Source organism: Melanotaenia boesemani, chromosome 7, assembly GCF_017639745.1.
Source record: "Melanotaenia boesemani isolate fMelBoe1 chromosome 7, fMelBoe1.pri, whole genome shotgun sequence".
Taxonomy (NCBI): domain Eukaryota; kingdom Metazoa; phylum Chordata; class Actinopteri; order Atheriniformes; family Melanotaeniidae; genus Melanotaenia; species Melanotaenia boesemani.
Window position 1 is genome coordinate 25,815,548 of NC_055688.1, and position 144,179 is coordinate 25,959,726.

At 38.7% G+C, this 144,179-nt stretch overlaps 3 protein-coding genes across 16 annotated transcripts in view; all 3 read left to right on the forward strand.

Moving 5' to 3' along the window:
* Positions 1-12,652: 12,652 nt before the first annotated feature.
* On the forward strand, positions 12,653-28,461 carry LOC121642895 (serine/threonine-protein kinase PLK4-like). The gene is made up of 10 exons (XM_041989942.1): positions 12,653-12,722; positions 14,915-15,045; positions 16,165-16,243; positions 16,628-16,728; positions 16,856-16,939; positions 17,200-17,261; positions 23,343-23,432; positions 23,612-23,666; positions 24,051-24,239; positions 27,048-28,461. Exons 2-10 carry the CDS (start codon positions 14,923-14,925, stop codon positions 27,912-27,914), a joined length of 1,650 nt encoding a protein of 549 aa, XP_041845876.1. The 5' UTR covers positions 12,653-12,722; positions 14,915-14,922; the 3' UTR covers positions 27,915-28,461.
* A 28,309-nt stretch (positions 28,462-56,770) lies between these two features.
* Positions 56,771-119,702, forward strand: LOC121642896 (CBL-interacting protein kinase 24-like). 11 transcript variants are annotated; one of them, XM_041989947.1, is made up of 12 exons: positions 67,279-67,351; positions 73,326-73,371; positions 75,282-75,413; positions 76,559-76,637; positions 77,024-77,115; positions 77,239-77,322; positions 77,551-77,612; positions 82,023-82,103; positions 82,217-82,271; positions 83,113-83,301; positions 85,721-86,524; positions 118,444-119,702. In XM_041989947.1, the coding sequence occupies exons 3-12, from the start codon at positions 75,291-75,293 to the stop codon at positions 118,513-118,515; spliced, it is 1,641 nt and encodes a 546-aa protein (XP_041845881.1). In that variant the 5' UTR covers positions 67,279-67,351; positions 73,326-73,371; positions 75,282-75,290; the 3' UTR covers positions 118,516-119,702. The 11 variants fall into 11 exon arrangements, with proteins under 11 accessions (XP_041845877.1, XP_041845888.1, XP_041845881.1 ...); XM_041989943.1 differs by lacking the exons at positions 73,326-73,371; positions 75,282-75,413; positions 76,559-76,637; ... (4 more) ...; positions 82,217-82,271; positions 83,113-83,301 and adding exons at positions 56,771-56,848; positions 58,882-59,013; positions 60,488-60,566; ... (3 more) ...; positions 65,664-65,744; positions 65,843-65,894 and having other exon boundaries at positions 67,163-67,351; XM_041989948.1 differs by lacking the exons at positions 83,113-83,301; positions 85,721-86,524 and adding an exon at positions 114,247-114,435 and having other exon boundaries at positions 67,334-67,351; positions 117,649-119,702.
* Positions 119,703-138,749: 19,047 nt separating this feature from the next.
* spock1 (SPARC (osteonectin), cwcv and kazal like domains proteoglycan 1) overlaps positions 138,750-144,179 on the forward strand; it is a 104,685-nt gene continuing 99,255 nt past the window's right edge. For 2 of the 4 annotated variants that reach the window (XM_041991174.1, XM_041991177.1), the window contains exons 1-2: positions 138,750-138,924; positions 139,454-139,591. In XM_041991174.1, coding sequence (XP_041847108.1) covers positions 138,760-138,924; positions 139,454-139,591 — 303 coding nt within the window. In that variant the 5' untranslated portion in view covers positions 138,750-138,759. Of the gene's footprint in view, positions 138,929-139,453; positions 139,592-144,179 lie in introns of all 4 variants that reach the window. The other 2 variants (XM_041991175.1, XM_041991178.1) reach the window with 2 other exon arrangements.

The following is a 144,179-nucleotide window of genomic DNA, read 5'->3' on the forward strand; positions in this document are numbered from 1 at the left end:
CCATGCTTTAAACATGTTTATTTCTGCTGGAAAGGTGGTCTTTTTAACACGGGAGTCTATGGGGATTGACTGTTTTGGAGCCAGCCCCTAGTGGATGAGGGGAGAACTGCAATTTTTTTTTGCACTTCCTCATAACTTCACATTTTACCAGCGGAGGTTGCCACTTGGATCTGTCTCAATACCTGTCTTGAGCAAGCCATTGCTTCACAATTTTACTACTTCTTATAAAACTCACAACTTCCTACAGAAGCTCTTGTGAATTTTTGTGTGAGCTGATAAAATTTGAGCTACCATGTAGAGTAAATGCTCCCTGGCTACATTTCAGCAGTGAGATACTTTATTGTCCTCAAAATTTACCTAATCATAATTCTTCTCAGTTTTGCTCTTTTTTAATCTCCTCCAAACAAAATTTAGAACTTCGTCACTTTCATTTATTTATTTTTTTCATGACTTTCTCACAAGGTTTTACCCTCTACACTCAGGATCAACACAAAACAACACTAATGTTTTCTACATTATTAAAGAAGACAAATACATAAATAAACACAAGAAACCTGAATGCCTGCTCCCCCAAAGGATAGAGGCTGATAATGACCAATTCAAGCAGACATGGTTTTAAAGAACCTCAGAGGGCGAAAGACATACAGGAGGCAGACCTGAAAAAAGACGAGAAAAGGGAAAAGAAGACAGTTTAGCAAAGAGAGACTAATTTAAAAGGAGGAAGAAAAATAGAAGACTGGGGGATTGAAGAGCAGATTTCTGCCATAAAATAGCTACAAAGGCTATATTCAAATGTCATCTGTAAGAAGGATTAAAAACCCTTCAGGCAAAATTGACTTATAAGTACTTGAGGATTCTTGGTTTATGATTCTGGCCCTGCAGCCTAGATACTCCCTGGGTCTCGCTTTTTTTCGACTACCTATATTGCCAGTTTCCTGTCTATGTTTTTTGGCAAGGCTTCCAGCTTTACTGCTCCTCCATATCTGGCTACAACTCATCAATTTTCCCAGTCTTCTCATCTGCCCCCCAGCCACTTTACCTGCAGCGCATCCACCCCAGATTTCCATCTATTCTCTCCCAGGATGATGTTGCAGCCTCTGTGGATCGCTGCATGCTTGGATATTTGTTTAACTTCCCAGTTTACTCTAATTTCCAAGCTGCAATAGATTAAGTTTTGGCACTTGTATTTCCAACTGGAAATTAGTAGAAAATTAAAAAAAGAGAAGATGGTAATAGAAGCAAACTACTGTTTTTTTTTTTGTTTGTTTTGTTTTTTTTTTTTTTTTCTCTCACCATATATTAATGGTGAGACTGCATAAGCTGGTGCAGATTAATGTGCAAGCTAACCTAGGCTGCAGTCTAAGGGCCCACCTGTGTAAGGGTCTTCTACTGGCCAGATGATCCTTAACCTTGACCACTATTGGCCCATTACAAACAATGCCAAAAATAAATAAATAAGCAAATAAGTAAATATACAAATAAATGATTGGCTAAATATAGCAGGATCCTGTTGACTAGATCCAATTTGAAAATTATATATATATATATATATATATATAAATATGTATTAGGGCTGGCTGTAAAATGATTAAAATTATTGGTTTGAAATGAATTAAGTAATCTTCGTGGTAAGAAAGTAAGCTTCGCGTTGGATTGTTCACACCTCTGTGTCGTCCATTAATTTATGATAATGGACACCTCGAAGGGCATTATCCCGCTTGTACCATGGCCACTTACGAAAGAAAAAAAAATATTAAATCAATTATTAATGCCTTAATGTTGTTTTTTACTGTTAAAATCATAAGTTTTTCACAGGAAGCGGCTGAGTGGACTATTTTGTTGTGACGCGTTGCCAAGGTAACTGGCTCTGACACAGAATCTGCAGCTCGGTCAGCCGCAGTTATGTTACGTGACACACACATTTCAGAGGGTGGGTGCAGCTCTTACAGCATGTGTGTGTCCAGAGGATGATGCAACATTATGTTTCAAACAGTCAAAGTCCACAGATAGTTTCTGATGGGTATTTTTCTATCATAAAATAAGACACAAAGAACTCAGAGTGAAGTCAGCTTCATCATGATGGGGAGAGACGGTGGTTCAGCACTCAGAGAGTGTCTGGTGTCAACTTCGAAGTCTCAACCCCAGCGCAGCCTCTTTATTGAGCAGATATCACACTTCAGTAGAGCAAGCAAAGTTCAAACAAAGTTCAAACAGGGAAACACAACAGCATACATCACTTCATGACCCTTATCTCACAGAGCAGTGACCACCACATCCTGTCCTCTGCAGGGCGGGTGAGACCGCAAATCATTACCCATCTTTAAGGGAGAAACTTTAAACTGTTAACTTTACACTGTCAACTTCTGCTTACTCTAACAGTTTCCTACATCGTTCAATAAGCCTGCAGGCTGCTCTGATCTGGAGTGTCTCCAGCGGCAACTCTTAACCAGTTCTGACACATTAATGCTCAAGTCCATCCATAGAACCACCCGGCTGATCTTTCCCATCGTACCTTCACATCTTGGCATCATAACTGAGAAATGACGGATGTATGAGGCTTGCCATGCCGCGCATGCGTTAACTGTGCTAAAAAATCTTTTGGTCCAATTGCAGAACAATTTGAACACTGAGCAGAACAGAAGAAAATGTCTGAAAAAAGTGTAACTGTTGAAACAACTTCTTGATCAAGATCTAGTTAAGAAAATCCCTAAATTTACTGGATTTTTTAAGGCAGCTGAATCTACATCTAGTCATCAACACAAAGATCCACAGCAGAAGGACTCTCTGCTAACGGCTAACATTGGAGCCGCTCAATCGACTGCAACAGAATACTTTGCTGAAACTTTATCACCTAGTCCTAGCAAAGACTTTAGCCAAGATGGGTGCTGTAATGCCTCACAACCATTTCACTCAGGTCAGGGGTCTGAACTGACACTTGACCCACATGAATCGCTGCTAGGTTGTGTCACTGCCACTCCAGAAATTAGCCGTGACCCAGCTGCTGTGAGTCCCCTTGTAATGGCCGCTGCAGTTGAAGGAGTAGCAGTCCCATTATCTACAGCACTGATCCTGTATGCTGGAATAAAATTGATGAACATATGACAATATATTGGATTAAAATGGGACTTGAAGCTTGTTAGAATGAAGATATGAAAACTGCAACATCAAAACGACAACATAAACACCGGAAAAGGTACTTCTCTAAAACCCCATTTAAAACTAAACTGGCAAATACCAAAGATGTTGCTTAATTCCCCTTCAAAGGGTACAGTATTCTGTTTTTTATGTAAGCCATTCAGGGACAGTGATTCCCAAAATTTGCCCAGAGGCCCATGACCATCTTAATCCACCACTGTGTATAAGTAACAAGTATTATTAAAGAATTCTTATTTTATGAAGACTGAAAGGAACATATTTTTAGCATGTTTTTATATTTTTCTGAAAGGCATTACCAGAACACAGCAGGAAACTTCCATGTGATTTTACAGACTTTCACTTTTGTATTCTTATAAATCATGTGCAAAGAGAGCGCAGCTGGCAGACAGAGAGGGTGAGTGAGGGTTCAGCAAGGAAGGCTGTATGACAAAGACTAAAACAACAAAAAAGAGGCTTTTAAATGCATTATCAAGTTGACCTGCTCTAAAGGCAAAATCTACAGTGTTTCCAATTTGACAGTGAGATCTGCCTCAGGAGCTTTCACGCTAACACATACATACATTACACACATTTACAAAGGTTTCTTAAAGATGTCACCATAAAGTGTTGTCACACTAAAAACGTGCTAGTAGTTGCAAGCTGTTCTTGTGGCTGAGCAACAAACCCACAACATCCTGCAGAAGCTAGTGTGAATTTTTATGTGATCTGGTGAAATTTGAGCTGCCTTGTAAAGTAAATGCTCCCTGGCTGTTGATTATCTCCTCTGCAGACAATGTGTTCTCTGTTCCTTAGAATCATCTGATTTGTTCCTTAATGTTCACTTATCACGTTTAAAATGCTAACTTCTCATCACAGTCTTGCAAAGGTTTGTTAGTACAATAATTGGTATCTCTGCACCTCACTGAAAAAGATATTACAGAGAAAATGTATATTCACGATGGGCATCTTCTTGAGGTAGTAATTAATACACCACTCTCATAGCTGCCATAGACCGTTAGTCTCAGTGTACCTCAGGGCTGTATTGATTCAAAGAACTGGCATAGGGAACAACTGTAATATGCATGCACATGCTGCTGAATCAATACATTTTTAATATGTAACAACTTAGAGGAAAAGATTATCATCAAAAATGTGTAAAATATCTTTTTTTCTAGAGGCATAAAATACACGGGGCTACATGCACACAGGCACGCTAGAGAAAGAAGCTTCAGCAAATAGCAGTCCCTAAGAGGCTGTCAGAGCTCTGCAAAGACATGACAGCTGATAAAAATGACAATCTCTAATCCTCGTCAAGAGACTTGGTTAACATTCAGTACAGAGGACAAACAGCTTTAGAGCCAGATCCATAAAAGCAGCAATAAGGCTCAGAGGCAGAAGATAATCACACACAGATAAAGACAGATGTAGTATTATTATTCTGAACAGGTAAGATACCTGTTTCCTTCCAACTCATTTGCAGGGGAGATTTTGTTGTTCATGTGTTATATTGAAATTCTTTTATATCAGAGTCAAAAATGCTTCAGATAAAGTATAATATGACTGTACAGAGGCCAAGCAACACCTTATAGGTTACTTATAAGTCAAGTCAAAGTTGTTTCTAAATAGTAATTGCAACACTGTAAATTTGGAGTGAGACTGCATGTGTTTCATGTGACAGACTCTAATCTGTTTGATCAAACTATTGCAAAACTCTGCTTGTGCTGTTTCTGTGTTGCAAAAAAAAAAAAAAAAAGTAGTTTCCTCTTCCTGTCTTATCAGCATACTTATTACAAATATGTACTACAATTTGTTGTATTTTCATTCTTCAAGGAAATTCTTGAAATGTGGCAGAAAGAAAATTCAAATTAAACAAATATCTATTATATAGTTTGGAGTAATAATAATTGGCTGATGTCCTGTGTGTGATTAAAGTGAAGCATTTACATTTGTAATCCTCCATATACTATAAGTGCTGTTCTTGACTCTTGAAAATTAATATTCCTCAAAACAATAGCCAGTACTGAAGGTACTGATAAACTCTGTGCAGAGGAAAAACTCAGTTTATTAAAATATTGTGAGATTTGCAGCATTACAATCATGAAATGTTATCTTCCTACAGTCCAAGCAACAATATGTGTGTCATGCTCCGTGGTACAGGGCTCAGATTTCCCAGCTGCCCTGAAGGCATCTTCCTCCCATTCTTTCTGATTGCTGATGCGCTCCACCTGTGCTGAGCGCTTTATATACCTGTGTGTGACAACTCTTCCCTGCCAGATCGTCTGGTTCTTCCCTGTATGTATCCAGCCCTTGTAATTCTGCCTTTCTGCCTGCCTGTCGTTGACCTTGTTGTTTGGATCTGGATTTTGCCTCTGCCTGCCCCCTGTCTGGTACTCTGCTTGGTTTATGTTTGGATCACCTGGCTCTCTGACCTCTGGAATTGTTTACAGGACTGAGATATCTGATTACGGGCTCAACCTTCCTTTTCCCACCGGAGGTACTCGGGATCCTCCGCTGTCTGCCATACAGCATCCCGGTCTATGGTCAGTGATTGCCTTACTAACTTCTCCTTTGCTCAGCAGCTCTCTCCCACACTGCAGCAGTCCTCCCCTTGGATTCCCCCAACTCAGACTCTGGAGTCGATCCGTAATCATTCGCTGGAACAACATCTGCTGGTACGTCAGCCATTGCTTGAGTTCATTATCATCTGCTTCTACCTGCCTCCTAATCTCTGTCTCATATATCCACAGATGCCTGACCATAGAAAGACTGGATTGCACAATCATATCATTCCCTGTGTATAATAAAATATCTTATACCCATCCCTGGGATTCTGAGTGTTTACTGAGTCCAAACACCGGCGTCATGACAATGTGTCTGCAGCACAAAGCTCATGCAAGTCTCCTTGAATGAATCAGAGACTTGGCAGCTCTGATTCATTTACTGGTTTCATGTGTAACACTTGTACTTCAGAGGAAAATTCATTACTTGTACAGATGTTTTATCCAATCACCTGCTGAGTGTATTCTGACAGAACATAATCTTGTCCAAACTGTGACAGTCAACAAACTCCCAGATGATGCTGTGAAACGAGCCGACCAACAGATCACATGAGACTGAATGGGTTTAAATCCAAATGTTTGCAAATTTTAACTTTTAATCTTTTTCATAGGTCCACCAAATAATCTGTAAATATATGCATTATATATACATACATAAATATATGCCTTTCCATGTAGTCCTGTTATTGAGGAGGGTGCAGCACAAACAACACACAGTTAATTAAAATGTCAATCAAACCTAAAACAAGAGAAAACTGTGAATAAATTAACACTGAGAAGAATGAAGGCTATAGAAATGTGGATATTAGAGCAACATTTTTGTTTTTTAAACAAAATACATACTTGGGACAGTAGTAAAAGCCCTGTCTGTATTCAGAAACCTGTGTAATTTCTGCACATAATTTTTTTTCACTGAATGGTAGATTAGTTGCACACAGTGTAACTTGTATTGATATGTCATGTTTTATGCCTCTTTCAAGGATAAAAACTTGTTTTCCTCAACTTCCAGGTTTCTTAAAATATGTAAGGGTTTTCATTTATATTCAAATAAAAAGCATGCAATAACAGTGGCTTGATTGAAGCATAACTTGTGAGAGATGGAAGATGAGAGGTTGCAGAAAGTCAGAAAAAAAAGAATTTGGGGAAATGAAAGATTTGCTTGACAGATGATTTTAACCTCTTCTACCTGTCAAAGTTTGTTGTCTGATTAGCACTACCTGGCTTTTTTGCCATTGTTTTCATACACAAAATTCTGACAAGATACACTAAAAAAAGAGAATGAAGAATGAAGAAAACGGTGAAGCAAAGGAACACAACAGGCCAAAACATCAACCTTTAATAAGATTTCTTTTGGTACTCCCACAGATATGTCCATCCAACAGCATATTTGATTGAAAAACCAGGGTCAAATCTTTTACATAACTGAACACTTTCTACTATATGACTGTTTCTAGAGAGTCCTGAAGTCATGGTGTCAGTTATAGACACAGCTGCTCTGACAGATTGACCTTGGATTCTGATCCTCAGCTTGTTCTTGAAGGACTGGAGAGTCACATGCGATACAGATGAAAAGTCCAAGTATGTCTTGCATACATGAATAATTCTTAAATTTCTGAACCAGCATAAAAAACACAGGTGATAAGACTCAAAATCATTACTTTTTTTCTCCCCAACTCCTGCTTTATTCTCTAGCAAGGTCACTAATTAAAGCTTTAACCTCTCCATGAAAAAGCTGCTCAGATCAAACTGTGGTTCTGCTGGGCTGCTTCCAAGTGTGAATCTATAATTTGTTAAGTAAAATCAGCTTCCTAAAATGAAACAATCCTCACAGTGAAACCACATTATACATACACAAAAAAAAAAATGTAAAAAAAAAAAAAAAAAAAATCCTGCAACAAAAACATAAATTAATTCTTCATGACATATCAATAAATATGATCACATATAAATGAAAATATACCAAAGTTTGCTGTCTTGTGGCTTAAATCCTAATGACATCTCTAAACTATCACCATCTATATCATTCAGGAGTTATCCAATGGTTTGCCTAACTTTAAATAAAAGTGACACATCATGACAGCAGACGTGGACCCAACTGTTCTTACACTTTCGAGTGTATCTAAAACGGAGGTCACAGCTGTCGATGTGTCACTGCTTCCTTGCTGTGTTTCTCAGTGCATTTCATTATCGTTGTGCTAAATGTAGCCAAGGATGCGCATTTGTGTGTGTCAGACGTTTTACACACCAAGATGTCCCTATAAGCTCCTAAATGCTCAATGCACAGTTTAATAAACTTAAATATTTCTGCATTCTTTAAGGCAGGAAAGTCTTTAAGAATGCTTCACACTAATCTGTGTAGAAAGTAAAAATGAAAATACTAAGCAAATAGCGGCTCCTGTAACATGTTGACATTACATACAGTACAATTTACAATACTCTAACAGTAAATATTTTCCACAGCTCTTTCATAAAGCACTAAATATACTGCAGGATTACATGTGGTTGTTCATGATATTTGTTTTCTATATAAGTGACATAAACATGGTTTTGTGTCAATGAGTCCTCTTCAGAGACACAAGCTTGTCCATCACAAAGACCAAAAGCATTAATGTGAACTGGGTTGCAGCTGATCAATACTTGGAGCACACTGAAACTCTGATCAATGTGGCTCTTTGATTTTTCTTGACTCCCCCATCACTTTGGCAGCGGGCCATCGTGGCAAACCGCTTGTAGACATGGATTTTTCTGGGAGTCAGAGTTCACAGCACAGACATTCACTGCTCCAACCACATCAGTCCTTTCATGTGATAAATACGAAAGGGCAGCAAACACATGATTTGTATGTGATGAATTGCACTTAGCTGACTATAAAAAAACAAAAGATCATTGACAAAAAAGAAGATCACATGTGTTGATTTCTTATGTAAGCAGAGCAAACTTGTCAAGTGAATCAATTCTAATTCTGTGTAAAATGTAAATGCAAGAAGTTAAACATCAAAAAGGATTTTTTTCTATGCATTTATTTGTGCCAAATAGGAATTTGAATAATTGAATTGTTCATTTGAAGCTTCTTATTTATTTAATTATTATGAACTGCCACCTCTTCTTGTAATACCATAGCAATACCATAATACCATGTGTCTGGGAACAAATTACACCAAAGTATTTATAAAATTAAAATGTGTTATTAATAACCTATATAGTCTATCTTGCTTAACTTTTAAGAGCTTTTAATGTTGTATTTTTTATTTCCTTAAAAGGACCAAATGATTTTAGTGGATGGGTGTGGACTGCAGCAAATCTATGTAGATGTAACACAAGCAAAATGTGCTTTGGATTTACCTTGCAGGATACCTAAACATCATCTGGAAAGAACAATACATCTTCCAATCAAAACTCAAACACATAAGAGCCATCACCACTATCACCACTACAAGCAGCAAGAGGGAAATACAACTCATTTGGGTGTTTCCACATTGCCACAAATATCATTCTTCAACGTTTGCTGGAACAAAGTCCTATAAACATGAAGGAGGAGATGCGGATGTCACAGTTATTATGTATAGCTCTTTCAACCAAGTTTGATACATTAATAATCCAACAACACTTTAAAGAAACACTTTTGTAATTTCTGAAAAGACAATGACATCACAAGATTAGGATTAGAAAAAGAAGAGTCATGGTAAAGACTGAAATCCCTTCTGGCTGCTGGTAGGAATGACCTTCAGTACCTCTGTGTCTCGCATTGGACTTGACAAAGCCTCACACACTGAACACGCACTTCTTTCCTCACTGTGTTGTGTAGCATATGTGAGGGATCTTCAGTTATTTTCAGCAGCTTGTGCAGCATTCTTTTCTAGACAGTCAGCTCAGGTGGCTCCAGAGTTATCCCCAACACAGAACCAGCTTTCTTGAGTTTGCTTGCGCTGATGCTTCTGCGCCAACAGATGGCTGCAAAGCTGATTGCACTTTCCAGCCTTATAGCCTTATAACAGCCTATAACAGCTCTGTACCTTCTTGTAGATGGCATCCGTGTTGCATTTCCAGTCTTTTGTCTGTAGCTCTTTTGGTTTATTTTGTGTTCAAGATGAGGTGATTGTTCATCACCGATACAGCCCACAACTGCAGAGTAAGCAGAGTACTTGCATATGACAGTTAGTGCCCTGTTTGAACTTACATTCAGATCTGCATCCTTCAACAAAGCCTGTGTATTACTGTCTGTTCCCAGGATACTCCAGTTGTGGAAGATGTCATTCAGTTTGTCTGGTTTGGAAAATAAGCTGAATGGCAGAGCTGATCTCAGTTATGATTTTCAAATTGTAATGGGTCCTGAAATTTGTTTACCTGCTTATTGATCCATCCAGAGTCTGGATGGATGAAATGTATTTTAACTCCTGACAAAATGCACATTTTTGGTCCTGAAACATTTAACAAGACAAATTTCTTCTTTTTTTAATAACCAAGTTTAGCTGCTTAGTAGGTTATATTTCCGAAAGTTAAGAAAAATCCATGATAGCTTTTATGTATTTCTTGCCACTCTAAATTTTTTTATTCTTCATGTGTCAGAATATACAAGTTGTATGCTTGGGGATTCAATTACAACATAATGATATGAAAAGCTGACAAATGGATTAATAGGATTAAAGAACAATCAATCCCAAAGCTCATCATCCATTGACAAGACGCTGAAATTCAGCCAGCATCATTAAAAATCATGTTAATTGATTAATACATTATAACAAGAAACAACATTATATAAGTAGGTTTTTATTACTCTGATTTAAAAGTTTCCTTGGACTTTTACTGGTGACTTTCTCCTTTTTCAACTTTAAAGGGGAGCAGAGTATGGCAGCACCTTAGTTAGTCCTGTGTTCTCAGGCTGAGAATATGACAGCTGATATTTGTGACTGTTCCTATTGTCTTCTCTGTGGTTCAGAGTTTCATTTCATCATATTCCTGTATTTGCCCAGTCAGCCACCTAAGAAAATATCCTCTCATACCCTTTCAAATTTAGAATTCCGAGTAGAGGAAAAAGGAAAAGGACATTCATTACAGTATGACTTACACACGTTTTTCTGAGGGTTAAAAAATCTGTTCAAAATTAAAATGCTTTATATCACTTCTAAACAGCCCCTGTATGCACACATGGGCTCCCTGGTCAGAGAGAGATATAAATATGGACCATTCTTCATTCTGTTTCATTGTGACATCTTTCTTTCTCAGCTCTGTGTTTGTGGTTTTATTCCTTGGAGTTGTAGCGGCTGAGTACAAAAACCCACACAAAGAAACATGCACGTGTGGAGGACTATGACTGTTTGACTTGCAAACGTTTGTGCTAAACATTGCTGCTCTCCCGTCACGTCTCATTACATTGTTCCCTGTGACACTTGTTAAAATGACACCCTGATTCAAAAGCCTGTTATGACAACAGAAGAGAGGAAAATATTCCATCTGGAACTTTCCTGATGGCTGTGAAAAGGTCATTAACCTAAAGATGAAAAAGTCCTGCCACTTGCATATCTCAGAAAAATCCTAATTCTCTTGGAAGTAATAAAATTGTATTTACTTAAGGTCTAAGGTCAAGCAAGTGGGTAGGTTTCTTAATATGAAATCAGAAATTGCCTATCAAGCTGTGTGTACCAAAGTTATTGATTTGCCACAGTATCTCAAGAAAGTGCATATTTGGCCAACAAAAACAAAATAAGCGAATGCAATATTCATTCACATTCTTCGTGTTTTTTTTTTTTTTTTTTTCCCCAGTTGCACCCAAGAAAAAGTATATATTTTTTCATTATTTTTGACAGATGGTTGGCTGTGTTCACTAGCAAAATTTGTCAGCCAACTGTTGTGAGACAGAAGTGAACAGTGTGTTTATTCAAGCTGGACTGTAGAACATTTACATGCTCATCACTCAGTTCATTTAGGCAACAAAATAATAATAATATTAATAATAATATATTTTATTTATTTAGCGCCTTTCAAAACACCCAAGGACACTGTACAAAGGAACATTAAAAACTCCAACAATGGGAAAAAAAATACATTAAAGCAGCTTAGATGCTGGATAATGGTCATATTTCTGCAATACATAAATAAATAAATAAAACTTGAATATCTGGCGCAATCAGGGGTTAGGGCAAATAAGAGAAATAAATATAAAATAAAGAAATAATAAACAAGCAAATATACAGCACTGACATGCTATATTTGTGTATGATGCATTGTAGATTTGTTGCTTTTTCTTCAGAGTTAGATTAAGACTTCACCCTTTTGCTTTGGGGTAATTAATTGTATTATGTGTGTGTGCGACAGAGGCAGAAAATGAGAGGCGAGGGAAAAAGCACTGGTCAATCACTCATTCTTGTTTGCATTTGTTTCAAAGTTACTGTAGATATTCTCTTCATCAGCGTCATTATTCTTTTTTTTTTTTTGTTTTGTTTTTCAACTCTCATATGCAGTGAACTACTCACACACACACACACCTACACGCACACACAGGCTCAGCCTGGAGCTGGTTCAGCCTGTAGCTTGGATGTGACCAATACGGACCAAAAATAAAAATAAAATGTTTCGCACACACCACACTCCTGGCCTGAAATCCTCATCAAAAAAAGAAAGTATTCCACTTTCCCAAGAACTCTAACACCAAAATTTTGCTTAAAAACACAGCAAAGGTAAATAAATCGCAGCCACTGGTGGAGAAGTTCCCTTCATTGTGTGTACTTGATACTTAACAAGAAAAGGATATCTAATGCAGTTACTTTTTGTGCCGATGCAAAGTAAGGCCATTCCATTTACAATTTTTTTTAGAAATGTAGTTTACTAAAAGAAAAGGTTGCCTCATGAAAAATGGCAGTTGTTTTCCCCTTTGCAGTGTAACACCCCGCCCTATGCTCATGAGATAATCATCTTCTGCTCTGTTAACTTTCACTTTTGATTGCTACTGTATAAATTCTAACTGGCTTCTGTTTTCATACCAGAGTCTAAAACACTCACTGATTTTGAGACACACAGATATCCAGCATCTGGGTAAGTACAGAGCTCGTTTGTTTCATCAGAACTGCTCCATTATAAAGTATCACATTAAAATGATCCATTTGTTTTTATGTTTTTGGCAGAAATAAAAAAAAAATCCAGTTCACAGAAAACTGAATAGGAATTTTGATTAAATAACTATTTTTTAATTAAATAAAAATGTCTTTGAGAAAAATGTAAATTGTTAAAATGTAACCACAAGTTTTTGTTCCTCCTTGTTTGCTCTGAAGATTGATCATATGATAAAAAAATGATCATTTAGAAACAGCAGACAGTGTCACAATCCCCTGTGTGCTTGTCTATGTGAACAAGCGCAGCATTAAACATGCATGAATGTCGCCTGTCGCATAGCTAGAGGAGGGCAGCGATTTTCTCCTCATTGTGCAAGTTCCATAGGAAATGAATGGAAAAGGAGTGAAGTCATCTCCTGTGTATTGAGCCCATAAACAGTAGAGGCAGTATAGGGAGTAGGGACCAATTTGACTGGATGTAGGGTCACAGAGTAGACAACGGTAAAACTTATGTAAAATTTTATGGATTAGAAACGGTGTGTTTGTTTCAGGGGCCTTATAGCAACTTTGCTGCTGTAATTTTTTTCTGATGTGATTTCAAAATTAACCAAACGCTAACCTCCTCTGTTGTCATCATGTTTAGCATTTATTTACATCCTACAAATTTAGCAACTCTCTTTGATCTAAGAGAGTTTCTTTCTTTAATCCGCCCCCTGGTGGAACCTTTGGTAACAAATATAGTACACAAGTATTTGAACAATTACGGTATACTCAGGATGGCACTAGTTGTCTACGTGGACACAAGATTATAAAGCAAATATATTCTTGGCCTTAGCATTATTCCCTCAGACAGTGAAGACAATAAAGAAGAAACAATGAAGAAAATAAAGTACAAGGAATGGTCACTGGGTGATACCCTCAAAGGTACTGCTGTTGTACTAGCAATGTACGTCTGGAGGCTGTCTTGTACACTATTTAATATTTTATGTAAAGCACTTTGAATTGTCTTGTATATGAAATGTGCTATACAAACAAATGCCTTCATTTTATTGGTCCTTATTGGTCCTTATAAGGCTGCATGGTGGTGTGAGGATTAGCACCGCAGCCTCATAGCAAGAAGGTTTCTGGTTTGTGTAGTGGCCCTTTTACATGTTCTCCCCAGATCTTGGGTTTTCTTTGGGTACTTCGACTTCCTCCCACAGTCCAAAGACATGCATGTTAGATTAATTGGTTATTTTAAAGTCTCACTAGAAGTGAGCATGAATGGCTGTTTGTCTCTCTGTGTTGGCCCTGCCATAGACTGGCAACACTGTCTAGGGTGTACCCTGCTTCTGGCATGCTACTTGGATGGGCTCCAGCTTAATCAGAAAAAGCGATATAGACAATGGATGGATAGATGGTCCTTATAAGGTACAATGTGCAAAGGTACAAATAATTATCCATTGGCAATGGTACAACAGTAGTACTTTTGAGGGTACGACTCCAATGATGATTTTTTTTTTTCCCCTGAGGTACAATGAAGTATTTATTTTCCAAATGTGTGGAGAGCGACAGTGGTGACAGTGAGGTAGAGCGGACTATCACATCAGGTTTGAGACACAGTTAAGGGATGAAGGTCAGCCAAGCATAAGTCAGCACAATAACATGTGTGTGGGTGTGTGTTTATGCACATAGAGTGTCTGAAGAGGGCTTCAGGACACATTTGAAATCATGCTTCCTGTTTTCATTTTTAAAGGTGAATGTCCACATGCCGATGAGCAGAATGCATTCATTTTATGTTTGTCTGGTTGGAACCATTTTTAGTTTATTTTTGTCTAAAACATTCTGTTTTATTATGAATATATGTTTTACTTTTATACCCACTCTCATAATCTGTATGATAAACCTTGGCATTTAAATATGTTGTTCAGGAAAATGAGCCACTGAGTAGAAGTTGACCCATTTAATTTCAATCAGATGTGTTAGAACAGGAAACATCTAAAACCTGCTGGACTGCAGCTCTTAAGGACTGAACTTGCCTACCAGCCACAGAGGGTTAAGAAATGCAAACTAGAAAAACAAACAAAATATTTAATAATATTGTTCTATAAAAGTTTAATGAAAATATATTTCCTGACTTATATAATAAATGCAATTCAATAACCTTTTGCTTGTTTTTAACTTTTTGTTGTCAAGATATAAAGATGGGGAACAAACAGAGCAAAATACCAGACAAGGACTATGTTATAATGGAAGAAGGAGAAAACTTCATTCTGGCCAAAAAGGGTGAAGAAACATTTTTGGTCAAGAAAATCCCACAAACACAGGTAAGAGAAGACTTTAAGCTCTAGAGTAAATTTTGAAATAAAATTATTCAGTTTTATTTGTACAAACTGTCATGGGTTTTAGAATTTTGTTTCTTATATATATATAGATGTATATGTATATATAGGAAATAGGCAGAAATCAAAAACACTTCTCTAAAGAAGATCTAATAAAGGTCTTATAACTTCATACTTAATAACTAATAACAGTGATCATAACAGAAAGACTTTGCATTCTTCAAAAGTGGAATTGTAAGGTAAAAAGTGCACATTCATAAATTCACATTCAGATAGACTGGAGAGAGAAGACAAAAAAGTAAGTCAGCCAAAACCACTCTTCTTCCTCTTTGTCTGCCGTCAGTACAAAGTCCTTGAAGCCCACCATGTCCCAAATACAAAAAAGCCTTGAGTAAGCAGGCAAACTCTGTCCATAGCTGTTTGTCTTTTGAGGATCCTGTTTCTCTAAGTTCCTAGTGGAGACTCCTTCTGAATCTGCATCCTGTTCACAGAGATGCTTACGCCACCGGCACTCAAGAAACTGCACACTTTCTTGTCTGAAAATGGTTCATTTCATCTGACACACATCTCTCAGCTTATACAGCTTATACACACACACATTACCTCAGTCCTTTCTTATCTCATGATCCTTATTTAACCTCCACCCTTACTTCATTATACTCTTGCAACCCTACATAAATGGGGACTCTCCATCCAGCTAAAAAAAAAAAAACATCTTTCTTTGCCTCCTTCTACAGGATGTAACTCATGTTCTGGAGCTGGTACTCTCCATTCTCTAAAATCACTTCTTAAATCAGTACGTTTATTCGATTACATTCTTAAAACTCACACTGTTAATAGTTTACATTAATACAATCACATTGTTATATGCAGCATAGACACTCAGTCATCATGAATGCTTGTAAAAAATCCTTGTGTCATGATTTTTGATGTTCAGTCCATAACTTAAGTTCTTTATCCAATGGCTCTGGGGGATCTCACCAAACCTCTGAGTCTGTGTACATGTGAAAATGTTATGTTTTTGTTGATTAGAGATAACTGTTCATCTATCATACAGTTATGATGAGCTCTAAATGATCTTAATACGTGTAGTGTTTTCAACAGAGTCTGGCAATCTCAGACATAGAGATCCTCAAAACAACAAGCCATCCACATATTGTTGACTGCAAGAACTCTTTCACTTGTATGTTTAGACAAATTACCTCAGGTCTATATTAGGCTGGATGTTATTGAATGACATGTCTATACTCAAAAATGTATGCAAAAAAGGGATTTGTTACAGATGATGACCTCTGAATATCTTTAAAAGAAAGCTCTGTTTTCTATCAAACATCATTAACATACATGAGCAGTAAATTGTTTAAAAACTTTCTGAATTACACATTCAAATCATTGTTTTTAAACTACATTTAGCTTGATGTGAAAAATGTGCTATATAAACAAGTTGGATTTGACATTAAGTTAAAGATTAATACAGTCTTTTTCTATTTGTGAGAAGTATTTTTCATACAACACATAATTTGTTGTAAACATTGACATTGTTTTCTTTTTCTACATTGGCACAAAGATGAAAATGAAAACATGACCTATGTAGTGATGGAGTACTGTCAGGGAGGAAACCTTGCAAAAGAGATCCAAGAAATGAAAGAACCTCCACAAGAATCTGAGGTATGTTACTGATCTGCACAATTTAATTTTAAGATTAAAATACATTAAATATTTCGCAACATTCTTTTTGTCAGCTGAACTGAGATATATTTTTGCAATTAAAATTATGCTCTAACTTGTTTTCAAGATACTTAGCAGGATGGCTGAGATCTGCATTGCTCTGCGAACAGTTCATGCCAAAGGTTTGCTTCACAAAGATCTGACACCAGAGGTACTATAAATACTACACAAACACTGAAAACACATCATGGAATTTCATTAAATGTTGTATTAACTGTTTCCAAACATAACAGTTCTTATATGCTGTAATATCTCATTTTGATTTTAATACTTTATATATTTATTTACAATTTGATGTGAGTGTGTTTGGAGTGAAATGTTTTAAACACTGCCATTTATTTATTTATTTTCTTTTTTAACTTGTTTGTCTTTATGGCATTATTTTATACTTGATTCACTTCCTTTCTATAGAACATTTTCTTTACAGAATTTGGATTGGTGCGCTTGGGCGGATTTGAAGCTTTCCATCAAGAGTAATGTGCAGTTTTTTTTTATTTGTGTGCATGTGTGTGTGTGTGTGTGTGTGTGTGTGTGTGTGTGTGGGTGTGTGTGGGAGTGTGTGTGTTTGTTCTTTATTACTTTTATCTTTATGACCTTTTGTTTTTTTACATGCAGAGCACCAAAATTACATTATGTCATGACCAATGACAATAACGACTTTTCTTATTCTCTAAATGAATCCCATGTGAAAGGATTTTTTTAAAGAAATTACATAATTTTTTCTCATTTCCCCCAAAGCTGCTATTTTCTCATCAGTTTTGTCTGCTGTCATAGGTTTATCACTCATTATTTTCTTAGCAGAGTGCATTTGAAAACTAGGGGTGTGATTCTATCCTATAGAATAAATAAATACCTACAATGCTGACTGGTAGGGAGGATCTTTACAAAACCATTGAGAGAACAACTCCTGGTCACGTGTTGGTAAATGTTTTAGGCCTCACATGAACACCCATTTGGCCAGTGCCCCTCAACCATAAAGCTTATATATATATATATATATATATATATATATATGCATCCTACTGACCAGATGTCACTAAAAATAAAGAATGTTACGTTAGCATGGATGGATGGATGGATGGATGGATGGATGGATGGATGGATAGATAGATAGATAGATAGATAGATAGATAGATAGATAGATAGATAGATGGATGGATGGATGGATGGATGGATGGATGGATGGATGGATGGATGGATGGATGGATGGATGGATGGATGGATGGATGGATGGATAGATAGATAGATAGATAGATAGATAGATAGATAGATAGACAGACAGACAGACAGACAGACAGACAGACAGACAGACAGACAGATAGATAGATAGATAGATAGATAGATAGATAGATAGATATTAGAAGTTATTAACCAAATACAACCAAGTCTTAAATGCTGACAGACTAGCTACTACACACAAGCAGGTCCACTGTATGAGCAATTGATTTTAATGTTATGTTCAAGGGATCCTACATGGTGTTGCATAATTACTATTTCTGTATTTAGTTATTATTATAATCTTTTACATGATAATCTTATGCAACCTTAAGAAGAGAAAAATAAAGGATAAGCCTTCATTTTTCTTTAATTAAATAAATAAGAAAGCCTTAAAAAAATACAATAAACTGAAATTGTTTTTAAAGGTTCTCATTCATTCAGGTCATGGTATCCAACTTAGGTTGAGTCAAGTCAGCTGGACTGAGTTTAGTTTCTTAACGATGCTTCACTCTCATCCGGAAGAGTTTCTTAAGTTCTGATGGAGATAGTGGGAGATGTATCTTAAGTAGCCTGTGAAACCATTGTTATTTTAGAGTCTCCTGTGTTGAATCATCTGTCGAGTGGAGTTGGATAACTTGACTGGATTTTAGAAACTCAGATATTTGTTAAATGTTCCACTTACATAAGGAATGGCAACATCTTCCCTTTTCTTTTTCTTCTCATCCTTTTCCTTGTATCATGGTGTTTGTGCTAGGAGGCTCTGCACAACAGGGATGAGGAGCTGAAATAGGGTCATAGTCAACATTTGCTATTTCGTCCTTTTAGTCTTACAAGAAGGATTACAGTCAGGGAGCTAAACACAGTGAGGAATCCAACTTACACACAAATATATCCACTCTGGAAAATCCATCCATCCATCCATTGTCTGCCGCTTATCCAGAGTTGGGTCGCGGGGGCAGCTGCCTAAGCAGGGAAACCCAGACTTCCCTTTCCCCGGCCACATTCCCCAGCTCATCCGGAGGGATCCCAAGGCGTTTCCAGGCCAGCTGAGAGATGTTGTCCGTCCAGCGAATACTAGGTCTTCCCCGGGGCCTCTTTCCGGTGGGACGTGCCCGGAACACCTCACCAGGGAGGCGTCCAGGAGGCATCCTAACCAGATGCCGGAGCCACCTCATCTGGCTCCTCTCAATGTAGAGGAGCAGCAGCTCTACTCTGAGCCCCTCCTGGATCACCAAGCTTCTCACCCTATCTCTAAGGGAGAGCCCGGCCACCCTGCGGAGAAAACTCCTTCCCTCACTCGTGAACAAGACCCCGAGGTACGTGAACTCCTTCACTTGGGGCAGGATGTTATTGCAAACCCGGAGAGAGCACTCCACCCTTTTCCGGCTAAGGACCATGGTCTCGGACTTAGAGGTGATCCCAGACACTTCACACTCGGCTGTGAATCACTCCAGCGAGAGCTGAAGATCATGGCCCGATGAAGCCAACAGAACCACATCATCCGCAAAGAGCAGAGACCCAATCCTGAGGCCACTGAACCGGATCTCTTCGACACCTTGGCTGCGCCTAGAAATTCTGTCCATAAAGGTTATGAACAGAATTGGTGACAAAGGGCAGCCTTGGCGGAGTCCAACCCGCACTGGAAACGATTCAGATTTACTGCCGGCAATGTGGACTCAGCTCTGTGTTACGACCCCTTCTTCTTTTGTGGCTTTGTTAATTATGTTTGTGTGCAGGTGCAGCTGGAGTATTCGGCGGGGCGTATATAAGACCCGCCTACAATCGGCCTGGGCTCTTTTTTCTTGGCTCCGCTCCCAGGCCGGACCTGCGCCGCTGCACCGCGTTGTTGTTTTTGGTTTAGTTCTACATCATACAACAATGCATTCATTATATTTATACACACAACCAAGCACGCCCTGACATTACTGATATTGCAGACAATCACACTTCATGATTATGTTATTTTGTCTTAATTTTTTTGGTTTAATAAATAATTATAATTGGTTTTCTTGGTTGTTCGGCGTTGTTTTGTTATAACCTTAAGGCTGGTTGTAACATCTGACACCGGTTGTGAAGGGACCGGACAGCTCGTACAAGCAAGTCCGGCCCTCCATACTCCCGGAGTACCCCCCACAGGAGTCCCCAAGGGACACTGTCGAATGCCTTCTCCAAGTCCACAAAGCACATGTAGATTGGTTGGGCAAACCCTCCCATGCCCCCTCAAAGACACTGAAGAGGGTGTAGAGCTGGTCCACTGTTCCACGACCGGGACGAAAACCACACTGCTCCTCCTCAATCCGAGGTTCAACTATCCGATGGACCCTCCTCTCCAGCACCCCTGAATAGACCTTACCGGGGAGGCTGAGGAGTGCGATCCCCCTGTAGTTGGAGCACACCCTCCGGTCCCCCTTTTTGAAGAGGGGGACCACTACCCCAGTCTGCCAGTCCAGGGGAACTGTCCCCGATGTCCACGCGATGCTGCAGAGGTGTGTCAGCCAAGACAGCCCTACAGCATCCAGAGCCTTTAGGAACTCTGGGCGGACCTCATCCATCCCCGGGGCCTTGCCACCGATGAGCTTTTTAACCACCTCAGCGACCTCAGCCCCAGAGATAGGAGAGCCAGCACCAGCTACCCCAGACTCTGCTTCCTCATCAATAGACGTGTTGGTGGGATTGAGGAGGTCCTCGAAGTACTCCCTCCACCGCCTCACGATGTCCCGAGTCGAGGTCAGCAGCCCCCCATCCCCACTGTACACAGTGTTGACGGAGCACTGCTTTCCCCTCCCAGGCGCCCCACCAGGCGCCGGATGATGGACCAGAATCTCCTCGAAGCCATCCGGAAGTCATTCTCTATGGCCTCTCCAAACTCCTCCCATGCCCGAGTTTTTGCCTCAGCGACCGCCAAAGCCGCACTCCGCTTAGCCCGTCGATACCTGTCAGCTGCCTCTGGAGTCCCACAGGTCAAACAGGCCCAATAGGACTCCTTCTTCAGCTTAACGGCATCCCTCACTGCTGGTGTCCACCAACGAGTTCGGGGGTTACCGCCACGACAGGCACCGACGACCTTACCGCCACAGCTGCAGCTGGCCGCCTCGACAATAGAGGCACGGAACAAAGCCCATTCGGACTCAATATCCCCCGCCTCACATGGGGCATGATTGAAGCTCTGCCAGAGATGGGAGTTGAAACTCTTTCTGACAGGGGACTCTGCCAGACGTTCCCAGCAGACCCTCACAACACGCTTGGGTCTGCCAGGTCTGACCGGCATCCTCCCCCTCCATCTGAGCCAACCCACCACCAGGTGGTGATCAGTTGACAGCTCCGCCCCTCTCTTCACCCGAGTGTCCAGAACATGCGGCCGCAAGTCCGACGACACGACTACAATGTCGATCATTGAACTGCAGCCTAGAATGTCCTCTGTAAAAACCACAGAGTGAAAAACATGCAGAAGATTGGTTTCACATTGCAGAGAAGCACAAATTCATATGAATGCTATCTGAAAGTTTAAAAAAAATACATAGTTTCAAGAATAAATTAGCGAGATGTCAGAGAACATGTAAATTTTTTGTGCATGTTCCTGGGTCTTGTTACTGTTTTAACAAATGTCTAGCCCGGTTATTCAAAAATTTTAAGAGCAGTGTTTAGGTGTTGCTTTCTATTTGCTATGATGGAATTGTTGTCTGCTCAAAACCGAAGGGCTCTGGTGACTCCCAGCTGATGGAGAGAATTGAAAAGGAAGTACTGGTTTGTTTGTGTGGATTTCCTGTAGGCTCCAGTCTTTCTATACGTGGACAATACAGTCCAGGAGAGACAGGCTAATATTGCTTAATTATAAAAAGTGTGTCTTTTCATGAAAGATACACTTGCTTTTGAGGACCAAAATGTTAAAATCTTGGACAGGGTAGACTAGTGGTTTAAGTGAGTGAGTGAGTGAGTAAAAGAGGCTATCTATGTCACTGTAGATACTTTTACCTATCAGAGGATGAGGAGTGAGACATCACCTTTCCCCCATGTATAATGGCACCCTTCCAGCAATTCGATGGCGCTTGATGGCACCTATTTGGACTAAGCCTCAAATCAAACTATGGACAATGGTAACTAATGAGACCATAGATGAGTCATGACTCTCAACAGTCATAGGAATCTTGCTTAGGTTTTTGTTGTGTAGTATAATTGAAATTTTTTGTGTGTTTCGGATGTTAAGGAAAGGATAAATAACTAACGAGATAACAATTGTGAAAAGGTCTATTACTGATATTAGTTAACCTAAACAGAAAGGTGGTGTTTTCCTAAATTAACAATCATATTTGCATTTCTTAACTTTGCAGCACTTTGAAGATGGATACCTGACTTCATAGTTCATTTATGGCAGGGATCACCAACTCCGGACCTCTTGAGCCAGTTTCCTGCAGGTTTTCACTGCATCCCTGCTGCAACACACCTGGTTCAAATTAAATAGTCAATAGTCAAGGTCTACACCAGCCTCTTAACGACCCATTATTTGAGTCAGGTGTGCTGCAGTATGGAGATATTGAAAACCTGCAGGACACTGGCTCAAGAGGTCCGGAGTTGGTGATCCCTGATTTATGGTTTAGCCACATTAAAATCAGCTGCAAGATGTTGTTTGCTAGTTGGAAGGGTGATGGGTAGTGTCAGGGTTTTCCTAACTTAAAATAAGACACGAGAACTCAGGGTAAGTTTTTTTAGCACATCATGATGGGGAGAGGCCAGAGCCAGACAATCACTCAAGAGTATCTGCTCTCAACTCCAAAAGTCTCCACCCCAGCCAAGCTTTTCTATTGGGTAGATTATGCAAATCAGCCTTTATGCAAATATATCAAATGGAAAAATACAGCGATGATCAAAATGTAAAAACACAGCACTTAACACCACTTCCTTATTTTGTATGTCTGCACCCGCCACATCCTGTCTTTTACAGAACTGTGTGAGTGGTGAGTCATTTCTTTAGAAACATAGACAAGGAATTTTAATTGTCAAAAGGTCATAACAGTGAAACCATTTCATAGAAGAGGAACTTTAAATGTCAAAAGGTCACAAGTTTCTAACAGGTAGAACCTGGCTTTTTCTTGACGTGTACTTGGGCAAATTATTAAACTGCACGTAAATAAACATTTCTTAGAAAGTGCTGTGTGAGTGTGTGTTTGAGTGGGTTAATGTGACCTACATTGTAAAATTGTTTTGAATGGTCAGAAATACTAGAAAAGCATTACAGTCCATTAGCGTTAACATTTTAATAAAGAATATTAGAACTGTATTTGAATTGTCCTGGACTAACTAATTTGACTAATTAATGTATTTGTCTTGTGTCTAAACAGAGGGGTAAACACATCAAGTGCAAATTCAAAACAAAAATTGAATTATTTGGCACCTGAAGTCTTCACAGTTGGGACCTATGATGCAAAAAGGTATGCAGCTTTTTCTACTATCTATCTATCTATCTATCTATCTATCTATCTATCTATCTATCTATCTATCTATCTATCTATCTATCTATCTATCTATCTATCCATCCATCTATCCATCCATCCATCCATCCATCCATCCATCCATCCATCCATGCTAACGTAACATTCTTTATTTTTAGTGACATCTGGTCAGTGGGGTGCATACTTTATGAGCTTTGTACGAAAAAGTCATTGGTAAGTTTCACCTAAATAACATTTATACTTATTTTTCCAGTGAAGTCTATAATATAATTTTCTGTATTATTCAGCTGCTCTCTATGTTTAAGAATTTCAGCAATATGTCACAATATGTATGTAATATATATTTTTTTTAAATATGTAACTGTTTTTTTACTATACTGCCTGTCCAAATAGTGGACACCAAGAGGATGGCAATGAAGAGGGGCTGTGTGTAAAATGGCAGCCTGAACTGTGTTTGGTACACCCACTCCATGTTGCTGTGTAATGTAGAAGTGTCATGGTGTTAAAACTCCACAACATAAGTTAATATAAAGTGACAGATAAATTAATGGTGGTACTTCTAAAGTATTGTACTAAGTCTCTGATTTTCTCCTTTAGTTCTCCGCAGAGACTGCAGTCAAACTTATACCTAAAATAATTAGTGGTGCTTGCCCAACTCTCCCAGAGCACTTCTCACCAGCTCTTTGTGAACTTTTGAATGATGTGCTGCAAAAGGATCCCGAAACAAGACCAACAGCCAGTGAGATCTTGGCACATCCAATTTTTATTAGCTGCCTTAAAGAAAAGGTATGACATTTTTACACTCTCTTAGCAGTTTTCTGAGTAGCTACACAATTCTAGAATTTTGATTCTTTACTAAATTAATCCAATATATGTAACTCCAGTCAGTGTGTGAATATATGTCCCAAGGCAGTGATTATGTGAAATGTTTTCCTGAACATTTCCACCACACATAAGTCTGATTCTATGAACTGTTTTGTATGCTTCCTCATCTGTGGGTCAGTTTCAGCTTTGCATTTGACTTGCAGTTTTCTGAGTAGCTACACAATTCTAGAATCTTCTATATGACTGATTCTTCACAGAATGAATCGAAGATATGTAACTCTGTTTGTGGATATATGTACCATAACAATGATTATGTGAAATGTTGCTCAAACCATTTCCAGTACACATAAGTGATTCTCTAAGTTGATTTGTTTGCTTCCTCATCTGTGGGGCTGTGTTTCAACTTTGCATTTCACTATATCAGTCCTAAGTAATTCTTCTAACTTCATTTCTTTATTCCTTTTAAACTTTCTGCAAGTTCTGCAAAAGCTAAAATCTAGAGGAGATGCATTTTATGTCAAGTTAGTTTTCAGATACACAACTAAATAACAGGGTTGGTTAGTTTTGAGACTGATGCATCATAGTATGCCTATTTATAACATTATAGTTCCAGGAACAAGACTGGCTTTTAACCATCTTAAATATTTACATAGTCCTAATTAGTGATGTGCTGATTGATGCTGAAATATCAATACTGTTAGGGAAATTCTCCCCAACACAAGCACTACAAAGCTAAACCTTTCAACACAAGAAGAACACAGAGCATTACTTCATGTGTACAATTTTACTTGCAGGGAGTGTATGCACCATTCGAGTATGATACACACACTGAGTTCTTTCACATGTTACAATGCATTTATAGGGGAGTTTCACGAAGTCCTTCCCCTGTACATAAAACAGTACAGAATTACACAGTTTCAGGATTTACAGGCTTCAGTGTTTTCTACTAAGATAAGATATAGGGAGTCAGGGGCACAGTGATCTTCGTTTCTTCTTATCGTGGTTCGGTCTTAGTTCCCGAGCACACACATAGAGAAAGAATGCAGCTGAATACATTTCCTACTTCTTAATGATTAAAATGCAAACTGGTACAGAGTGGATATAAAGTAAATACTAAATTAATTTCTAAAACTAATAAATGATTATTTCAAAGTATAATATTGAATTATTATAAATTATGATCAAGTATAATGAAAATAATGATAATCCTTTTGATTTTCCTTACAAATACCTATGATACCAGCTTTTTATGTTCATTCAGTCCGTAGGAGTCATGTGTTGAGCTAAACCGCAACAGTGCCGTATGATGTGTGTGGGAAGATATAGTCTTTACAGCAACACCGCGAACCTCCTTCATCACCATCAAACATCTGAGTCAATCATAACACAAAATGTAATGAAACTGTGTTAAGGATCAGTCCATCACTGATACACCCCAGAACTGCAGAGTAATCAGAGTATTTCTGCAGATGAGAGGATTTACAGTTGTATTGGACGTCTGAGGTCTACAGTGTGAAGAGAAATAGTGAGAGTACAGTCCCTTGTGGTGCTTCAAGGTTGCTGACCACCATCTCAGACACACAACCTTTCTGTTTCACAAACTGTGGTCTGTTTTTAGGCAGTCATAAATCCAGGTGGTTGTGTTGGTGTCCACCTGACATTTATGGAGCTTCTCATATAACAGAGCAACTGAACTGTGTTAAAAGTTCTTGAAAAATAGAATAACATGATCCTAAAATTGCTGCCTGATTGGTCTAGATAAGTGTGGGCTCTCTGAAGTGGGGTGATGATGGTGTCTTCAACCCCTAGCCCATTATGATAAGAAAACTGTAATGGGTCCTGAAAGGTTTTCATTTGCTGATTGAGGTGAGCCAATAACACCCTGTAGTCATTTAGTTCAGTCGGTTGTGATTTTTTAGGTACATTAACAGGACATGCTGTTTACCACAGCACATAAACTCTTACCTGACTTAAACTAATGTTGAGTAAGTGCTATAGAATCCAACATAGTTGTACTGATCAGGTTTTCAGAACCCTGGGGTGACACCATATGGACCTGGAGCCTTTTTCCATTTCAGTCTCTTCAGTTGCTTCTTTACCTGCTGCAGGAGACAGACAGGTTAAAGGTGAGGCAGAGGAAATCTCAGAGTGTTCTGATATCAAGGGAGATGTAGCTGTGTCATATTAGCTTTACTTGAACTTTAAGTGGTAAAATTAGGGTCCGCGTGGCTCAGTGGGTAGAGTGTTCACCTTGTAGCCTGAGAGTTGCCATGTCGAGGTGTCCCTGAGCAAGACACCAAACCCCAAATTGCTCCTGATGAGTCGTTGTTGAGCGTCTTTGCATGGCAGCTTCCTCCATCAGTGTGTGAATGGGTGAATGTGATGTATAATATATGAATACAGACCATTCACAAAAAGAAAAGAATATTTGCTTCTATATTCATACCCGTAAATTTTTGGAGATAATTTTTCTACTCTCAGATGTAAGTCACTTTAGAGAAAAGCATCTGCTAAATATTAATATAAATCTTACTGAAGAACTGTAATTGTGATCTGAGTACACTCAGCATCATTCTTGGGTTTAAATGAGTGTAATCAAAAGTAAGTTTATTACATGGATGTGAGTAATGGCTTTTGGTCTGCTAATAAGCATGTATACATTTTTGATTAAAGTTAAATAGCAGATTTGTCTTGATTCCTCACTTCTGTTTTTGCAAATATTTTGTGTTTTTTTTAAATAATATTTTATTTACCTAATTGTTTTTTCAGTGCAAAACAACCGTGGAGGATCTCTACACCAAGTTGAACAATCTGAGGACCCTGGCTGATGGTTTGGAGAATGTTCATGAGGGTACCACCATTGGCAGTCTGACAGGAGGAGTAATTGGAGCAGTGGGTGGGATTACATCCATAGTGGGGCTTATACTGGCCCCTTTCACTTTGGGAGCCTCTCTTATTGTCACTGGAGTTGGTGTGGGAGTAGGTGTACTTGGTGGAGTCACTGCTGGTGCCTCCAACATCACCAAAATGGTCAACGAGTCCTCTGATCGTAAAGCTGTTCACAATATCATTAAAGAGTTTGAACAGAAGATTAATGCAGTTGTCATTTGGATCCGGGAGATTAGTGACAGTTTACAAACCCTCAGCAACCAGTTTCCACAAGCAAGTGACACTGATGGCAATTTCAACACAGAAAACCTAACCAGACTTGGCCTCAGGGCAGGAAGGGGCATAGGTGGGATTGCTGAACTTCTGCGACTAATTCAAGTGGTAAACATTGGCAAGATTGCTGCACAAGCATCCAGGGCAGTGCGTGTTGCAGAGGCAGCAACAGGTGTTCTTTCTGGTTTATTCATAGCAGTAGATATCTTTTTCATTGCCATGGATGCAAAAGAGATACACAACATAAAACAAGCCAGGGCAGCAAATCAGGGGCTTGAAGAATCAGAGCCACCGGACAAGCTTCCTCTTCAAAAACCTGAAGTCAAATCTGAGATCATGAGATTTGTTAAGTCAGTCAGGGAGGCAGCTGACAACCTCAAAGAAGTGTTGGATGAGCTAGAGGGCATGATCTCATCCATCCCCTCATTCCAGGCAGAAAACGAGCAGGAATGGCAGAATATGGAACTAATGTAACCCAAAAGTTGGATTTAGTCAAATAAGCAACAGATCATGCTATTTATGATTCTTTGTTCTAGGGTATTATTCTATGCAATAAATTGACTACGCATTTTATGGTTTGTTTAAATGACTTGAACTTTTACACCACAGACATTAATGCAGCAATGATGGGGTGGGAAATTTACGTTTTTAGTGTCAATTCTAATAAGCAGGATGGTATATCAAAACAGAAGCGTTTTACTTGAACTATTCAATTTTAATTTTCATGTTTATATTTTTGTACATAATGTTCTACTTATGAATTGTAATATGATGATTTCGACCTTGCAAATATGGCTGTCAGTAATGATTTTATTCAGGTTAATATCAATTTGGGGACGTGGAATATTTCTTTTTGTAAGGGTAGACGATGTACTATTTTGTGTTGATTCAAGGAGTGGATAACGGAAGAAAGTTAACTGTTGGAATTTATTAAATTTTCTGCAGTATAATTTAGGTTTGAAACATGTCATGTAATGGGACTCCGTAAAAAATAAATAAATAAACATTAGTTTCTTATGCACACAAGAAAGTTTTTTTCTCTGTCTATTTTTTGTGTGCTTAATTGTTCTTTAATAATTAAGGGGTTCAATAATCAATATTTTCAGCCAATGTAAATTATCAGTAATAGGTTGTATGTGTAAGACAGCAAAACAAGTTTCATTATGAAGCTTTTTTGGGACTGAGGATACTATTTTGTTTTTAAAAGACACACACATATGTGACTGAGGTGGTCAGCACTGTTGCCTCTCTGCAAGAAAGTTCCTGGTTTGATTCCCTTTCTGTGTTGAGTTTTGTTGTTGTTGTTGTTGTTTTTTCTCATGCAATATGTTTCTGATAGATATGATGTGAACAAAAATACTTTCTGTTCATATGATATTTACTAAGATATTCATTAAGAAGATGTCTCAGCTCAGTGTGTACTAGAAGAGGAACACTGTGCAGACGATGAAAGACATCATTACTGTTAACTGTATATATGCTGAGATCTACAGCTCTTTCTGCTATAAATGATGTGACAGAGAGGAGATTCTTGGAGAATAAATTTACAGAAAGCATGAAAAGGTACTAGTGATGGGATGTTCGGCTCTTTCAGGCAGGCTCTTTTGGCTACCGAATGGCTCTTAATTTAGCATCTTTTTTTGCCCCATAATTTACCTTAACTTCTCAAAAATTAATGAATGGTGTTTTGAAAACTCTTTTGTGTTTAGCATTTTTACAAGAAGTCTTATATTTGCCTCCTTTTGTGCAATTAATCTGATACAAAACCACTTACTTTAGTTTAATATTTCAACAAAAATCTTATATTGCACAAATGAACAAAAAAGAGCAAACAAATCCACAAAACAGAACAAGTACCAAACTCAAGAAAGCAGCAATAATGTCCTTAATGCAGGTTGGCATTCAGAAAAATAAGATGCCTCATCTTGGATGGGCTGATCCTGTTTCTCCCAACTGTGAGTAGAGTTTGATGACACGAAGGACTCACTCACTCACTCATGTACTCTCCTCATGGCTGTCTGCTGTCACACTGGCAGTGTAGCGTCGTCTATTCCATATGTTTTAATTTAAAGGTTTCTTTGGGGTTTCTTACTTTAAGCTATGACTCCTTGTAAACTATGTCACTCTGGCTACAAATTGCATGCTTACAAAACAAGTGGGCAAAGCAACTCAGTTCATAGAGGAAAAAAAGTATTTCTAAGAGAAAGTGACCAATTTCATTTCAGTTGTCCAGATAAGCAGTTGGTTAACTTGTGCATATCATTTTCCTAACACTAGTGGGACAAAAATATTTGGAAACACTTCTAAAGCTGAGATAAAGATTATGGTGTTAAGTCCAGCTAGCTGACGTGTGCTAACAAAAAGTTGCAGGATCCGGGATCACTGCAAAGACAATATTTGCTTATGTGTTAAGTAGGTCTAACACATCTTAAATTTTCATTACATTGTTTATTTAGAGGCCAGATAATGGAACAGCTTAATGATTAATACTCGTGCACATGTGGTGCTGCTTCTCTTCACATAGACACATTTTGCCCAGTGAATATTTTTTTCTTAGTCACTCTGATTAGTAGAAATTTATACACACATTTAATATAAAAGAAGAATCTACCGATTTACAGCAACTTAATTCTATCTGTCATTAGTTCCTGGCATAACAATGAATGGAAAAGACTGGGATTCTAACAGAAATGTATTTTACCGATGTGACTGCTAACTAATGAATATGCCACATTGCTGTGCAATTCTATAATTACAAATTTGATTTCTTGAAAGTTTAACTTTATGAATTGAGTGTGCATGATGACACACCATGGAATCTATTGAACAGTCTTTTCTTTTTAGGCATCTTTGTCATTAAAAGAAAACAAAAAAAAGAAAAAAAAGAAAAAGAAAAATTGCTTCTCTCAACTGAGATGAGAGCATCTTTACATCATTGTATATTTTCTGTCTTTGAGTTAATTTGATGAATAACTCTAATTTTCTTTTACTAAGCAATTAATAATAGTTGGTAATATATTTAATTACTGATTAAGTAGTTGCAACTGATGATGCACAGCTTGCACTGTTGTAATGTCTCCTGTGGTAGAGGTAGCATAGCAACAAGACAGCAAAGGCTGCACCTTTTGTGGCTTCATGACGAATAACAGAAAATAATCTTCTTTGTCTTTGGGGTAAACATCTGACTAAAGACAAAGGCCGAGAATAATTAAACCACTGACTAAAGTGCAGACGATGACAAATTAAAAAAAATTTAAATACAACAAATGGAGTTTTGTTGTTGTTGTTGTTGTTTTTTTTAAAATGAGCTTTTTACAGTCTCTTTATGATAAATTAACCTTTTATACTATGTCAAGATGGACAAAAATCTGATGCAGACAAATGATTAAGTTCATGTTAAAATAAGCTAAATTGTGTTCAGGTACACAATGGAATATGACAGTATTACTGAATGTTTAGAATAATAACAATTCTCTCTTGGGACCACAGAGGGAAATTTGTATTCTTTGCTATAATCCATCACGCATTTTTGGTACTGATATTCATTAATCTGCACCATCCCAATTAAATGAACAAATAAATAAATAAATAAAAACACTCAAATAAAATATTCCACATTTTAGTTGCATTTTCAAATACATCCTGCTTAACATTATCGCTTTGCCATTTCTCTCCTCCTGTCACTGAATGAATGCATTCGAATATTGTTCTAAAGTGAGTAATAAGTAATGTCTTGGTGTTAACAAACCATGGTTAAGAGTCGCCATTAAATGACTGATGTAGAAAAACTAAAATAGGAAGCTGAAATAAAACCAATCAGATGTTTTCTATACAACATGTTCCACAGCGAAAGTTCTGGGGGTTTTATATGTGACCCTGCTGACCAAACCAGACAAAATATTTCCCCTTGCTGTTTTTTAAGCACTGGAAATGCATGGGTTAGGAGACTACAGCATTATAAAGGTCCTCAGTTACAGGAGAAGTTCCCTACAGCCAAATTGTACTTAATGGATGCTTACTGCTCTTTGATCAGGGATTGGAAATGTGAGTTGAATATAACACATCCTGTCAAAAAACTACAGTGAACTTATTGTTATGTTCAAGAAACTAGTTTGAAATGATTTGAGCTATGTGACATGCACTATCCTGCTGGAAGTGGCCAAAACAATGTCAAGAAAATATCCTCCTCAGTATTACACCACCACCAGCAGCCTGAATCCTTAATGCAAGGCAGGATGGATCCTTGCTATCATGTTGTTTGTGCCAAATTCTGACCCTACCATCTGAATGTAGTATCTGAAATGGAGACTCTTCAGACCAGGCAACATTTTTCTATCTTTTATTGTCCAGTTTTGGTGGGTCTACGTGAATTTTAACCTCAGTTTCCTGTTCATAGCTAACAGGAGTGGCACCCAGTGTGTTCATCTGCTGCTGTAGCTCAGATTCAACACATTGTTCTTTCAGTTGTGGTATTCTGCAAACCTTGCTTGTAACCAGGGGTTATTTGAGTTACTGTTGTTAATGTAAAACTAACCCAGAAAATCTCAGTAAATCAGCAGTTTCTGAAATAGTTAATATATTTATTATTTTATTGTGATTCTTGCTGTGTTGCTGCTTTTTACTTTTTACTATCTGTAATGTTTTTGTTTGATGTAAAGCACTTTGAATTGTCCTGTACATGAAGTTTACTATACAAATAAACTGCCTTGCCTTGTTGTCTTTCTATTATCCCCAGTAAGTCTGACCATTCTCCTCTAACCCTGTCAAGCATGAAGATGGTTGTGTGTAAAAATCCCAGTAGATCAGCAGTTTCTGAAATAGTGAGACCAGTTTGCAAGGGACCAATAACCATGCCATGTTCAAAGTCATTTAAACCCCCTTTCATCCCTATTCTGAGTCTCAGTTTTTAACTTCAGGAAATCGTCATGACCTCATGTTTAAATGCTTTGAGTTGCTGCCATGTGATTGGCTAATTGGCTATCTGTGTTAACAAGCAACTGAACACATGTACCAAGTAAAGTAGCCGATGAGTGAGGTCTTATTCATGATCAGAAGCACTACTTTATCATCAAGCACCACATAGCGACTTGAAACTACATTCTGTTCTCTATTATGTATCCAATACTTTTGTTGCCATCACTGCAGTCCAGATTTCTAAGCTGTGCACTGAAGAATAAAACAACCAGTAGAATGAAACAAATTGTCAAAGAGTCTTGATGCTTCTGCAAGACTATCCCCAGATATTTAAGGGGATATAAATAACCTGACCCCGCATTAACATGATTAAAGCAATATAAGTTAAAAAAGTTACAGTGCAGATTTCATGCATAGGGTTCATGAGAAAAGAAATGTATTTAACCTGGATTTAAAAATGTCTACATTTGGGGAAAGTTTAATCTCCACTGGCAGTTTGTTCCATTTGTTTGCAGCATAACAGCTAAATGCTGCTTCTCCATGTTTAGTCTGGACTCTGGTCTGGACTAGTTGACCAGAGTCTTTGGATCTAAGAGCTCTGCTAGGCTTATATTCTCTGAACATATCACAGATGTATTCTGGGCCTAAACCATTCTGGGATTTGTAAACAATCAGAAGGGTTTTAAAATCTATTCTGTGACTGACTGGAAGCCAGTGTAAAGATTTTAAAACTGGTGTGATGTGTTCAGATCTCTTAGTCCTGGTTAAAACTCTAGCAGCAGCGTTCTGAATGAGCTGCAGATGTTTGCTCTTTTTAGGAAGTCCTGTTAAAAGACCATTACAGTAATCCAGCCTACTGGAGATGAATGCATGGATAAGTTTCTCTTGGGCTTTCTGGGAGACTAGACTTTTAATTCTGTTGATGTTTCTGAGCTGGTAAAAAGCTGTCTTAGTGACAGCTTTGATGTGGCTGCTGAAAGTCAGATCTGAGTCTAACAACAATCCCAGGTTACGAAACTTGGTTGGTGATTTTAAGAGCCCGAGTCTCCAGGTGTTTACCAATGCTGACCCTCTTCTCTTTGCTACCAAACAGAATAATCTCAGTTTTGTCTTCATTTAATTGTAGGAAATTCTCCTTCATCCAAGTGTTTATTTGCTCCAGACACTGACACATTAAGTCTATTGGACTGCAGTCATCTGGTGATAGAGACACATAAAGTTGTGTATCATCTGCATAACTTTGATATTTAATGATATAGTTCTGTAATATTTTACCCAAAGGGAGCATATACAAGTTGAAGAGAAGAGGTCCAAGGACTGACCCCTGGGGGACTCCTCAAGTCATGGCCACTCGCTCGGATTCATAGCTGCCGATCGTAACAAAATAACTCTGGCCTTCTAAATAGGACCTGAACCAATTAAGAACAGCTCCAGAAAGTCCAACCCAGTTTTCCAGCCTGTGCAACAGGATTCTGTGATCTACAGTATCAAATGCAGCACAGAGATCCAACAGGACCAGGACTGATACTTGACCAGAATCAGTATTCAACCTAATGTCATTTAACACTTTGACCAGAGCTGTTTCAGTGCTGTGATGAGGTCGGAAGCCGGACTGAAATTTATCAAGATTTTCACTTTCATTTAAAAAGTCATGAAGCTGGTGAAATACAACTTTTTCAATAATCTTGGAAATAAAAGAGAGGTTAGAGACAGATTTATAGTTGTTCATTATAGAGGCGTCTAGAGTCCTTTTCTTTAGGAGTGGCTTAATAGCAGCTATCTTTAGTGACTTGGGAAAAATGCCTGATGCCAGTGAGCTGTTAACTATCAGTAGGAGATCACTTTCTACTGAGGTAAAAACTTATTTTAAAAAGTCAGATGGTATCATGTCCAGAGTGCATGTTGTTGATTTCAAATGTCAAACTGTTTCTTGTAGGACTTTTAAATTCACCATTTTAAATTGCGACATGACATCAGAATTATTTCCGGGTTTTAGACACAGACTAATTTTCTTGTTTGACTGTGTGGAATTATTATTTTGTCTGATTGTTTTAATTTTTTGGCTAAAAAAGTTTGAAAATTGGTTGCATTTCTCAGTGGAAAGGAGCTCTGGGCTTATCTGTATAGGAGGATTAGTAAGTTTTTCAATCATAGCAAACAGAGTGCGAGAATTGTTGATGTTCCTCTTAATCATTTCAGATAAATGCAGCTCTCTGGCCTTGCACAGCTCATTGTTATAGTTATGAAGGCTTTGTTTGTACAGCTCATAGTGAATTTGAAGTTTATTTTTCCGCCATTTCCACTCAGTTTTCCTGCATTCTCTTTTTAGGCTGGTAACCACAGTAATGTTTCTCCATGGTATTTTCTGTTTGATCAAGTTGCTCTTGATTCTTATCGGTGCAACAGCATCCATTATATTCAAGATTTTCAGATTAAATTATCCAGGAGTCCATCAACTGACTCTGCACTGGTTGTTGGTAACATAGCTATGGCCTCCACAAACTTAGCACTTGTTCTTTCATTAATGTACCTCTTCCTAACGGAGAAGCAGTTTGGTTGGACATTCTGAGTGATCAGTAAATCAAACAAAATACAAAAATGGTCAGAAATGGCCAAGTCAGTGACCGCTACAGAAGAAATTTCCACACCCTTTGAAATAACCAGGTCCAGAATGTGACCTCGAATGTGGGTCGGTTGTTTTACATGTTGCCACAAACCAAACATGTCCAATATGGAACAAAATTCCTTGACACTACCATCCGTCATGTTATCTATGTGAATGTTAAAATCCCCAGTTATGATGAAATGGTTAAAATCAGTAGAGATAACCGACAATAATTCAGAAAATTCATCAATAAAATTTGCACAATGTCCTGGGCGTCTGTAGATGATTAGAAATAGGATTTTAGGAATGCCCCTTAAAATAAAACTAAGATATTCAAAAGAAGTAAAATCACCAAATGAAATTTCTTTACACTGGAATGAATCTTTAAATAAGGCAGCTTCTCCTCTGTTACAATCTGTCCTGCCACTCCCCTGATTCTCCAGCACTCCCCTGATCCTCCACACCTGTTCCTGATCCGCTCATCGTAATCTAGTCAACCTGCCACACCTGTCTTCCTTTGTTCCCCAGTCCTTTATATACCCCACCAGTTCAGTCTCTCATTGTCGGACCTTAAACCACACACCTCAAGGACTCACGCCCTTTCTGTCTCCAGATTCCTCACGTCCCTGTTGGTAATTGTATGTGTATCTGCAATATTCCATTCTGTAAATAAATCTGTTAAACGTCCCCTTGTCTCCCCGGAGTCCAAGTGTAACAGAAGGTCCGACCTAAACCGACAAAATGTGCTGGAGGAAAAGCATTCAGGAGAAACTACTGCCAGACCTGGAGGTTTACCTTTCCCCGAAGGACTTCAGTGCGGTCCACACCGCATGGGACACCTATGTGGACGCACTGGCTGAGCTCCCCGGACCCCTGGTGAGGCTCCGCTCAGCGATGGACCTGGTCACCCAGTTGGAAGCCAGACCAACCCTCCTCCTTGTGTTTCTGGATCTGGCCGAACTGGTAAAGGAGGCTTGGGAGGTTTATATGGAGGCTCAACTGGAGTGTGGGTTTGAGAGCGCCACCAGCGTCTCCCCCGGCTTCCACGCCAGCGCCTGCAGCGTCTCCCCCGGCTTCCACGCCAGCGCCTGCAGCGTCTCCCCCGGCTTCCAAGCCAGCGCCTCCCTCGTCACCTCCAGCTCCCAGGCTCACGTCCCCTGTGTCGCCTCCAGCTCCCAGGCTCACGTCCCCAGCAACGGTCTACTCCGGCTCCACAGCGTCTGACGCTACAGCCACGGTCAGCACCTGTCCTGCGGCCTCCTGTGCCTGTTCCCCGGTCCTGTCTGGCTCTACAGCGTCCGACGCCCCAGCCCCGGTCTGTTCCTGTCCTGCGGCCTCCTGTGCCTGTTCCCCGGTCCTGTCTGGCTCTACAGCGTCCTACACCACAGCCCCGGTCTGTTCCTGTCCTGCAGCCTCCCGTGCCTGCTCCCCGGTCTTCACCGGATCTCCCACGTCATACGATGGTTTCTGCGCTCCTCTCCAGCCTCTGGGTCCTTCCTGTTTCCCGCTCCTGTCTGTGCGACCTCCCGGTCGCCCACCAGAATTATTAACATGTCTCTGTCTTCCAGAGCTCTTGTCTGCACCCCTCTCACGTCCCTGTTGGTAATTGTATGTGTATCTGCAATATTCCATTCTGTAAATAAATCTGTTAAACGTCCCCTTGTCTCCCCAGAGTCCAAGTGTAACATCCTCCCCCTTCCCTCCCGTTTCAGCATTTATTCATAAAACTAAAATGAGGGGGTGCTGTTTCATTAAGAACTGTAGCACTTGTGTCTTCTGTTAACCATGTTTCTGCCAGAAAAAGAAAATCTAAACTGTGAGAAATGAAGTCATTAATTAACAGTGACTTGTTGGACAGAAATCTAACATTTAGTACAGCTAGCTTTATGAAGTTTACACTGGTCTCTGTTGTATTCTGAGTTATGCAAGGTACAGTTAACAGATTAGATCGATTCACCCCACAAGCTGACCGTGTTCGATTCCTTATTTTACTAACTAACACAGGAATCCTACTGGGTCCAGGCTTGATCTCAGAACAGCTGTCAGTAGTAGCAAAACTACAACAAGGACCCTGAACGCATCATGGCATGTTATCTTTGTTGTGAATTCTGCTGCTCTGGGAACCTCCTGCACATCCTCCCGAGCCCTGCTTGGTCAGGACAGATGATCTAATAGGAAGATGAGGAGGGGGGGGGCTGTATTTCTTGGTAGATGGTGGTCGCTGGGGTTCAGGCCTGGATAGAGACATCCTTTGAAGACCTTGTGTGATGTGGAGAAGAGGGTCTGGTGAGGGGGGAGAGCTGGGAGTTGATCGTTTCTCTGCTGTGTCCTTCGCTCTTATCTGTACACTCATGTTTGGGTTTGCCGTCCCAACAGCATGACGCAAGTGTGCACCAAGTAATCTGCATCCAGTTAGATTTGGATGCACACCATCAGGTCTGAATCTCTTCTTACAGTTCCAAAAGATATTGAAGTTATCAATGAACTTTATCCCAAGGGTGATACATGCATTTGATAACCATGTGTTCAGGCCAAGAAATCTACTGAAAAGTTCAATTCCTAGTAATGGGTCCTGAAATGTAAACATGGTGTGCTTCAAACCTGACACAGTCTCTCCACAGAAGTGGGGCTTACCCACAGCACATATGGACATTTGATCATGAGCACAATACAATTTAGAGCTTAAGCTCATTTGATCTGTAATGATGCCTCCTCATTGACAGAACAAAACATGGTACCAGGAGTGGTGCGCCAGGTAGTCTGCACCAGGACTGAAGGACTGACGGAAGTACCGGGAGTGACAACTTTTCCAGGGCTGACACGTGCGTTCCTTTGGTTAAAGATGGAGACGCTGAGACCACCGGACGGCTTGAAGCTTGTGGGTAATGTGGACGGCAACTGGCGATCTTTTAAGCAATAGTTCGAGCTGTCTCTTGCTGCTGTAGGATTGGAATCGAAGCCCGACGCCAGGAAGATTGCTTTGCTACTTACCGTGGCGGGTCCTCAGGCCATTAAAGTCTTTAACACGTTCGAGTTTGACAGGCGGGGTGATAAACAAATGTATGAAAAGGTGATGGAAAAGTTTGATGCACCGCAGAAAAACACCGTCTATGAGAGGTATGTGTTCCGGTCACGTGTGCAACACCCGGAGGAAACTTTTGATGTCTTTGTCACAGACTTGAGGCTGAAGGCACAGTTTTGTGAATTTGGACAGTTTTTTTTTTTTTTTTTAACTTGTCCTGTCCAGCATCATAGCAAGCAAAATGATAATCTGGTTGCTGTATTGTGCTGAACAAATTTGCTCAGCCAAGGGGAGACCTATGGGTAAGGCTCCTCTTGATAATCTGATTCATTTATTTATTTATTTACTTTGAATCACGGAATCTATGTAATCTTGCTGGACCTGACCTGAGGACAGAAAAAGATGGAAAATAGCAAAAAGAGCAAAAGGGAAAGAAGAAAGGAGACAAAAAACAAACAGACAGAAGGAAACGACCCTTCAATCCACACCATCACCAGACAACAAACTGTTACACCTGTACATGAACAGGTATTTTCCAACCCCCATAGCAACGAGGTCACAGTCCTCCACCTACACTAAGTGATGGAGCTAAGCACAGGGGACCAGAGGGAATGAGATTCAGCCAAATGATTCTTTGAGGAGGCAGACATTGTCTCACTACTAATGTGGTCAACTAAGAGATTCCTAAACTGCTGAATACACAGATTATTTTTGGTTTTCCAGTTTACAAGGATAGTTTTCTTTGCGATACATAATGCTGTGCATATCATGTGTGCAGAGTTGATTGCCATATTAATGTCACCCAAGTCACCTAGTAGACACAGTGCAGGGTTTGCAGGAATATTACATTTAAACCATGTTGACATGTCCACACATACCTGAAGCCAGAACCTGCGGACAGGTGTGTAGGACCACAAGGCACGAACATAGTTGTCAGGTGTGTTTTCATTGCAGTGTGGGCAGATGTTTGATTGTGACAAACCCATCCTGAACATCCTTTGTCCTGTATAATGAGTTCTATGCAGAATTTTCAATTGTATCAGTTGCATATTTGAATTGTTAGTCATTTTCAAGGTGTTTAAACATATTTGTGACCATTTATCTTTATTAAAGTCACTGGATAAGTCACCCTCCCATTTTGAAGTTGGAAGACAGATTGAGTCTTCTAGTTTAGGTAATAGTCTATATGTTTTTGATAATAGCTTTGGGGCATTGAGATTCATGAATTCTGCCACCCTAATAGGTAGCTGTAAGTTTAATTGATTTATGGTATATTTTTACATATAAAAGATTTAAGCTAGATTTAAGATTTATTTTTAATTCTAAAAATTTTTTGCTACTGATTCCATATTGTGAAGTGAGAATACTAAATGAGAAGAAGTTTCCATTTTCTATTATATGTTCTAACTGTTTTATTCCTTTATTTTTCCATTGGGTAAAATTGATAAGCTTTTTGTTTTGCAGGATGTCAGGGTTGTTCCAGAGGGGTGTAAACTTACATGGAAAAAGTGAGGATTTGGTTATTTTTAGAAATTCCCACCAAGTCATTAAAGAGGAACTGATATTAATGCTTTTAAAACACTTATGTGTTTTGATGGTTGAGCTGATGAATGGCATGTCAGAGATAACCAGATCCACACATAATGCTTGCTCTACATCTAACCATGATTCATCTAGACTGCTAGGTTTAATCCATTTAGATATATATTGCAGTTTATTAGCTAAGAAAAAGTGATTAAAGTTAGGTAGCTCCAATCCACCTCTATCTTTAGTCTGTTGTAAGGTTTCTAGACTGATACGTGATGGCTTGTTTTTCCATAAAAATTTAGATATACATGAGTCCAGTGACTTAAACCAGCTGGAGGATGGTTTAGTGGGTATCATTGAAAACAGGTAGTTTACTTTAGATAGAACCATCATTTTAACTGTGGCAACCCTCCCCATGAGTGATATGGGTAAGCGCCTCCACCGTGAGAGATCATCCTCTATTGCTTTAAGTACCTGGACATAATTTAGCTTTGTTAGTTCTGATAACCTGGGGGAAATGTTTATGCCTAGATATCTAATGTTTCCAGACTGTATTGTAGTATTGGGTGTGTTTTGTAGGTCACAGTTAAGAGGCATAACAATAGTCTTAGACCAGTTAATAGAGTAGGCAGATATTGATGAGAATGTGTTAATAAGTGTTATTGTCTGGGGGAGAGATGTCGGTGAGTTCTGGAGGAAAAGTAATACATCATCAGCATAAAGACTTATCTTATGTTCTATATTTTTGGCATGGATTCCTTTAAGCTCTTTATTTTGTCTTATCGCAGCAGCTAGGGGTTCAGTAAAAATAGCAAAGAGTGATGGAGAAAGCAGGCAGCCCTGTCTGGTTCCTCTCTGCAAACAGAAGCTTGGAGAAGTTTGATCATTAGTCTTCACACATGCATTTGGGTTGTTACATAATATTTTTATCCAATCTATGTAAAATGACTCAAACCCAAATTAATTTAACGTTGCAAATAAAAATTTCCAGTTTACTCGGTCAAATGCTTTTTCTGCCTCTAAAGAAATGACTGTGGATTCCAGATTATGTAGAGTAACATAATCTATGATGTTAATTAATCTACGCACGTTAGTCGAGGAATGTCTACCTTTAATAAAGCCTGTTTGGTCAGGATGCATTATTAGAGGGGCTACTTTTTCTATTCTTCTGACCAAAGCTTAGCTAATTATTTTGAGATCTACATTTATTAATGAAATTGGACGGTAACTGGATGGAAGTGTCGGGTCTTTACCTGGTTTTAATAGTATAGTAATATTGGCTAGGTTCATATTTGAAGATATTTTTTGTTTTTCCCTTATTTCTAATATCATATTGTAGAAAGTGGGTGCCAGCATTGTCCAGAATTCTTTGTAGAATTCTGCTGAGTAACCATATGGACCTGGAGCTTTATTATTGGGCATATGCTGGAGAGCTTCATGGAGTTCGCCGACTGAAAGGGGGGAATCCAAGACCATTTTATTTTCATGTTTTAATTTTGGAAGATTGATGTTACTAAGAAATTTATCATCTAATGTATTTATCTGGATACTTTATTCAGGGAGGAAATTTCATCAATTAATTTAGTTTGAATGACAGCTCTTCCTTTTCACGGGAAATATACAGAAACAAAAGATATTGTTCTGTGAGGGCAATAGTTGGTGATTGTAGGTCACCTCAAATAACCTTATCCCTCTGTTTCAGAGACAACCAACTTCTTCTGTCTGCGCACTTTTTACCAAATCAGTTTTAAACAGTCAGAAACTTGTTGCTATTGTTAATTTGTTTAAGATGTAAAAGGCAAAAAACTCCTGTGTTGAAACATGGAAATAATGAATAGGTTTCAAACCAATAAATAATATCCTAATGGGCTAAATGTTCACTTGTACAATTTGAAAGTCTTTATCATGAATGACACAATGTGCGCCTTTCTCACCAAAGTTACAGACCACAAGGTTAACAGGTCCATCAGCTAAGATATGCCAAATTACTATCAGACTGGTTCATTGAAAATCCTGAAAATAAATAAATTATATATATATATATATATATAAACATCCTGTGGTTACATTTGCAGGTATGTATGTTTCAGTGACTTCTTATTTAACTTGATGAACTGTTAAAAAAATAAAAAAACAAACACATACAGATTAAATATAATTTCTCTTTTTTCTTTTTTAATATCAAAGCATGAACATTCTCTTGTCAACTTCTGTAAAAAGACTAACCCACAAAATACCTTGTAAAACTTTGTTTTTCCAACAAAAATTTAATAGAAAATGCAAGAAAAATATAATGAATACTTAAATCACCAATCCTTAATATACCACAATAAAGTTACCATAGGTAAAGGTTTTATGAAATGAAAAACAAAATGTTTACAAATTATATAAGAAATTGACAATGTGCATGACCACTTACATTTCCAATTTATTTGCAATGGCTCTATGAAATTAGATAAATATTGCAGAAACGTAAACATACTAAATTAGGAAATGTATTACTGTTAACATATTTATGAAAAAAATAATTGAACATGTACATTCACAAAAACAGTTTGTCTTTCAAGACTATAGGAACAATGAGAATTTTTAAACTGCATGGTTATTTCCTCCTCAACAGCTAAACGTAACAACTTTGCTTAGTACCTAATTTGTAAATGCCAGTGCATTTTAGGTTGTAAGAATTTAAGACAGAATTTGTTTATCCATTTCACTCAGTGTGCGTTTGAATCCAGGAGACCTGAAGACAAGCAGCATTCAGTCTTCGGCTATAGTTTTTAAGTAAATAGCTCCCTTTTAACCTTAACTATGCCATTCGCATCTTATATTTGTAGAAATTTACAAATAACATATGAACAACCTTTAAAGGGCAAAAATGTCAGATGAAACTCTCCGGCATTACAGTGTTACCTTTAACTGCCAAGGAAAAAATGGACGTGATGCTATCTGATCCATTAATGCAGATAAATTTTACAAAATAAAGTATAAACTGTGTGATAACAGGATTGGCCAGGGTGCGCTATTTAAAAGAAAGCAAAGTTAAGAGGTCTACCTTCTCTGCAAAGAACAAGACTTTCAGTTTAGAAAATTCTACTTGTGGGCCATCACAGCATTTCCAGTACCACAAAAAACACTACACCACGCATGACACATTGTATGACATGTAACGTTTTTTTCTTTGTTTCACAGAACAAATGATAACATCCCACAGCTTAGTGAAATTAGTGAACGTTTTGAACAAGCTTCATCTAAAAGTTCCATGTAACTTAGTAAGAGTATTATATAACTTAAGAAAAACTGTTCCTTGTCATTGCTTTAGAAACCCTGGCATGGCAACAATATGGCTACAGTCATGGCTATGGATAATGTCCATCCCCCAAACATTGCTTTCAAGGATGTCATTGAACTCTGCATGGAAGTCTGGGAAATTTCCGTAGCAGTCAGGTAGCTGCAGAAAGATTCCACAGGTGCGACCAATTGTCCGTCTAGTGAAATCAGACATTACTATAAACTCCACAGTTACACTGACACAATCAAATCTGACCCTGTGCAGAATCTCAAAAACTTTCCAAGTTTTTCTTTATCAAGTCCATCTCTTCTAAGATGATGTTCAACCTCTTTTTGCTTTGCTGTCAAATCTGCTGGGAATCTCAACATCTTTAACATCTTCTTAGATGTCGGTTTAAGGTTTACACACATCATTGTCAGTTGTTCATAATTTAGATTGATCCAAGGTTTTGTGATGTCCTTCCAGCAGCCAGTAACAAACATTGGCTTCTGCACAAGCTCCTTCTGAGAAATTTCTATTACAATGTCTTTAAGGGTGTCTGCTGAGACCCTTCTTCTGCAACCATAATTGTTGAGGACCTCCAGAAACTCATCAGATTCAACGAAGGAGAAATCTTGTAAAGCATGCCTAAGGATCTCTCGCTCTTGGTTGCTTACAAAATTGAAGAAAGGCCTCTGTCAAGTCATTGTAAACTTCTCCAAAAACATCTCCTCCAATAAGGGGGGCGCAAGCTTAATGGGAAGATAGTGATAATCTTGGTATCCTCTAAGGAGAATTCTGCCAATGGCTTTCAGGTATCAGCCTTGATCTTAGTGAAGAGACAACTGAGACAGGGATTGGGTGTCAGAAATTTCAATAATTTCATCTTGACCTTCAGAGCTGGAATCATCCTTCGGTTCCGTCTGACTTGGGAAGGTTGGGAAGTTTAATGGTGCCATAAATTGTGCTAATTGAGACACCATCAGAAAAGATGTTTTGTTTAAAGTCCCATACATCAAATTGGAAGTCAGATTCATGACCTATACTCTAAGTACCATTTGGGAAAAAAAATTATTCCCCTCTTTCAGAATCTCATAATATCCAGCATTGATGAGTTTTTCAAAAAGACCCAGTTTTTGTTTTGAAACAGGTTTTTGGTTTTGGCAAAAATTTAAAAGTGCAATTCCGCCTCTGTATGAGGGAACATAGTTGGCCAAAGCTGAATCATCTATAAAAGATCAATTTGATACAAACCATATTTTAGAAAAACTCTAGACTTTATGTCCTTTTTAGGAGGTTGACCTTTTTTTTCATGCTACTGTAAATGCGTAAAGGCTTAGCTGTGATCACAATGGACACAACATAATATGGAAACAGTACAAGGTATGTGAATAGCAAAATAAATATGACTAATTGAAGTAATTTAACTTCATGATTTACCCAAAATGGAAACACACATTTCTACTGTTCACATCTATCTCAAATCTCGCTAATAGGAATATACAATTCTAAGGTTGGTTTTATTAAAAAGAGATTTCCTTCCTTAAATTCAGGAAGGAACAATTCATGGGGAAACTTTGGCAATCAAATATCACTAAGTCTGGTAATAATTATGCAATAAGTGTTTGCTTTTTATCTGTGAGATCAAAAACTAATCTATATATGACTGCAGTCAATCTCTGCTCAAATACGTTTGACTTCTTAGTGGATTAGTAAATTCAAAATATAAAGCAGAAAAAATTTATTTTCTTAAAGTGAAATTCAAGTGAATTTTAGTTTGACTAACATATAAGTAAATTTTGAAAAGTCAGCTTATAAAGTGTAGGGAAAGATTATTTGCTATCTGACACACTGGTTTGTCCTTTCAAGCTCTAATTTTCATCCAATGTGGAAACTATTACTGGTTTCTTCACACTATTATCATAAAATTAAAGTCTTAAATCAGAAGTTTCCAATATGTGGCTGAAAAGAATAACCTCGAGATTCTTAAAAAGTATGGACTTTAAATATGAGACGGATAAAATAATAATCTTAATTATTTTGGATACATTTTCCTGAAAGAAGGCAAAATGAATATACCTGGTTAGCCACAACAGCTGAGAGATGCAACCAGGAAAGGGTCACTGCATTTGGTGATTCAACTCTGTCCTGACTGCTGGTACTTGACAATGAGCTCTCTATTGATTAATCAAATAAAATAACCACTAAGTATTTGAATGTATTTATTTTTCCTGTATATTTGCCCTTACAAGTGATTTGTATGATGATAGGATTAAATGAAGCCTTGAATATTCTCTACAATTCAGAGCAGCCATTTTGCTCCAGGAGCAGCAGCTGCAGTGGACAGGAAAGGAAGAAGTGAAATAATGTTTCAGGGAATGTTCTTCAGATTTTAATTGTGACTTTCAGCCGAAATTCACGAAACATTCTAAAGTCAGTTTTCATCTCAACGATCCAGGCAACCCACAACCTCCTGCCTGTTAGTTGTGTAGGTCTGCAGCTGGAACGGCCTCTCAGTTACTGCATCCATACTAAATAGTAAAAAGTCATCAGTGATTGTGTGATTTTTCAGCTAAAAGAGACAATCCTGCACAGTTGAAAGTCAGCCATTTCTGCCAACCTAAAACCATCATTTCCCTCCCACAGCCTCACTTGGCAGAGCCAGGCAGCCATGCAGGAAGCTCTGCCTAAACTAACCGCTCAGTCTTGATTGACCAATAGGCGAGGATCTGGTCCAAGACATGTCTTGAAAGGTTGGCCCCTCTTTTACATAATGAGGCAGAAATGCATAAGGAAATGTAAAAAGGAGGCATGGAAATGTAAAAAGGAGATGTGGAAATGTAAAAAAGAGACAGAGAAATGTAAAATGTAAACAGAGAAATATGCTTGGAAAAGAAAATGTAAAAGGAAAATATCATAAAGTAAATACAGACATAAAAATAAAAGAGGAAAGAACAAAAAAATATCAAATAAACAAATAAACTGAACTGAAAGTGACATGGAAAAGTAAATAAATAGGAATATTAACATTAAGTTAATTTAAAACGGCTGAAAATGACATATGTGTGTGTGTGTGTGTGTGTGTCATGTTTTATAGGTTTCTTAATGGAAAAACATTTTTTTACATTTTGATGTATGTACATCAATTTGTTTAATGAGCCATTTTTATATTTCTGTATTTATTTTTTTATTTTGGCAGTTCCAGTCCTCCATACTCTGCTGTGATGGCGTCATGCTATTATGTAGCTGAGGCATATCACTATCTGGTACTCCGCCTCTCGTCTAAGGTTAGGCTTGGCTTTGGAAACGCAGCAAGATTGCAGTTTACAAACCATATATGCACACTCGCTGTCCCATCCCGACCCATTGGTGGAAACGAGGCCAGATTTCCTTAATAGTCTGCAACTTAAACTCCAACTTTTTAAGTTTAATAACTTTTTCTGTTTCTGCTTCCAACTCTAATCTAGGAATCTCAAACTCTGCCTGACGTGTTTGTGTTTAATTCTGGGCTTCTAAGTGCAATCATGCCAGACATATTTAAAACAGAGCCTCCTTCCTCGAATCACATGAGAAGGAGGGACTAACAAAAGAGGTGCTTGTTTTCCCAAACTTTTTATAGTTTATAATTGCTCAGTAGGTCTATCAAGATAATCTGAAAAGCAGTGTGAATTAGATATAATAAGCAACCCTTCATTCACTAGTTTCTTGGAAAGTAGGGCTTTCAAGCAAAACCTAGCAGCTGAGTACAATACCCACACAAAGAAACAACAAATGTCTCAGCACATCAAATGAGTCAGGTTGACAGCCTTTTTGTCACCTGCAAGTTTCTTGGAAACTAAGTTGTTGAAGCAAAACCTACTACACAAAGAAACAGACACACACATGTAGAGGACTGTGATTGATACTGTTTGTCTTGCAAATATTTACGCTAAACATTGCTGTTCTTCCTTCATATCTCATCACATGTTACCTGTGACACTTGTCAAAACAACAAAATAACTGTCATGCAAAGTTATGACAATAGAAGAGAGGGAGGAAAAAAATCCTCCTGAGACTCCCTTGATGTTTTTGAAAAAGTAATTAACCTGATGATGGAAAAGATCTGCCACTTGCTCATCTCAGAAAAATCCAAATTCTTTTGGAAGTCATGGCAAGGTGTAAGGTCAAGCAGGTGGGTAGGTTTCTTTATATCAAATCAGAAATTGCCTTTCTTACATCGTGCAGGCTGCGTATATCAGTGTTATTGATTTGCCATGGTAGCTCAAGAAAGTACAAATTTGTCCAACAAAACAAATCTCAGGAGGATTTTTTTTCCTCTCTTCTCTTGTCATAACAGGCTTTACATCAGGGTGACAGTCATTTTGTCATTTTGACAAGTGTCACAGGGAACATGACATGTTAAGAAAGAGCAGGAATGTTTAGCACAAATACTTGCAAGACAAACAGTATCAAATATAGTCCTCTACAAGTGCTAGAAACTAGTGAATGAAGGGTTGCTTACTATATCTGGTTCACCCTGTTTTACAGGTTCTCCTTATAGACTGATAGACTTGTTTAGCAATTGAAACTTGTTGTGTTGGAGGGGGATGGGGAATGCCCTGGTGTCAGTCAGCAAAAGGTTAAGAAAACAAGCACTTTTTCTATGGGCACAAAATTAAGTCATAAAGATTTTGCAGTTGTAAATGAATGTTTGCACATTATTTCAGAGATTGCATCTGTAAAAACAATCTGCCTGAAAAATTCAAGTTTGCAAATGTGTAGAAAAGGGTTTGCATGGTTGTTAAAAAGATTTGTATTTGTAGGAAAACAGTTCTTTTGCGAAAACCCTGTTCACAGATGCAAAACACAAAACTGCGTGTGAGATTTTGTCCAAATCATTTCACTTCTATCTAATTGGATGGTGACAAATCAAACTATCCAATCAGAGAATAGAAGGCTTCCTGCTCTCACAGTGGAGTAGCGTTTCAACATGGATCAAGGCACAAGTATGTCTGTTAATAAAGCAACAGCGGCTACCATGGAATCCAAGCACCATTAAAATGGTTACAGCAGCGCATGGAGGCCATTGGGAGGAGCAACCGGGTGGAGGAGAAGATGGTGGTTTTTAGGGAAAAAGACAGTCCGAAGCACTGCTGCTGGAGTCTCAGACTGAATAACACTGGTTTGTGTTAGAGTGCGATGTCTGCCACTACTAGACAATCTTTGCACTTATGTGCATCATTGTGTTGTTTGAGTGTCCAGGTCAGAGTTAAATAAAAAGAATAGCGCCACCTCTCCGCAGCCTCAGAGTGGGTGCAGCACATCTTCTGTGTGTGTTTAAGTTATTATGTAAGGTTCACTCCATATGTGTGAGGGTTGTCTCGATCGGTAGAGACGTTGAGGGAGCTCCAAACGAAAAAAAAGAGAGAAAAAACCAACATTTTATCACATTCATTTTGCAACTTTACACTTGAATTGAATCATATAGTTCTGTCTTATAATGTTACAAACTTCATCACATTCATTTTGTCACAGAAATTGTCCACACCCAGTGTCATTTAATAAACCACTTTGGTCACACCATCACCTGTCTTTAAAATTGATCTACTCCCCTTTGAGAGCTTGCAGAACGGGAACCTGTTTGCTCTCTGATTGGATAGTTTGATTTTTCACCATCCACTAAGATAGAGGTGAAAATATGGACAAAATTCGCACCGCAACTTCGGAGTCTCGCACGCAGTTTTGTACTTTTATAACCATGTAAATCCTTTCTGTACATTTGCAAACTTGAATTTTGAGGCAGATTGTTTTTACAGGGTGACAAGCTGGATTTACAGATACAAACTCTGAAATTATGTGCAAACGAACAAAAGAGCAGCAGTTGCCATTAACTAAGGGACCTCTGTCACAAACAAAACCCTAACCTAGCCCAACACAAAGAAACCGATAATACAAAGAACAAAATGGCAGAACACAAAGCAAAGCTTGAACCAAAACTGGGTGGATAACAAAAGGTGAGTCCAAACTAAACAGACCATAACTAAGTGCCCTAACAGAACATGAACAGCCAGGACCAGCTCTGCTGTAGTCACAAAATGGTCTGACACCAAAAGGACCACCATATAGCACAGTGAATACTCAGAAAAGCCATGCCTCCATACTACTGCCAATCGAGATAAGAGGCCACCTGCACTAAACAGCCTCTCTCATTTAATGTGAGGGGAAGCAGCTTGTGCAGCCCACTTCTCCCTCCTGACTGAACACTGCAGCAGCTCTTTATTTCCTGTTTCCCCTAAAGCTGCAGTTTGATTAGCCGAGTGTGGAACCAATCAACGGGGAGGAGACTGGGGTGCAGTTGCTCCAGCCACTCAGAACGGACGCCACAGCCAGGAATTTGAATGGAGAACAAGCCCCAGCTGTCCGTAATGAGTGGCACCCATAACAGTACAAAATATACCATTAGCAAACTTGTAGATACCTATCAGGATAGCAGAACTCATGAATTGTGATGTCTCAAAGCTGTTATTAAAAATATATAGACTAACAACTAAGCTAGAAGACTCAATCTTTCTTCCAACTTCAAAATGGGAGGCTGACTTATCCAGTAACTTTAATAAAAAATGAATGATTACAAATATGTTTAAACATCTTTAAAATGACTAAGAATTCAAAATAACAATTAATACAATTCAAAATTCTGCTCAAAACTCATTAAACAGGACAAAGGATGTTCAGGATGAGTCTGTCACAATCAAATATTTGTTCACATTGTACTGACAACATGATTAACAACTACTTCCATCCCTTGTGGTCCTGCATACCTGTCCGAAGGTTCTGGCTTCAGGTATGTGAAGACATGTCAACATGGTTCAAATACCCAACATGGTGGAGCCTGGGTCTGTGGGTGTTGGCCCTGGGCTGGGTGGCCAGGCTATTCTGTGTGGGGGTTCTGGGGGGCCCTGGGGGCCCTCCCAGGGAGCAGGGGTGTTTAGTGCCACCTAGTGGCTCACCTTCTAGAGAGAAGTTTGCTTCCCTCTGGACTTAAATACCAGGACCCCTCTCCTTCTCTGCTCTGTCTCACACACACATATAGGAACTTAGGAAGCATGCACATCAAGCTGGGTGGAACTGAGGGGGGCATCTAAGCAGCCGGATTTTGGGCTCGCTATCCTCTGGTCTACCAGGTATGTCTCTCACAGGGCATGGTGGAAGACGGGGTAGAGAAGAAACCATGGTGAGGCTGAAATAATCGAAGCTGTCATCAGAGTCATCAGGCCTGGTTTAATCCTCTGTGACATGTTAGAAAGCAAAATAGACCACACAGTCTCACAGCTTCGCACCATCCTGAGGGGATATTACAAGGAGGACAATTTTACTGATTTCTATTATCAGCTTGTAATGGGACTGGAGAGGGTGGTGCACAGCCCAGAAAGGCAACCAGCTGCGCCACCAAGCAACTTCACACTGCAACGCAGCCCCATTCACCATACAGTCAGATTCTTAACATACCACGAGCCAGAGAGATGTTACAATATGAAAATATATTGTTTTTATTAAATAAAAAAAATAAATAATTAAAAAGAAAATGAAACACACATAGGTCCAAAAATTAAGGCGGAGGAGGGAAACCACATCAGGGCACAGGCTTGCCATGCTCCAGGGCCAATCACTAAAAGGTGAAAGGGAGTCCTCACCCATGTCAACACTCTCACACACACACACACACAGCAGGAAGGGAAAGTCATGAACCACCACCAAATACTGGACTGCTGTCCTGGGCCCACAGCACTTGACAAAAAAAAAGGGGGAAAACCAATTAAAACGTAACTACAGACCAACATATTTGGGGACCAATTAACATGCCAAATTAGGAAAATGATAGTCCAGGTAGCCCATGTGCTCGGCAGCCAAGCAGAGTCAATGCATCCATTCAGCCAACAAGCCCACGTCCAAACTGAAGCAAGAGGATTGGAGGCTGAACCGGCAGTGCAAAGAGCTTCACAGAGCCAAAACAGCAGTAGTCCTCTGAGGAGTGGTGGCAGTGGAAATTGATTTTAAAAAATTAATTAAAATGTTAAAGAAATGGATAAATACATACCACTCTGTTGGCATGAGCACAGCCCTGGAAAGCATACAGGTGAGAGCCTCAAATGCTGTGGCTCAGTTGTGCCATGATCTATATCATGCACAACAATAATCAGCTGGAAGCTGAGTAGAAAGCATTTAGAAAAAAAATCAAACAATGCAACAGAACGGACATCCAGCAGCGCGTACAGCAACCAGCAGAGCAGCCAGTTTCCCACACTTCAGCAGCCAGTCACACTGCATAGAGGCTGGCCCTTTGCAGACAGCACACCAAGCCAAAAACTTAGCCAGGCCAGCCAAAACCACCACAAGAGATACTGGCTGGCCAACAGCTCCACTTTTTAACAGCACCTGCAGCGCCCCCCACTAATCAAGGTGGTTGTGCCATATAGTGGCCAGGAGAAAGACAACCTCCAATAACAGTGACACACAGAAAATGCCTAGGTCTTCCCCGGGGCCTCTTTCCAGTGGGATGTGCCCGGAACACCTCACCAGGGAGGCATCCAGGAGGCATCCTAACCAGATGCCCGAGCCACCTCATCTGGCTCCTCTTGATGTGGAGGAGCAGCGGCTCTACTCTGAGCCCCTCCCGGATCACCAAGCTTCTCACCCTATCTCTAAGGAAGAGCCCGGCCACCCTGAAGAAAACTCATTTCGGCCGCTTGTATTCACGATCTCGTTCTTTCAGTCACTACCCACAGCTCATGACCATAGGTGAGGGTAGGACTGTAAATTGACCGGTAAATCGAGAGCTTTGCCTTTTGGCTCAGCTCCCTCTTCACCACGACAGACCGATGCAGAGTCTACATCACTGCAGATGCCGCACCGATCCGCCTGTCAATCTCCTGCTCCATCCTTCCCTCACTCGTGAACAAGACCCCAAGATACGTAAACTCCTCCACTTGGGGCAGGACCCTGTTGTAGACCCGGAGAGAGCACTCCACCCTTTTCCGGCTGAGGAACATGGTCTCGGACTTGAAGGTGCTGATTCTCATCCTAGCCGCTTCACACTTGGCTGCAAATCACTCCAGTGAGAGCTGAAGATCATGGCCCGATGAAGCCAACAGAACCACATCATCCGCAAAGAGCAGAGACCCAATCCTGAGGCCACCGAACTGGATCTCTTCGACACCTTGGCTGTGCCTAGAAATTCTGTCCATAAAGGTTATGAACAGAATCGGTGACAGAGGGCAGCCTTGGCGGAGTCCATCCCGCACTTGAAATGATTCTGATTTACTGCCGGCAATGCGGACCAAGCTCTGACACCGGTTGTAAAGGGACCGGACAGCTCGTACAAGCGAATCCGGCACTCCATACTCCGGGAGTACCCCCCACAGGAGTCTCCGAGGAACATGGTCGAATACCTTCTCCAAATCCACAAAACACACATAGATTGGTTGGGCAAACTTCCATGCCCCCTCAAAGACCCCGAAGAGGGTGTAGAGGTGGTCCACTGTTCCACGACCGGGGCGAAAACCACACTGCTCCTCCTCAATCCGAGGTGCGACTATCCGATAGATAGATAGATAGATAGATAGATAGATAGATAGATAGATAGATGGATGGATGGATGGATAGACGGACGGACGGACGGATGGATGGGAGAGCCAGCACCAGCTACCCCAGACTCTGCTTCGCCTCCACCGCCTCACAACATCCCAAGTCGAGGTCAGCAGCCCGGACGGAGCACCGCTTTTCCCTCCTCAGCCGCCGGATGGTGGACCAGAATCTCCTCAAAGTTGTCCAGAAGTCATTTTCCATGGCCTCTCCAAACTCCTTCCATGCCCGAGTTCTTGCCTTAGTGAATGTTTTGCGCATGTGTGGTTCATTCTAAGTTTTTATTGTGTTTTATGGTTTTTTTTTTTATGGCATGTTTTATTGTTTTTACTTTGTTTTATTTTGAATTTAGTTGTATGCTTTTTAAAAACTGAACTGTGATAATTATGTTCCTGGATCCACCTGGAACATGATTGCAGTATTGACAGGTAATGCTATTGACTGAGCTCAGATAGCCAATGATGCTGAAGAGGTTTGAGTCAGTGAACCTACGTGCAGCAAGCAGGGGATGGGCTTATGTTGTCACCAATAGATACAAGGTGGCAAGATGGAGGATTTGAGGAAGTGCCTGAAGAGGATGCAAGAGGTTGAGGGCCCAGTGCCCGAGTAGGGTGCAAGGAACAGAGTGCCCAGCGCTTGAGTGTGTGTTTTTTGGGCTGACATGGAAGAAGAGAGCGGCGAATAAGCGGTCACATCCAACCCAGAGTTACGGGTGAACATGACAAGGTGCAGGAGAGAGCAGCAGCAGCAAGCAACGCCAGCCACGGCAGTGGAAGAAGGGCACGACATGCTGTGTACGGGCAGGGCAGTTTAGGGACCCTGCATGGCTCTGTGAGTACCGCTTTGCAATGCAACATATTGCTCATAAATTGGTGAGAACGAACCAGATACTGTTGCCAGATTCCCTTACAAGAGCATCTCCAAGTAGACGCGTAGTGGAGCCAGGCTGAGGTGCCAGTACCTGAGGAGCCGGCTGATTTACCTCAGTGACAACACGCGGACCGAGAGCTGTAATGGATCTAGCCACTGTAAGACTTTACTGGACTCTCTTACACCAATAAACTTGGTTAAACACACTACTTGCCTTCTTTTGGTGATACAATGCTGCTCTCCACTTGATCCTTTTTACCTATGGTTATTTTTCATTTTAAAGCTAGCATTGACCCACCCAGCCAAGGGGTCACACATGTTGAAGGCATTGTCACTAATAATGTCATCCAGTTTATCTTTCATGTACTGGACATCACATATGGCCTCAAAATGGTCTGAGATTCTTTCAGCTGTGTGTGACTCTTTTGAAGCAGTTATAGGCCAAAAGATGGGACTTGAACTGTATCCGCTCTGCATCTTTCTCTAAATGGTGTACAGTGAAACCAAGGAATCCCCTCATTTTTCGATCTGACCAAATATCCACAGTGACTGAAAAATGGTCTGTATTGCTCAACTGACGCCTCTCAGCCACAATGTTCTCAACTTTTGATGTTAATGTCTTATGACACACTGGGCTGTATTTACAGTCAACTACAGTCAAAGTGTCAAAGTCTTTTCCGTGATGGACAGGGGCAAGTTGCAATCAATGATCAAATCAGATAGTATTGCTTTGGTTATAGCTTTCTGCTGAGAATCACTCATGTTGTACTTTCCTGCCTGGGTGTCCATGAACTGGGTGATTGATGGCTGTTGTGGTTCATTTGTGATGTTTTTGTCCATCTGGTATTTCTCAAAACTGTAAGAGATAAGCACATTATGAAGAATAGCTGAATATTTCTGATTAGTTTACTGAAGAAAATCATTACTACCAAGACAGGTCTGTATTAATCTTTAATGCTACAACTTTATCTGCTTATCTGTATTAAAAAAAACCTAATAGCAGTTGGAGGGGAAACTTTCAGAACAGTAAATGACTGCATACGTATGCATACAGACTGCTAAAACGTATGTTTCTGTATACTGACTAAAACAGAGTCTGTGCTACAGAGAAAACATATACTTTGTGGTGGGCTCATTGGATTGCTGTGAACACCATGCTGAATTTAGGCTAACATTAGCTTGCAAACTTTGATGACTGACTTACCGTTCTTTCTGCAACTTCAAATGCTGAACGAAGTTGGACGTTATCGAGTCCCTGTCTGTAACTTTTGACCCGCATGTTTTACACACTGCAATTTATTTTTTTATTTACAACCTCATAATTCTTGTAAGCGAACAAAATAACCTTTGGTATCATTTTGTCACCACTGGTGTTGTGCTACTTCGGCATATTTTATTCTTTTTTTGCTTCTTAGTTGACTCTGTCTCCTGCTACATGATTGGATGAGAGGATTCTTTGTATTGTGGATAATTAGGATAAGGCGCTGATGGTGCAGCATTAAAACATTTGTTTCAGGAAATCAAGGGGGCGGTGGAGGGGTGCTTAAGAAACTTTGGCTATGTCCACATGGCACCGAAGCCGGTTCAGGTGTGACAACAATGTGAATGCGGTGGCAAAAACTAGGAGAAAGGCTTCAACATCCCCTCAACACTGCTGCAGTACATACTACAGGCTGTGGGGGGTGCTAAAGAGTAACACTCCAAAGCTAGAGCAAAACAACACATGCCCAGATAAAGGCTCACTGCGTGTTGCAGGAAGTACACATTAGAAGCAGAGAAGAGAATATAGCTGAGGATTCACTGCGAAGCAAAAGAGAAACATTTCTTTGGACTAATGAAGAAGTTGAGCTTCTTCAAAAAAAATGCTTGTCTATAAACCATAAAAAACTCAAGGAAGGGTGGATTGGTAATCAGCGCGTGTTCATCACACTGACGTCATATCCTCAAGTTGTGTGGTACTGTACGCACAGTACCACAGACGGCAGAGGACTCAAACCTATTCACTTTGGTACCTGGCTTCAGACATGGTCAGTTTCATGGAGGCTAGTCCCTGGCTTCGTGGGGATGAAAGGTTTTGCTAAAATACTTTTGCGGTTTTGATGTGATCCAGGATCGTGGGTGTAAATAAGTCAAATAGTGGAGGAATAACTGCGAGCACTTTGCTCATTTATTGTTGGCTGCTTCTCCGTGCAGCTGGAACACACTCATTACAACAACAACAGTACGTCGTTTCCCACTTCCTGGTCTCCCGTAATAACTCCCCCTCCAATGCGCAGGCGCATCACACACACACCGGTCAGCCTCCATACTACCATACATGACAGTGGGGACGGCACCTTTATTGAGTACATCCAGGTCAACAGGCCAAAGTAAAAGTAAAGTCACAAGTCACTTAAGTGAAAGTCAAAGTTGAGTTGCAAGTCTCTTATAAAGTCTCTTATTGATTGCATTTGTTTGACAGTGACTATAGATATTTTCTTCTTCAGCTTAATTTTTCTTTCTTGCTTGCTTTGTTTCTCAGCACTCATATGTAGTAACCTTCACACACTGACACATATGCACACACACCTACACACACACACACACACACACACACACACACACACACACACACACGCACACACACAACAAACATTTCCATTGTGTCAGGTAAATGTATGAGTCTGTTTGTGCTTGAATTGATTTTCTGTTTGCTAACATAACAGAGGCCTAATCTTTGTGTCCCTTATTCAATTGGCCCTCCTGAGCAAGGGTGACAGTTCTAGGTGAATTTGCATGTTTGATGAGTAGAAGAAGTGAGAAAAGGCACAGTTTTTTTTTTTTTTTTTTGGACTTACCATGAAATACCAAAAACAAAATATGTTCAAAAGTAATTTTGAATTATAAAATGGTATTGGTGTAATAGATGGAAACTATATAGTTTTATTTTTTGTACAAGCTTCATCAACTGTCAGGCCAATGGTATGCCATGTCAGGCCAACAAAAACTTTGCTGAGAACCACCTCCCTGCTCTGCTTCTTTTATCACATGTCAAAACTAGAGCCCAAGTGCATGACTCAGCCTCTAGCTGAGATGTAAACAATGTGGACCAAAACTGAAAGTAAAATATTTTGCACACACCACACTCCTGGCCTGAAATCATTGGAAAAAAGAAAGTATTTCATTTTACAAAGAACTCTTATGGGTGGTCCTTTGTCTAAACAGTTTACGTATTTTTCTCATCTTGACAACTTATTAAATTTAAACATGTTTATTGTCACGTTTCTGTCTCATATCAAATGGCAAAGTTCATTCAGTTAAACACTGTCAGTATCCAAAAAGTGAGCTACTTCTAGCCCCAAACAGGAAGCAAGCAGCAAGTCTGATTGATAACACGGAGCAGATTCTGAGGAAGATTAACACTAGAATTACCAGCATTTTCAGTTTTTCCTGCAGTCCCCCCTCCCTCTACCTGTTATGAAAGACCTCACTGAGATCGAGCAGAGTTTAACAAAGTTTATTACAGACAGAGTTCCTTGGAGGAGTCGCTTACTTAATACCAGGTTTAGGATACTCAGCACCACAGTAAGTTGACCAGCCAGGTGAGTCGGGACTGGGAAGGGGAAGAGGGATAGTCCACTGATGCATGAAAGAGGTCCGATGAGGAATGGATGAGGAGCTGGAGCATATAATTCCTAGGTTACCAGATAGTTTGCACGTGTGTTCAATCAGTACTCTGGAGAGTTACAGCAGCGATAAGTGGCAGGAGTGGGTGTGCCCATGGCAGGGTCTGGTGCAGGCTTAATACTACTATAGTTCTAATCACCCCACTTACTGACCTATTGTTTTTCAAATGAGGCAATCTGCATGTTGCTCCACCACACAGATTACAAATGGACGTTGTACCTAACTTTCCCTTCAGTTCAGATCTATAGAGTTGGTACATATAAACCAGGGAGAAGTGACACATACAAACCAGGAAATTTAGCATGTAATAATATGTGTATACTGAAATGTAATCACACAAAGGAAGTGACACTGAGACAAGACACAGGAATTTCACAATAATCACTTATCTAGATCTGTGTGCTTTGTCAGACTGACTTTTGGTCTTTTTGGGGTCTAAATTATTAGCTAATCGGGGTGGTGAGAAAGTACAAAAATGAATACATGTGGAAAATAAGATGAGATCATTTTGTTTGAACCAGCTGTAGATGAGGCTGAATAATTTCAGCCTCATCTGGACGTGATGATGGACCTGCGGCTGCTGGGTCTGAAACTGAAGTCCATGTGGATCATGATGTTAATCTTTGCCAATACTGATGTTACAATGTTAAAATGGTGCTGAAAGGTTCAGTAAATATGATTGTTATGCAATAAGCCATTTGCTAGGATACACCAACAAACACATGGGTCATGTTTAGTGTTGTACCTCCTGTCTTACTGTGAACTTATTCTACTCTGTATCTTATAAGATGCAGGCAGGACAGCTTTCTGATTCATCCATCCATCCATTTTCTATTTTGCTTAGTCCAATTCAGGGTCGAGAGAAAGCTGGAGCCTATCCCAGCAACTAGCAGGTGAGAGGCAGAGCCTACCTGAACAGGTCACCAGTCCATCACAGGTCCACTTTTTGATTCATGTCACCCCCTTATTTTTAATGCACTGAATGAAGTAATTCAGTAATAATTTTAAAACAGCCCTTTCCCCGTTTTCCAGGTGAGATATTTTATAAGGTATTAAATCTCACTCAAAAGCACCAACAGTAGGAGATATAATTATCAGACTCTGACTTATTAATCAGTCATTGTGGCTTAAATGTTGAAAATTCTTCTGTTTTATTTTGTTTATTAAAAAAAAATTACAGTAGACATTTGTTATGAACATTACAGACTCTGGGGTGCATTCAGTTTATCAAATACCATAATGTTAGGAGCATCTTCACAATACTGAAATTACAAGGAATCCAATGATACCAACTTTGTCATGATTGATCAGTAGGAAAGGACAAAAATATCGATACAAGATGGAAATGTTTTTTTTATCGCTGAGAGGAACTTGGATGAATTTCTGATAGTAATCAATCTGTGTTGGCCCTAAATGAATTTTAACATGTTGCCTAGACAACTGCTGATATCAGCTCAAACTCTGTTTTAGCTCAGGTGCTGCTCACTTCTCTAAGAAATTAAGAAGAACCTGCCCCTCACTTCATTTTCTTATCCAATCTTTTTGTTTTCTCTATCCCTTTTCTGGTATAGAGGCTTCATTTTCTTTAGGAAATACATGACTTTCTCCTCTGGCTGTCTGGCTGCATTCTGTGTGTTACTCAGTTGAACCAACCATTGCTTGTGTGGACTGAAACATTTGGCCTCTAAGACCATCCACCATTAAAATAATGCAAAATTCCATCTTGAGGCAAAATTACTTTGATTATCATAATTAGACGTTTTTAAAATGGGACACAAAAAGACCTTTCAATCCAGGATTTTCAAAGGTCCCCAACCTGCAGACGGCTCTGGATAAATAGTACTGTTTCCTCCACCAGTCAGAATCCACTGCATTTAGGGACAACACTGATTAATCACTATATAGCAGTGCAATAACTTTTTGCTTGTTTTTAACCTTTTGTTGTCAGGATATAAAGATGGGGAACAAACAGAGCAAAATACCAGACAAGGACTATGTTATAATAGAAGAAGGAGAAAACTTCATTGTGGCCAAAAAGGGTGAAGAAACATTTTTGGTGAAGGAAATCCCACAAACACAGGTAAGAGAAAACTTTAACCTCTAGAGTAAATTATGAAAAAAAAAAAAAAAAAATTCAGTTTTATTAAAACTGCCATGAGTCTCAAAATTTTGTTTCTCACATGTGTATCACACTCTCTGTGCAACACAAAAAGAAAAGTAACATAAACAAGAGAATGGGAATTCAGTCAGGAGGCCCAATGAAACAGGTAATAGGCAGAAATCAAAAACACTTCTCTAAAGAAGGTCTCATAAAGGTCTTATAACCTCATACTTAATACCTAATAACAGCGATCATAACAAAATGACTTTGCATTCTTCAAAAGTGGAAAGTTAGTGATGTATCTTGATCAGGAGATGTGGAATAATAATAAAAAGGAGTTTATTACAAAAGTTCAGACATCAAAACAGATTTCTGCAGCAAAATCTGGAGGTTCCAAAACCAGAACGAAGACCTAAAGACCTGATGTGTCATTCTGTCTTATATAGGGTTTAAACAAATAAAATTCCTCAGTCCCGTGTCCTCCAATCATAGAGTTTGCCTATAGGATGCTCATTTGCATAGAATGCATGTTCGTGTGTCAATCCAGTCTGTAGGACAGAGAACCTTATATGGTAAAAACTTGAGTGTGTATCCTACAAATGCTATGCTTAGATCCCTCATTAGGTAAAAAGTGCCCACTCAAAAATCCACATTCACATACACTGGAGAGAGAGGACGGATAAGTAAGTCAGCCAAAACCACTCTTCTTCCTCTTTGTCTCGGGATATGGGAATCATTTCAGTGGTCTAGGCAAAGCCGTCAGTATGAAGTCCTTGAAGCCCACCATGTCCCAAATCCACAAAGTCTTGAGTGAGCAGGTGAACTCAGAAGTGCAGATTGTAAGTCCATAACTGTTTCTCTAAGTTCTTAGCAGAGATTCCTTCTGAATCTGCATCCTTTTCACAGAGATGCTTACACCACCGTCACTCAAGGAACTGCACACTTTCTTGTCTGAAAATGCCTCATTTCATCTGACACACATCTCTCAGCTTATACAGCTTATACACATACACATTACCTCAGTTCTGTCTTACCTCACTGTCCTTAGTTAACCACCACCCTTACTTCACTAGCCTACATGAATGGGGACTCTCCATCCAGCTGGCTCTCTCCGTTCTCTAAAATCACTTCTCAAATCAGTCTGTTTATTCCATTATATTCTTAAAACTCAGACCGTTAATCGTTTACATTAATACAATCACATTGTTATGTGCAGCATACACACTCAGTCATCATGAATGCTTGTGATGTGTACCACTAAAGGATCCTTATGTCCTGATTTTTGATGTTCAGTCCATAACTAAAGTTCTTCATCCAATGGCTCTGGGGAATCTCACCAGACCTCTGAGTTTGTTTACATGTGAAAATGTTATGTTTTTGTTGAACAGAGATGACTGTTCATCCATTAGACAATTATAGTGAGCTATTTTAATATTTGTGGTGTTTTTAACAGACTCAAGAAATCTCAGACATAGAGATCCTCAAACAAAAAAAACATCCTCATATTGTGGATCTCAAGAACTCTTTCACTGGTATGTTTTGACAAACTATCTCAGGTCCATGTTAGACTGGATGTTAATGAAGGACATGTCTGTTTATTATTATATTAAAGGAGATTTGTTACAGATGATGGCCTCTAAATATATTTAAAAGAAAGCTCAGTTTTCTATCTTACATAACTAATATACATGAGCAGTAAATTGTACATGGAGCCTAATGTGGAAAATGTGCTATATAAACAAGTTTGACATTAAGTTAAAGATTAACACAGTCTTTTTGTATTTGTGAGAAGCATTTTTCATACCACACATAATTTTTGAAAACATTGACATTGTTTTCTGTTTCTATGTTGTCACAAAGATGAAAAAGAAAACATGTACTATGTAGTGATGGAGTACTGTCAGGGAGGAAACCTTGCAAAAAAGATCCAAGAAATGGAAGAACCTCCACAAGAATCTGAGGTATCTTACTTATCTGCACTAATCTTGAGATTAAAATAGATTCTAAATTGCATGACATGCAATTTGTCATCCCAACTGAGATATGTTTTTGCAATTGTAATTATGCTCTAACTTGTTTTTAAGGTACTTAGCAGGATGGCTGAGATCTGCATTGCTCTGCGAACTATTCATGACAAAGGTTTGCTTCACAAAGATCTGACACCAGAGGTACTATAAATACTACACAAACACTGAAAAGACATCATGAAATTTCATAAAATGTTGTATTAACTGTTTCTAAACATAACAGTTCTCATATGCTGTAATATCTCATTATTATTTTAATACTTTATATATTTATTTACAATTTTTTTTTCTTTGTGAACCTGTTTGTCTTTATGGCATTAAATTATACTTAATCCACTTCCTTTCTATAGAACATTTTCCTCACAGAATTTGGAATATTGCGCTTGGCCGGATTTGAAGCTTTCCATCAAAAGTAATGTGCAGTTTCTTTAAATTGTGTGTAGGTGTGTGTGTAGGTGTGTGTGTGTTCTTTATTATTTTCATCTTCATGACCTTTTATTTTCCATATTTCTTATCTTGTTTTTTTTTTTTTACATGCAGAACACCAAATGACATTATATCATGACCAATGATAATAAAGGCTATTCTTATTATCTAACTGAATCCCATGTGAAAAATTTTTTTTTAAAGAAATTGCATAATTTTTTTCTTATTTCCCCCAAAGCTGCTATTTCTCGTCAATTCTGTCTGCTCTTAGCAGAGTGTATTTGGACACTAAGGGCTGTGAATTTGTCCCACTGCATACATAAAGGACCTACAACAATGCTGCCTGGCAGAAAGGATCTTTACAAAACCATTGAGAGAGCAGCTCCTGGTCACATGTTCGTAAAAGTTTTAGGCCTCACATGAACATCCATTTGGCCAGCACACCTCATCCATACACGTTGGAGACTACTGATTTAGGTTTTGTAAACCAAAATTTACTGCATTGTCTTTATATAGCCATAGGCCTTCTTTTAAAGGAAAGAGACATTTTGTACATAACAATTTTTTTTATTATTCATGCCATGCGGTTAATCGCGATTAAAAGTTTTAATCATTGCCCAGCACTAATATATTTAGGAGGTTATTAATCAAAAGCTACCATGTCTTAAACGCTGACAGACTAGCTACTACACAAAAGCAGGTACACTGTAAAGGCCATAACGTCAACCCAGAAAAGACGTTCAGAAACAGATTTTCGATCTACAGTCTGGGGACCACACAATTCTTCCTCGAAAAAAAAAGACCGGTTCGCCTTCTGAAAGTTTGGAGCTGATTATCCGGCACAAGTCCCACGATCACTGCCGTAAATCAGCACCAGCTACTGTTTAGCGTACCAACATTTTACTCTAAAAGTGGTGATCACTTTGTTTTGATATGATTTAAACATTTCATCATTCTGCAACAATACACCACAACATCTGATGTAAAATGCTGGACTTTTAGTCCTCAACATCAGTGTCAGGACAGCAGTCATCTTCTCTCTCTTCACTGTCTTTTATATTTACACAACTGAGACAGCAACATGAATCTGTGCAACACAGTCCTGCAAAAACACAAGAACATCTGCTTCTCATGCAGGTACCCTGCTTACACCTGCAATGCACAACTCCTAAAACACTGTCAGGGGCTGGTTTTCTTGTCATCCATGTAATTTTTAAATGTCCATCCTCTATGTGCCAACCATGGCCAACAGGTGATGGAGCATGTATTTCTGCTTGTAAGAGTGACTTCATTATTGCTGCTTGGTAGTTTGCCCTTTTGCAATGTTGGTGGAGGGCATCACTTGTAGGAGGAATAGATAGTTCTGGCAAGGCTGATGATGCCATACAGAATGCTTTGTGTCTTGCATCATTTACATTTTGAGCAGATGGCTGGTCATACAGGTGGCATACATATTTGCAAAGTATTGCAAAAGTTGACTGGTCTGAATTAAAGCTACTTCCTAGATTGTTGAAGGCTTTCAGGTATTCTTCTTCTATACATCTAACAGAGAAGGTTTTTCTTGTGCCCTTGCCATTTAAAAGCACTAGTTGAGTTACATCCAGAGAAGGTATGGATCCCAAAAAGTGTTGAACACACTGTGGTAACAAAGCTGATGTCACCTTGTTTATATCAATAATTCTTGTTCTGTTACCAGATTTGGTGAAGAAATGCCATATCAGTATCGGGGACAGTATGTATATGTATATATAATTTTTTCTCTATCGGTGCTGCTCTTGATTATAACAGTATTATGCTGTTGTGCAGCATGCAGTGCATGTAAAAACACCCTGGTGTCACATTCCTCATGATCACAAAGTAGGTCTTCAATAGCCAAGAGAGATTGGATGGACATTTAAAAATTACATAGATGACAAGAAAACCAGACCCTGATGGTGTTTTTATTTTCATTGGTGCTAAACAGTAGCTAGTGCCGATTTACGGCGGTGATCACGGGACTTGTGCGGGATAATCAGCTCCGAACTTTAGTTAAGCTAAAGGCAAACCGGTCTTTTTTTTCTAGGAAGAATTGTGTGGTCCCCAGACTGTGGAGCGAGATGAAACGACAACAGGGTTAACCTTACGGCCTAGTATGAGCAGTTGGTTTTAATGTTATGTTAAAGGGAGGTAGCCTTCTTGATGGGGTGGCACTCCAGCGCCCATATTAACAAACCCACACTGGTTAACAGTCTCCACTTAACTTTCTCTATTAACAAAAGCTTACAGTGTTTTATTGAATATCCTTTTGGTTTTGGCTTTGTGCATAGACGATACATATCCCTTAAGAACTATATATCAATCTAGGCTTTTCAATCAGCTATCAACCTTACCAGGTTGGCTGTGTCATAGTTGGAAAACTATGGTATGGTAAGTATCTGACAAAATATGAGTTTCAAAGTATCAAGGTATTCTATGTGGTGTTACATAATTACTATTTCTATATTTAATTATTATTATTATCATATTTTACATGAGATTCTGATGCAACCCTAAGAAGAGAAAAATAAAGGAAAAGCCTTCATTTTTATTTAATTAAATAAATTAGAAAGCTTTAAAAAAGACTATAAACTGAAATTGTCTATAAAGGCTCTCGTTCATTCAGGTCATGGTATCCAACTTAGGTTGAGTCAAGTCAACTGGACTGAGTTTAGTTTCTTAATGATGTTTCACTCTCATCCAGGAGAGTTTCTTCAGTTCTGATGGAGATTTAACTTAAGTAGCCTGTGAAACCATTGTTATTTTAGATTTTCCTGTGTTGAGTCATCTCTTTGTGTCGAGTGGAGTGAGGAGTTTGGTCTTTAAGATGAAACGGTTTCTGTTGGATAATTTGACTGGGTTTTAAAAACTCTGATATTTGTTAAATGCTCCACTTACATAAGGAATGGCAACACCTTCCTTTTTCTTTTTCTTCTCAATCTTTCTCCCTGTATCACTGCATTTGTGCTCGGAGGCTCTGCACAACAGGGAAGAGGAGCTGAAATAGGGTCATAGTCAACATTTGCTATTGGGTCCTTTTAGTCTTAGAAGAGGGATTACAGTCAGAAATCTGAACATAGTGAGGTATCAAACTTAACACAAATATATCCACTCCAGAAAATCAAAATTTAAAACATTGTTTCTATGATTCAGTTACATCTAAGCAGTTAAAACATCTCATCTGACAAGTCAATATCTAAACAAGACACAGAGATGTTACGTAGGCAAGACGCTAGAAAGGAAGTTTGTGCTTGAAATACTCCTGCACAGCTGCACTTATCTTATTTGCATATTTCTTGCAAAAATGAAATGTTTATCATAACAATGTCTATGGTCATGGTTTCCTTCCTGTAAAAAACACAGACAAAACACAAATATGCAGAAGTTTGGTTTCATTGCAAACGTGAGATGCAGAGAAGCACACATTTATATGAATGTTGTCTGAAAATTAAAAGAATACATAGTTTTAAGAATAAATTGTCCAGATGTAAAAGAACATGTAAAATTTTTTGTACATGTTCCTGGGTCTTCTTACCGTTTTAACAAATGTCTAGCCCGGTTAGTCACAATCTTTAAGAGCAGTGTTCAGGTGTTTCATTGCTTCTCTCTAGCTTTTGCTTTTATGGAGTTGTTGCCTGCCCTAAACCATAAAGGTTCTGAAGACTCCCAGCCAATAGAGAGAATTGAAAAAGATGTACTGGTCTGTTTATGTGGATTTCCTGTAGACTCCAGTCTGCAGGCTCCTATTTGCATTTCTTAACTTTGCAGCACTTTGAAGATGGATACCTGCCTTTATTGCTCCTTTATGGTTTAGCCACATTAAAATCAGCCACAGGAAGCCGTCTGTCAATTGAAAGGGTGATGGGTAGAACCTGGCTTTTTCTTGAAGTGTACTTGGGCAAAGCACTAAACTGCACATTGCCTCCGATGTGCTCATTTGAGTGTGAATGTTTGTTTTAGGGAAGAGCACCAAATAAACATTGCTGTGTGAGTGTGTGTTTGGATGGGTTAATGTCACTTGCATTGTAAAAGTTTTTTGAGTAGTCAAAAATACTAGAAAAGCAACATATAAGTACAAATCATTAGTGTTAACATTTGTATTTAAATTGTACTGGACTAACTCATTTGACTAATTAATGTGTTTATCTTGTGTCTGAACAGAGGGAAGGACACATCAAATGCAGATTCAAAAAATTATTTGGCACCTGAAGTCTTCACAGGCGAGACCTATGATGCAAAAAGGTAGACACCTTTCATCTACCATATCATTTTATTCATTTTATTAACTGTTTTACTATCTATCTATCTATCTATGCTAACGTAACATTCTTTATTTTTAGTGACATCTGGTCAGTGGGGTGCATACTTTTTAAACTTTGTACAAAAAAGTCGGTAAGTTTCACCTAAATAAGCATTTATATTTTTTACTAGCGAAATCCATCATTTAAAATTTTGTTTTATTTGTTTTTTGGATGACTATAGAGCACTGATACTCAATTCGGACCAACACACCTGAGTCAAATTAATGAGTCATTGTGTAGAACCTGATTGGCTGTTAGAGCCACCTAATTTGACTCAGGTGTGTTGGTGCAGGGATACATGGAAAACCTGCTGGATTGCGGCCCTCGTAGGACCGAATTGAGTATCAGTGCTCCTTTAGTAAAGAGATTCAGTGTGGGAATGGAGTTGGATGAAATCTACAACAATATTTAAATTTTATTACAGCATGAAGAAACAATTTGATAAAATACCAATTAAATAAATAATAGCATGAAAAATAGCATAATAATTATTTTTTTGCTAGTGATGGAGCTATGAATAAAATATTATTAATTAGTTAATATACTTGGTAATTGGATGCTTTTTGCAGAGCTAGAGGGTTGGCCAGGGTGGCCACCTGTGAAATCTGCCTGGATACCACAGGTGCCATTGCAGTTGATCAATAGGTCACTGGAGGATGAGGACAGAAATGTTTTCATATACCTACATGGATCAATGTAAAGTTGTCAATGTAAAGGTGTTTCATGTCTCATGTCTCTCTAATGTGACCATAGTCATCACAGCAGTTTATGTGAGTGTGTGTTAGAGAGAGGGACACAATCATTTCCTCTCTTTGTTTATGGACCCCCTGATAAATTCTTGTCTACCCTATGGCCATCCAATGTAAAAACGTTTAGCTCTGCCACTGCTTTTGGCATTACAGAATATATAACCTGAGGGAAAAATATAGGTGATGCTCTGTCATGGTTTCATAAGGAATTGGCTGACAAAAATAAATAAATAAACACAGTACAGCTTTCTATGTATTTCAGCTGCTCTTTATGTTTAAGAATTTCAGCAATATGTAATAATATGCCTGTAAGGAATTGGAAAATGTGGTAACTTTTTTTTTTTTTTTTTTTTTTTTTTTTTTTTATGTGTAACTGGTTTCTTTACATAGTGCCTGTCCAAATAATAGACACCAAGAGGACTATAATGAAGAGGGCTGTGTGTAAAATGGCAGCCTGGACTGTGTTTGGCACACCCAGTCCATGTTGTTGTGGTGTAGTGTGATATAGAAGTGTCATGGTGTGAAACTCCACAACATGAGTTAATATAAAGTGACAGATAAGTTAATGGCGGTACTTCTAAAGTATTGTTTCTCTGATTTTCTCCTTTAGTTCTCTGCAGAGACTGCAGCCACACTTAAACACAAAATAATTAGTGGTGCTTACCCAGCTCTCCCAGAGCACTTCTCACCAGATCTTTGTCAACTTTTGAATAATATGCTGCAAAAGGATCCCAAAGCAAGACCAACAGCCAGTGAGATCTTGGCGCGTCCAATTTTTATAGACTGCCTCAAAGAAAAGGTATGAAATTTCTATACTCGTATAGCAGTTTTCTGAGTGGCTACACAATTATTATTATGCTAGAATATTCTATTTCATTGATTCTCACAAAATAAATCCAAGATATGTAACTCAGTGTGTTGACATATGTCCCACAGCGATGATAAAGTATAATGTTGCCCTGACCATTTCCACCACACATAAGTCTGATTCTCTAAACTGGTTTGTTTATTTCCTCATCTGTGGGTCAGTTTCAAGTTTAGCATTTGACCATATCAGTCCTAAGTAATTCTTTATTTCTTTATTCCTCTAAAACATGAGAAAATTATGTTCTGCAACATTTAAAATCCAGAGAAGATGCTTTTTATGTCAAAAGACACAACAGTAAGCAAGCTAGTTTTCAGATACACAACTAAATAACAGGATTGCTTAGTTTTGGGAATGATTCATCATAGTATGCCTATTTATAACATTACAGTTTAGGAATAAGATTGGCTTTTATCTAGCCTAAATATTTACATGCTGCATCATGGAGTCCTAATTAGTGATGTGCTGATTGATGCTGAAATGTCTATATCACCAATACCAGCTTTTTAAGTTCTAAAATCAGTTTACATATTTGAATATTGATATCTCGGTAATTTGGGATAAATATCCAGTGTATCACAATCTGGAATACAGTGAAAACTATAATATCAGGATCTTGTCTAAATTATACCCAGTTGGTAGGAACTACTTTTTCTTCCGCCTGCCATAGTCATATGTGAAAGAAGGCACAGCAGCGTGATGATCACTAACTCAGTACTAACTCAGTCCGTAGGAGTCACGTGTGGAGCTAAACAACAACAGTGCCGTATGATGTGTGTGGGAAGACATAGAGGTTTTACAGCAATGCCACAAACCTTAAACATCTGAGTCAATCATAACACAAAATATAATCAAATTGTGATGAGGATCAGTCCATCACCAATACACCCCAGAAGTGCAGAGTAATCAGAGTATTTCTGCACATGAGAGGATTTAGAGTTGTATTGGACATCTGACGTCTACAGTGTGAAGAGAAATGGTGAGAGTACAGTCCCTTGTGGTGCTCCAGTGCTGCTGACCACTATCTCAGACACACAACCCTTCAGTCTCACAAACTGGTCTGTTTTTAGGTAGTCGTGAATCCAGGTGGTTGTGGTGGTGTCCACCTGGTATTTATGGAGCTTCTCATATAACAAAGCAGACCGAATTGTGTTAAAAATGCTTAAAAAATAGAAAAAATATGCTCCTCAAATTGCTGCCTAATTGGTCCAGATAAGTGTGGGCTCTCTGAAGCGGGGTGATGATGGTGTCTTCAACCACAAGCCCATTATGATTAGAAAACTGTAATAGATCCTGAAAGATGTTCATTCGCTCATTGAGGTGAGCCAATAACAGTCTGTAGTCTTTGGCTCAGATGGTTGGGATTTTTTAGGTACATTAACAAGGCCTGCTGTTTTCCACAGCACAGGAACTCTTATCTGACTTAAACTAATGTTGAGTAAGTGCTATAGAACCCAACATAGTTGTACTGATCAGGTGTTCAGAACACTGGGGATGACATCTTCTTTATCTGCTGCAGGAGACAGACAAGCTAGAGGTGAGGCAGAGGAAATCTCACAGTGTTCTGATATGGAGGGAGATGAGTCAAATTTACTTGAACTTTAAAAAAGAAAAATATAATAATTTGCTTCTATATTAAAACCCCTAACTCTGTTGGAGAAACCTACAAAGTTCATACCTAAAACTGAAGTTAAAGTTTTAGAATTTATTTGTAAGTCGGACCCATTTTCATTGAACATTATTTATGCCTTTCTTGATTAGTTGGTTCTGTTCTGAGTGCAAGTCTTACTGAAGAACTATAATTCTGATCTACACTCAGCATCATTCTTTAGGTTTAAATGAGTGTGATCAAAAATAGGTTTATTGCATGGATGTGAGTAATGGCTTTTGGTCTGCTAATAAACATGTATACACTTTTGATTAATTTTAAATAACAGATTTGTCTTGATTCCTCACTTCTGTTTTTGCAAATATTTTGTGTTTTTTTTAATAATATTTTATTTACTTAATTGTTTTATCAGTGTAAAACAACCGTGGAGGATCTCTACACCAAGTTGAACAATCTGAGGACCCTGGCTGATGGTTTGGAGAATGTTCATGAGGGTACCACCATTGGCAGTCTGACGGGAGGAGTAATTGGAGCAGTGGGTGGGGTTACATCCATAGTGGGGCTTTTACTGGCCCCTTTCACATTGGGAGCCTCTCTTATTGTCGCTGGAGTTGGTGTAGGAGCAAGTATACTTGGTGGAGTCACTGCTGGTGCCTCCAACATCACCAAAATGGTCAACCAGTCCTCTGATCGTAAAGCTGTTCACAGTCTCATTAAAGAGTTGGAACAGAAGATTAATGCAGTTGTCAGCTGGCTCCAGGAGATTAGGGACAGTTTACAAACCCTCAGCAGCCAGTTTCCACAAACAAGTGACACCGATGGAACTCATGGCAATTTAAAAAAAGAAAACCTGACCAGCCTTGGCCTTAGGGCAGTAAAGGGCATGGGTAGTATTGTTGAACTTGTGCGACTAATTCAAGTGGTAAACATTGGCAAGATTGCTTCACAAGCATCCAGGGCAGTGCGTGTTGTAGAGACAGCAACAGGTGTGCTTTCTGGTTTATTCGTAGCAATGGATATCTTTTTCATTGCCATGGATGCAAAAGAGATACACAATATAAAACAAGCCAGGGAAGCAGAATCAGGGCTTGAAGGATCAGAGCCACCGAACAACCTTCCACTACAAAAACCTGAAGTCAAATCTAAAACCATGAGATTTGTTAAGTCAGTCAGGGAGGCAGCTGACAACCTCAGTGGAGTGTTGGATGAGCTAAAGGACATGATCTCATCCATCCCCTCAGTTCAGGCAGAAAACGAGCTGGAATGGCAGAATATGGAACTAATGTAACACAAAAGTTGGATTAATTTAAATGAGCAGCAGATCAGACTATTTATCATTCTTTTACCTGGGGTATTATTCTGTGCAATTAATTACCTACATTTTTTAGTTTTTTGAAATGTGCTACAGCTTATTGGGGTTTTCATTATGATGAGAAGTACTGCTGACTTGAACTTTCACACCACAGACATTAATGCAGCAGTGATGGTGTGGGACATTTGGATTTTACTTTAAATTCTAACAAGCAGGATGGCATATAGCTTTTTATTTGAACTATTCATTTTTTATTTCCAGATTTAAATTATTTTGTATAATCTTCTAATTATTAATTGTACTATGATGATTTTGAGCTTGCAAATATGTCTGTCAGTAATGATTTTTAATTTTAAGTTAATATCAATATGGGGATGTGTAATATTTATTTTTGTAAGGGTAGACAATGTGTGTGCCTGTTTCTCTTGCTCAGTGTGTCACCTATATATATATATAATGTCTTTAATATAAGTGTGACGTAACTGTTCTCACTGATTGGACAATAAAGTCATAAAGTGAGGCAAACATAACTTTGCCGCACCTTGAAGTGGTGCACATGAGCTTGTTGGGGCTCGTCACTACCGCGCTTCTGCAGACACTCAGTGCCAAAATGTGTTAGCTGTAGTCAGCAGGTGAAGTGTGCTACAGCAGTTTGTTATATTTTATGCTCTGCTTCGTGTGATTGCCCAGATGGAGGACTATTTTTCTAAATTAAAATAAAGTTAAGTCTGAGAGGCTTTTTAAAGCAACAAGGACATAAGGATTATTTTTACAACCAAGTAACTGATCTTTAGTGGAGCAGGATAGGCACATGGACTTCATATACAAAAAAACCGTTAGACCACAACTGGATTTCAGAACTGTTGCCTCACAGCAAGTAATTTTCCTGGTTCGATTCCTCTTCTGTGTTGAGTTTTGTTAAGGTTTTTTTTTTTTTTTTTTTCATTTTTAATCATACAATATGTTTTTGATAGATATTATGTAAACAATAATACTTCCTGTTCATATGATAAGATTTTTGTTTTTATTAAGGAGATGTCTCACTCTTATTCGTGATAATACAGAATCAGTGTGTACTAGATAGAAGAGGAACGATGTGCAGACAACTGATGACATCAATACTGATAACTGTATATATGCAGAGACCTACAGCTCTAAGTGCTATAAATATTGTGAACGATAGGAGTATAATGCTGGCTATGAAATTCTTGGAGTATAAATTTACAGATGACTTATAAGGAACTCAGTAATGTCATACTGCCTGGTTGATGAGTGAAATAAATCTCAAAGACAATTTGCTTGGTTTGAGACTTATTTATTTAAGCTTTTTTTGGTAATAATAAATAATTTCCCCCCACAGTTTGCATGTTCTCCCAAAGCATGGCTTCTCTCCAGGGACTCTGGACTCCTCCCAGCATCTAGAAAGATGCATGTTGAGTTAACTGGTGATTCCAAATTGATTCTAGTGGTGGGTGCGAGCATGTATGGTTGTTGCTGCTGCAAACCCCGAGCTCGCAAGGGAAAAGGGGATTGTGAACATTAAACTTACAAACAAATACTTAGTTAAACCTAAACCTAAACCTAAATCATGGACTTCAGGACAACGGGCTGAAAGTCATTGTCCATACATGATATGTTCAAGTCTTGTATATAAATTATGTTTTCGTTCTCATCTATGATAGAAGTAAGTTGATTTTTCACACACACCAGTATTACATGATTGTTTCATCTCCCAGCATGTGTGGTTGTTTTGATTAAGATTAAATGAACAAGCAGATTAATTTGAAGTTTCATTATTGAAGATTTTATAAAATAGTAACAGAAAAATTACTTTCCTGAGTAACTGCCTTTGCATCTTACCATGGGGGTATTCTATACATAACTAGAGTGAATCAACTGGAGGTGTGAACTAAACCATTTTGCACCTTTTTAAAGGGGTGATATGGCCCCCAGAAAACATCCATTAGTATTGTTAATGCAAAAGTCCACCTCTCAACTGCTTCATTCAGCCAGTGGGAAATTTATTATGGCATTAATTCATTATTATTATTATTATTATTATTATTATTAGTAGTAGTAGTAGTAGTAGTAGTATTCTTATTATTATATTACTTTTTTTAATGCAAGGGAAAAACCCTGTCCTAAGCAAACGACTGCTCACCCTGTTTCTAAAGTAATGAAAAGTGTTAATTGTTTTTTTTTTTGTTTTGTTTTGTTTTGTTTTTTAGGTCTGGGCTCTATTCCTCCCCAGGCAGTGTTGTCCTTTTAAATAGTTGTTGCTTTACTTTTTTAACCCGTTGTGGTCACAACACAATTACTGGCATTCTCTCTGTGAGGGATCTGGATGAAACCATTGGGATATAAAAGGGTTGCAGCTATAACCACCAAACCCTGTCATAGGTGGTTCTGGGTAGAACCTTCTACTTATGGATTTGGGTGTAACCCTTTATGATAGGTTCTAGTCAGAACCATCTGAAAAGGTTTCAGTTAAAACCCTTACAAAGGGTTCTAACAGACACAAATAGGGGTTCTCCTATGAGGACAAGCCGAAGAGCGTTATATGGTTATAGGCAGCACTTTTTTTTCTAAGCGTGTACTCGTAGTATGCTGCAGAGCTACAATTACTTAACAGGATGGATTGCTTGAAATTATTTGGCCTAAAAACAGAAAAGGTGCAATCATCCTAGCTAAAGGTGAAATGTGTGGGGGCATTTTATAAACAGAAGAGAATGTGTTTACTATGGGCTGGTCATGGCACTCCCAGATCCGGGAGCTGTTAGAACAGCTTGCATATTTTCTATGGTCTGTCAAGGCTGGGTTCTTGTCAACATCCTCAAGGCAAGGCAAGTTTATTTGAATAGCACATTTCATGTACAAGACACTTCAAAGTGCATTACATAATCATGAGATAATTATTTGCTGCTCTGTTAACTTTCACTTTTGATTGCTACTGTTTAAATTCTAACTGGCTTTTGTTTTCATACCAGTCTGAAACATTCACTGCTTTGGGGCACACAGATATCCAGCACCTGGGTAAGTACAGAGCTTGTTTGTTTTATAATTATCATCATCATCATCATCATCATCATAAAATGTAATTTATATCATGTAATAAAATGATCATTTACAACAGCTCAAAAAAAGTTTCTGCAAAAGCTGGCAGGAGAATTTAGAGCAGAGTTTGTTAGGGGGACTCACAGGAAATTCCTAAAAGAAGGCTGTACCAGTTGTGGAGAAGCTAAAATATAGTATTATTCTTGCATTTGTGTAACTCTTACTTATTCTGGTCATGTTGTCTGTGTGTTCTCTATCACTTCAGGCTATTTCACCTCTGTTAATTTCCATTATATTTAAAATTTTTATTCTGCACAGTCTGATTTATAGATTTTATATGTTTCTGTAAAAGCATGAGATGACAGTTATTGCTTCATTCTTTGTTTTATGAAACATTTTTCATTATAATTCATTTTAATTTACCTGTATACTTATTAATAGAATTAAGTGAGGTTTAAATGTAGCTTAATCCCTGTTTTAGTAGTCATGGAATCGTAACTCTAGTGTTTGTGGTAGTAGTTAGTAGGTAGTTTGAAATATAAATATATAGTAAAAAGAAACATTTCTTTATTATTTTTAGACTTATTTTGTCATAACTTGTATATTATTTATTTATTTTATTTACTTATTTTTCTCCAACACTGTACTTTTAGGTCACTTTTGTGAAGAAATATCATTCTACAGTGTTGATAGGTGCTCAGATGCAAATTACTTTTATAACTATAACAGTGACAAACAGTTACAGGAGATTAAACTTATTTTATTGGTCCTTATAAGGCTGCATGGTGGTGTGGGGATTAGCACCACGGCCTCACAGCAAGCAGATCGCTGGTTCGAGCAGTGGCCGTTCTGTGCAGTTTACATGTTTTCCCCAGATTTTCGCGGGTGTTCTTTGAGTACTTTGATTTCTTTCCACAGTCCAACAACATGCATGTTAGATTTATTTAAAGTCTGCGTAGAAGCAAGTGTGAGCGTTAATGGTTGTTTGTCCCTCTGTGTTGGGCCAGAGACTGGCAACCTGTCCAGCAATTAGCAGATGAGAAGCCTGCTAATTGTTGTAGGTATAGGCTCCAACTGAATTAAAATAGGTGATATAGAAAATGGATGGATGGATAGATGGGTGGATGGTCCCTACAACGTCAAAATTGCAAATGTACAAATAATTATCCATTTTTGAGGGTACAACAGCAGTACCTTTAAGGGTACCAATCCAACAACATTTTTTTTTTTTGTTCCCCTGAAGGTACAATGAGGTACTTGGTGACCATTACACCATTAAATCAGGTTTGAGATGCAGTTTAGAGATGGAAGGGTCAGTCAAGCATCAGTCAGCACAATAATGTGTGTGTAGGTGTGTGTTTATGCACATACAGTGTCTGTGGAAAAAGAGGGCTTTAGGACACATTTGAAATCATGCTTCCTGTTTTCATTTTTAAAGGAGAATGTCCACATGATGAGCAGACTGCATTTATTTTATATTTGTCTGGTTGGAACCATTCTTAGTTTATTTTTGTTGAAAAGAATTTGTTTTCTTATGTATATATGTTATTTTTACTTTTATTACACTTCTCATAATCACTTTAAAAAACCTTGGCATTTAAATAGGTTGTTTAGAGAATCAAGTCACTAAGCAGAACTTGATAAGCTTCTGGATCCATTTAATTTGAATCAGGTGTGTTAGAGCAGGAAACATCTAAAACCTGCAGGACTGCAGCTCTTAAGGACCAAACTTGCCTACCTGCCACAGGAGGTTAACAAATGCAAACTAGAAAAACAAACAAAAAATGTAACGATATTGTTCTATGACAGTTTAACAAAAATATGTTTCCTGACTTGTATAATATAACAGTGCAATAACTTTTTGCTTGTTTTTAACCTTCTGTTGTCAGGATATAAAGATGGGGAACAAACAGAGCAAAATACCAGACAAGGACTATGTTATAATAAAAGAAGGAGAAAACTTCATTGTGGCCAAAAAGGGTGAAGAAACATTTTTGGTGAAGGAAATCCCACAAACACAGGTAAGAGAAAACTTTAACCTCTAGAGTAAATTATGAAAAAAAAATTATTCAGTTTTATTAAAACTGACATGAGTCTCAAAATTTTGTTTCTCACATGTGTATCACATTCTCTGTGCAACACAAAAAGTAAAGAAACATAAACAAGAGAATTGAAATTCAGTCAGCAGGCCCAATGAAACAGGTAATAGGCAGAAATCAAAAACACTTCTCTAAAGAAGGTCTCATAAAGGTCTTATAACCTCATACTTAATACCTAATAACAGCAATCATAACAGAATGACTTTGCATTCTTCAAAAGTGGAAGGTTAGGTAAAAAGTGCCCATTCAAAAATCTACATTCACATACACTGGAGAGAGAGGACTGATAAGTAAGTCAGCCAAAACCACTCTTCTTCCTCTTTGTCTCGAGATATGGGAATCATTTCAGTGGTCTAGGCAAAGCTGTCAGTACGAAGTCTTTGAAGCCCACCATGTCCCAAATCCACAAAGTCTGAGTGAGCAGGTGAACTCAGAAGTGCAGATTGTAAGTCCATAACTGTTTCTCTAAGTTCTTAGCAGAGATTCCTTCTGAATCTGCATCCTTTTCACAGAGATGCTTACTCCAATGGCACTCAAGGAACTGCACTTTCTTTTCTGAAAATGCCTCATTTCATCTGACACACATCTCTCAGCTTATACAGCTTATACACATACACATTACCTCAGTCCTTCCTTACCTCACTGTCCTTAGTTAACCACCACCCTTACTTCACTAGCCTTTGGTAACCTACATAAATGGGGACTCTCCATCCAGCTGGTTCTCTCCGTTCTCTAAAATCACTTCTCAAATCAGTCTGTTTATTCCATTATATTCTTAAAACTCACACGGTTAATCATTTACATTAATATAATCACATTGTTATATGCAGCATACACACTCAGTCATCATGAATGCTTGTGATGTGTACCACTAAAGGATCCTTATGTCGTGATTTTTGATGTTCAGTCCATAACTAAAGTTCTTCATCCAATGGCTCTGGGGGATCTCACCAGACCTCTGAGTTTGTGTACATGTGAAAATGTTATGTTTTTGTTTAACAGAGATGACTGTTCATCCATTAGACAATTATAGTGAGCTATTTTAATATTTGTGGTGTTTTTAACAGACTCAAAAAATCTCAGACATAGAGATCCTCAAACAAAAAAACCATCCTCATATTGTGGATCTCAAGAACTCTTTCACTGGTATGTTTTGACAAACTATCTCAGGTCCATGTTAGACTGGATGTTAATGAATGACATGTCTGTTTATTATTATATTAAAAGAGATTTGCTACAGATGATGGCCTCTAAATATATTTAAAGAAAGCTCAGTTTTCTATCTTACATAACTAATATACATGAGCAGTAAATTGTTTTAAAAATTTCTGAATTACACATTTAAATCAATGTGATTTTAAACTACATTGAACCTAATGTGGAAAATGTGCTATATAAACAAGTTAGGGTTGACATTAAGTTAGAAATAAATCCCTTTTTTTTTTTGTGAGAAGCATTTTTCATCCCACACATAATTTGCTGTAAACAATGACATTGTTTTTTGTTTCTACGTTGGCATTAACAAAAAAAAGAAAACATGTACTATATAGTGATGGAGTACTGTCAGGGAGGAAGCCTTGCAAAAAAGATAAAAGAAATGAAAGAACCTCCACAAGAATCTGAGGTATGTTACTGATCTGCACTAATTTTGAGATTAAAATAGATTCTAAATTGCATGACATTCAATTTATCATCCCGATTGAGATATATTTTTTCAATTCTAATTATGCTCTAACTTGTTTTCAAGGTACTTAGCACAATGGCTGAGATCTGCATTGCTCTGCGAACTATTCATGACAAAGGTTTGCTTCACAAAGATCTGACACCAGAGGTACTATAAATACTACACAAACACTGAAAAGACATCATGGAATTTCATAAAATGTTGTATTAACTGTTTCCAAACATAACAGTTCTCATATGCTGTAATATCTCATTATTATTTTAATACTTTATATATTTATTTACAATTAGATGTTCTTATCTTGTTTTTTTTTTCTTTGTGAACCTGTTTGTCTTTATGGCGTTAAATTATACTTAATTCACTTCCTTTCTATAGAACATTTTCCTCACAGAATTTGGAATATTGCGCTTGGCCGGATTTGAAGCTTTCCATCAAAAGTAATGTGCAGTTTCTTTAAATTGTGTGTAGGTGTGTGTGTGTTCTTTATTATTTTCATCTTCATGAGCTTTTATTTTCCATATTTCTTACCTTGTTTTCTTTTCTTTATATGCAGAACACCAAATGACATTATATCATGACCAATGATAATAAAGGCTATTCTTATTATCTAACTGAATCCCATGAGAAAGGATTTTTTTAAAGAAATTACATAATTTTTTTTCTTATTTCCCCCAAACTACTATTTCTCATCAGTTCTGTCTGCTCTTAGCAGAGTGTATTTGGACACTAAGGGGTATGATTCTGTCCCACTGCATAAATAAAGGACCTACAACAATACTGACTGGCAGAAAGGATCTTTACAAAACCATTGGAAGAGCAGCTCCTGGTCACATGTTCGAAAAAAGTTTTAGGCCTCACATAAACATCCATTTGGCCAGCACCCCTCATCCATACACGTTTATATATATATATATATATATATATACATATATATATATATATATATATATATATATATATATGGAGAGAGAGAGAGAGAGAGAGAGAGAGAGCTGCTTGCGGCTCCAGAGATGCAGGTTGGAAACCCCTGATTTAGTTTTTGTAAACCAAAATTTATTGCATTTTCTTTATATAGCCATAGGCCTTCTTTCAAAGGAAAGAGACATTTTGTGCATAACAATGCGATTATTCATGCCATGCGATTAATCGCGATTAAAAGTTTTAATCATTGCCCAGCACTAATATATTTAGGAGGTTATTAACCAAAGCTACCATGTCTTAAATGCTGACAGACTAGCTACTACACACAAGCAGGTACACTGTAAAGGCCATAAGGTCAACCCAGAAAAGACGTTCAGAGACAGATTTTCGATCCACAGTCTGGGGACCACATAATTCTTCCTAGGAAAAAAAAGACCGGTTTGCCTTTAGCTTAACTCCGAAAGTTCGGAGCTGATTATTCCGCACAAGTCCCATGATCACCGCCTTGAATCAGCACTAGCTACTGTTTAGCGTAACAACATTTTACTCTAAAAGTGGTGGTACAGCCATCATGTGTTCGCTCTACACCAATCAGAGGCCAGCTTCTGGTAAACAGAAAAGAAAGTGCTCAACAGAAAACAGCTAAGAAGCTAAAAAAAATAGTAAAAAGAACAAACAATAAAAGCTTGTTACGACAAAGCTAAACAATACAAAAAACGAGAGTAAAAAAAAGGCAGGTCATACTGGCTGAAACACCAATGCAAATAAAAAGTTTTTTTTGTTTTTGTTTTTTTTTTTTTAGGGATTTGATCACTTTGTTTTGATATGATTTAAACATTTGATCATTCATCTTCACTCTCTCTTCATGAATCTGTGCAACACAGTCCTGCAAAAACACAAGAACATCTGCTTGTCTCGCAGGTACCCTGCTTACACCTGCAATGCATGACACCTAAAACACTGTCAGGGGCTGGTTTTCTTGTCATCCATGTAATTTTTAAATGTCCATTCTCTATATGCCAACCATGGCCAACAGGTGATGGAGCATGTATTTTGGCTTGTAAGGGTGAAACATTATTGCTGCTTGGTAGTTTGCCCTTTTGCAATGTTGGTGGAGGGTATCACTTGTAGGTGGAATAAATAGTTCTGGCAAGGCAGATGATGCCATACAGAATGCTTTGTGTCTTGCATCATTTACATTTTGAGCAGATGGCTGGTCATACAGGTGGCATACATATTTGCAAAGTATTGCAAAAGTTGACTGGTCTGAACTAACACTACTTCCTAGATTGTTGAAGGCGTTTTCAGGTATTCTCCTTCTACACATCTAACAAAGAAGGTCTTTCTTGTGCCCTTGCCATTTAAAAGCACTAGTTGAGATGCATCCAGAGAAGATATGGATCCCAAAAAGTGTTGAACACACTGTGGTAACAAAGCTGATGTCACCTTGTTTATATCAATAATTCTTGTTCTGTTACCAGATTGGTGAAGAAATGCCATATCAGTATCGGGGACAGTATGTATATGTATATATAATTTTTTCTCATGCTGTTGTGTAGCATGCAGTGCATGTAAAAACACCCTGGTGTCACATTACTCATAATCACAAAGTAGGTCTTCAATAGCAAAGAGAGATTGGATGGACATTTAAAAATTACATAGATGACAAGAAAACCAGACCCTGAGGGTGTTTTTATTTTCATTGGTGCTTAACAGTAGCTAGTGCCGATTTACTGTGGTGATCATGGGACTTGTGCGGGATAATCAGCTCCGAACTTTCAGAGTTAAGCTAAAGGCAAACCGGTCTTTTTATTTTTAGGAAGAATTGTGTGGTCCCCAGACTGTGGAGCGAGATGAAATGACAACAGGGTTAACCTTACGGCCTAGTATGAGCAGTTGGTTTTAATGTTATGTTAAAGGGAGGTAGCCTTCTTGATGGGGTGGCACTCCAGCGCCCCTATTAACAAACCCTCACTGTTCAGCAATCTACACTTAACTTTCTCCATTAACAAAAGCTTACAGCGTTTTATTGAATATCCTTTTGGTTTTGGCTTTGTGCATAGACGATACATATCCCTTAAGAACCATATATCAGTCTGTGCTTTTCAATCAGCTATCAACCTCACCAGGTTGGCTGTGTCATAGTTGGAGCACTATGGTATGGTAAGTATCTGACAAAATATGAGTTTCAAAGTATCAAGGTATTCTACGTGGTGTTACATAATTACTATTTCTATATTTAATTATTATTATTATCATATTTTACATGAGATTCTGATGCAACCCTAAAAAGAGAAAAATAAAGGAAAAGCCTTCATTTTTATTTAATTAAATAAATTAGAAAGCTTTAAAAAAGACTATAAACTGAAATTGTCTATAAAGGCTCTGTTCATTCCGGTCATGGTATCCAACTTAGGTTGAGTCAAGTCAACTGGACTGAGTTTAGTTTCTTAATGATGTTTCACTCTCATCCAGGAAAGTTTCTTCAGTTCTGATGGAGATTTAACTTAAGTAGCCTGTGAAACCATTGTTATTTTAGAGTTTCCTGTGTTGAGTCATCTCTTTGTGTCGAGTGGAGTGAGGAGTTTGGTCTTTAGGATGAAAAGGTTTCTGTTGGATAATTTGACTGGGTTTTAAAAACTCTGATATTTGTTAAATGTTCCACTTACATAAGGAATGGCAAAATCTTCCTTTTTCTTTTTCTTCTCATCCTTTCTCCCTGTATCACGGCATTTGTGCTAGGAGGCTCTGCACAACAGGGAAGAGGAGCTGAAATAGGGTCATAGTCAACATTTGCTATTGGGTCCTTTTAGTCTTAGAAGAGGGATTACAGTCAGAAATCTGAACATAGTGAGGTATCAAACTTACACACAAATATATCCACTCCAGAAAATCAAAATTTAAAACATTGTTTCTATGATTCAGTTACATCTACACAGTTAAAACATCTCATCAAGTCAATATCTAAACAAGACAAAGAGATGTTACGTAGGCAAGACGCTAGAAAGGAAGTTTGTGCTTGAAATACTCCTGCACAGCTGCACTTATCAAATTAGCATATTTCTTGCAAAAATGAAATGTTTATCATAACAATGTCTATGGTCATGGTTTCCTTTCTGTAAAAAACACAGACAAAACACAAACATGCAGAAGTTTGGTTTCATTGCAAAAGTGAGATGCAGAGAAGCACACATTTATATGAATGTTGTCTGAAAATTAAAAGAATACATAGTTTTAAGAATAAATTGTCCAGATGTAAAAGAACATGTAAAATTTTTTGTACATGTTCCTGGGTCTTCTTACCGTTTTAATAAATGTCAAGCCCGGTTAGTCACAATCTTTAAGAGCAGTGTTCAGGTGTTTCATTGCTTCTCTCTAGCTTTTGCTTTTATGGAGTTGTTGCCTGCCCTAAACCATAAAGGTTCTGAAGACTCCCAGCCAATAGAGAATTGAAAAAGAAGTACTGGTCTGTTTATGTGGATTTCCTGTAGACTCCAGTCTGCAGGCTCCTATTTGCATTTCTTAACTTTGCAGCACTTTGAAGATGGATACCTGCCTTTATTGCTCCTTTATGGTTTAGCCACATTAAAATCAGCCACAGGAGGCCATCTGTCAATTGAAAGGGTGATGGGTAGAACCTGGCTTTTTCTTGAAGTGTACTTGGGCAAACTACTAAACTGCACATTGCCTCCGATTTGCTCATTTGAGTGTGAATGTTTGTTTTAGGGAAGAGCACCAAATAAACATTGCTGTGTGAGTGTGTGTTTGGATGGGTTAATGTCACTTGCATTGTAAAAGTTTTAGAGTAGTCAAAAATACTAGAAAAGCAACATATAAGTACAAATCATTAGTGTTAACATTTGTATTTAAATTGTACTGGACTAACTCATTTGACTAATTAATGTATTTATCTTGTGTCTGCACAGAGGGAAGGACACATCAAATGCAGATTCAAAAAATTATTTGGCACCTGAAGTCTTCACAGGCGAGACCTATAATGCAAAAAGGTAGACACCATCTATCTATCTATCTATCTATCTATCTATCTATCTATCTATCTATCTATCTATCTATCTATCTATCTATCTATCTATGCTAACATAACATTCTTTATTTTTAGTGACATCTGGTCAGTGGGGTGCATACTTTTTAAGCTTTGTACAAAAAAGTCAGCGGTAAGTTATACCTAAATAAACATTTATACTTTTTACTAGTGAAATCCATCATTTAAAATTTTGTTTTATTTGTTTTTGGATGACTATAGAGCTTATGACATTGTTCCTTTAGTAAAGAGATTCAGTGTGGGAATGGAGTTGGATGAAATCTACAATAATATTTAAATTTTATTACAGCATGAAGAAACAATTTGATAAAATACCAATTAAATAAATAATAGCATGAAAAATAGCATAATAATTTTTTTTTTTTTTTTTTTTGCTAGTGATGGAGCTATGAATAAATTATTATTAATTAACAAATATACTTGGTAATTGGATGCTTTTTGCAGAGCTAGAGGGTTGGCCAGGGTGGCCACCTGTGAAATCTGACTGGATATCACAGGTGCCATTGCAGTTGATCAATAGGTCACTGGAGGATGAGGACAGAAATGTTTTCATATACCTACATGGATCAATGTAAAGTTGTCAATGTAAAGGTGTTTTATGTCTCATGTCTCTCTAATGTGACCATAGTCATCACAGCAGTTTATGCGAGTGTGTGTTAGAGAGAGGGACACAATCATTTTCTCTCTTTGTTTATGGACCCCCTGATAAAGTCTTGTCTACCCTATGGCCACCCCATGTATACAAGTTTTGCTCTGCCACTGCTTTTGGCCATTACAGAATATATAACCTGAGGGAAAAATACAGGTCATGCTCTGTCATGGTTTCATACAGAAAAGGCTGACAAAAATAAATAAAAAAACAGTACAGTTACAGTACATGGGTTAATATAAAGTGACAGATAAGTTAATGGCGGTACTTCTAAAGTATTGTTCTCTCTGATTTTCTCCTTTAGTTCTCTGCAGAGACTGCAGTCACACTTAAAAACAAAATAATTAGTGGTGCTTACCCAGCTCTCCCAGAGCACTTCTCACCAGCTCTTTGTCAACTTTTGAATGAAATGCTGCAAAAGGATCCTGAAGCAAGACCAACAGCCAGTGAGATCTTGGCACATCCGATTTTTATTAGTTGCCTCAAAGAAAAGGTATGACATTTCTATACTCTTATAGCAGTTTTCTGAGTGGCTACACAATTATTGTTACGCTAGAATATTCTATTTAATTGATTCTCACAAAATTAATCCAAGATACGTAACTCAGTGTGTTGACATATGTCCCACAACGATGATAAAGTCAAATGTTGCCCTGACCATTTCCACCACACATAAGTCTGATTCTCTGAGCTGGTTTGTTTACTTCCTCATCTGTGGGTCAGTTTCAGCTTTGCATTTGATTATATCTGTTACGCGCGTGTTGTCGGAGGTGCGGACCCACTTGCAGGCAGTCCAGGTAGAAGACAGGTCATGCAGGTGAAAATGAGTTTATTAAACTCAAACTGAGGAGCAGGAAACACACGGTACAGGTGCATGAGCCACACACAAGGATCTGACAAGGCAAAACTGAAAACCAACAGCATTTATAGACAGAGTAACAAGGAGCAGGTGATGTGAATAAGGAATCAAACCAGGTGGAGTAACGAGCTAGGAACAGAAATCAGAGCACATGAGAGGAAAACAGGAAAACAGAACTGGACATAACAAAAACCCAGAAACCCAAACTATAATCAGAACCTAATAAACCAAGAAACACAAAAACCCAGTAACCATAACAGAACCCTAATATCAGTCCTAAGTAATTCTTTATTTCTTTGTTCCTCTGAAACATGAGTAAACTATGTTCTGCAACATTTAAAATCCAGAGAAGATGCTTTTTATGTCGAAAGACACAACAGTAAGCAAGCTAGTTTTCAGATACACAACTAAATAACAGGATTGCTTAGTTTTGGGAATGATGCATCATAGTAAGCCTATTTATAACATTACAGTTTAGGAACAAGATTGGCTTTTACCTAGCTTAAATATTTACATGCTGCATCATGGAGTCCTAATTAGTGATGTGCTGATTGGTGCTGAAATGTCTATATCACCAATACCAGCTTTTTAAGTTCTAAAATCAGTTTTCATATTAGAATACTGATATCTCGGTAATTTGGGATAAATATGCAGTCTTTCACAATCTGGAATACGGTGAAAACTATAATATCAGGATCTTGTCTAAATTATACCCAGTTGGTAGGAACTACTTTTTCTTCCGCCTGCCATAGTCATATGTGAAACAGCAGCGTGCCGATCACTAACTCAGTACTAACTCAGTCCGTAGGAGTCACATGTGGAGCTAAACAACAACAGTGCCGTATGATGTGTGTGGGAAGACATAGAGGTTTTACAGCAATGCCACAAACCCTCTTAAACATCTGAGTCAATCATAACACAAAATATAATCAAATTGTGATGAGGATCAGTCCATCACTAATACACCCCAGAACTGCAGAGTAATCAGACTATTTCTGCAGATGAGAGGATTTAGAGTTGTATTGGACATCTGACGTCTACAGTGTGAAGAGAAATGGTGAGAGTACAGTCCCTTGTGGTGCTCCAGTGCTGCTGACCACTATCTCAGACACACAACCCTTCAGTCTCACAAACTGGTCTGTTTTTAGGTAGTCATGAATCCAGGTCATTGTGGTGGTGTCCACTTGGTATTTATGGAGCTTCTCATATAACAAAGCAGACTAAATTGTGTTAAAAACACTTAAAAAATAGAAAAACTATGCTCCTCAAATTGCTGCCTAATTGGTCCAGATAAGTGTGGGCTCTCTGAAGCAGGGTGATGATGGTGTCTTCAACCACAAGCCCATTATGATAAGAAAACTGTAATAGATCCTGAAAGATGTTCATTTGCTCATTGAGGTGAGCCAATAACAGTCTGTAGTCTTTGGTTCAGATGGTTGGGATTTTTTAGGTACATTAACAAGGCCTGCTGTTTTCCACAGCACACGAGCTCTTATCTGACTTAAACTAATGTTGAGTAAGTGCTATAGAACCCAACATAGTTGTACTGATCAGGTGTTCAGAACCCTGGGGATGACATCTTCATTATCTGCTGCAGGAGACAGACAAGCTAGAGGTGAGGCAGAGGAAATCTCACAGTGTTCTGATATGGAGGGAGATGAGTCAAATTTACTTGAACTTTAAAAAAGAAAAAATATAATAATTTGCTTCTATATTAAAACCCCTAACTCTGTTGGAGAAACCTACAAAGTTCATACCTAAAACTGAAGCATTATTTGTGCCTTCCTTGATTAGTTGGTTCTGTTCTGAGTGCAAATCTTACTGAAGAACTATAATTCTGATCTACACTCAGCATCATTCTTTAGGTTTAAATGAGTGTGATCAAAAATAGGTTTATTGCATGGATGTGAGTAATGGCGTTTGGTCTGCTAATAAACATGTATACACTTTTGATTAATTTTAAATAACAGATTTGTCTTGATTTCTCACTTCTGTTTTTGGAAATATTTTGTGTTTTTTTAATAATATTTTATTTACTTAATTGTTTTTTCAGTGCAAAACAACCGTGGAGGATCTCTACACCAAGCTGAACAATCTGAGGACCCTGGCTGATGGTTTGGAGAATGTTCATGAGGGTACCACCATTGGCAGTCTGACGGGAGGAGTAATTGGAGCAGTGGGTGGGATTACATCCATAGTGGGGCTTATACTGGCCCCTTTCACTTTGGGAGCCTCTCTTATTGTCACTGGAGTTGGTGTGGGAGTAGGTGTACTTGGTGGAGTCACTGCTGGTGCCTCCAACATCACCAAAATGGTCAACCAGTCCTCTGATCGTAAAGCTGTTAACAATCTCATTAAAGAGTTTAAACAGAAGATTAATGCAGTTGTCAGCTGGCTCCAGGAGATTAGTGACAGTTTACAAACCCTCAGCAGCCAGTTTCCACAAACAAGTGACACCGATGGATCTGATGACAATTTAAAAAAAGAAAACCTAACCAGACTTGGCCTTAGGGCAGCAAAGGGCATGGGTGGTATTGCTGAACTCATGCGACTACTTCAAGTGGTAAACATTGGCAAGATTGCTGCACAAGCATCCAGGGCAGTGCGTGTTGCAGAGGCAGCAACAGGTGTACTTTCTGGTTTATTCTTAGCGGTAGATATCTTTTTCATTGCAATGGATGCAAAAGAGATACACGACATAAAACAAGCCAGGGCAGCAGAATCAGGGCTTGAAGAATCAGAGCCACTGAACGACCTTCCACAACAAAAACCTGAAGTCAAATCTGAGATCATGAGATTTGTTAAGTCAGTCAGGGAGGCAGCTGACAACCTCAATGGAGTGTTGGATGAGCTAGAGGGCATGATCTCAGAAACCAAAACCATGCTGGAATTGCAGAATATGGAACTAATGTAACACAAATGTTGGATTTATTTAAACGAGCAACAGATCAGACTATTTATGATTCTTTTACCTGGGGTATTATTCTGTGCAATTAGTTACCTACATTTTTGGGGTTTTTTAAGTGTGCTACAGCTTATTGGGGTTTTCATTATGATGAGAAGTACTGCTGACTTGAACTTTTACACCACAGACATTAATGCAGCAGTGATGGTGTGGGACATTTGGATTTTAGTTTAAATTCTAACAAGCAGGATGGCATATCAAAACAGAAGCTTTTTACTTGAACTATTCATTTTTTTCTTTCCAGATTTAAATTATTTTGTATAATCTACTAATTATGAATTGTACTATGATGATTTTGAGCTTGCAAATATGGCTGTCAGTAATGATTTTTATTAAAGTTAATATCAAAATGGGGATGTGTAATATTTATTTTTGTAAGGGTAGACAATGTATTATTTTGTGATTGTCAGCACTTGGTGTGTGCCTGTTTCTCTTGCTCAGTGTGTCACCTATATATATATATAATGTCTTTAATATAAGTGTGACATAACTGTTCTCACTGATTGGACAATAAAGTCATAAAGTGAGGCAAACATAACTTTGCCGCACCTTGAAGTGGTGCACATGAGCTTGTTGGGGCTCGTCACTACCGCGCTTCTGCAGACACTCAGTGCCAACATGTGTTAGCTGAAGTCAGCAGGTGAAGTGTGCTACAGCAGTTTGTTATATTTTATGCTCTGTTTCGTCTGATTGCCCAGATGGAGGACTATTTTTCTAAATTAAAATAAAGTTAAGTCTGAGAGGCTTTTTAAAGCAACAAGGACATAAGTATTACTTTTACAACCAAGTAACTGATCTTTAGTGGAGCAGGATAGGCACATGGACTTCATATACAAAAAAACCGTTAGACCACAACTGGATTTCAGAACTGTTGCCTCACAGCACGTAATTTTCCTGGTTCGATTCCTCTTCTGTGTTGAGTTTTGTTAAGGTTTTTTCTTTTTTTTTTTTTTTCATTTTTAATCATACAATATGTTTTTGATAGATATTATGTAAACAATAATACTTCCTGTTCATATAATAAGATTTTTGTTGTTATTAAGGAGATGTCTCACTCTTATTCGTGATAATACAGAATCAGGTCAGTGTGTACTAGATAGAAGAGGAACTGTTATGACCCATATCAGGGGCATGACTGGGCCCAACACAAACATACGCTGGGACAGGTGTAAAAGTTAAACACAACGCATTTTATTGACATAAACGTAAACATCAAATAAAACCTGGAACAAAAGATGGTAAAACAAGTGTTGGGGTTAGTGAAACTGCTGAAAAGTATAAACAAAAGTTACATCCAAAACCAAACACAAACACCACCAAGTAAAACGAAAGCGTGTCCATAACTCGGGGTGATAACGAAACAAACCAAAAGGGCAGCAGTTCCAATAAACTAGGTGACCTCCGTCACAAACAAAAGCCTAACCTAGCCAAACGCAAAGAAACCGATAATACAAAGAATAACAAAATGGCAGAACACAAACTAAAAGTGCAGCAAAGCTTAAACCAGAACTGGGTGGATAACAAAGGTGAGTCCAAACTAAACAGACCATAATTAAGTCCCTTAACAGAACATGAACAGCTAGGTGTGACCCTGCTGTAAACACAAAATGGTCTGGCACCAAAAGGACCACCATATAGCACAGCGAAAACCCAGAAAAGCCATGCCTCCATACATCTGCCAACCGAGAGAAAAGGCCGCCCACGCTAAACAGCCTCTCTCATCTAAAGTGAGGGGAAGCAGCCTATGCAGCCTCTTGTCCCTCACGACTGAACACTGCAGCAGCTCTTCATTTCCTGCTTTCCCCCAAGCTGCAGTTTGATTGGTCAAGTGTGGAACCAATCAACGGGGAAGAGACTGGGGTGCAGTTGATCCAGCCACTCAGAACGGACGCCAAGGCCAGGGATTTGCATGAAGAACAAGCCCCAGTTGTCCGTAATGAGTGGCACCCATAACAGGAACAATGTGCAGACAACTGATGACATCAATACTGATAACATATGCAGAGACCTACAGCTCTAGTGCTATAAACCCATAACTGATCAATAATTAGCTAAAGAAAGTGCTATAAATTATGTGACCGATAGGAGTATAATGCTGGCTATAATATTCTTGGAGTATAAATTTGCAGATGACTTGAAAGGAACTCAGTAATGTCATACTCCTTGGTTGATGAGTGAAATAAAACTCAAAGACAATTTGCTTGGTTTGAGACTTATTTATTTAAGCTTTCTTTGGTAATAATAAATAATTGCCCCCCCCCACACACACACACACAGTTTGCATGTTCTCCCAAAGCATGGCTTCTCTCCAGGGACTCTGGATTCCTCCCAGCATCCACAAAGATGCATGTTAAGTTAACTGGTGATTCCACATTGATTCTAGTGGTGGGTGCGAACATGTATGGTTGTTGCTGCTGCAAACCCCGAGCTCGCAAGGGAAAAGGGGATTGTGAACATTAAACTTACAAATAAATACTTAGTTAAACCTAAACCTAAACCTAAATCATGAACTTCAGGACAACGGGCTGAAAGTCATTGTCCATACATGATATGTTCAAGTCTTGTATATAAATTATGTTTTCATTCTCATCTATGATAGAAGTAAGTTGATTTTTCACACACACCAGTATTACATGATTGTTTCATCTCCCAGTATTTGTGGTTGTTTTGATTAAGATTAAATGAACATGCAGATTAATTTGAAGTTTCATTATTGAAGATTTTATAAAATAGTAACAGAAAAATTACTTTCCTGAGTAACTGCCTTTGCATCTTACCATGGGGGTATTCTATACATAACTAGAGTGAATCAACTGGAGGTGTGAACTAAACCATTTTGCACCTTTTTAAAGGGGTGATATGGCCCCCAGAAAACATCCATTAGTATTGTTAATGCAAAAGTCCACCTCTCAACCCATTCATTCAGCCAGTGGAAAATGTAATATGGCAATAATTCATTATTATTATTATTATTATTATTATTATTAGTAGTAGTAGTAGTAGTAGTAGTAGTAGTAGTAGTATTCTTATTATTATATTACTTTTTTAATGCAAGGGAAAAACCCTGTCCTAAGCAAATGTCTGCTCACCCTGTTTCTAAAGTAATAAAAAGTGTTAATTGTTATTGATTTGTTTTGTTTTGTTGGTTTTTTTTAGGTCTGGGCTCTATTCCTCCCCAGGTAGTGTTGTCCTTTTAAATAGTTGTTGCTTTACTTTTTTTAACCCATTGTGGTCACAACACAATTACTGGCATTACCTTCTACTTATGGATTTGGGTGTAACCCTTTATGATAGGTTCTAGTCAGAACCATCTGAAAAGGTTTCAGTTAAAACCCTTACAAAGGGTTCTAACAGGCACCAATATGGGTTCTCCTGAGGACCGAAGAGCGTTATATGGTTATAGGCAACACCTTTTTTTCTAAGAGTGTATGCTGCAAAGCTACAGTTGCTGCACAGGATGGATTGCTTGAAATTATTTGGCCTAAAAACAGAAAAGGTGCAATCATCCTAGCTAAAGGTGAAATGTGTGGGGGCATTTTATACACAGAAGAGAATGTGGTTACTATGGGCTGGTCATGGCACTCCCAGATCCGGGAGCTGTTAGAACAGCTTGCATATTTTTTATGGTAGGTCAAGGCTGAGTTCTTGTCAACATCCTCAAGACAAGACAAGTTTATTTGTATAGCACATTTCATGTACAAGACACTTCAAAGTGAATTATATAATCATGAGATAATCATCTGCTGCTCTGTTAACTTTCACTTTTGATTGCTACTGTATAAATTCTAACTGGCTTTCATTTTCATACCAGTCTGAAACATTCACTGCTTTGGGACACACAGATATCCAGCACCTGGGTAAGTACAGAGCTTGTTTGTTTCATCATCATCATCAGTATCACACTAAAATGATCCATTTGTTTTATGATAAGCGGATTAAAAAAATCCAGTTTCCATAAAACTGAATAAGAATAAATTGTTAAAATGTAACCAAAAGTTGTCAGTTCTGTTCCTCATTGTTTGCTCTGAAGAAAGACTGATCATGTGATAAAATGATCATTTACAACAGCAGACAACCTGATCTTTGGACATACAATTTCTTTTTAACCCTCTACTTCATGGTATTGTCCACGGGCAACAAACCACACTGCCCCTTTCATTTCTCTGAGGAGCTAAAAATGTGAAGCATCACCGGATATGTCTGTTTCCAATGAAAATAGGGTTGAAGTGCATCAGACCTTTTATTTGTCCTTATTTATCTTCAAGACGTGCACTAGCACCATAGCTCAAAGAAAGTTTCTGCAAAAGCTGGCAGGAGAATTTAGAGCAGAGTTTGTTAAGGAGACTCACAGGAGATTCCTAAAAGGAGGCTGTACCAGTTGTGGAGAAGCTAAAATATAGTATTATTCTTGCATTTGTGTAACTCTTACTTATTTTGGTCATGTTGCCTGTGTGTTCTCTATCACTTCAGGATATTTCACCTCTGTTAATTTCCATTATATTTAAAATTTTTATTCTGCACAGTCTGATTTATAGATTTTATATGTTTCTGTAAAAACATGAGATGACAGTTATTGCTTCATTCTTTGTTTTATGAAACATTTTTGATTATAATTCATTTTAATTTACCTGTATACTTATTAAGATAATTAAGTGAGGTTTAAATGTAGCTTGATCCCTGTTTTAGTAGTCATGGAATCGTAACTCTAGTGTTTGTGGTAGTTTGAAATATAAATATATAGTAAAAAGAAACATTTCTTTATTATTTTTAGACTTATTTTGTCATAACTTGTATATTATTTATTTATTTTATTTACTTATTTTTCTCCAACACTGTACTTTTAGGTCACTTTTGTGAAGAAATATCATTCTACAGTGTTGATAGGTGCTCAGATGCAAATTACTTTTATAACTATAACAGTGACAAACAGTTACAGGAGATTAGACTCAATGACATTTCATAAGTCATAAATATAATGACTGAGAAGTTAGGTAGAGAATATACTTGCTTTTAATTATGTTTCCATGTGTTTATTATGGCTGCCTTGCTTACCTTGTGTTTCTTGAAGCGTTGTTGGTTCATGTTCCCAGAAAATTTCCCCGCAGGTTTAGCAAGATGCTGTTCGCAAGTAACAAGCAGAGGCAGTATAGGGAGTAGGGACCAATTTGACTGGATGTAGGGTCACAGAGTAGTAGAGTGGCAAGTCGTACAAAGAATGGTCACTGGGTGATACCTTCAAAGGTTCTGCTGTTGTACCAGCAATGTACCTCTGGGGACTGTCTTGTATACTATTTAATGTTTTAATGAAAAACAGTTTGAATTGTCTTGTACATGAAATGTGCTATACAAACAAATGTGGCTTTTGCCTTTATTTTGTTGGTCCTTATAAGGCTGCATGGTGTTGTGAAGATTAGCACCGCAGCCTCACAGCAAGAAGGTCACTGATTTGAGTAGTGTCCCTTCTGTGCAGTTTACATGTTCTCCCCAGATCTTGGGTTTTCTTTGGGTACTTCGATTTCCTCCCACAGTCCAAAGACATGCATGTTAGATTAATTGGTCATTTTAAAGTCTCCCTAGAATGAGCGTGAGTGGCTGTTTGTTTTTCTGTGTTGGCCTTGCCATATGCTGACGACCAGTCCAGGGTGTACTCTGCTACTGGTATGCTACTTGTTGGGATAGGCTCCAGCTTCCCCGTGACCCTGAATCAGCAAAAGCGATATAGAAAATAGTTGGTCCTTATAAGGTACAATTTGCAAAGGTACAAATAATTACCCACTGGTAATGGTACAACAGCAGTACCTTTGAGGGTACGACTCCAATGAGGATTTTTTTGTTCCCCTGAGGTACAATGAAATACATTATTTTCCAAGTGTGTGGAGAGCGAGAGTGGTGACAGTGAGGCAGAGTGGACCATTACATTAGGTTTGAGACACAGTTAAGGGATGAAGGGTCAGCCAAGCATCAGTCAGCATAACAATGTGTGTGTAGGTGTGTGTTTATGCACATTCCGTATCTGTGGATAAAGAGAACTTTAGGACACATTTGAAATCATGCTTCCTGTGTTCAGTTAAAGGTAAATCTCAATATGATGATGAGCAGACTGCATTTATTTTATGTTTGTCTGGTTGGAACCATTTTTAGTTTATTTTAGAGGGTTAACAAATGCAAACTAGAAAAACAAACAAAATATGTTCTATAATAATGTAATAAAAATGTGTTTCCTGACTTATATAATAAATGCAATTCAATAACTTTTTGCTTGTTTTTAACCTTTTGTTGTCAGGATATAAAGATGGGGAACAAACAGAGCAAAATACCAGACAAGGACTATGTTATAACAGAAGAACGGGAAAACTTCATTCTGGCCAAAAAGGGTGAAGAAACATTTTTGGTTAAGAAAATCCTACAAACACAGGTAAGTGAAGACTTTAACCTCTAGAGTAAGTTCCGAAAGAAAATTATTCAGTTTTATTTGCTGTCACGAGTCTCAAAATTTTGTTTGTCATATGTAGATCATGTCCTTTGCAACAAAAAAAGAAAAGAAAACAAGAAATTGTGAATATAGTCAGAAATTCAGTGAAACAGGAAATAGGCAGAAATGAAAAACACTTCTCTCATAAAGGTCCTATAACTTCATATTTAATACCTAATAACAGTGATCAGAACAGAAAGACTGCATTCTTCAAAAGTGGGATGTGAGATGCCCATTCATAGACCCACATTCACATAATAATAATAATAATAATAATAATAATACATTATAATAATACATTTTATTTCTTGGCGCCTTTCTGCACCCAAGGTTACCATACACAAAAGGAAAAAAAATAAATAAATAAATTACATAAGAGTTAAAAACAGATTAAAAGACATTGATTGGTCTGCCATGAATGATCTCAAAAGGAGTCAGTCCTTTGTCAGAAGGGGTTATTCTCATATACAGTTTTACTGAGTCCATACTTTCAGGCCAGGGCCTTCCAGTCTCTTCCATGCATTTCTTAAGTCTCGTTCGACTAAACCCTGCACTTTGGTGATGATATGCACAATGATTTTTTAAAGTCATTCTAAAATGTCCTGCCATATCCGAGATTACTTTATTCACAAAGTGTGGCCCATTGTCACTGTAGATTATTTCTGGGATGCCATGGTTGGGTATACTGTAATGTGTTTACATATAGCTTTTGCCACAGTCAGTGCATCAGCGTGCTTAGCTGGGACTATTTCAACCCATTTGGAATAAGCATCAATCATTACCAGACAGTATTTGTGTGGTACACTCTGGTTTAGTTCTTTTCTGTACATGCCTGTCTGTTTGCTGTATGACCAACTGTCTTCATCAGGAGGGCTATAATCAGTAGCTTCACTTCTTCTTTTTAGAACTGTGCCTGACCCCTTCCACTCACTGTCTTGTGGTTTGCACAACGACATGTGTGGAACAGTTCCTGTTTCTCAGAACAAGCTCAGCACTGTTGGGGGAAGGGAAACTGTTGCAGCTGCAAATGAGCTTTTGTCTGAATACAAATGAAGAAGCTACACGCTAATTGCAGGCTGAGTCAACAACTCTTCTTGGTATCTATCTGGCTGATGAGTATACCACATTGTGACATGAAGCTGGTCTGCAGGTATCTGATCTTGTGGACATGACACTGCTCTTTCTATCAGAGGTTGGGTTTTAAGCTGTTGCTGATATGGGCCTTTCTCTTCAGTATCATATGGGATGCCACTGTGTATTTTGAATTCTTTTTCAAAGCGCATGCGGAAATCATCCACATTCTCATTTGGCTTCTGTTTTATTGCTGCTAGGTGGCTGTAGTTGGCCATTTTCTTAAAGGTAGTACGCACTTGGCCAAAAAGGGCGTCTAGTTGAGTTTTGTAGGTTCCTGTTAAGGTTCCATCAGCTGGGTAGGGGAAAACTGCTTCTACTACATCTCTGCCTGTATAAACTCCTCTCACTCTGCCCCAGTCTTTCCCCAGGGAGGACATCATCTTCTCATCTTCTCCTGCCTCGTGAGCATTTAGTCTATAGGAGTGTAATGTCAGTTATGTCCTGGACCCAGTCATCAGGATTCTCACGAGGTGGGGTCACACCTGCTACTGCTTTAGCAGCTTCTTCAAGTGTCCAAGGACAGAACACATACATGTGTCTGTCTGCAGTGTCAGGGTTGGGATTAGCAACCCGAGCTGTTGGGCCTAGTGTGGGTGGGTCAATTGGTGGTGGATCAGTAAGGGATGCAAGTGGGGACGAGGTCAGGGTCACAGTAGGTGGTGGTCCGCTTCTCCTAAGAGTGCCCCGGGTGGCTGAGGCAGCCACTCAGGTTGAGGTTATCAACATCGCGATGGGGAGAGACAGTGGTTCAGCACTCAGAGAGTATCTGATGTCAACTCCGAAGTCGCAACCCCAACGCAGCCTTTTTATTGAGCAGATTATGCAAATCACATGAACCAGTAGTGCAAGCAAGTCAGAATGGAAAAACACAGCATTCATCATTTCATAGCCTTTATCATGAAGAGCAGTTGTAGCCACATTCTGTTGTCTGCAGAGCTTAAAAGAGGAATTTTAAGATGTCAACACCTCTGCTTACTTTAACAGTAGTCAATGCAGGATCTGACAAGACTGTGGATAAGGATGGCAGCAGCAAGCGGAGTGAGTGATGAGCGCAGATGGTTGATATTACGAAGGTGGAAGTAAGCAGACCGAGTAGTGCTATTAATGTGGGCTTGAAAAGATAGGGTGCTGTCGAGAATGACGAGACTCTTGACCTGAGGGAAGGGGAAAATGGTAGAACTGTCAATTTTGATGGAGGAACTGTGAGACTTGGTTAGAGTGGAGGGCGTGCCGACAAGTAGAACCTCAGTTTTACTGCTGTTGTTGAGTTTGAGAAAATTGGAGGAGAACCATGCTTTGATTTCCTGGAGACAGTCAGAGAGAGAGGAAGGTGGAAGAGAGTACAGTTTGGAGATGTAGAGCTGGGTGTTGTCTGCATAGGAATGGAAGTTGATATTATATTTACAAAAAATGTAGCCAAGGGGGAGAAGATAAGTGATGAACAATAGGGGGCCTAGGACTGATCCCTGGGGTACACCGGCCGAGACGGGGAGTGACTCGGAAGGTAGGGCCTTGAGTTGAATAAACTTCGTGCGGTTGGAGAGATACAAGGAAAACCAAGTGAGAGATGTATGAGAAACACCAAGGGTTGCCAGTCTATTTAGGAGGATGTGTGAGATGGTGTTGAATGCTGCACTGAGATCTAAGAGGATAAGGATTGTGAGTCAGCTGCCATCAGCAAGTCATAAGGGATTTTTAACAGAGCAGATTCTGTACTGTGAAAACGACGGAAGCCAGACTGGAATTGTTCATTAAGGTTATTATTAGTGATGTGTTTGTGGAGCTGAGAGGCAAAAACCTTTTCAAGAATTTTGGAGAGGAAGGGAAGATTAGAAATGGGATGAAGATTATTGAAGTCAGACAGATCCGCACCAGGTTTTTTGATGATCAGAGTGACAGCAGCAGTCTTGAAGACTAGTGGAACATATCCGGTGTTGAGGGAGGAATGAATGATGGCAGTGATGTGAGGAACCAGTGAAGGGAGACATGCTTTGACTAGGACTGTAGGGAAAAGGTCAAATAGGCAGGTGGAAGGTTTGGATTTCTGAATCAGTTCAGAAATATCAGATGGGGATGGAAGAGTGAAATCTGAGAACGGGTGTGGGATAGAAAGAAATGGAGGAAGAGGGTCTGCGACGGAGACAGTAGCTCCTCCAGTGGCAAGCTATTGATGGATATTTGAGATTTTTAGGTAAAGAAGGACAAAATGGAATTGCAGAAGTCAGCTGAGTAAAGATGAGGAGGGACATGTCCAGAGGTTTTGTGATATTATTGAACAGTGAAAAGAGAGATTTAGAATTTCCTTCATTAGAACAGATTAAGCCTGAATGGTATGTGGATTTTGCTGAAGCAATACAGTTCTTATATAGAAGAATGTGGCTATTGTACATGTCCTTATGTCCATTTCTTGGCAAGGCGTTCAAGCCAGCGTCCTTGGCTTTAAGTCGGCGCAGGGCGAAGTGAACCATGGAGCAAAGCAGGAGAAAGAAACACATCTGTGTTTCAGTGGAGCAAAGATGTTAAGAAGGTTGTTGAGGTTATCATTGTAGTGAGAAACTAAATTTTCAGGAGTGGAAAAATTATTTATGGCAGAAGACAGTGTGTCGAGATTGATATCCTTGATTTTCCTGAAGAAAATGAAACAGGGAGGGTGGGTTTTTATAAAGAGAAACACTTAATTTGAGATTTGAGATTAATTTATGATCGGAGAAGGGAATGTGATGGGCTATAGAATCAGTAGGAATTATACCAAAGCAGCAAACCAAGTCCAGAATATGATTTTTGGAGTGAGAAATTTATACATTGTTGTAGTCCAAAACTGACAGGAAAAAAAGACAGGATCCAAAGTCTCTGGAAAGAGGATTATTATCAGATTTGGAGAGAGTGAGGATAGATGAGCCAGAAGAGTCGCAAAGTCATTAAAAAAAAAAGTCATTCAAAAAGTCCTTATTAGGTTTAGGTGGTCGGTACACAATACATAGAATAATGGGAGTTGAACCAGAAAGTTGTGAGGCCATATATTCAAATTAATTAAGCGCCAGAGCCTCAAACGGCTTTAATTGCCACTGCTGGCAGAGAATCATAGCGAGACCACCCCCTCTACTGGAGGTTTAGACATGTAAACAAACTCAGGTGAAGCGGATGCATTGAGATTAATCAAGTCATTGGGCTGTTGCCACGTTTCAGTTAAACAGAGAAAATCCAACTTACAGTCCGAAATGAGATCCTGGACGAGATCCCCCTTGTGCATAAGAGAACAGATGTTGAGCAGACCAAAGTTGAGTGTGGTGACGGGGTTAGCCGACCTAGCCAGGCAGGCTAACACAGCATGATCAGCGGCATGGCATTTTCCTGGGATTCACCCCATGCTGACGGAGTCAAGGAGAACAGGAGTGGTGGGGTTGGCCCACAAAGCCAGCGACAGGTACAAGGCAGACATCAGGAGGATCCAGGGAATGCCAGGGCACCGCGTAGGAACCAGATCCCAGTTGGGAAAACACGAGAAGCGAGCCAGGGATGCCTTCAGCCTCACCAGATGACCACCGTGTTTGTCGCATTTGTGGGGGCATTTCTGCAGTGGGAGGGGGGGTGACGCCCTGAACAGGTAAACCAGAATGCCCGATAGCAACGGGGGGAGAGTTGTACGATGGCTATAGCTGAACTTTAATGGAACTACAGCATTGTACTGAAATTCTAGAAGAAACTGCCGATTATACATCAGCAGAGATTCCGAAAGTTGGGAGCCCAGGCATAAAATCAGCAAAAACACAAACCAAAGGGAGAGCAACTGACGAGCAGCCACATACACCGGCGCTATCTTTCCCATCTTTTCTTAGCACACTACTAGTTTATCCATAGCAGAGCTGCTGGTTTGAACCAAAGACAGAGCCTCAGTTTCCTGTGTCAATACACTGGAGAGAGGACGAATAAATAATTCAGTCCAAACCACTCTTCTTTCTCTTTGTCTCGGGATATTGTAATTTTTTCAGTGGCCAAGGCAAAGCCCTCAGTACAAAGTCTTTGAAGCCCACCATGTCCCAAAACCAGGAAGACTTGAGTGAGCAGGTGAACTCAGAAGTGCAGATTGTAAGTCCATAGCTGTTTGTTCTTTGAGGATCGTCTTTTTCTAAGGCTATGTCCACATGGCACTGAAGTCAGTTCAGGTGTGAAAAAGGTGGCAAAAACTAGGAGAAAGGCTTCAACATCCCCACGACACTGCTGTAGTACATACTACAAGGCTGTGGGGGGTGCTAAAGAGTAACACTCCAAAGCTAGAGCAAAACAACGCATGCGCTGATAAAGGATCAACTTTTGTTGAACTCTGGCGGACGGCCAGGGGGCTGCACGGACTGGAGCTGGACCTCCAGAAAACAGTGCACACTATAACTGGATCTTTAGCAGGAGCACAGACTGAATCAATGGAAGACTAACAAACATTAATATGTTGTCTGGTGGACGACTGGGCAGTCGCTTTAACAGGGACTGAGTCTCTGGTGGGTGACCAGGACGTCATACAGACAGGAGCTGAGTCTCTGGAGGACGACCAGGAGGTTGCACAGACAGGAGCTGAGTCACTGGGATTCGGCCAGAAAACCAAGCCGAAAGATGCTGAATCTCTGGAAGATGCGGAGACTGGAGTGAAATCTCTGGAAGACAAACAGAGGTTAACAAGATGTCTGGAAAGCGACCAGGAGGTCGCACAGACAGGAGCTTAGTCTCTAGGGGGTTGTGTAACATCCATATTATGGCGTGCCCAGGTGCCAGAGGCAGAGTAGAAGTGATCTCCTCGGTGGCGTGGGCCACAGGTGGTGCGGAGGAGCGATCTTCTCGGTGGCGTGGGCCACAAGTGGCGGCAAAGGAGTGATCTCCTAGGTGGCGTGGGCCACAGGTGGCGGCAGAGGAGCGATCTCCTTGGAGCCGTGAACCAAGAGCAGGTGAGGAGCGTCTCAACCTGAGACCCCCTCGGAGCCGGGAACCAGAGGCAGGTGAGGAGCGTCTCGACCTGAGACCCCCTCAGGAACCAGAAGAGAGGCATCTCGATCAAGGACCCCCTCAGGAACAAGAATCAGAAGAGAGGCGTCTCGACCAGGGACCCACTCAGGGACAGGAGTCAGAAACAGGAGAGGAGCGTCTCGACCGTAGACCCCCTCAGGAACAGGAACCAGAAGAGAGGCGTCTCGATCAGGGACCCCCTCAGGAACAGGAATCAGAAGAGCGGTGTCTTGACCAGGGACCCCCTCAGGGACAAAAGGCAGAAGCAACATGGATCTGGGCACAGGCAACAGACGCTGAGGAACTGGAGCAGACCTGGGCGCAGGCGTCGGACACTGAGGAGCTGGCAGGACCTGGGCGCAGGCGTCAGACGTTGAGGCACTGGAGCAGACCCGGGAGCTGGCGTGGGGCGCTGAGACACTGGAGCAGACCTGGGAGCTGGTGGCGACACCGGAGACATGGACCTTGGAGCCCGTGGCGTCACCTGTGACATGGACCGTGGAGCCGGTGGCGACACCGGGAACATGGACCTCGAAGCCGGTGGTGACACTGGAGACATGGACTTTGGAGCTGGCGGTGACACTGGAGACGTAGGTTGTGAAGACAGGAGCTCAGTCCAGTGTTCTCTGCAAGAGTGTCAATAAAGGCTTTGACTACCTTGTGCACTGCCAAGATGTCCTCAGACGAAAGGAGGACCACCGGGTCCTGCTCCTGATTGCCTTCTGCTGGGTCCATGGTTGGTCAGATCCTTCTGTTAAATGTGAGGAGGTGAGGACCAAAATGCAGGCAGTTCAGGCAGGAGGCAGAAAGGTGCTGGTATCAGGGTTTATTTCCCAAAAAACTCAGGAACAGGGAACCACATATTACAGGGAAGAAACCATACATAACAGAGATAAACCATAAGGATCTGACAAAGACAACTGAAAATCAAGGGGCATATATACACAGAATGAGCAATGAGGAACAGGTGAAGTGAATGAGAAATCAGACCAGGTGATCTAATGAGCCAAGAACAGAAAACACAGAGCACATGAGGGAAAACAACAAACTGAACTAACATGACAAAACCAGAAACCCAAACAAAGACAAAACCTAACACAAACCAATGAACACACCTAAACCCAGGAACCATGACAACCCTACATGAATGGGGACTCTCCATCCAGCTAAAAGCAAAGAGACCATCCTTCTTTGCCTCCTTCTACATTATGTAACTCGTGTTCTGGAGCTGGCTCTCTCCAATCTCTAAAATCACTTCTTAAATCAGTCTGTTTATTCCATTTGTAACCCCAGTCCCATGTAGCTAATGAATTTAGACGGCCAAAAAGTAGTTGTGTTGTAGTACAGTGGGACAGGGCCTGAGTTCATCTGGCGCAACCTATGATAATATAAAATAATTTGCCGGTGCCTCCAATTGTGTTCTAAGAAGTACACAAGAGTTAGTACTTCCCATTAAAATAAAAGTTCACTGAAACTTGTTTTCACTTTATCCTGAAGTTGGACCATTGGCAATGATACACAGGATTTAGTAAGACAAGAATACTAATTTGTTTTACAATTTTGAACTGGATCTGGAAAATATTAACTGTGTTCACTGTTGACCTTTAAGTTACACAGATCACTCCAAACTCTAACTGGTAAGTACAGCTCACAAATAATCCCTGATAACTTGCATGAAAATGATAGATCAAATGACCAATGATAGATCAAATGACCAGTGAATTCAGAATCCCACAGCCCACACTCACACACTCATTCATTCTGGGCTAAAATAATAAACGTTGTAGGCCCGGAAGATGCTTGTGAGCGTGGAGGCCAGAAACAAATGGCCGGTTCGCTGTCTTGAATCAGCATAAACAAAAGGCACGTGCAAAGCGTTAAGAGTACTCACAAATCGGTACAGTCATAGATGGAGAAGGGGGACAGGGCAAATGGCAGGTTGTAGTTTCAGCGGCAAGGGGGGTGAAGTGCACAGCCACACGTGGCAACGAACCACAGTCAAGTACAGCAGCTATAGCCTTTCCCACGGTCCAGGGCTCTCCCGGTCCTTACTCTCTCCCTCGTATGGCCAATGTCCGGTCCTGAATCACACAGTTCCTCTTAATAAATAAACTATAAGCTAGTCATGGCAAATAACCTACCGAATGTCTTACTCAAATTAGCATTTGCGGACAGCAACACAGAATAAACAGTGTGAAGGTCTACGACCAGGCTAAGCTAACAGTTAGCAGTTTAGCTCGTCTCATGCATATTACAAGTGAACAGCAGCACCAAGCACATTAAAACACATAAATTTACCTCTGGCAGCTTCACAGAGTTCACACACATAGACCACAGGACGACTCTTTGTCAGTCTGGGAAGTTAGGAATTCTTTCAGAATGCGTTTACAGCTTACAGCAGTCCTTCTCGGACACCTATAAAACAGCCTCTGCTATTACCAACGTGTTGTCAACGTAGGTGACGCTAAGTCCCTCCTACCGAAATAAACTGCGGACAGGATTGGTTAAGAATACACATACAAAGCTGAGAGAATAAAAGGATGCTTCACTACCCCACAATAAACGTGGTCTTATGTCATTTGTGCCAACAACCCAATATGAATGCATTTTACAACTAAACCTCTTTTAACTCTGACTTCTAACTGTATGTAACATGACTGTTTTTAACATTGTATAATCCACATTTCCAACATGTTTACACTTCATGAACTACTGTTTATTACACAAACATTTTAATTTGAGTAGGAATGAATGACAAGAATAGCCTTAGGGCTACACATTATATTCTTAAAACTCACGCTGTTAATAGTTTACATTAATACAATCACATTGTTATATGCAGCATAAACCAATCATTATGAATTCTTATGATGTGTACCACTAAAATAATCCTTGTGTCGTAAAATTTGATGTTCAGTCCATAAATAAGGTTCTTGGCTCTGTGGGAGTTTAACAGACCTTTGAGTCTGTGTACATGTGAAAATGTTATGTTTTTGTTAAACAGAGATAACTGTTCATCCATTATACAGTTACGGTGAGCTCTTAATGATCTTAATGCTTGTGGTGTTTTTGAACAGAGTCAAGACATAGAAGTCCTCAAAACAACAAGCCATCCACATATTGTGGACTGCAAGAACTCTTTCACTGGTACGTTTTGACAAACTATCTCAGGTTCATGTTAGACTGAAAGTCTATACACAAAAATGTATGCAATTAAAAGAGATTTGTCACAGATGATGGCCTCTGAATATCTTTAAAAGAAAGCTCAATTTTCTATCAAACATCATTAACATACATGAGTATGTTAATGATGTTTAAAAACTTTCTGAATTACACATTCAAATCATTGTGTTTTTAAACTACGTTTAGCTTGATGTAGAAAATGTGCTATATAAACAAGCGAGATTTGACATTGAGTTAAAGATTAACACAGTCTTTTTGTATTTGTGAGAGGCATTTTTCATACCACACATAATTTTTGTAAACATTGACATTGTTTTCTTTTTCTATGTTGTCACGAAGATAAAACAGAAAACATGTACTATGTAGTGATGGAGTACTGTCAGGGAGGAAACCTTGCAAAAGAGATCCAAGAAATGGAAGAACCTCCACAAGAATCTGAGGTATGTTATTGATCTGCACAACTAATTTTGGGATTAAAATAGATTCAAAATTGTATGATATTTAGTTTGTCATCCCAACTGAGATATGTTTTTGCAATTATAATCATGCTCTAACTTGTTTTCAAGGTACTTAGCAGGATGGCTGAGATCTGCATTGCTCTGCGAACTATTCATGACAAAGGTTTGCTTCACAAAGATCTGACACCAGAGGTACTATAAATACATCACAAACACTGAAAAGACATTATGGAATATCATAAAATGTTGCATCAATTGTTTCCAGACACGACAGTTCTGTAATGGTGTAATATATCATTATTATTTTTAATAATTTGTACATATTTATTTACAATTAGATGTGTTTTTGGAGTGAACATTTTTAAACACTTTTATTTATTTATTTCCTTTTTTAAATAGTTTGTCTTTATGGTATTAATTTATACTTGATTCATTTTCTTTAGAACATTTTCCTCACAGAGTTTGGAATAGTGCGCTTGGGTGGATTTGAGGCTTTCCATCAAAAGTAATGTACAGTTTTTTTATTATTTTATTTTTCTTTGTGTGTGTGCATGTATGTGTGTGTGTGTGTGTGTGTGTGTGTGTGTGTGTGTGTGTGTGTGTGTGTGTGTGTGTGTGTGTGTGTGTGTGTGTGTGTGTGTATGTTTGGTCTTTATTATTTCATCTTTATGACATTTTGTTTTTGATTTTTCTTATCTTGATGTTTTTTTTTTTTGTTTGTTTGTTTTTTTTGTTTGTTTTTTTTTTCCTTACTTGTCCTGACCAGCATTGTAGCAAACAGAATAATGGTCAGGCTGCTGTGTTGTGTCGAACAAATTTGTTCTGCCAAGGGGAGCGTTATGGGGAAAAGGCTCCTCCTGATAATCTAATTTTTTATTTCTTCATTTTCCTTTGTTTCTTCATTAAATACATTGTTTTATCTTATTTATTTGGTATTATGGAATTTATATAATCCTGCTGGAGCTGAATGGGGGGACAAAAAAATGACAGCAATGGAGAGAAGTAAAAGTGGAAAAAAGGAAGAGGAGACAAAGATACATTAGAAAGAGGCAACAACCCTTCAATCCAACCTAACACCAGACAACCAAGTGCTACACCTGTACAGAAACACAACAGAAAATTCCTTACAGCTTTAACAGGTAAACAAAGCTGACAGTCATTAGGAGCTCCTAAAGAATTATCAAGACAACAACAATAAGATGCATCACAACAACAACCAAAGTACCAAAGACACACACATAAAAAAAACCTAAACAAAAATAGCTTGTATATAAACTGAAGAAAGAAAAACCCCTAAAAAGTATTACTTTCCAACATTAAGAATGCATACTAGTTTCCCACACACCCATACTGGTGGGTACTCCTTTCTACAGACATAGGCCCTGATCTATTAACGCTTTGCGTGTACTAAAACAGGTGCAGACGGCTTTGCTCCGCTAAAATCGGCCCAAGCTTATCTATCAAAGCCGCAAACATGGAACTGCGTCAGTTATCCTGGCAAAACTGCGCCGCTCTCCACTTTGCGTTTCTGAAGCTACTGCATATGCATTATGGGCGTTCCGGCCAGAAAGTGCACATTAGTGGGAGGAGACTATGCAAATAAATCTGGTTTGCGCAGCAGTGGGATTCATGTAGCCCGCAAAGAGTTTGCGGTGTTTATGTTTGCTCTAAAAATAGCGTTTCTGAAAAGCAGGTGCTAATTGGCACAACAGTATACGCGCAATGGCTGCAGTAATAATTTTAAGGAGGAGGCACAGACACCATGAAAGGCGACTAAGATAATGCATTTTTTTCTATTATATTAATATATTTAGAATGCCAGAGAAGAGGATTGTGGAGACGATCCAGCGTTGCAATATTAGAATTGCTGGATAAGTTTAAAGACTTTATCATGCCTGTCTTTTATTATTATTATTATTATTATTATTATTATTTCTTTATAGCTTTTAAACCTTTATTATTTCTTATTTGTTCCTTGCATGTTTTTATATGTACAATACCTTGGTTCCTAAAGGTTGTTGTTAGTGTGCCTTATAAATAAATTGAACTTGAATATGAAACTATATTGCAGCATTTCTGGTGACATTTAGATTTTTTTCCTCGACTTCCGCAATATTTTTATTTGTCTCCTTTATTTGTCTCAACTTCTATCGGATAAAAGTTAATTTTGCGTTTGCGGTTTCCTTGCTCTCCAGAACCTTACATGACAGAGCAAACAGCGCCGCTAAATCCTCATTTAAATACTGCTGTTTGCTCCGCAAATGATAACAGGAGCAGTCTTAATAGATCAGGCGCTAATCGTAGAAACATAACCAGAGCAAAACTGCGCAGCAAATGTTAAATAGCGCAGCAGTTTTTCCCTTGTCATAACTCAGCCCCATAGAGTACTAATAATCACCTTCTGACTCCTTGGGTTTTTCTCTTCTCCTTCAGAGTGGACTGCAGGCCAGTGAAAACAAACTGCTTCTCTCCCGTTTCAAATATTTATCAATTACAATAGTATTAGAAATGTCCAAACAAAGCTCTGGTCTGGGTCGTATTACCTGTCCCTGGACTAATACAGAATGGAGTCTGGTGCCTGCTACAGTCAGCACTCTCTAACTGATCTCTGAACCCAAATTTATGGTCCTCTTCTTGCTATACACAGTTTTGCTGACTAATGTTGGAGTTGCAGAAATAGGGTCAGCTGCAGTCACAGGTCGACCACATGTGAATATCTGGAGCCTGCCTTGTGACATCCATCCATTTGTGGCTTCTTAGTAGCTTCTTATGTTCTGGAAGACAGGGACAACGAGACGATAGACAGACAAGCAAGGGATTTCCTCTGGACTCCGGTTGACTTTTTAACCGACTTTTTTGACTTTTTAAATTTCTTTTAAGTGTAACATCTCACAAGTTGTTTACTGGCAGACACAATTAGACAACCTCATCACATCTCATTTACCATCCAGGGTGGCCAGAGCAAAGGGCGTCGAGGCCCCAAGAGCAAAGAGCAAGATCCAGACCCCCCCCCCCCCCCGATTGTGATTGTACATATGTGACAGAAATACAAGGGGGTTATGATCTGTAAACACAACAACAGGTGCTGTGCTAGACCCAATGATGGGTATTTTTCTATCATAAAATAATAGAATAGAATAGAATAGAATAGAAGTACTTTATTCATCCCAAGCTGGGAAATTTAGGTGTTGCAGCGGTACAGTCATTTAGCAGTTGTGCTTCTTAAGGTAGCAAAAAAAAAATGAAAAACAGTATAAAAATTTCAATATTTACAAGACTTATACAAGGAGATATTTAGCTATACACAGTAAGAGTGAGAATAGCCAGCGAATAATATAGTCCAGTGCAATGATTAGTAGTGAAGATGAGGAGTTTAACTGTGCAAGGTTGATCCAGTCAGTGCAAAAATTCACCAGTTACAACAGTCACTCATATTGTTATCTCTGAGACCATGATGATGAGTTAAACAGTCTTATTGCGTGTGGCAGGAAAGATTTCCTAAAGCGGTCCTTGAGACAGCGAAGCTGTCTGAGCCTTTTGGAAAAGGAGCTCCGCTGTCTGTCCAGCACAGGGTGGAGAGGGTGGTCCGGGTTATCCAAGATAGATAACAGTTTGTTCAGTGTCCTCCTCTCCACCACTGCTTCTAAAGTGTCCTGTCTGCAGCCAATGACAGAGCCAGCCTTCCTGATCAGTTTGTTCAGTCTGTTGGTGTCACTGGCTGCAATGCTGCCCCCCCAGCAGACCACAGATGAGAACAGGGCACCGGCCACAACAGACTGGTAAAAGATTTCCAGCATCTTGCTGCACACGTTGAACGACAGCAGCTTCCTCAGGAAGTAGAGTCTGCTGCAGGCCTTCTTGTACACAGCTGAGCTGTTGGTCTTCCAGCTCAGTCTGTTATCAATAGTCACTCCCAGGTATTTATATTCCTCAACCGTGTCCACATCACTACCCAGGATGCAGAGGGGCTGTGGAGCTGATCCTTTCTTCCTGAAGTCTAACACCATCTCTTTGGTCTTGTCCACATTAAGCAGCAGGTGATTGTTACCCGCCCACTCCACAAATCCGTCCACCAGCCCCCTGTACTCCTCCTCCCGTCCACCACTTATACACCCAACAACTGCAGAGTCGTCAGAATATTTCTGAAGGTGACATGACTCTGAGTTGTACTGAAAGTCTGTGGTGTATAAGGTGAACAGGAATGGAGAGAGCACAGTGCCCTGCGGGGCTCCTACATCACTCATCACCACATCAGACAGGACACCGCCCAGCCGGACAAACTGCGGCCTGTCTGTCAGGTAATCAGCGATCCAGGAGACAGAGGACCCGCCGACACCCATCAGCCGCAGCTTCCCACTCAGTAAAGAAGGCTGGATGGTGTTGAAGGCACTGGAGAAATCAAAGAATGTGACTCTCACAATGCCTCCACTACCATCCAGGTGCGAGTGAGCTCGCTGCAGCAGATAGATGACAGCATCATCCACCCCCACACGTGGCCGGTAGGCAAACTGCAGAGGGTCGAGAGAAGGTTTCACCAGCGGCCTCAGGTGGGCCAACACCAGCCTCTCCAGCACCTTCATCACATGTGATGTAAGGGCAACTGGACGGTAATCACTGAGGCCAGATGGAGATGACTTCTTAGGAACAGGAACCAGGCAGGAGGTCTTCCAAAGTTGTGGCACCTTCTCCAGGCTGAGGCTCAGATTGAAGAGGTGCTGGAGAACTACAGACAGCTGGCTGGCACAGGTCCTCAGTATCCTGGGGCTGATACCGTCCGGGCCAGCAGCCTTGTGTCTGTTCAGTCTCTCCAGCTGTCTCCTCACCTGCCAGGCTGTTACAGTCAAGCCAGGGGAAGGGGTTGGGGCGGGGGGAGGTGTTATGGGTTGAAGTCCAGTCTGATCCAGTGGGCTCACTGTAGGGGGGGGAGGGGAGAGCAGTGGAGCAGTTGGAAGAGGAGGGGGGAGGTGTGGGATGGCTGGGGTAGGGGCAGAGGAGACAGGGGGAGTCTGAGAGCTAAACCTGTTGAAAAAGGTGTTAAGCTCATTAGCTCTCTCCCTATTACCATCAGTCAGTCTGCCTCTCCCCCCACATCCTGTGATCTCCTTCATTCCAGACCACACCTCCCTCATGTTGTTCTTCTGGAGTTTGGCCTCCAGCTTCCTCTTGTAAGAGTCCTTACACTCCCTCAACTTGTCCCTCAGTTGGTGCTGCACCCTCCTCAACTCCTCCCTGTCTCCAGACCTGAAGGCTCTCTTCTTCTTGTTGAGTAGGGTCTTCAGGTTGCTAGTGATCCACGGCTTGTTGTTTGGGAAGCATCTAACAGTCCTGGAGGACATGACAGTGTCCTCACAGAATTTGATGTATTCCGTGATGCTGTCCGTCATATTGTTGATGTCCTCCCCATGAGGCAGGCAGAGTGCATCCCAGTCTGTGCAGTCAAAGCAGTCCTGCAGGGCCTCCTCAGCCTCCTGTGTCCACCTCCTCACTCTCCTTGTGGGCACAGGCTGCCGCCGGACAATAGGCACATACTTTGGTGAAAGCAGAACCAGGTTGTGATCTGACCTGCCAAGGGGGGGAAGGGCGGTTGCACTGTATGCTCCCTGTGCGTTTGCATACAGTAGGTCCAGAGTTTTATTGTCCCGAGTGGAGCAGTCCACATACTGAGTGAAGTCAGTCAGTGTTCTGTCCATGCTAGCATGATTAAAGTCCCCTGTGATTACCATGAAGGCATTTGGTTGCTGCGTCTGCAACCGGGAGACGATGGAGCTGATGACGTCAGCGGCGGCCTCCGCATCAGCTGATGGGGGAATGTAAACAGTTACCACAATGGCTGATGTAAACTCTCTTGGCAAGTAATACGGCCGTAGCCCAACAGCCAGCAGTTCCACGTTTGGGTTGCAGAGAAGTTCCTTGACACGGACGTGTCCGGGATTGCACCAACGTTCATTCACATAAAGCACAATCCCTCCTCCCTTCTTCTTACCGCTGTCTGTCACGTCTCTGTCCGCCCGCACGGTCACAAAGCCGGGTATAGCAACGCTGTGGTCCGGAATATGTGAGTGCAGCCACGACTCCGTAAAACTCAGTAAACTGCACCCACGGTACTCCCTCTGTGTTTTAATCAGCGCCGCCAGCTCGTCCATCTTGTTCGCCAGAGAGCGCACATTCCCCATTATGATGGCAGGAACAGCAGGCTTGTATCTCCACTTCCCTGCCTTCACCCTCACTCCGGCTCTGCATCCCCGGCGTCTCCTCCGTAGCTCCTTCGGGATATCGTGCCTGACCCCCGGCGACAGTACAGGTTTACTCAGCGCTAACAGCTGGTCGCGAGAGTAAACAATGGGCCTGCCACTGTGAGCGTTGCTCCGGGTTACGAGGAGTAACGAGAGCAGCAATAAAAGTGAAAAGAAGAACTTGGAGCATACAAAAACCATTGCTGTTCCGTTGCAATAAATAATAAACACAGCGAAAAACCAAAGGAAAGATAAAATAAATACTAAATAAATACTAAATAACAGTAAAAGCACCCGCAGAACTGGAGCTGCTGCAACAGGCGTCCGACCAGGACGGAGGCGCCAAGCAAAACAAAAAAAAAAAAAAAAAAAAAACACACAAAGAACTCAGAGTGAAGTCAGCTTCATCGCGATGGGGAGAGACGGTGGTTCAGCACTCAGAGAGTGTCTGGTGTCAACTCCGAAGTCTCAACCCCAGTGCAGCCTTTTTATTGAGCAGCTATCACACTTCAGTAGAGCAAGCAAAGTTCTCGCAAAGTTCAAACAGGGAAACACATTAGCATACAACACTTTATGACCCTTATCACACAGAGCTGTGACCACCACATCCTGTCCTCTGCAGGGTGGGTGAGACCGCAAATCATTACCCATCCTTAAGGGAGAAACTTTAAACTGTTAACTTTAAACTGTCAACTTCACTTACTCTAACACCCAAGGTACACTTTAAAGTGCTGGAGTGCCAAGAGCAAGACCAGAGCCTCCTTCTCAATGGTGGAGTAGTTGAGCTGGTGTTGGACAAACTTATGGGAAAAGTAACACATGGGATGATCAGCTCCGTCATTACGTTCCTGCAGTAGGACAGCACTAGCTCCCACAGCACTTGCATCAACTTCCAGCTTAAACGGCCTAGTCATGTCTGGTGCAGAAAGTACAGGTGCATGAACCAATAGTGATTTGACATTTTCAAAAGCCAAATCACCTGGTTGCAACCAAACACAGATATTTACATACAAGACCGAGGCCAAAGCCTGGGCCGTAACATGCATAATCAAACCGAGCCTGCCTGTTAACATTTGCTAACATTACAAGTTGTGTTTCTTGCTCAGTTTTACTCAGCAACAGCAGCAGCAAGATACACAAGGCTTTTCATGTCAGCTGGCTGTCTATGTAGCACGTATGAATAACTCGTCCTGCAATATATCTTGACCGTGTGGGTTACTGGTCGGTCCTCTCATCAGGAGCATACACAAACTAAATTAATAACTTTTAAGTATTTCTTTCTCTCTCTCTCTCTCTCTCTCTCTCTCTCTCCAGTAGACAAAAATAAAGTTGGAGATCACAGACTATCAGATTCTCCCCCTGGAGACAGATCTGTATGATTGCTGAGCTGCTTCTCCAAACCTGTCAATACTCCCGTTTTGGCCTGAAAACTCCCATTTTTTAGGGAGTTGAGTCCAGTTGGGTCAAGTCAACTGGACTGGGTTTAGTTTCTTAATGATGTTTCACTCTTATCCAGAACAACAGTTCAGTTTTGAGTCATCCGTCTGTGTCAAGTGCAGTGTGGCGTCTGGTCTTTAGGATGAAGCGGTTTCTCTTGGATAATGTGACTGGGTTTTAAAACCTCAGATATTTTGTGTTTGTTAAATGTTCCAGTTACATGAGGAATGGTAACATCTTCCCTTTTCTTTTTCTTCTCATTCTTTCTCCCTGTATGGTGTTTGTGCTAGGAGGCTCTGCCCTACCAGGATGAGGAGCTGAAATAGTCAATCTGCTATTGTGTCCTTTTAGTCTTACAAGAGGCATTACAGTCAGAGCGCGGGACATACTCAATGAGGAATATACACTTCTGAAAATCAAAATTTGAAACATTGTTTCTATGGTTCAGTTACATCTATGCATTTAAAAGAGTTCATCTGAAAAGTCAAGATGTAAACCAAACAGTGAAGTGACGTAGGCAAGATGCTAGAAAAGAAGCTTGTGCTTGGGATACTTCTGCACAGTTGCACTTCTCTTATTTGCGTCTTGCATGCAAAAGTGAAAAAGTTAGCATAACAATGTATAATGTATAACAGCTAAACAAATGTCTAACCCATTTAGTCACAATCTTTAAGAGCAGTGTTCAGGTGTTTCGTTGCTTTCTCTTTGGCTTTTGCTTTGATGGAATTGTTGTCTACTCAATACGAAAGGGTTCTGATGACCCCCAGCTTATGGAGAGAATTGAAAAGAAAGTACTGGTCTGTTGATTGGATTTATTTATTTTTGTGTATGTTTCAGATGTTACTGAAAGGATAGATAACTAAACAGGTAACAACTGTGATAGGGAAAATTATTTGTGTAGTGTGTTTGTCTTTCCAACATTTTGTCCATTATTGGCTTATAAAGAAAATGCAAACTCAAGCATTACCCTAAACAGAAAGGTGGTGTTTTCCTAGATTAAGAATTATATAGTCATTTCTTCACTTTGCAGCACTTTGAAGATGGATAGCTGCCTTCATTGCTCATTGATGGTTTAGCCGCATTAAAATCAGCCACATGAGGCTGTCTGTTAGTTGAAAGGGTGATGGGTAGAACCTGGCTTTTTGTTGAGGTGTACTTGGGCAAAGTAGTAAACTGCACATTGCCTCTGATGTGCTCATTTGAGTGTGAATGTTTGTTATAGGGAAGAGCACCAAATAAACATTTCCTAGGAAGTGCTATGTGAGTGTGTGTTTGACTGGGTTAATGTGACTTACATTGTAAAAGTGTTTTGAATGGTCAAAAATACTAGAAAAGCAATACAGTCTATTAGTGTTAACATTTTAACAAAGAATATTGGAATTGTATTGAAATTGTACTGGACTAACTAATTTGACTAATTAATGTATTTGTCCTGTGACTCAACAGAAGGAAAAACACATCAAATGCAGATTCAAAACAAAACTTAAATTATTTGGCACCTGAAGTCTTCACAGTTGGGACCTATGATTCAAAAAGGTACACAGCTTTTTCTACCATCTATCTATCTATCTATCTATCTATCTATCTATCTATCTATCTATCTATCTATCTATCTATCTATCTATCTATCTATCTATCTATCTATCTGTCTGTCTGTCTGTCTGTCTGTCTGTCTGTCTGTCTGTCTGTCTGTCTGTCTGTCCATTCGTCCGTCTGTCTGTCTGTACTAATCTAACATTATTTGTTTTTAGTGACATCTGGTCAGTGGGGTGCATACTTTTTGAGCTTTGTACCACAAAGTCAGCGGTAAGTTTCACCTAAGACATTCACAGGAGCATTTATACTTATTTACCAGTCAAATCCATCATTTTAAATTTTAATTTGTATTTTTGGTGGCCGTGGTGGCCTTGGTCCCCTGTAAATTTGATTGGACACTCCAGGTGCCACCACAGGTGATCGACAGGTCACTGGAGCACGAGGACAGAAATGTTTTCATAGACCTACATAGATCCCCAGAGCCACTGCAGTTTCCTTTTTACTTATCAATTTAAAATGTTGACATTTGGCTTCCGGTTTCTAGAAGACATTTTGTCCCTGTGCAAGTACAATTACTTTTGTTATGCAAGGCTTTTAATTTGATGTCATCATGAAATTATGCAGCATGTGCTAATCTAGTTATATGGTAGCACTACATTAATTTTATCAATGAAAGATGTTTTATGTCTCGTGTTTTTCTAACATGACATCAGTTGCAAGCAGTTGCAACTAGCAGTTACAAGTGCAAGGATGTTTGAGAGAGGGACACAATCATTTTGTCTCTTTGTTTATGGAGCCCCCCTACCCCATGTATAAAAGTCTAGCTATCAAATCAAATCAAATCAAATTTTATGTATATAGCACCTTTCATGCACATGGCAACACAAAGTGCTGAACACGATAAAAACAAATCATGCATATTCAATACAAGATTTAAAAGCCTTCACATCAAAATTATAACAAAAAATAAAATAGGCACACCTCATACACACACAGGCGCACACAAACTCACACACATACAAACCAAGCTTCATGCACACTCGCCCCGCCCACCTATACCCTATTTTGTACAAAGATGAACTCCCATCCCCAATAACTGTCCCTGAACTTATAAGTATAAAAGTAGTTGAAAACATGAAAACATCTGGCTTGACACTGCTGTGAGGAAACAATATCTTGGGGATCCAGTCACACCAGAAGCCAGCGTACCCATGACCACAGAGGGTGCCCCCACAGGAACCACCCAGGCCAGGGTAGGCCGAGTGTTCCACAGCCACAGGGCTGCAGAGCAGGACCCCCAGCCGCCCAGACAAGGGAAGTCACCATGGCAACAACCCTGCAGACAGAGCAGGCAGAGCCACCGGTGTGAAGGATCCCCAGGAGGAAAACACTGGAGTTAAACAGTAAAAACAAGAATAAATAAACGTAAAAACAATAAAAACTGATAAGAGTGACAAGATAAAAATGCAGATAAAGGAGTTCAGGAAAAATATCAAATAAAATAAGATGAATGAATGAACGAACAAATGAACGAACGAACGAACAAACAAACAAACAAACAAACAAACAAACAAACGAATGAACGAATGAATGAATGAATGAATGAATGAATGAATGAACGAACAAATGAATGAATGAATGAATGAATGAAAGAAAGAATGAATGAATGACTGAATGAATGAATGAATAAATGAACAGTAAAACAATAAAACAGAAAGCCATGTAAATAGATAGTAAAAATATAAGAATATATGATTAAATGAGTAAAATTCTAAACAAAAGCAAATAAAATTCAGGTATAAGCTAGACTAAAAAGAAAGGTCTTGAGCCTTTTTTTTTTTTTTTTTCGTTTTGTTTTGTTTGTTTGTTTGTTTGTTTGTTTAGCTATGCCACTTCTTTTTGGCCAGATACATATATACATAATACAGAAGGGGAAAATATAGGCCATTGTCTATCATGGTTTATAAGAAAAAGGCTGACAAAAAAAATAACAAAACACCAGTACAGTTTTTTGTGTTATTCACCTACTCTCTATGTTTAAGAATTTCAGCAACGTGTAGCAATATATCTGTAAGGAATTGGGAAATAAGGTAACCTTTTTTTTTTTTTTTTTTTTTTTGTAAATGGTGGTACTTCTAAAGTATTGTTCTCTCTGATTTTCTCCTCTAGTTCTCTGCAGAGACTGCAGTCACACTTATACCTAAAATAATTAGTGGTGCTTACCCAGCTCTCCCAGAACACTTCTCACCAGCTCTTTGTGAACTTTTGAATGATATACTGCAAAAGGATCCTGAACCAAGACCAACAGCCAGTGAGATCTTGGCACATCCGATTTTTATTAGTTGCCTCAAAGAAAAGGTATGACATTTCTATACTCTTGTAGCAGTTTTATGAGTGGCTACACAATTATTATTGTTACGCTAGAATCTTCTATTTCATTGATTCTTCACAAAATTAATCCAAGATATGTAACTCAGTGTGTGGACATATGTCCTACAGCAATGATAAAGTGAAATGTTGCCCTGACCATTTCCACCACACATAAGTCTGATTCTCTGAGCTGGTTTGTTTACTTCCTCAACTGTGGGTCTGTGTTTCAACTTTGTATTTGACTATATCAGTCCTAAGTAATTCTTAATTTCTTTATTCTTCTGAAACATGAGTAAACTATGTTCTGTAACATTTAAAAGGATTGCTTAGTTTTGAGAATGATGCATCATAGTAAGCCTATTTATAACATTACAGTTTAGTAACAAGATTTTTTTACATTTTTACATTTTTACACTCTCTTAGCAGTTTTCTGAGTAGCTACACAATTCTAGAATCTTCTATAATGTTGATTCTTTACTAAATTAATCCATAATATGTAACTCCAGTCAGTGTGTGGATATATGTCCCAAGGCAATGATTATATGAAATGTTTTCCTGACCATTTCCACCACACATAAGTCTGATTCTCCGAACTGGTTTGTTTGCTTCCTCATCAATGGGGCTGTGTTTCAACTTTGCATTTCACTCTATCACTCCTAAGTAATTCTTCTAACTTCATTTCTTTATTCCTTTGAAACTTTCTGCAAGTTCTGCAAAATCTAAAATCTAGAGGAGATGCATTTTATGTCAAGTAAGTTTTAAGATACACAACTAAATAACAGGGTTGGTTAGTTTTGAGACTGATGCATCATAGTATGCCTCTTTATAATATTATAGTTCCAGGAACAAGACTGGCTTTTAACCATCTTAAATATTTACATAGTCCTAATTAGTGATGTGCTGATTGATGCTGAAATATCAATACTGTTAGGGAAATTCTCCCCAACACAAGCACTGCAAAGCTAAACACAGAGCATTACTTCATGTGTACAATTTTACTTGCAGGGAGTGTATGCACCATTCGAGTATGATACACACACTGAGTTCTTTCACATATTACAATGCATTTATAGGGGAGTTTCACGAAGTCCTTCCCCTGTACATAAAACAGTACAGAATTACACAGTTTCAGGATTTACAGGCTTCAGTGTTTTCTACTAAGATAAGATATAGGGAGTCAGGGGCACAGTGATCTTCGTTTCTTCTTATCGTGGTTCGGTCTTAGTTCCCGAGCACACACATAGAGAAAGAATGCAGCTGAATACATTTCCTACTTCTTAATGATTAAAATGCAAACTGGTACAGAGTGGATATAAAGTAAATACTAAATTAATTTCTAAAACTAATAAATGATTATTTCAAAGTATAATACTGAATTATTATAAATTATGATCAAGTATAATGAAAATAATGATAATCATTTTGATTTTAAATTTGCAGTTTATCACAAGCGGGAAAACAGTGGAAAGTAACTATAATATTAGGATCTTGTCTAAATTATACACAATCAGTAGGAACTACTTTTTCTTCTGCCTGCCATAGTCATATGTGAAAGAAGGCACAGCAGCGGGCCGATAACTAACTCAGTACTAACTCAGTACTTACTCAGTACTCATTCAGTCCGTAGGGGTCACATGTGGAGCTAAACAGCAACAGTGCCGTGTGATGTGTGTGGGAAGACATAAAGGTTTTACAGCAACAGCATCTGAGTCAATCATAACACAAAATATAATGTAATTGCGATGAGGATCAGTCCATCACTAATACACCCCAGAACTGCAGAGTAATCAGAGTATTTCTGCAGATGAGAGGATTTACAGTTGTATTGGACGTCTGAGGTCTACAGTGTGAAGAGAAATAGTGAGAGTACAGTCCCTTGTGGTGATCCAAGGTTGCTGACCACCATCTCAGACACACAACCTTTCAGTCTCACAAACTGGTCTGTTTTTAGGCAGTCATAAATCCAGGTGGTTGTGTTGGTGTCCACCTAACATTTATAGAGCTTTTCATATGACAGAGCAACTGAACTGTGTTAAAAGTTCTTGAAAAATAGAATAACATGATCCTGAAATTGCTGCCTGATTGGTCCAGATAAGTGTGGACTCTCTGAAGCAGGGTGATGATGGCGTCTTCAACCATAAGCCCATTATGATAAGAAAACTGTAATGGGTCCTGAAAGGTTTTCATTTGCTGATTGAGGTGAGCCAATAACACCCTGTAGTCATTTAGTTCAGTTGGTTGTGATTTTTTAGGTACATTAATAGGACATGCTGTTTACCACAGCACATAAACTGTTACCTGACTTAAACTAATGTTGAGTAAGTGCTATAGAATTCAACATAGTTGTACTTATCAGGTTTTCAGAACCCTGGGGTGACACCATATGGACCTGGAGCCTTTTTCCGTTTCAGTCTCTTCGGTAGCTTCTTTACCTGCTGCAGGAGACAGACAGGTTAGAGGTGAGGCAGAGGAAATCTGAGTGTTCTGATATCAAGGGAGATGTAGCTGTGTCATATTAGCTTTACTTGAACTTTAAATGGTAAATGGTAAAATTAGGGTCGGCATGGGTCAGTGGCTAGACTGTTCACCTTGTAGCCTGAGGGTTGCCATGTCGAGGTGTCCCTGAGCAAGACACCAAATCCCAAATTGCTCCTGATGGGTCGTTGTTGAGGTCCTTTGCATGGCAGCTTCCACCATCAGTGTGTGAATGGGTGAATGTGATGTATAATGTAAAGCGCTTTGGGTATCATTCCAGGTCCAAAAAGTGCTATATAAATACAGACCATTTACATTCACAAAAAGAATATGTGCTTCTATATTCACACCCCTAAATCTTTTGGAGATACCTTCAAGTTTCATAGCTAAAACTGTGAAGTTAAAGTTTTACAGTTTTTCTACTCTCAGATGTAAGTCGCTTTAGAGAAAAGCATCTGCTAAATGGCTGTAATATAAATCTTACTGAAGAACTGTAATTGTGATCTGAGTACACTCAACATCATTCTTGGGTTTAGATGAGTGTGATCAAAAGTAAGTTTATTACATGGATGTGAGTAATGGCTTTTGGTCTGCTAAAAAAGCATGTATACGCTTTTTTTATTTCTTTTAAATGACATATTTGTCTTTTTTCATCCCTTCTATCTTTACCAATGTGTTATGTTTTTTTTATTTTATTTTTATTTATTTTATTTAATTTTTTCTCAGTGTAAAACAACCGTGGAGGATCTCTACACCAAGCTGAACAATCTGAGGACCCTGGCTGATGGTTTGGAGAATGTTCATGAGGGTACCACCATTGGCAGTCTGACGGGAGGAGTAATTGGAGCAGTGGGTGGGATTACATCCATAGTGGGGCTTATACTGGCCCCTTTCACTTTGGGAGCCTCTCTTATTGTCACTGGAGTTGGTGTGGGAGTAGGTGCACTTGGTGGAGTCACTGCTGGTGCCTCCAACATCACTAATATGGTCAACCAGTCCTCTGATCGTAAAGCTGTTCACAATCTCATTAAAGAGTTTGAACAGAAGATTAATGCAGTTGTCATCTGGCTCCGGGAGATTAGTGACAGTTTACAAACCCTCAGTAACCAATGTCCACAAGCAAGTGACACTGATGGCAACTTCAACACAGAAAACCTAACCAGACTTGGCTTTAGGGCAGGAAAGGGCATAGGTGGCATTGCCGAACTCGTGCGACTAGCTCAAGTGGTAAACATTGGCAAGATTGCTGCACAAGCATCCAGGACAGTGCGTGTTGCAGAGGTAGCAACAGGTGTGCTTTCTGGTTTATTCATAGCGGTAGATATCTTTTTTATTGCCATGGATGCAAAAGAGATACACAACATAAAACAAGCCAGGGCAGCAGATCAGGGACTTGAAGAATCAGAGCCACCGGACAAGCTTCCACTACAAAAACCTGAAGTCAAATCTGAGATCATGAGATTTGTTAATTCAGTCAGGGAGGCAGCTGACAACCTCAAAGAAGTGTTGGATGAGCTAGAGGACATGATCTCATCCATCCCCTCAGTTCAGGCAGAAAACGAGCTAGAATGGCAGAATATGGAACTAATGTAACACAAAAGTTGGATTCAGTCAACTAGATCATGGAATTCATGATTATTTGTCCTGGGGTAATTTTCTATGCAGTAAATTACCTGCATTATTTTATGGTTTGTTTAAGTATGCTACAGCTTATTGGGGTTTTCATTATGATCAGAAGTGCTGCTGACTTGAACTTTTACATCACAGACATTAATGCAGCAATGATGGTGTGGGACATTTGGATTTTAGTTTAAATTCTAACAAGCCGGATGGTATATCAAAACAGAAGCTTTTTACTTGAACTATTCAATTTTAATTTTCAGGTTTAACTTCTTCTACATAATGTTCTAATTATGAATTGTGTTATGATAATTTTGAGCTTGCAAATATGGCCATCAGTGATGATTTTATTCAAGGTAATATCTAGATGGGGATGTGGAATATTTCTTTTTGTAAGGGTAGACGATGTACTATTTTGTGTTGATTCAAGGAGTTTTCTGCAGTATAAATTAGGTTTGAAACCTGTCATGTAATGGGACTCCATAAAAAATAAATCATTATTAGTTTCTCATGTGCACAAGAAAGTTTTTCATGCTATTTTTCTATCAAAAAGCATTTTTGGTGCTGAGTTAGACCACAGAAGCTTTATAATTCCCTCGAAGCACAAGCAGACACAAGTGGCTTTCTGGTAACTGGTTTATTTGAAGACTTCTCCAATTTCACCGTGAAAACTGATCAAAAATATTAAAAGAAAATAAAAGAAGATACAGTGTCAGTTTGACATAAAAATAACATGCACAGCTTGCAAATACCCTTTTGCTAAAGTGAAATACAAATTAAACAAACAAATACCTCATTGGCTGCATGCTCCTTGCAAGGGAATTTTCAGTCTTCGGGAAATATCAAAATCATTTACATCCTGCAGCATATCTCTCTTACCATTACAGTGCTTGCTAGTTGTTTATCTTTTACTTTAATGAGAGCAGCTCAACCGGATATAACTTGGGGGGTGTCAAAATAAAAGCACAAATACTTTACTCTTCTGTTACATAATAAATTAAACTTGAAATTCTTAATTATTTACTTGTTGCAAAAAAGAAACACAAACATACAATATTGGAAATAAAATAAGTATTTTAGACAAAATGACTGTCACAGTTATAAGCTTAAAAGATTAGACCACAAATGGTATAAGCTTTAAAAAAAAAAAAAAGAAAATTTAGTATTTGAAAATAAAATTTTGACCTCATGTAAATTATTACTTTTTCTTGATTTACGCTTGAAGAGCAATGCGTATTAAAAAATTGATTAAATTGGCAGAAGATTTAAAAAAAAAAAAAATTTAATTGAGGATCAAAATTGTATTTTTGTTCACATATTTGTACTTTTATCTTTAGAATGAGTATGAATTAATTGATAAAGAAATGTTCTTTCTGCTTGTGTGTATAAAATGTGTGTGTGTGTGTGTGTGTGTGTGTGTGTGTGTGTGTGTGTGTGTGTGTGTGTGTGTGCGTGTGTGTGTGTGTGTGTGTGTTTCTTTTGATGTGTGATTGAAAGAGAGGAAGCTAATAACATATGAAACTTTTCCAGTGGTCACTGCTGATGAACTCCATGAATCTTACCTGCACCACTGCAATTAAGCCACATATTGTTATTATAGTCATACAGTATAGGTGGTCTGCTACACTACCGTTCAAAAGTTTGGGGTCACTTTGCCATGGGATTCAATAGGGAAGTGACCTCAAACTTTTGAACGGTAGTGTATGTGCAGAGGACATTCCATGTACAGATTTTCATTCACACCAGACATTTTCTTGTGTTCTTGAGAAAAAGCGTTTTCTTTTCTTCAATGTTCCTAGTCCCATCCATAAGATGAGAATTAGCTGTTTTTCTCTCTCTGTCTATTTTTTGTGTGCTTAATTGTTCTTTAACAAATAAGGGGTTCAATAATTAATATTTTTAGCCAATGTAAATTACCAGTTATAATAGTAATAATAATTAAAATGTTTTCAATGCTGTATGAGCATTTTATTTGGTGATTACCACTATTTTTTTTTATTATTAAACTTATTTTTTTGTAATCAAGTTTTATGTGTAAGACAGCAAAGCAAGTCTCATAATAAAACTTTATTTGGGACTGAGGATTCTGTTTTGTTTTTAAAAGACACACACACATGGGGCTTTACAATAGTGAGGTGGTCAGCACTGTTGCCTCAAAGCAAGAAAGTTCCTGGTTTGATTCAGTTTCTGTGTTGTTTTGTTAAGGTTTTTTTTTTTGTTTGTTTGTTTGTTTGTTTTTTTGTTTTTTTTTTGTTTGTTTGTTTGTTTGTTATTTGTCATGCAATATGTTGCTGATAGATATGATGTGAACAAAAATACTTCCTGTTCATATGATATTCACTATAAGATATTTATTAAGAAGATGTCTCAGCTCAGTGTGTACTAGAAGAGGAACACTGTGCAGACAAGGGAAGACATCAGTACTGATAACTGTATATATGCTGAGATCTACAGCTCTTTCTGGTTTAAATGATGTGACATAGAAGAGATTGTTGGAGAATAAATTTACAGACAGCATGGAAAGGGACTAGTGATGGGATGTTCAGCTCTTTTCAGAGAGCCATTTTTTTGGCACAGCTCCGAAAGCTGGCTCTTTTAGCTCCTGAATGGCTCTTAATTTAGTATCTTTTTTTGCCCCATAATTTACCTTAACTTCTTAAAAATGTATGAATTGTGTTTTGAAAACCCTTTTATGTTCAGCATTTTTACGTGAAGCCTATATGCCTCCCTTTGTGCATTAATTCTGATACAAAACCACTTTAGTTTAATATTTCAACAAAAATGTTATATTGCACAAATGAACAAAAAACAGCAAACAAATCCACAAAACAGAACAAGTACCAAACTCAAGAAAGCAGCAATAATGTCCTTAATGCAGGTTGGCATTCAGAAAAATAAGATGCCTCATCTTGGATGGGCTGATCCTGTTTCTCCCAACTGTGAGTAGAGTTTGATGACATGACACACTCACTCACTCATGTACTCTCCTCATGGCTGTCTGCTGTCACATTGGCAGTGTAGCGTCGTCTATTCCATATGTTTTAATTTAAAGGTTTCTTTGGGGTTTCTTACTTTAAGCTATGACTCCTTGTAAACTATGTCACTCTGGCTACAAATTGCATGCTTACAAAATAAGTGGGCAAAGCAACTCAGTTCATAGAGAAAAAAAAAGTATTTCTAAGAGAAAGTGACCAATTTCATTTCAGTTGTCCAGATAAGCAGTTGGTTAACTTGTGCATATCATTTTCCTAACACTAGTGGGACAAAAATATTTGGAAACACTTCTAAAGCTGAGATAAAGATTACAGTGTTCAGTCCAGCTAGTTGAAATGTGTGCTGACATAAAGTTGAAGGATCTGGGATCACTGCAAAGACAATATGTGTGTGTTTGTGTGTTTAGATGGTCTAACGCATCTTAAATTTTCATTAAATTGTTTATTTAGAGCCCAGATAATGGAACAGCATAATGATTAATACTCGTGCACATGTGGTGCTGCTTCTCTTCACATAGACACATTTTGCCCAGTGAATATTTTTCTTAGTCACTTTGATTAGTAGGACTTTATACACACATTTAATATAAAAGAAGAATCTACTGATTTACAGCAACTTAATTATATCTGTCATTAGTTCCTGGCATAACGATGAATGGAACAGACTGGGATTCTAACAGAAAGGTATTTGTGACGTGACTGCTAACTAATGAATATGCCACATTGCTGTGCAATTCTATAATTACAAATTTGATTTCTTGAAGGTTTAACTTTATGAATTAAGAAAGTAGATAAGTGTGCAGAACAACATACTGTGGAATCTATTCAACAGTCTTTCCTTTTTAGGCATCTTTGTCATAAAAAAGAAAAAAAAAAAAGAAAGAAAAATCACTTCCCTCAACTGAGATGAGAGCATCTTTACATCTTTGTATATTTTCTATCTTTCAGTTAATTTGATGAATAACTCTAATTTTCTTTTACCAAGCAATGAATAATAGTTGGTAATATATTCAATTACTGATTATTTAGTTGCACATAATGATGCCCAGCTTGCACTGTTGTAATGTATCCTGTGGTGGAGGAGCATAACAAGACAGCAAAGGCTGCATCTTTTGTGGCTCCCATGACGAATAACAGAAAATGATCTTCTTTGTCTTTGGGGTAAACATCTGACTAAAGACAAAGGCCGAGAATAATTAAACCACTGACTAAAGTGCAGAAGAAGATAAATTTAAAAAAAAAAATTAAAGACAACAAATGGAGTTTTGTTTTGTTTTTCTTTTTTTTTTTTTGTTTTGTTTTGTTTTTTTGAAATGAACCTTTTACAGTTTATTTGACTATGATAAATTAACCTTTTATACTTTGTCAAAATGGACAAAATCTGATGCAGACAAATGATTAAGTTCATGTTAAAAGAAGCTAAATTGTGTTCAGGTACACAATGGAATATGACAGCATTACTGAATGTTTAGAATAATAACAATTCTCTCTTAGGACCACAGAGGGAAATTTGTATTCTTTGGTATAATTCATCACGTATTTTTGGTAATGATGTTCATTAATCTGCAGTGTCCCAATTAAATTAATAAATAAATAGAAACACTCAGATAAAATATTCCACATTTTAGTTGCATTTTCAAATACACCCTGCTTAACATTATCGCTTTGCCATTTCTCTCCTCCTGTCACTGAATGAATGCATTCGAATATTGTTCTAAAGTGAGTAATAAGTAATGTCTTGGTGTTAACAAACCATGGTTAAGAGTCGCCATTAAATGACTGATGTAGAAAAACTAAAATAGGAAGCTGAAATAAAACCAATCAGATGTTTTCTATACAACATGTTCCACAGCGAAAGTTCTGGGGGTTTTATATGTGACCCTGCTGACCAAACCAGACAAAATATTTCCCCTTGCTGTTTTTTTAAGCACTGGAAATGCATGGGTTAGGAGACTACAGCATTATAAAGGTCCTCAGTCACAGAAGAAATTCCTTGCAGCCAAATTGTACTTAATGGATGCTTACTGCTCTTTGATGAGGGATTGGAAAGGTGAGTTGAATATAACACATCCTGTCAAAAAACTACAGTGAACTTATTGTTATGTTCAAGAAACTGGTTTGAAATGATTTGAGCTATGTGACATGCACTATCCTGCTGGAAGTGGCCAAAACAATGTCAAGAAAATATCTTCCTCAGTATTACACCACCAGCAGCAGCCTGAATCTTTAATGCTAGGCAGGATGGATCCTTGCTTTCATGTTTTTTTGTGCCAAATTCTGACCCTACCATCTGAATGTAGTATCTGAAATGGAGACTCTTCAGACCAGGCAACATTTTTCTATCTTCTATTGTCCAGTTTTGGTGGGTCTACGTGAATTGTAACCTCAGTTTCCTGTTCATAGCTAACAGGAGTGGCACCCAGTGTGTTCATCTGCTGCTGTAGCTCATCTGCTTTAAGGTTCAACGCGTTGTTCTTTCAGTAGTGGTATTCTGCAAACCTTGCTTGTAACCAGGGGTTATTTGAGTTACTGTTGTTAATGTAAAACTAACCCAGAAAATCTCAGTAAAACAGCCGTTTCTGAAATAGTTAATATATTTATTATTTTATTGTGATTCTTGCTATGTTTTGCTGCCTTTTACTATTTCTTAATATCTGTAATGTTTTTGTTTGATGTAAAGCACTTTGAATTGTCCTGTACATGAAATGTGCTATACAAATAAACTGCCTTGTCTTGTTGTCTTTCCATTATCTCCAGTAAGTCTGACCATTCTCCCCTGACATCATCAGAGCAACTGCTGATTACTAGATATTTTCTCTTTTTCTAACCATTTTATGTCAAGCATGAAGATGGTTGTATGTGAAAGTCCCAGTAGATCAGTAGTTTCTGAAATAGTGAGACCAGTCTGCAAGGCACCAATAACCATGCCATGTTCAAAGTCATTTAAACCCCCTTTCATCCCTTTTCTGAGTCTCAGTTTGAACTTCAGGAAATCATCATGACCTCATGTTTAAATGCTTTGAGTTGCTGCCACGTGATTGGCTAATTGGCTTTCTGTGTTAACAAGCAACTGAACACGTACCGAGTAAAGTAGCCGATGAGTGTGGTCTTATTCATGATCAGAAGCACTACTTTATCATCAAGCACCACATAGCGACTTAAAACTACATTCTGTTCTCTATTATGTATCCAGTACTTTTGTTGCCATCACTGCAGTCCAGATTTCTAAGCTGGAAGAATAAAACAACAAGTAGAATAAAACAACTTGTCAAAAAGTTTTGATGCTTCTGCAAGACTATCCCCAGATATTACAGGGATATAAATAACCTGACCCCATTCTCCTCACATCCAAAGAGTGGCAGCAACCTCTCAGTCAGAAACTTTTTTGTTGTAACTTTTGTAGTTTAATATCCTCTGTTCTGGCCAGTTCATGTGTGAGTGGAATTTAACTTTGAATTACAAAAATGACCTCTACTGGAGAGTGCAGTTATTGCCTTCACAAACTAGTGTGAGGGTAAGAGTCTAGCTTTTAATTTCATTTTTTAAGCTACAATTAATAAGTAACATAATGGAAAGAAAACATGTACAAAAGCTGCTCTCAGGAATGGTACATGAGTAAACGGACTTATATCCAACACAGCCTTACTAAGAAGTAATGCACAACTCTACACTTACTTGTTTATCCTTGTTCCAGCAGTGTTTGCTTTAATATATATTATCTTTTGTGGGGTTGTCTTTTCCAAAGTCCCATGTGTTGTTCTGAAAGTTACTAGATGCTGATAAGCTGCCAACCTGGCACCTCCGGTTGTGTTTCATTTGTTTTATTTTCTCCCTTTCTTGGAGGAACTTTTCTGTCCTCACCAGGGATTCATTTGTTTGAAAAGCGATGAGGGCAAGATGAAGACATGCTCACAGGTGGCTGCTGTGGTAACAGGAGGTAGGGATTAGATTTCACACCCTGTGTTTGTGTTTGCACGCATGTAGAAAGTTATTTGTCTGTGTTTGATAAGAGAATATGGAAGATCTAAATCACTGCCCCAGGTAGGATTTATCACTGTCCCTGAATCTGGCTAACACACACAAGGAATTCATAGTGTAGATCAGCCTTATACTTTTCACCTGGTCAGGTATTTTTTCTTATCATGCTTGGGATTGTGCTTCTTGATCTGTTGCACTATTACTAACAAATGCAATGCTTTCTGTCTCTCTCTTGGAAAGGCTGTGATTGTGTTTACATGTCTGACATCTAATGGCTAAAAGAACCTGACTAAAGCTAAATGGGACAAAAAAAATGCAAATTGATTGTGTTTTCTATCTTTGTGCCTCCAGCACATGAATTTAAACATTTTGTGAATCATTGGATGATCCCATGAAGATCTGAAAGTACAGTTCGGGAAAGTGTGGGGAAAAGCTGAAGTAGATGGGGTAAATAGTTGTGGACTGAAAGAGACCATACATGCTGCAGTAAATGAAGTCTCAGATGGGTAGAAATAGAGGAAAAAAGAGAGGTGTGGGTATTTCTTATGACTGACTTTATTGCTCTGTTTACTTCACTTTTATAATCTGAAATGAACGTTTAGTAAAACAGAGAATTGACTTTAAATGTCCAAGGCTTCTTTTTTTGTCCCCAGCTAAATCTAAATTTTTGTTTTCAAACCATGTCTCGATTCCATTTTTTAATTCCCCTCTTTTGTATTATGCCAGAAATTGTAAAATCAAATATTTAAAAAGAATATGTTAAATTCTGTCATTGCAGATTTGAAGTTTCTCACTTCAGCCATGAGATAGTTACCTAAGAGAGGTAAAAAAAAAAAAAAAAAAAAAAAAACTGTCGAGTCAGTCCCACTATGAAAAAATTGTTGGAAAAGTGATTGATGCTGACACTTCAACTCACTGTGAGCTAAAAAATGTTTTTTGATATCATTCACCAACTTCTATCAGGATCTTTTGAACTGTGGATCCTTATTTTCTCAGATTCATACCTCTGGCAGCGTCATTTTTGTCAGGTATGAAAAATGCAAGAAGTAATTCCTTACATCAGGTCAAGCAGACCCACCAATCAGACAACCTTCTTGGCAGAACAACAAGAATTTTTTATTTATTTATTGTATATTTGACATTCAGATTCAATTTGAGCAGTTTTTCTTATGTCAGTTTTGTTTTTTAGGGGGCAAAATGTGAGAAAACACCAGATGTGTTTTGTGACAGTATAGCAGTATCAATGAGAGTTTGCGTCAAGGAGTGGCAATCATTTCAGTTACCCTCTAAGCTATGTGTTAGTGCTCTATTTTAAGTCTGCTGTATAGAATTGAAAATACAGAATCATTCTTTATATCCCCCCTGGGTATATTTTCAGATGACAGTAATTCACAAAACAAGCCATGACACACAAACATAATTAGCTGAATGGATTCACTCCACCTAAAATTCTAGATACAATAGCCTGACATCTACAGTATTGCTCCTGAACTAATTAAAAACATCTTTACATACAATAGAGAGCAATTTTTGTTTAAATCATAGACATTTTAGAGGCAGCTGAATTTACTGTGTGGCTCTGCTTTATGAGATGAGAACACACACTCACCATTCGTGAGCTTGAGGTTTTTTCTTGTCTTTCAGTTGCTGCAAAATGAAAAAGGAAAACAAAAGATTTTCTTCCTTGTATAATATCTGTCATTTGAGATGGTTTGTGATGCCTTTAATGTATAAGAAAAATTGCTATTTGAAAAGGATTTCAGAAGTTTTTTTTTGTTTTTTGTCTAGTTTTTTTGTTTTTTTGTTTTTTTTTGTTTTGTTTTTTTTATAACACTATACAAAGTTAAATTGGTAAGATCTTTATGGGCTCAATATAAAGTCCAAGGTTTCGCAGCTGTAAATGTTTGTATTTGTAAATCAAGGTTTTGTATCCTGCAAAAAAAAAAAAAAGGTAAATTTGCATAGTTGTAAAAAGATTTGTACTTGTAAAAAAAAAAAAAAAAAAGAACACTAAAGGTTTTTTGCAAACCTCCTGTCCCCAGATGTGAAGCACAAAACTGCATGCATGACTCTAATGCTGCGGTTATGAATTTTGTCCCTGTTTTATACTTTTATCTGATTGGATGGTGACTAATCAAACTGTCCAATCAGAGAGCAGATGGCTTCCTGTCCTTCTGCCCTGTTGCAGGCTCTTAAAGGGAAGTAGATAAATTTTATGGACAGATGGTGTTGCAACTGTGTCTCAAAGTAAAGAAACCAATATTTCTCAGTCAGAGACTCGAGCAGTAGGTGATGCAATTTCTTTCTCTCTGCAAACCATCACTTTCACCTTCATCCGGCCATTATTTGAGGTCGCTTGGCTTGTTTCTTCCAACTGGCCTCCATGCCAGAACATTGAAAAAAACTCAGGAGGGAGGCACGTTGTGTTTTATTATGTTTTCTTGAGTAATCATTTTAACTACAGCAACAGTTTAATTGTTTTGCAAGAGAAATTTGTGTCTTTTCTTGCTATCAATAGTCCAACAACCATGGACTATTCAAGTTCATGGTTGTTGTGCAGCGGAGCATTGAGTTTTACTAAAAAAAAGTTTAACACTATATATGAAGGAGCTGTCTATGGTGCTGAATAATGCCACTTACAGTAAGGTAATGGTAATATACAGAGTGGCTTTGAAATTACATGTATGTAATGGTTAATGGTCTGTACTTATGTAGCGCTTTGATCCAAAGTGCTTTACATGTACGTCACATTCACCCATTCACACATACATTCACACACTGATGGCGGAAGCTGCCATGCAAGGTGCTAACCACAACCCATCAGGAGCAATTGGACACCCCGACATGAGCTCGACCGGGCTGGGATCAAACCGGCAACCCTTGGGCTACAGGGCAACCACTCTACCCACTGAGCCATATATATATATATATATATATATATATATATATGTTTTTGAGATGCAAAAGGTCTCCGAAACTGTGTGTATCAAATGTGATTCATATGGCATTAAAGGGTTATAAAGAGCTGCACTGTTGATTATAACTGCTGAAAAATAGTGAGTTTTTTATGTTTATATCATTTCAGTCTCATGTTATGTTCATTACTCAAATAGCTTTTCACTTTCGAGTGAATTTTCTAGCTGCCCAGAAAACACAGATGAGAACAGTTTACTGTTATAAACCATACACAATAAGGGAGGTTGTCTTCTTATAACATCCCACTGTGCAAGAGGACCCTAATAGGAGGATAGATGGGGTCTACACTGCATTACAGGACTGTAATGAAAATTGCTGTGCCTTCCTTCTTGGTAGAAGTAAAGAAACAACATGCAGTCACTAAGGTTTTGTGACTCAGGTAGTCAGGACAGTCCTTTCCAGGAGGAATTCCTCACCAGAGAAACAAAGTATTTTGACACTTTTACTTGATGTAGTGCAGTGTAATCTTCTCATCAACTTAATTTCAATATACATTTTATGAATGTATCTCCTGTTTCAGTTTTCATTATATATAATAAGTTATTAGATAAATAAATTCTTTAAATGACTAGAACAACTTAATTCATTTTGGTTTGATAAGGAACATGGAAGGAAATTGGTGTAGTTTGAAATCCAGGGCTAACTTTTTTTTTTTTTTTTTTTTTTTTTTTGCTTAATTTGTCTCATTGGAGATGACGATATTTTCCTAAGTTTGCTGCAAAATGTTTTTTTGTAAGTTCCATTTCTGATCTTAAGGATAAAAGCACAATAAAAGAGTAACTTTTTCCCAAAAAATCTAAAGATAAGATGAAGTTGAAAGATTTGGCTGGTGAAATTGTTAAATGATCGGTAAGCTACAGGCTGTGTGACAATGTTTTACCTTCTTTGTTTTGTTTTATGCCATTTCCTTTTATTGCTATATTATTTTAAAAAACAAAACAGGATACAACCTTGACTATTATTTCCTCCCAGCTTGAAAAGACACAAGTTTTGTTTCTTTACTTATTTTATTTATTTTATTCTATTTGATTTTATTTTTTTACATTCAGCAGTGCAGGAAATTTTGCAGCGGACCACAGTGGTGGGCTTGTGGCTGCCTCTGAGTGGGAGGAAATAGATTACCCTTATCAAGGTTTTCTCAAAGGAAAGTTGTTGCTGTGAAAGTTAATTACATTCTGGCTCCACAGTGGACACCTATAAAACCTACTGATCCTTTTCCTTTTATCATCTTAGATGTTTGCAGACGGATATATGAGCAAAACGTTTTTATTTTCTTTTTTGTTTTTTGTGGAGTCATTTAGTGGTGTGTCAATGCATGTGCAGCACACACACCCTTTATATTTAGACCAGATGGTCCACTTCACCACCAAATTTTTAATCTAGATTAAGATGAAACAAAGAAAAGAAACAAATTCTTATGGGTGCTTCATGCTTGTATTTTATAGTATTTTAATACAAATAAATTTTAATAGTATTGACTGTTGATTATTCAATGCTTTTTTTTTTACCTTAAACTGATTGATTTACTTGCTTTACCAGCCTATGTCTTAATTTACAATTTGATCTGTGAGATTTTTTAACTAGATAACTAACTTGAATTTATAAAGCTTAAACAAAATATTAGAGCATTACTTTACTGGTACTAGTGATCTTGCATGAATGCTCAAAACAAGCAAAACAAAGAATAAGTACAAAAGACAAGTCAAAGGTTTCTTACTGAAGTCTGCACATACTCTCTGCAAAGTGCTGGCAAAATATTGTTCAATCAAGGTCCAAAGAATAGTCCTTCAACCCCAAACATATTCCAAAGCTTCTTCTATTACAGCTGAATAAATCAGTCATCCAGTTCAAAATATGACACTGATGAGGACTGACTGTCAATTAAGAAGACTTTTTTCCTCTCTGTCAGTCAATCTGCTTCATGCTGAGACAGTCTAAAGAGCAACATTTTGACATGTGATTGAAAATACATTAATATTCCAAAAGGATGCATTTAAGATTCAGCTGGCAAAGTATAAGTGCTGACTGACACACAAATCATTTACCCAAGATAAGCCGAAAAATAAGAGAGATGGGGATTGCAAAAGTGACTTCAATACCTAACAGTACATTTCTGTAATGAAACTAGTATTAGTTAAGAATTATAAGGAAGTAACTTCTTTGATAGGAAACAACAGAAGGGGAGATTGGTTGCTGTTAAAGGATAGTTGTGAAAGTGTAAAAGAAAGTCAGAGTTAAAAAAAAAACACACACACACACACAAGTAATACCATTCAAAATTCAACTATCTGCAGGTTGTTTGATGAAAGGTGAGGGTGTCATGATTGGGTTTAAAAGAAGAATCCACCAAAGCCTTTCCAAGTAATGGTGGATCATGGCCCACCATTTTATGAAAAGGTGTCAAAGAATCATTGATCAGTTGAAAAATATATTTCTCAGTGCAAAATTGCAGAGGACTTAGTTCTTACTGCAAATGCAATGCATTATAACTAGAAATTATTTATTTTGGTATGGGTTGTCTTTTAAAAAATTCACCAGGTGGAACAGGGTAGCAGAAATGCATTGAGCTGTTTGTTAAGGTCCATGAAACAACACTAAAATCATGCATCATTGTTGCTGGCTTGGGAAAACGTGTGGTGTTGCTACTTAGCTAGAATGTTCATGGTGAACAAATAAGAAAAGTATGCAAAGCCAAGCTGTCAAACATTCTGTGTGGAACTCTTTCAAGACTATAAATGAAAGTGAGGTCCTGTGCAAACTCTGCCAGGGCGTAATAATGCTAACTTCACTGACATAAATGGGTACTTCTCTCTCAAACACTATCAAACATCACTGCCCACATACTTCCCATGTGTGCTTTGCATTGACGTGGTTGTTTGGCAATACAGCCACTAGAGGGCAGTGCATAGTTCAAAGGTGTTTTAAGAGTACTAACATAATTTTTTATAACAATATACAATACCAAACATGGCGACGATGGAGGGGATCACAATGATGCACATTCTCAGAAAGACACATACAAAGAGGCAGCACATGCAGCCATTGAATACATTGCATCATGTCATCTTCTTTGTTCCTTTCCGTGGTTGCACTTGGTCTGTACTGCGCAACATTACCCCCCCACAATTCCTAGTGGTACTGCTCCTTTTGCAGCATTTGGGTACGCAGCCACGAAGTCTCTGAAAACAAACTGAAATGTTCACAAAATTAATACAGATAATGGACAGAAGACTCCGTTTATATGCATCTGCATATTTAACATTCAGGAAAAAGCCCAAAAACTACTGTAGCATGCCATACATCACACTCTGGACACTCTGTTTGAACTGTTACTGGACAGCGATACAGATAATCAGAGCAAGGACAAACAGACTATAAAACAGTTTTTATCCTACAACTACTAAACTTAACAACCATAACTACACTCAATAAAACGGGAATGTGCAATAGGTGGGAAATACATACGAGGGTGGGACGGATGAAATTCTAGATTTGTTTTTATTGTCCACAGTAAAGTTAAGAGATAATTGATTTTGTAGTATCTTAGCAAAGTTCCCAGCTTTCCCCGAAATGGAGTCTGTAAATTAGATATTTAAGCCTCATGTCCCTTTTCTATGGAAATAAAACATTCCAACCACCTTTTATTATTATGCCAATGTAGAAGTTTCTGTGTCGACTCCTGAAATTGAATCCTTTAAAGAACATCTGTATATATATATATGTATATATATATATATATATATAGAGAGAGAGAGAGAGAGAGAGAGAGAGAGAGACATATAGGCTCTGTTAGTTCCACGTTCAATGTGGGCTATGAGGTCATCTGAAAAAAGTTTTTATAAAACATTGAACCAGGCCAGCCCTCAACTTGTTCCAAATTTTTCATTTTGGCCCACTGTGTATTTGTGTTTGACACATTAGTACAACACTGTAAAAGTTGGAAAAAATGAAAGATTCTTGAAACTCACTAAATGCAAAGACATGCATTTTAAGGCCAGAAGCAGCTCTGTTCATCTGAAACTCAAACGTCTCTTTAGGCCTGTGTATATTTGATTCAAAATAATGTGTGTTTACTTGTGTAATAGGATGCTGTGGTGTTTCTAAAGGTTCACACTTCAAAGACATCAGTGTAAAAATAAATCAGACTGGTTTGCTATTTTAAGAATATGAAAGTGTCCTTTTAATCAGATTGTTTATAGATGTTTTAAATTACTTTTTCCCTTTTTTTTCTTTTTTTTTTTTAATTTACCCTCCACATTTTTCTTGCTAAAATTCTTTCTCAGTACAACAATGAAATTCTCTGGTCATTCAGAACTTTTACAAGGTGTGACAAACTTACTTTCCACTCAGATATTAGGTGAAATGACAAGAAAAGCCACCCATCTCTTTGCTTTGAAGAAGATGATATTAATGCGAGAATGGTAGAAGAAAACATCAAAGCTTACTGGGGGTTGTATCTTTTCTTTTCTTTTCTTTACTGTGGGCTGTATCCAAAAGAATCTAAGTACAGCATATCTGTGGGATTTTAATGTGTTTAAAAGCTGAGCATTTTCAAATTAATATGTTTTTAAGTTGGGTATGTCAATATATTCAGTTTACTTCCACTTAAGTCCTGTATAAGGAAGGGATCAGATGATGTATCTGGCAACAACATCTAACTAGATGTTAAGACATTTATACTCTTTATCCCATTTGCTGGTGTATTTCATGCTCTGTGAGTTTTCTCTTTTCATTCGATGTGGAACATCAGATATGTAGTTGGATTGATAAATGTCCTCAAGACCACTACACAGATATTTGAAATATTGTGCAAAGTACTACATTAAGACACTTTTGCCACCTTGCACAGTAGAACAGCCAACATAGGTGTCCTCTGAAAGGATGATATGATTTACAATTACGGTCTATTCTCAGGCAAAGTGATGGAGGCTCTCTGTGGAGCCGCTCTGGTGAAACTGAAGTTCAAAAGCCAATGTTATAGATGCGAGGCTCATTAAGACACAGTCCAGCACACTCCACTGTTCACTTTCAAACACAGTCTGCATATGAGAGCCTTTTTTATGTCTTTCTCAGTTGTGTCTAACACATCCACACTTTGTGCATGCAAGCACACAACTTTTATCCTGTTTATTCATTTTTCTTCTCCTCCTGTACTCACTCTGTCTTTACCTTTCACTATTTGCACTTGCAGTGTGGGAGATATGTGGCCGTAAACTTACTGCTGCAGTGCTCCCTGCTCTCCTTTGCTTTGTTTCATACAGTTTGATCTTTATTATTGAAAATTGGCTCCCTTACTGTTGCTCTTGTTTTTTACTCTGAGGCGCCTTGGAGGATGGTGTTTTGCTGAAAATAAAATATAAATAAAAAGAAGACAAAAAAAACAAAGGAATAGAATTCAGGAGACTATCTGACTGTAGTGGGCGTGAATGTGGTGCAGCAAAGTCTAGTGAAATTCTGTCTTTATTGATGTGGTAGCCCTAAATAAATTAGCTGTTGTCCAAATGTATGACTGTACTGTGTACGGCCTGCCTCTGGTCTTTGAATCCAGACCCTGTAGGATAGGAACATAACTTTTACAAAGGAAATTTTTTCTTTGTGTTTGGTAGCAAAGGGTTGATAAACTCTTATTACTGCATCACATCAATGCCTCTTGCAGTTTAACTTGCATGCAGTGATCACGATACATCATTTATGTCTTTCAGATAGTTGATTTTGCTCATACTATTTTCAAAACATATTTTTGACACTAAGAATAATTTCTGTTGAAGACCACAAAACTGTGCTTTTACACTAAATTATCAAGGCAGTTCTAAGTGCCTTACATAATACATTAAAAGCATGACAGCAGGGTGCAGGAAACAATAACAAATGCATTAAAAACAGACTTTAAAAAAAAAGTAAAAGATAATTAAAACAGAAAGAAAAAAAAGCTAAAATAATATAGATAAAAATGCAAGAAGTAAAGTTCCAGTTCCAACAGCAAATAGAATAGGTTTTAATGCTGATTTAAAAGTTTCAGCAGAGATTAGGCAGACCTGCAGTTTTCTGGGAGTTTTTTCCACATGTGAGGAGCATAAAAGCTGAACGCTACCTCTCCATGTTTAATTCAGACTCTGGAAACAGAAAGTAGATTTGACCCTGATTAGCTGAGGGATCTGGTTGGTTCATAATGAATCCTAAATCCTGCTGAGTCATCAGTCCATGATATGTTCTTTGAGTGATAATAGGCTTACTTCACAACTGTCTTAATATGCTAAAATTCAGGTCTGAGTCCATGATGACTCCCAGATTTCTGGGACTTATCAGTCTTTTTTCTTTGTTGTTGTTGTTTTTTTGCCTATTAAAACAATGTTAAAGTAAACGTCTTGAATTTTGGGACTCCAATTATCCTGGACAGAGCCATGAGTACCCCTATAGTTGCAGCCTGGACCCAGCACATCTCAGTCAGATGCTGTGCTGTTATTAGGCTGTGGAGACAGATAAGTCTGTCGTGGAGGGATGGGAGGTGGATGCTGGGGCTGTGACAACTTTGTCAGAGGTCTCTGGGGAATTGATGGGGGAGGATGAAGTGGGGTGTTTTGGGGTGAAAAGATGGGAATGGGGCATGAGGTCAGTTGGGTCAAAATAGTGACCAGCTCCTCCATCTGGGAGGTGAAGTCCAGGTGGGGTGGTGTGGATGGGAGAGGGAGGGTGACCTGGATGGAGTATGATGAGATGAAGGGGTAGTGTCCTTGCTGGAAGCTTTGGGGGTTCTTCAGGAGGGGGCTGAGGTGTTATTTTTTCTCAAGATTTCCTTTAGGCTCTGTCGTATCATGTTCTTTTAGTCTCTCTTGTCTATTGTCCTTGTCCGAGGGAAGAGAATGTCTGTTCAGAAAATGAAACAGGTTGGAGGCGAACAGCCTCACTCCTGACCTGTTCAGGCAGAATCCATCTGTCATATAAAAAGTGCCTGCGGTCCCAGAAGAAGTTGAAATTGACTATGGAAATTGACTATGGAAATGAACTGGATGTGTGGTACATGCAGCCAACAGCCATGTATTCAGACTAAACCACCTGTTGAATCTCTCCACTCCTCTGATCGGAGGGAGAAGGCCACTGATCATATCCAGTAGTTCAGTAAAGTCCTGTTTTAGCACCTCAGACTGTTGTTTTACATTATTCGACCCCACATGCAGTATGAGGTTTTCCACAGTTGGGTGCGCAGCCACAATTTGTGTAATTTTGTCTCTCACATCTGATACCATATCCTTGGGAGAGCACAGTACTTTTGTACATTTTTCACACACATTTCTTTCCTATGCTACTATTCTATTCTACAGTCATTTGGCAGACTTTTATCCAAAGCGACTTATATGTGAGAGTAAGAACAACACAAGCAAGAATTCAAACAGGATGGGACATCAAACGTGGGTGTTGTGTGTTACATGATTCCATGAAAAATCACGAGACAAAAACTCACAACACTAAAAGAAAAAAAGGAGAAATGCTCACAACTTTCTTTAGAACCTAGATTGACAGTGAAAACATTATAGGATGCAGCTATACAAATATGTAATGTGTTTACATATCAATTTAATTGAGAAAATATTTGCAAATACTTTCAAAACCCAATGCACTAGTAAATTATGTACTACATATGAAATTGATTTGCTTTGCATTTCGATCACACCTAGAGTCACACTTTATTTCACACACCGGTGATACATAGTTAAAAGGGTTTTGACACCTTCATAGATGCTGCTTGTATACTTCTTCGGTTCGCCTTACCTATCACACCCAATTTCACACTTTATTTGTCCCATATCACACCTACTGTTTTGAGTATTGCCACGACATCATCACAAAGCTTTGGTCCCTGTATAGATGAGTTGCTCAGAAAAAAAATCACTAACTGAGTCATTAGAGCAGTTCTGGATACTCAGTCTGTTTAGTACTTCAGAGCAGCTCTGGTATATGTTGACCTGGGACTTGTGTCCATGTATATGTCCATATATAAGGATGACAGGACTGACAGATAATCACACTGATGATTATTTTTAAGATCACTGTTTTATTTGTAAGTGAGACGTTGCTTATGTGTCTTATGTGACATGTAACATAATGTTCAGTTGATCCTTTTTTCTTTTTAAAAAAATAAAGATAGTAAAACAAATTGTGGGCATTTGTCTTGTGAGCATCTGCGCACCGTGTTACACAATGACAGTCTCATTTTTGAGTTGTTGCAGTGTGAAGAAATGGATACAGGGACTTCAATGCAAATTAGCCTCACTGGGCTGCAGGAGTAGCACTCACACATATTGTTGATATTATAGCATGACTTTGATTGTAAATGTAACAGTCAAGCAAAACTTGTCAAACAAAACAGTGTCAGTAGCTTTCTATGCTCAAAATGAAAGAGCAACATATTTGAGATTTCAGTCTTTTCCATTGGTGTTTCCAAGTGCCTTCTGGTTTGTTTATTACCTTGTTTCCGTTGCCCTTGCTTGGTATAAGTTTATGGTGAATTAAAAGAACATGTCTGGGGCTTAGCTGAAAAAGTGTTAACCAAAATGAGGAATGCCAGCTTTTAGGTTAAGATACAATGAGAACGCATGATTTCATTCAGGATATATAATATGACATGGTACATGCAATATTATACTGTATGCTGTAGAGATGCAAATTAATTGGAGCACAAGAACGTCAACCATGTGACCTTTTAACATTGTTGAGCTCTTTTAACATCAAACTAAAAGAAGACAAAAGTTTTTCATGGTATCCTCTTTATGTTCATATGAAAAAATTTGTCTTTTTTATGTTTTCCATTCTCGTGTAAACAAACAATATCACAGTGCATTGATGATATGGTGTGTGGATTTTATATAGGAGGTTTTTTTTTTTTGTTTGTTTGTTTGTTTTGTTTTGTTTTGTTAACTACATATCAGTCTTATATTTAGACTGGTGAGGTCAAATTTATTGTGGAAATGAGTATGAGCATGAAAGATTGTTTGTCTCTGTGTGATGGACTGATGATCTGTCAAGTTTATAACCTACCTCTCATTTACTGACAGCTGGGATAGGATGCCAGCTGACCCTGAACTGGATGGATGGATGGATCAATGCGTGGATGGAACAATGTGTCATTGTTTTCTTCTCTTTTATAAAAAGGATCTCACACTTGAATATTGCAGCAAACTTCTCAAGAGCACTGACAGGACAGAATGTATAAAAATAAATAAATAAATAAATAGAAGTAAATCTATATTATATGGGCTAGTTTCCCCAGAAGAGAGAAGTTCAATGCTAAGACAGAGCTTAACTTTAGGTGACAGAGCAACCCAGACTTACTAAAATACTACAATACAATGAAATAGTTTGGAAAAATAATGAAAGGTGGCCCAAATAAAACCTAACCCTGTCTGAGATATTTGTTTTGTAGCTTTTTATACAACAAAACTTAAGTTTTTGTTTAGTTGTTTCTTTCTTTTTTTTTCTTTTTTTTTTTACATCAGTAAGCAGCCATTGAATCTTTTTCAAACCTATGAGTATTACCAAAGAAAGCTGTGTTACCAGACAGAATAGTTAAATTAAGACAATGTTTTAGTTGAATCTGAGACTTCCTTTAACCTCAAAACAAGTTAATAGAGCAGAGATATTGTACAAACGAGATGTTTCTATTACTCAACCTCTGCACATAGACACAGGCACGAAAACAACATACTTGACAGAAATCTAGACATCCTTTTTTAAAAAACAAAACAAAACAAAACAAAAAAAAAAAAACAGGGAGATAGAACAAAGCAACCAGAGAAACCCAGCAGAGGGTCACAGAATAAATATTTAAACATATCTTTTTAGTCCCCACAATGAACGTCCCAGTTGTGTGGCCTATATACACGAGTAGTACTTTGATTAGAAATAAGAGAAATGCCTTGTCTCTGTCCATGGTTCTGAAACATACTTCACTCCTCTACCGGAAAACGAGCGCAAGAGGCGCTGATTTTCTGCTTTACACGAGTTAAATGTAATTACAAGAGTGGACAAGACCTGGAATTTTACAACAGATGTGCGTGACTAAGCTGATATTTGTATTTGTGTACGCAGAACAAAGCTTTAACGCGGCCCCTAAACCCTGCCAGCGCTCTGGTGCGAACATAAAGAAAATAAATAAATAACAACAGATCCCCAGCTGAAAATCAATGACACGGCTAGTGGCGAAGGGAGAGAGAGAGAGAGAGAGAGAGAATGAGAGAGAGAGAAGGAGGGAGGGAAAGAGAGGGGGCGGTGTCTGATGACCGAGGAGGAGGAGAAAGCTCCCGGTCCGCTCGCTCGTCCTCGCTGCTCCCTTTTTGCCGTCAGTCCTACAAGCAATCGGGTTGTACCGGAGTGCCCGCTGCCGCCGTGGACTTATTTTTCTCCCGGTGATTCGGTATTGGATACCAGCAAACTATCCCAGGTAGGTAAGTGCACCGTTACTGGCCGTTGGGGAAATATCCCAAAGAAATAAGAATTTGTAGTTAAGGGAAACTGGTGCCGACTTTAGTGACGCTTCTGTCGGGTGTAGGAGAAAGCAGATGAAAGCCAAGACAAAGCTGCATGGGGGCGGCAGTTTTGCTGACGTCGTTAATTGCTTTTTAAATTGGCGGAGCAGCTCGTGAGCTAATCGTTTTGCTGTGCCCCATCTGCCGTGGTGACAACTCTCCAATGTTTATAATCAGATTAGAAGGAGGATCAGCAGTTTGATGAAATGATCACTCTCCGCCCAGTCATAAACAGTGGGTCGTTTTGCTCTTAAATGTCTGTTTGTGATGTTGTGAGACTTTTAGCTTTTGTAAAGTGCTGTGTCTCACTTTTCTCGTGCAGCATCCTCCGATCCTCTGTGTGTGTTCCTCTGTCAGAGGGACTCTATCCGTTCTTTTTTTTTTTTCCTGCTTCTTTTTTCTTTTTTACACTCCTCTTTTTTCTCTCTATCTCTGTTCTTTCAGAAGATGCTTTTCTTTCTGCTACCTGTCGTGGCTCTCTTGCTGAGCAGAGACACGTCGGTCTCCGGTAACAGTAACGAGAAATGGCTGGGCACCGTGGCTCAGCACAACAAGGACAGATCCTGGAACAGATTCAGAGATGTAAGTTGCACCGAGAAACACAAAATGTAGCCAAAATGAACGACATAATTAGCTAAATTATGAGTATTTGAACGCGTGTGTTTATCTCTTGTCAATGCATATGTGTGTGTGAAAGAACATTATGCCCTTAATGCACCCAGTGAGTACTTGAGGACTTGCCAGCAGGCATAATCCACCTTGTAGAAACTCAGCAGGTTAAAACCCTGCTTGAAAGCCACTCACAGTCTTACACAAACATTTTGCTGCTACACATGGAGAAATAATTCTCTTATTTGTCTCAGTTATTTCTCTTCTGACTTGTCTGATTCTTCATGCCAGCATTGACTGCATATGTTTTCATTTCAATAACCATATAAAAAAATCATCAGTCATTTATCACCAAAGCTTTATATTTCAAATACAATCAAAAAGCATGAATGCAAGTATTATTATTATTATTATGATTATTGTTGTTTATGCTAAATGGTATTAAACTAAATACAAAACACCTTTAAGTTTAGGGTATTTAAGATTTTTCTGTCAAACAGGGTAAAGTTATAACTACATAGTACCTTATAGAGCATGTAGCTCAGATAGGATGTGTTATTCAGAGTAACTGGTTTGTCTTCAAATATATTGAGCATAAACTGTTGATACTTTTATGATATTCTAAAATATTCAACAGGACAAATGTTGCAAATTAGATTTGTTTAAAACAATTTATTGACTTTAAAGCTGTTGTCATGTTTCAAAATAGTTGGAAGACGTGCATGTTTACTGATGTGTTGCATCATGTCTTCTTTGAACAACACTGTAAGCGTTTGGAAACTCGGGAGACGAAGTTGACATGTTTTCACATTCTTGCTTATACATTTGATACACTGCTCAACAGTTCAGCTCTTCTTTTTATTTATTTTTTTACTTCATGTTTTTTTGTGACATGATTTGGCCTCCAGGAGCTCAGTTTAAATTGAAATAATTTTACCTCAGTCATGATGCTATTATATTTGTAGGATGTAGTTTGTCTTGTTGACAAAAGCAAGGCCTTCCATAACTCCATAGCAGCATAGATCCTCCAAAACCCATGTATACTGTCATTTTTTTCACACTGATGGTGATTTCACAGTGCATGTTATGACCCAGGATAAGGGTATGAGAGGGTATAACAAATAAATGGTGGACAGATGGCTTCCGTAACAGTGCAAGTTACAGCCAGAGCATCACAGGTCCAGCCTTAAGTTAACAGAATTTGAAATTTTTATTCTCCAAACCACAGTGCATTTTTTCAACTGTGCCTGAATCTAACTTAAGCACTTCAACTCGTTAAAGGGAATTTCTTTTCTGGATCTTAAATTCTGTGTGGAGTATGCTGAGTTTAAATGTTATGTATGCACCTTGTCTTTGCATTCAAACCTAGAAGAATCATGGCTATTTACTGCTGCTTTTTGTCTTGTGCCATGGAAAACAATAGTTCTAAAGATCTAAATATCTAAAGTCTTAATATGCTCTGAATGTACGAGATACTATGTACAGTATTTAAAATTGGAAAATAGTTCCCCTGCATTTAACCCATCCTAGTTGTACTAAGGAGCAGTGGGATGCCAGATTTTGGCTCCCAGGGAGTAGTGGGAGATAAGGACTCCTCTTCATTGCCAGCTTGAAGCTGGGTCCTCCAGGCCCAAGTTCACCTCAGTGACCTCAAGGCCACCACTCCCCAATTTCAGTTAAAAATTGTTAGAGAATTTGACCAATGAATCATGTTATCCTCAAATTCATATTATTTATAGACTCAGCCTCTGTGAGATGATGTTTTTATATCCACTGTATATGCTCTGAGTGTTTATTTTAGAGTTATACAACTTTTATTGTCCAAGTTCAAACTTTTTTAAGCATGTCACTAGTTGTCTTTGTACTGTTTTCATCTTAATTTAATCCATTTAATTTTGTTCCAGCTGACATTTTACGCAGCATTCACAGGCAATTACTGTTGCATTTAGGCTATTAACATTTTGTGGAATTATTCAGCCATAAAAAGCAATAATTTGTCAGTTTAAATCATGGTTTCAATGAAGATTTGTAACAGGTTGTGTACTATGTTGCCACAGAATTAAATATTTAACCACTCTGAAGCTGGTCATGGGGAAATTAAAGTGTATTCAACATATCCAACATGTCATGAACAAGACTTTAAATTTATTCTGCTGATACCTATACTCTTACTTATGCTAAATGTGACCATGCATTACATTTCCCAAAAAGCATCTTTTTATTGAAACATACAACACAGTCAACACCTGGGAAACCTATAAAATTGTTAAAATTCTTTGAAGAGGTTAGACAAATATGTAATCCTCTCTGACTGTACTGAGCAACCACCTCTTCCTTTATTTCCTCAGCTTTATTTCCTGCAGTCCTGAACTAGTCAACTATCCAGTGATTGTCATGTAATAGAAACCGTAGTGATGCCATGTTCTCAACATTATGATCCCCTTTGTTGCCAGCTAACATGTTCTCCAGACATTTCAGCAGACGTGGGGTAACTTTGGCCTTATTAGAGCTGGCCTTTCCTCTGCAGTACAAGTGAGATGGCCATGACAGTATACTCTGAGCTAGAACTGTGCTACCTGAGCTGCGTTTCTGTCCACTCTTTATGCTGCTCTGTGGTCTCCTGAGCAAATGAAATCTATTAATGGCAAACTGTCAGTTGTCATGGAAGACAGGCAAGGAGGGAGGAAAAAAGAAGGGTAGGGAGGAGAAGTAGATGTGGGGAAAAGGCTGTGACATTTATGTTTAATATTTCAAGCAATGCTGCCACACAGATGCAAGGACTGCTGTAGCAGTTATGTGTGTTTGTGTCCATGTGTGTATATTCTGACCTATCACATAAGGTAACTTGCTGGTTGTAATTTGTCTCCTGCAGCACAGGCTGTTGTTTGTCCCACTGTGTCCTCTGTCTGTCACCATTCACTCTGAGTGATTTCGCTCCTCTCTGACACCAAACCATTAAAGAGCACTGAAAAAACACAGAAAGCGTAGTTCTATATGAGTCACTGTCAAACCGTTCCTATTTCCATCCAGGGTGTTGGATGTGGATTTGCCATGCGGTGAGGGATATTTGTTTTTAGGGTTACCATTGGTATGTGTTAAATTCATCAACAGAACACAAACTAAACACTTCTAAATATTAAACACAAAAATACAAATTTTAAACCCTGAATGGTAGATTTGTGATTGATATTATTTGACAAACTGTTATGTCTGTGTGATTTGCACATCCATTGGCATCTGTCTGCACACACAAACCATAGGAGCTGAGAACTTTAATGATGACAAAGCTGATACTACCTGAACATATGAGCCCGTTTGGTACCAGAACACCTCCATTTGTGACATGACACACAGCAACAGACAACAGCTCTGTTTACATGGAGCACTTTAAATCTGACCAATCAGAGTAAAAACGTGTCATTTGAACATGTCAGCTGATCCATTCGGCTTCAATTGGAAAGAATTTTCAATTAAATTGAGAGGGGTGTTTTAAAGCTTTTCACGATCGGATCAGTAGGAAGAAATAACCATGTATACACTCGTTCTGATCGTTTTATGGTGCATGTCATCTCTGCACATTTTTGAACCATGTAGGGGCTACTTGACGTAAAGAGTTTCAGGGAGGACTTGAACAATAGCGGCAGCAAAACAAAATGGGACTGGGGTGGATGTGATTTTGCTAGAAACTGAAAGAGTTCAGGATTATTGAGCATTTCGAGGGTCAAAGAAAACACTTCTTCCCAGCTAGTAAGCACTGTGCATGTCAAAAGCGTTATGATCAACTGATGGAATCACTTTATGAAGTGCCCATGCAAACATGTCAGCTGGAATTTCCAATCAGATTGATTTCAATCGGTTAGACAAAATACATGTCCATGTAAATGTAGGTACTTGGTCTTTGTATAATTTTACTTTCTCTGATGTTTTGCTCACCACTTCTCACAATGTATTTGTCTAAAGATGTGCAACCGGAACGTGTAAGGAGTGCCTGGTACTGAGGAAGAGTAGTTTTGGAGAATATGCTAAAAAGGCCTTTTTGTACACTCAGCCATCCCAAATGAAAGTTCAGCATTTTGAATGATGTGTGACACTGTTTGTCATCGGTCATAGTTAATGACGGGTCCACAGTGAAGCCTGTCACAATCATGTAATGGCAGCTGAAAACTGCGCTATTAATCAAAACCTAATATTCACCAGTAATATATATATATATATATATATATATTTTTTTTTTTTTTCTCCTCATTTCATGCTTCTGTTAATTTAGGATAATGTAATCATAATTTAAGTGCACATTCTTTATAAAGACTAGGAGGTTCTTATTGGCAAAAAGCTCTATAACATATAAGCAATGTTAAAATGTCTTTCAAAAGTCAACAAATTGCATCATAAGGTGGTGGACCTATAGATGTTTCTTGTAGTCCAGTGTTACTGTAATAGCAATGTTCTATATATAATAAAGCACACAGTAATTTAGGAATAGAGTCATCAATACTCAGTCAAATAGCTGACTGTGTTCTGCAAGAAGACTTGGAAGACCAGCATATCGCAGATGGCAGAT

What these genes read in the sequence shown, in the direction of transcription:
- LOC121642896 (XM_041989943.1), top strand. Translation starts at nt 58,891, where the DNA reads ATGGGGAACAAACAGAGCAAAATACCAGACAAGGACTATGTTATAATA. An exon ending in AGGAAATCCCACAAACACAG is followed by an intron (nt 59,014 to 60,487) that starts GTAAGAGAAAAC and finishes TGTTTTTAACAG; the next exon opens with ACTCAAGAAATCTCAGACAT. An exon ending in GAGACCTATGATGCAAAAAG is followed by an intron (nt 65,745 to 65,842) that starts GTAGACACCTTT and finishes CTTTATTTTTAG; the next exon opens with TGACATCTGGTCAGTGGGGT.
- LOC121642895 (XM_041989942.1), top strand. Translation starts at nt 14,923, where the DNA reads ATGGGGAACAAACAGAGCAAAATACCAGACAAGGACTATGTTATAATG. An exon ending in AACCTCCACAAGAATCTGAG is followed by an intron (nt 16,729 to 16,855) that starts GTATGTTACTGA and finishes CTTGTTTTCAAG; the next exon opens with ATACTTAGCAGGATGGCTGA. An exon ending in TTTGAAGCTTTCCATCAAGA is followed by an intron (nt 17,262 to 23,342) that starts GTAATGTGCAGT and finishes GTGTCTAAACAG; the next exon opens with AGGGGTAAACACATCAAGTG.